The following is a 144,179-nucleotide window of genomic DNA, read 5'->3' as shown; positions in this document are numbered from 1 at the left end:
GTGTATCTTATGCTACCATGCACATACTCTTATCTTCTTTTTTTCTTCGTAGTCTCCAAAAATTTGGTTCAAACTAGAATTGCAATGCCTTTGAGTGATACCTTTTCTGAAACTGTTGACAGTAATCTACTAAATGATAAAATAAAAAAATGGGTGTCTTTTGCCTCATTTTTTCGTAAAGTTTAATCACGAAGTTCGGGCTACAACATTACAATAATTGCCGCACCAATGCTTGGTATGGATATGAAAATACGGACTGTCATACAAAAAACAGCCCACCTTACATACATGACATAATCTTGATATTCCTATAAACATATGAAGGCTATTCTAATCTTCAGCTATCCAAAAATTAATTTTATTGCACACTAGCTCTCATATTTGAAAAATCCACAGGGGCCAAAATGCGAAACTACACACCTGATGTAATCTGTACTCTGTAATATATATTCTGCCAATGTAGGCGAACCTCTTCCGAGTAATAGAGTTCACAACATGAATAAAAATATCTTCCACCAATACTTTATATCTTAACTTCTAAAAATTTTCTTTTTTATTCTTAGACAAAATTGTTTACACTCCTGACTGGTAAATCATGTTGCATTTTCAGTGACTTGAAAGAACTGAAACATTTAGTTAATATAACCAATATACTAGTTTATTATTCCAATATACACCAAGATTGAAAAGACTAGATGAGAGAGTTCACAGTGATCTGAATATAAACCAGCTTGAATAACATTAAATGAGAAACTAACAGCTTAATCATGTGTAATTACTAGTTCAGTTCATTGAAAGCTATGAAAATTTCTAACCTTCAATAAAAGCAACAGAAGAACAAGGACTACAGGATAGTACTTGGCATCATTCTAAAAAAGACTGTAGAGAAGCTGCTGCTTAATTTGATGAAAAGCTACAACTCTATCTAGCTACTGAGAAGTGATACAATGTTTATATATAAGCAGCACATAAACAGTAACAAGAAAGGCTGCTAACCTGTGAACTTTTAGACGGCAGCAATTTCAATATTTAAACTTATTAGATTGATAAAGAAAACAGAAACTACATGAGACAAATCAGAAACTGCACTTCCATTAGACCAGTACATCATACCCTTACTATGAAATCACATTCTCTCACAGATTTCCTCCCTCTCTAAATTCCAATTACAATCATATACCCTCATCCTCTCCATCATTTTATTTTTCTCCCTCCCTTTCTCGCACTTTCACCTTTTCGTAACACCCTTAACCACCTACATTGTACCACCTATACCCCTTCTTCGTCGTGTTAAATCCCTATGAGAAAATTGGGTTAGTAGATGAATACGATATTATAAGATGTACCAGAAATGGAAGAACTTACATTTCAGAAATTAAATATGAAGGAAATTTAGTAATAATTGACACCAAACATAAATATATGATACTGAGCCACCTTTAAAAATGTAGTCTTATTTTCTACACATAATGGTCATCATAGCATTCGTACAAAAGATTAACAGCCAAAGTTACAGAAAGCCAAATTGTGTAATGTAAATTTAAAAAAAAGAATGCTTCTTTGATTGATAAACATTATGAATGCCAAAAGTGTATATTTAACTCTTAATTTTTAAGTGTTTTGGGTGTGTTGATGAAAAAATATGTTGCAAAAAATGAGAAAAAAAAACATAAATAAAAAATGCCAAATAGTAAAACAACATGTAAAAGCAAAAGGCCAAATGAAAAAATGCCAAAGTTAAAAATGCCAAATGGTATTAAAAATACCTGTCTGCTAATGTACTAGCCAGCCGGCCTGAGGGTTAGCTGGACTTTAAGGTGCTAGTTCACCAAGACAAATGCCCACAGTGGGTCACCTATCTTTTCCTTTTGGAGTACCAGTTTTTTAGTCTCCGATTTGACTTGGTGGGCTTAAAATTAACTGAGATAAAATTGAAAAGTATATAAAAAAATAGTCATATGTACAATTTAAAAATGTTGTCATAACAAAATTAAAATATCCCCTTAGACCCCCATTCCCAAATGGATAAAAATAAATTAAAATATCCCTTTTTCCCCAAATAAAACGAAGGTAAACAAGATTTTTTGACCTAGCCACCAAGCGCGGTGCCACCAGGCTAGGATCAGACCTAGCCACCGCGCTTGGTGCCTCCAGGCTAGGATCGAGCCTCCTCACTCAGTTTGTACAAGTAATAGCAGATACTTGATACGTATGGTAGGGGACGTTACTATACCTAAAAGGGAGGTATAGTATCTGTGAACCCTAAACACAGAGCGCGGCTTAACTTCGCCATACGTATCATGAATAGTATCCAACTACTTCCTGTACTTGACTTTTAAGTCAATAGTTTATCCTGTGCATTATGTGTCATATTGCATACAACTTTAAAATACTAGAATAAAGCTTGTACTTACTGTTTACACTTGTGTATCTTATGCTACCATGCACGTACTCTTATCTTCTTTCTTTCTTCGTAGTCTCCAAAAATTTGGTTCAAACTAGAATTGCAATGCCTTTGAGTGATACCTTTTCTGAAACTGTTGACAGTAATCTACTAAATGATAAAATAAAAAAAATGGGTGTCTTTTGCCTCATTTTTTCGTAAAGTTTAATCACGAAGTTTGTGCTACAACATTACAATAATTGCCGCACCAATGCTTGGTATGGATATGAAAATACGGACTGTCATACAAAAAACAGCCCACCTTACATACATGACATAATCTTGATATTCCTATAAACATATGAAGGCTATTCTAATCTTCAGCTATCCAAAAATTAATTTTATTGCACACTAGCTCTCATATTTGAAAAATCCACAGGGGCCAAAATGCGAAACTACACACCTGATGTAATCTGTACTCTGTAATATATATTCTGCCAATGTAGGCGAACCTCTTCCGAGTAATAGAGTTCACAACATGAATAAAAATATCTTCCACCAATACTTTATATCTTAACTTCTAAAAATTTTCTTTTTTATTCTTAGACAAAATTGTTTACACTCCTGACTGGTAAATCATGTTGCATTTTCAGTGACTTGAAAGAACTGAAACATTTAGTTAATATAACCAATATACTAGTTTATTATTCCAATATACACCAAGATTGAAGACTAGATGAGAGAGTTCACAGTGATCTGAATATAAACCAGCTTGAATAACATTAAATGAGAAACTAACAGCTTAATCATGTGTAATTACTAGTTCAGTTCATTGAAAGCTATGAAAATTTCTAACCTTCAATAAAAGCAACAGAAGAACAAGGACTACAGGATAGTACTTGGCATCATTCTAAAAAAGACTGTAGAGAAGCTGCTGCTTAATTTGATGAAAAGCTACAACTCTATCTAGCTACTGAGAAGTGATACAGTGTTTATATATAAGCAGCACATAAACAGTAACAAGAAAGGCTGCTAACCTGTGAACTTTTAGATGGCAGCAATTTCAATATTTAAACTTATTAGATTGATAAAGAAAACAGAAACTACATGAGACAAATCAGAAACTGCACTTCCATTAGACCAGTACATCATACCCTTACTATGAAATCACATTCTCTCACAGATTTCCTCCCTCTCTAAATTCCAATTACAATCATATACCCTCATCCTCTCCATCATTTTATTTTTCTCCCTCCCTTTCTCGCACTTTCACCTTTTCGTAACACCCTTAACCACCTACATTGTACCAACTATACCCCTTCTTCGTCGTGTTAAATCCCTATGAGAAAATTGGGTTAGTAGATGAATACGATATTATAAGATGTACCAGAAATGGAAGAATTTACATTTTAGAAATATGAAGGAAATTTAGTAATAATTGACACCAAACATAAATATATGATACTGAGCCACCTTTAGAAATGTAGTCTTATTTTCTACACATAATGGTCATCATAGCATTCGTACAAAAGATTAACAGCCAAAGTTACAGAAAGCCAAATTGTGTAATGTAAATTTTAAAAATAGAATGCTACTTTGATTGATAAACATTATGAATGCCAAAAGTGTATATTTAACTCTCAATTTTTAAGTGTTTTGGGTGTGTTGATGAAAAAATATGTTGCAAAAAATGAGAAAAAAAAACATAAATAAAAAATGCCAAATAGTAAAACAACATGTAAAAGCAAAAGGCCAAATGAAAAAATGCCAAAGTCAAAAAATGCCAAATGGTATTAAAAATACCTGTCTGCTAATGTACTAGCCAGCCGGCCTGAGGGTTAGCTGGACTTTAAGGTGCTAGTTCACCAAGACAAATGCCCACAGTGGGTCACCTATCTTTTCCTTTTGGAGTACCAGTTTTTTAGTCTCCGATTTGACTTGGTGGGCTTAAAATTAACTGAGATAAAATTGAAAAAATATATAAAAAAATAGTCATATGTACAATTTAAAAATGTTGTCATAACAAAATTAAAATATCCCCTTAGACCCCCATTCCCAAATGGATAAAAATAAATTAAAATATCCCTTTTTCCCCAAATAAAACGAAGGTAAACAAGATTTTTTGACCTAGCCACCAAGCGCGGTGCCACCAGGCTAGGATCAGACCTAGCCACCGCGCTTGGTGCCTCCAGGCTAGGATCGAGCCTCCTCACTCAGTTTGTACAAGTAATAGCAGATACTTGATACGTATGGTAGGGGACGTTACTATACCTAAAAGGGAGGTATAGTATCTGTGAACCCTAAACACAGAGCGCGGCTTAACTTCGCCATACGTATCATGAATAGTATCCAACTACTTCCTGTACTTGACTTTTAAGTCAATAGTTTATCCTGTGCATTATGTGTCATATTGCATACAACTTTAAAATACTAGAATAAAGCTTGTACTTACTGTTTACACTTGTGTATCTTATGCTACCATGCACGTACTCTTATCTTCTTTCTTTCTTCGTAGTCTCCAAAAATTTGGTTCAAACTAGAATTGCAATGCCTTTGAGTGATACCTTTTCTGAAACTGTTGACAGTAATCTACTAAATGATAAAATAAAAAAAATGGGTGTCTTTTGCCTCATTTTTTCGTAAAGTTTAATCACGAAGTTTGTGCTACAACATTACAATAATTGCCGCACCAATGCTTGGTATGGATATGAAAATACGGACTGTCATACAAAAAACAGCCCACCTTACATACATGACATAATCTTGATATTCCTATAAACATATGAAGGCTATTCTAATCTTCAGCTATCCAAAAATTAATTTTATTGCACACTAGCTCTCATATTTGAAAAATCCACAGGGGCCAAAATGCGAAACTACACACCTGATGTAATCTGTACTCTGTAATATATATTCTGCCAATGTAGGCGAACCTCTTCCGAGTAATAGAGTTCACAACATGAATAAAAATATCTTCCACCAATACTTTATATCTTAACTTCTAAAAATTTTCTTTTTTATTCTTAGACAAAATTGTTTACACTCCTGACTGGTAAATCATGTTGCATTTTCAGTGACTTGAAAGAACTGAAACATTTAGTTAATATAACCAATATACTAGTTTATTATTCCAATATACACCAAGATTGAAGACTAGATGAGAGAGTTCACAGTGATCTGAATATAAACCAGCTTGAATAACATTAAATGAGAAACTAACAGCTTAATCATGTGTAATTACTAGTTCAGTTCATTGAAAGCTATGAAAATTTCTAACCTTCAATAAAAGCAACAGAAGAACAAGGACTACAGGATAGTACTTGGCATCATTCTAAAAAAGACTGTAGAGAAGCTGCTGCTTAATTTGATGAAAAGCTACAACTCTATCTAGCTACTGAGAAGTGATACAGTGTTTATATATAAGCAGCACATAAACAGTAACAAGAAAGGCTGCTAACCTGTGAACTTTTAGATGGCAGCAATTTCAATATTTAAACTTATTAGATTGATAAAGAAAACAGAAACTACATGAGACAAATCAGAAACTGCACTTCCATTAGACCAGTACATCATACCCTTACTATGAAATCACATTCTCTCACAGATTTCCTCCCTCTCTAAATTCCAATTACAATCATATACCCTCATCCTCTCCATCATTTTATTTTTCTCCCTCCCTTTCTCGCACTTTCACCTTTTCGTAACACCCTTAACCACCTACATTGTACCAACTATACCCCTTCTTCGTCGTGTTAAATCCCTATGAGAAAATTGGGTTAGTAGATGAATACGATATTATAAGATGTACCAGAAATGGAAGAATTTACATTTTAGAAATATGAAGGAAATTTAGTAATAATTGACACCAAACATAAATATATGATACTGAGCCACCTTTAGAAATGTAGTCTTATTTTCTACACATAATGGTCATCATAGCATTCGTACAAAAGATTAACAGCCAAAGTTACAGAAAGCCAAATTGTGTAATGTAAATTTTAAAAATAGAATGCTACTTTGATTGATAAACATTATGAATGCCAAAAGTGTATATTTAACTCTCAATTTTTAAGTGTTTTGGGTGTGTTGATGAAAAAATATGTTGCAAAAAATGAGAAAAAAAAACATAAATAAAAAATGCCAAATAGTAAAACAACATGTAAAAGCAAAAGGCCAAATGAAAAAATGCCAAAGTCAAAAAATGCCAAATGGTATTAAAAATACCTGTCTGCTAATGTACTAGCCAGCCGGCCTGAGGGTTAGCTGGACTTTAAGGTGCTAGTTCACCAAGACAAATGCCCACAGTGGGTCACCTATCTTTTCCTTTTGGAGTACCAGTTTTTTAGTCTCCGATTTGACTTGGTGGGCTTAAAATTAACTGAGATAAAATTGAAAAAATATATAAAAAAATAGTCATATGTACAATTTAAAAATGTTGTCATAACAAAATTAAAATATCCCCTTAGACCCCCATTCCCAAATGGATAAAAATAAATTAAAATATCCCTTTTTCCCCAAATAAAACGAAGGTAAACAAGATTTTTTGACCTAGCCACCAAGCGCGGTGCCACCAGGCTAGGATCAGACCTAGCCACCGCGCTTGGTGCCTCCAGGCTAGGATCGAGCCTCCTCACTCAGTTTGTACAAGTAATAGCAGATACTTGATACGTATGGTAGGGGACGTTACTATACCTAAAAGGGAGGTATAGTATCTGTGAACCCTAAACACAGAGCGCGGCTTAACTTCGCCATACGTATCATGAATAGTATCCAACTACTTCCTGTACTTGACTTTTAAGTCAATAGTTTATCCTGTGCATTATGTGTCATATTGCATACAACTTTAAAATACTAGAATAAAGCTTGTACTTACTGTTTACACTTGTGTATCTTATGCTACCATGCACGTACTCTTATCTTCTTTCTTTCTTTGTAGTCTCCAAAAATTTGGTTCAAACTAGAATTGCAATGCCTTTGAGTGATACCTTTTCTGAAACTGTTGACAGTAATCTACTAAATGATAAAATAAAAAAAATGGGTGTCTTTTGCCTCATTTTTTCATAAAGTTTAATCACGAAGTTCGTGCTACAACATTACAATAATTGCCGCACCAATGCTTGGTATGGATATGAAAATACGGACTGTCATACAAAAAACAGCCCACCTTACATACATGACATAATCTTGATATTCCTATAAACATATGAAGGCTATTCTAATCTTCAGCTATCCAAAAATTAATTTTATTGCACACTAGCTCTCATATTTGAAAAATCCACAGGGGCCAAAATGCGAAACTACACACCTGATGTAATCTGTACTCTGTAATATATATTCTGCCAATGTAGGCGAACCTCTTCCGAGTAATAGAGTTCACAACATGAATAAAAATATCTTCCACCAATACTTTATATCTTAACTTCTAAAAATTTTCTTTTTTATTCTTAGACAAAATTGTTTACACTCCTGACTGGTAAATCATGTTGCATTTTCAGTGACTTGAAAGAACTGAAACATTTAGTTAATATAACCAATATACTAGTTTATTATTCCAATATACACCAAGATTGAAAAGACTAGATGAGAGAGTTCACAGTGATCTGAATATAAACCAGCTTGAATAACATGTAATGAGAAACTAACAGCTTAATCATGTGTAATTACTAGTTCAGTTCATTGAAAGCTATGAAAATTTCTAACCTTCAATAAAAGCAACAGAAGAACAAGGACTACAGGATAGTACTTGGCATCATTCTAAAAAAGACTGTAGAGAAGCTGCTGCTTAATTTGATGAAAAGCTACAACTCTATCTAGCTACTGAGAAGTGATACAATGTTTATATATAAGCAGCACATAAACAGTAACAAGAAAGGCTGCTAACCTGTGAACTTTTAGACGGCAGCAATTTCAATATTTAAACTTATTAGATTGATAAAGAAAACAGAAACTACATGAGACAAATCAGAAACTGCACTTCCATTAGACCAGTACATCATACCCTTACTATGAAATCACATTCTCTCACAGATTTCCTCCCTCTCTAAATTCCAATTACAATCATATACCCTCATCCTCTCCATCATTTTATTTTTCTCCCTCCCTTTCTCGCACTTTCACCTTTTCGTAACACCCTTAACCACCTACATTGTACCACCTATACCCCTTCTTCGTCGTGTTAAATCCCTATGAGAAAATTGGGTTAGTAGATGAATACGATATTATAAGATGTACCAGAAATGGAAGAACTTACATTTCAGAAATTAAATATGAAGGAAATTTAGTAATAATTGACACCAAACATAAATATATGATACTGAGCCACCTTTAAAAATGTAGTCTTATTTTCTACACATAATGGTCATCATAGCATTCGTACAAAAGATTAACAGCCAAAGTTACAGAAAGCCAAATTGTGTAATGTAAATTTAAAAAAAAGAATGCTTCTTTGATTGATAAACATTATGAATGCCAAAAGTGTATATTTAACTCTTAATTTTTAAGTGTTTTGGGTGTGTTGATGAAAAAATATGTTGCAAAAAATGAGAAAAAAAAACATAAATAAAAAATGCCAAATAGTAAAACAACATGTAAAAGCAAAAGGCCAAATGAAAAAATGCCAAAGTTAAAAATGCCAAATGGTATTAAAAATACCTGTCTGCTAATGTACTAGCCAGCCGGCCTGAGGGTTAGCTGGACTTTAAGGTGCTAGTTCACCAAGACAAATGCCCACAGTGGGTCACCTATCTTTTCCTTTTGGAGTACCAGTTTTTTAGTCTCCGATTTGACTTGGTGGGCTTAAAATTAACTGAGATAAAATTGAAAAGTATATAAAAAAATAGTCATATGTACAATTTAAAAATGTTGTCATAACAAAATTAAAATATCCCCTTAGACCCCCATTCCCAAATGGATAAAAATAAATTAAAATATCCCTTTTTCCCCAAATAAAACGAAGGTAAACAAGATTTTTTGACCTAGCCACCAAGCGCGGTGCCACCAGGCTAGGATCAGACCTAGCCACCGCGCTTGGTGCCTCCAGGCTAGGATCGAGCCTCCTCACTCAGTTTGTACAAGTAATAGCAGATACTTGATACGTATGGTAGGGGACGTTACTATACCTAAAAGGGAGGTATAGTATCTGTGAACCCTAAACACAGAGCGCGGCTTAACTTCGCCATACGTATCATAAATAGTATCCAACTACTTCCTGTACTTGACTTTTAAGTCAATAGTTTATCCTGTGCATTATGTGTCATATTGCATACAACTTTAAAATACTAGAATAAAGCTTGTACTTACTGTTTACACTTGTGTATCTTATGCTACCATGCACGTACTCTTATCTTCTTTCTTTCTTCGTAGTCTCCAAAAATTTGGTTCAAACTAGAATTGCAATGCCTTTGAGTGATACCTTTTCTGAAACTGTTGACAGTAATCTACTAAATGATAAAATAAAAAAAAATGGGTGTCTTTTGCCTCATTTTTTCATAAAGTTTAATCACGAAGTTCGTGCTACAACATTACAATAATTGCCGCACCAATGCTTGGTATGGATATGAAAATACGGACTGTCATACAAAAAACAGCCCACCTTACATACATGACATAATCTTGATATTCCTATAAACATATGAAGGCTATTCTAATCTTCAGCTATCCAAAAATTAATTTTATTGCACACTAGCTCTCATATTTGAAAAATCCACAGGGGCCAAAATGCGAAACTACACACCTGATGTAATCTGTACTCTGTAATATATATTCTGCCAATGTAGGCGAACCTCTTCCGAGTAATAGAGTTCACAACATGAATAAAAATATCTTCCACCAATACTTTATATCTTAACTTCTAAAAATTTTCTTTTTTATTCTTAGACAAAATTGTTTACACTCCTGACTGGTAAATCATGTTGCATTTTCAGTGACTTGAAAGAACTGAAACATTTAGTTAATATAACCAATATACTAGTTTATTATTCCAATATACACCAAGATTGAAGACTAGATGAGAGAGTTCACAGTGATCTGAATATAAACCAGCTTGAATAACATTAAATGAGAAACTAACAGCTTAATCATGTGTAATTACTAGTTCAGTTCATTGAAAGCTATGAAAATTTCTAACCTTCAATAAAAGCAACAGAAGAACAAGGACTACAGGATAGTACTTGGCATCATTCTAAAAAAGACTGTAGAGAAGCTGCTGCTTAATTTGATGAAAAGCTACAACTCTATCTAGCTACTGAGAAGTGATACAGTGTTTATATATAAGCAGCACATAAACAGTAACAAGAAAGGCTGCTAACCTGTGAACTTTTAGATGGCAGCAATTTCAATATTTAAACTTATTAGATTGATAAAGAAAACAGAAACTACATGAGACAAATCAGAAACTGCACTTCCATTAGACCAGTACATCATACCCTTACTATGAAATCACATTCTCTCACAGATTTCCTCCCTCTCTAAATTCCAATTACAATCATATACCCTCATCCTCTCCATCATTTTATTTTTCTCCCTCCCTTTCTCGCACTTTCACCTTTTCGTAACACCCTTAACCACCTACATTGTACCAACTATACCCCTTCTTCGTCGTGTTAAATCCCTATGAGAAAATTGGGTTAGTAGATGAATACGATATTATAAGATGTACCAGAAATGGAAGAATTTACATTTTAGAAATATGAAGGAAATTTAGTAATAATTGACACCAAACATAAATATATGATACTGAGCCACCTTTAGAAATGTAGTCTTATTTTCTACACATAATGGTCATCATAGCATTCGTACAAAAGATTAACAGCCAAAGTTACAGAAAGCCAAATTGTGTAATGTAAATTTTAAAAATAGAATGCTACTTTGATTGATAAACATTATGAATGCCAAAAGTGTATATTTAACTCTCAATTTTTAAGTGTTTTGGGTGTGTTGATGAAAAAATATGTTGCAAAAAATGAGAAAAAAAAACATAAATAAAAAATGCCAAATAGTAAAACAACATGTAAAAGAAAAAGGCCAAATGAAAAAATGCCAAAGTCAAAAAATGCCAAATGGTATTAAAAATACCTGTCTGCTAATGTACTAGCCAGCCGGCCTGAGGGTTAGCTGGACTTTAAGGTGCTAGTTCACCAAGACAAATGCCCACAGTGGGTCACCTATCTTTTCCTTTTGGAGTACCAGTTTTTTAGTCTCCGATTTGACTTGGTGGGCTTAAAATTAACTAAGATAAAATTGAAAAAATATATAAAAAAATAGTCATATGTACAATTTAAAAATGTTGTCATAACAAAATTAAAATATCCCCTTAGACCCCCATTCCCAAATGGATAAAAATAAATTAAAATATCCCTTTTTCCCCAAATAAAACGAAGGTAAACAAGATTTTTTGACCTAGCCACCAAGCGCGGTGCCACCAGGCTAGGATCAGACCTAGCCACCGCGCTTGGTGCCTCCAGGCTAGGATCGAGCCTCCTCACTCAGTTTGTACAAGTAATAGCAGATACTTGATACGTATGGTAGGGGACGTTACTATACCTAAAAGGGAGGTATAGTATCTGTGAACCCTAAACACAGAGCGCGGCTTAACTTCGCCATACGTATCATGAATAGTATCCAACTACTTCCTGTACTTGACTTTTAAGTCAATAGTTTATCCTGTGCATTATGTGTCATATTGCATACAACTTTAAAATACTAGAATAAAGCTTGTACTTACTGTTTACACTTGTGTATCTTATGCTACCATGCACGTACTCTTATCTTCTTTCTTTCTTCGTAGTCTCCAAAAATTTGGTTCAAACTAGAATTGCAATGCCTTTGAGTGATACCTTTTCTGAAACTGTTGACAGTAATCTACTAAATGATAAAATAAAAAAATGGGTGTCTTTTGCCTCATTTTTTCATAAAGTTTAATCACGAAGTTCGTGCTACAACATTACAATAATTGCCGCACCAATGCTTGGTATGGATATGAAAATACGGACTGTCATACAAAAAACAGCCCACCTTACATACATGACATAATCTTGATATTCCTATAAACATATGAAGGCTATTCTAATCTTCAGCTATCCAAAAATTAATTTTATTGCACACTAGCTCTCATATTTGAAAAATCCACAGGGGCCAAAATGCGAAACTACACACCTGATGTAATCTGTACTCTGTAATATATATTCTGCCAATGTAGGCGAACCTCTTCCGAGTAATAGAGTTCACAACATGAATAAAAATATCTTCCACCAATACTTTATATCTTAACTTCTAAAAATTTTCTTTTTTATTCTTAGACAAAATTGTTTACACTCCTGACTGGTAAATCATGTTGCATTTTCAGTGACTTGAAAGAACTGAAACATTTAGTTAATATAACCAATATACTAGTTTATTATTCCAATATACACCAAGATTGAAAAGACTAGATGAGAGAGTTCACAGTGATCTGAATATAAACCAGCTTGAATAACATGTAATGAGAAACTAACAGCTTAATCATGTGTAATTACTAGTTCAGTTCATTGAAAGCTATGAAAATTTCTAACCTTCAATAAAAGCAACAGAAGAACAAGGACTACAGGATAGTACTTGGCATCATTCTAAAAAAGACTGTAGAGAAGCTGCTGCTTAATTTGATGAAAAGCTACAACTCTATCTAGCTACTGAGAAGTGATACAATGTTTATATATAAGCAGCACATAAACAGTAACAAGAAAGGCTGCTAACCTGTGAACTTTTAGACGGCAGCAATTTCAATATTTAAACTTATTAGATTGATAAAGAAAACAGAAACTACATGAGACAAATCAGAAACTGCACTTCCATTAGACCAGTACATCATAACCTTACTATGAAATCACATTCTCTCACAGATTTCCTCCCTCTCTAAATTCCAATTACAATCATATACCCTCATCCTCTCCATCATTTTATTTTTCTCCCTCCCTTTCTCGCACTTTCACCTTTTTGTAACACCCTTAACCACCTACATTGTACCACCTATACCCCTTCTTCGTCGTGTTAAATCCCTATGAGAAAATTGGGTTAGTAGATGAATACGATATTATAAGATGTACCAGAAATGGAAGAACTTACATTTCAGAAATTAAATATGAAGGAAATTTAGTAATAATTGACACCAAACATAAATATATGATACTGAGCCACCTTTAAAAATGTAGTCTTATTTTCTACACATAATGGTCATCATAGCATTCGTACAAAAGATTAACAGCCAAAGTTACAGAAAGCCAAATTGTGTAATGTAAATTTAAAAAAAAGAATGCTTCTTTGATTGATAAACATTATGAATGCCAAAAGTGTATATTTAACTCTTAATTTTTAAGTGTTTTGGGTGTGTTGATGAAAAAATATGTTGCAAAAAATGAGAAAAAAAAACATAAATAAAAAATGCCAAATAGTAAAACAACATGTAAAAGCAAAAGGCCAAATGAAAAAATGCCAAAGTTAAAAATGCCAAATGGTATTAAAAATACCTGTCTGCTAATGTACTAGCCAGCCGGCCTGAGGGTTAGCTGGACTTTAAGGTGCTAGTTCACCAAGACAAATGCCCACAGTGGGTCACCTATCTTTTCCTTTTGGAGTACCAGTTTTTTAGTCTCCGATTTGACTTGGTGGGCTTAAAATTAACTGAGATAAAATTGAAAAGTATATAAAAAAATAGTCATATGTACAATTTAAAAATGTTGTCATAACAAAATTAAAATATCCCCTTAGACCCCCATTCCCAAATGGATAAAAATAAATTAAAATATCCCTTTTTCCCCAAATAAAACGAAGGTAAACAAGATTTTTTGACCTAGCCACCAAGCGCGGTGCCACCAGGCTAGGATCAGACCTAGCCACCGCGCTTGGTGCCTCCAGGCTAGGATCGAGCCTCCTCACTCAGTTTGTACAAGTAATAGCAGATACTTGATACGTATGGTAGGGGACGTTACTATACCTAAAAGGGAGGTATAGTATCTGTGAACCCTAAACACAGAGCGCGGCTTAACTTCGCCATACGTATCATAAATAGTATCCAACTACTTCCTGTACTTGACTTTTAAGTCAATAGTTTATCCTGTGCATTATGTGTCATATTGCATACAACTTTAAAATACTAGAATAAAGCTTGTACTTACTGTTTACACTTGTGTATCTTATGCTACCATGCACGTACTCTTATCTTCTTTCTTTCTTCGTAGTCTCCAAAAATTTGGTTCAAACTAGAATTGCAATGCCTTTGAGTGATACCTTTTCTGAAACTGTTGACAGTAATCTACTAAATGATAAAATAAAAAAAAATGGGTGTCTTTTGCCTCATTTTTTCATAAAGTTTAATCACGAAGTTCGTGCTACAACATAACAATAATTGCCGCACCAATGCTTGGTATGGATATGAAAATACGGACTGTCATACAAAAAACAGCCCACCTTACATACATGACATAATCTTGATATTCCTATAAACATATGAAGGCTATTCTAATCTTCAGCTATCCAAAAATTAATTTTATTGCACACTAGCTCTCATATTTGAAAAATCCACAGGGGCCAAAATGCGAAACTACACACCTGATGTAATCTGTACTCTGTAATATATATTCTGCCAATGTAGGCGAACCTCTTCCGAGTAATAGAGTTCACAACATGAATAAAAATATCTTCCACCAATACTTTATATCTTAACTTCTAAAAATTTTCTTTTTTATTCTTAGACAAAATTGTTTACACTCCTGACTGGTAAATCATGTTGCATTTTCAGTGACTTGAAAGAACTGAAACATTTAGTTAATATAACCAATATACTAGTTTATTATTCCAATATACACCAAGATTGAAAAGACTAGATGAGAGAGTTCACAGTGATCTGAATATAAACCAGCTTGAATAACATTAAATGAGAAACTAACAGCTTAATCATGTGTAATTACTAGTTCAGTTCATTGAAAGCTATGAAAATTTCTAACCTTCAATAAAAGCAACAGAAGAACAAGGACTACAGGATAGTACTTGGCATCATTCTAAAAAAGACTGTAGAGAAGCTGCTGCTTAATTTGATGAAAAGCTACAACTCTATCTAGCTACTGAGAAGTGATACAATGTTTATATATAAGCAGCACATAAACAGTAACAAGAAAGGCTGTTAACCTGTGAACTTTTAGACGGCAGCAATTTCAATATTTAAACTTATTAGATTGATAAAGAAAACAGAAACTACATGAGACAAATCAGAAACTGCACTTCCATTAGACCAGTACATCATACCCTTACTATGAAATCACATTCTCTCACAGATTTCCTCCCTCTCTAAATTCCAATTACAATCATATACCCTCATCCTCTCCATCATTTTATTTTTCTCCCTCCCTTTCTCGCACTTTCACCTTTTCGTAACACCCTTAACCACCTACATTGTACCACCTATACCCCTTCTTCGTCGTGTTAAATCCCTATGAGAAAATTGGGTTAGTAGATGAATACGATATTATAAGATGTACCAGAAATGGAAGAACTTACATTTCAGAAATTAAATATGAAGGAAATTTAGTAATAATTGACACCAAACATAAATATATGATACTGAGCCACCTTTAAAAATGTAGTCTTATTTTCTACACATAATGGTCATCATAGCATTCGTACAAAAGATTAACAGCCAAAGTTACAGAAAGCCAAATTGTGTAATGTAAATTTAAAAAAAAGAATGCTTCTTTGATTGATAAACATTATGAATGCCAAAAGTGTATATTTAACTCTTAATTTTTAAGTGTTTTGGGTGTGTTGATGAAAAAATATGTTGCAAAAAATGAGAAAAAAAAACATAAATAAAAAATGCCAAATAGTAAAACAACATGTAAAAGCAAAAGGCCAAATGAAAAAATGCCAAAGTTAAAAATGCCAAATGGTATTAAAAATACCTGTCTGCTAATGTACTAGCCAGCCGGCCTGAGGGTTAGCTGGACTTTAAGGTGCTAGTTCACCAAGACAAATGCCCACAGTGGGTCACCTATCTTTTCCTTTTGGAGTACCAGTTTTTTAGTCTCCGATTTGACTTGGTGGGCTTAAAATTAACTGAGATAAAATTGAAAAGTATATAAAAAAATAGTCATATGTACAATTTAAAAATGTTGTCATAACAAAATTAAAATATCCCCTTAGACCCCCATTCCCAAATGGATAAAAATAAATTAAAATATCCCTTTTTCCCCAAATAAAACGAAGGTAAACAAGATTTTTTGACCTAGCCACCAAGCGCGGTGCCACCAGGCTAGGATCAGACCTAGCCACCGCGCTTGGTGCCTCCAGGCTAGGATCGAGCCTCCTCACTCAGTTTGTACAAGTAATAGCAGATACTTGATACGTATGGTAGGGGACGTTACTATACCTAAAAGGGAGGTATAGTATCTGTGAACCCTAAACACAGAGCGCGGCTTAACTTCGCCATACGTATCATGAATAGTATCCAACTACTTCCTGTACTTGACTTTTAAGTCAATAGTTTATCCTGTGCATTATGTGTCATATTGCATACAACTTTAAAATACTAGAATAAAGCTTGTACTTACTGTTTACACTTGTGTATCTTATGCTACCATGCACGTACTCTTATCTTCTTTCTTTCTTCGTAGTCTCCAAAAATTTGGTTCAAACTAGAATTGCAATGCCTTTGAGTGATACCTTTTCTGAAACTGTTGACAGTAATCTACTAAATGATAAAATAAAAAAAATGGGTGTCTTTTGCCTCATTTTTTCGTAAAGTTTAATCACGAAGTTTGTGCTACAACATTACAATAATTGCCGCACCAATGCTTGGTATGGATATGAAAATACGGACTGTCATACAAAAAACAGCCCACCTTACATACATGACATAATCTTGATATTCCTATAAACATATGAAGGCTATTCTAATCTTCAGCTATCCAAAAATTAATTTTATTGCACACTAGCTCTCATATTTGAAAAATCCACAGGGGCCAAAATGCGAAACTACACACCTGATGTAATCTGTACTCTGTAATATATATTCTGCCAATGTAGGCGAACCTCTTCCGAGTAATAGAGTTCACAACATGAATAAAAATATCTTCCACCAATACTTTATATCTTAACTTCTAAAAATTTTCTTTTTTATTCTTAGACAAAATTGTTTACACTCCTGACTGGTAAATCATGTTGCATTTTCAGTGACTTGAAAGAACTGAAACATTTAGTTAATATAACCAATATACTAGTTTATTATTCCAATATACACCAAGATTGAAAAGACTAGATGAGAGAGTTCACAGTGATCTGAATATAAACCAGCTTGAATAACATTAAATGAGAAACTAACAGCTTAATCATGTGTAATTACTAGTTCAGTTCATTGAAAGCTATGAAAATTTCTAACCTTCAATAAAAGCAACAGAAGAACAAGGACTACAGGATAGTACTTGGCATCATTCTAAAAAAGACTGTAGAGAAGCTGCTGCTTAATTTGATGAAAAGCTACAACTCTATCTAGCTACTGAGAAGTGATACAATGTTTATATATAAGCAGCACATAAACAGTAACAAGAAAGGCTGCTAACCTGTGAACTTTTAGACGGCAGCAATTTCAATATTTAAACTTATTAGATTGATAAAGAAAACAGAAACTACATGAGACAAATCAGAAACTGCACTTCCATTAGACCAGTACATCATACCCTTACTATGAAATCACATTCTCTCACAGATTTCCTCCCTCTCTAAATTCCAATTACAATCATATACCCTCATCCTCTCCATCATTTTATTTTTCTCCCTCCCTTTCTCGCACTTTCACCTTTTCGTAACACCCTTAACCACCTACATTGTACCACCTATACCCCTTCTTCGTCGTGTTAAATCCCTATGAGAAAATTGGGTTAGTAGATGAATACGATATTATAAGATGTACCAGAAATGGAAGAACTTACATTTCAGAAATTAAATATGAAGGAAATTTAGTAATAATTGACACCAAACATAAATATATGATACTGAGCCACCTTTAAAAATGTAGTCTTATTTTCTACACATAATGGTCATCATAGCATTCGTACAAAAGATTAACAGCCAAAGTTACAGAAAGCCAAATTGTGTAATGTAAATTTAAAAAAAAGAATGCTTCTTTGATTGATAAACATTATGAATGCCAAAAGTGTATATTTAACTCTTAATTTTTAAGTGTTTTGGGTGTGTTGATGAAAAAATATGTTGCAAAAAATGAGAAAAAAAAACATAAATAAAAAATGCCAAATAGTAAAACAACATGTAAAAGCAAAAGGCCAAATGAAAAAATGCCAAAGTTAAAAATGCCAAATGGTATTAAAAATACCTGTCTGCTAATGTACTAGCCAGCCGGCCTGAGGGTTAGCTGGACTTTAAGGTGCTAGTTCACCAAGACAAATGCCCACAGTGGGTCACCTATCTTTTCCTTTTGGAGTACCAGTTTTTTAGTCTCCGATTTGACTTGGTGGGCTTAAAATTAACTGAGATAAAATTGAAAAGTATATAAAAAAATAGTCATATGTACAATTTAAAAATGTTGTCATAACAAAATTAAAATATCCCCTTAGACCCCCATTCCCAAATGGATAAAAATAAATTAAAATATCCCTTTTTCCCCAAATAAAACGAAGGTAAACAAGATTTTTTGACCTAGCCACCAAGCGCGGTGCCACCAGGCTAGGATCAGACCTAGCCACCGCGCTTGGTGCCTCCAGGCTAGGATCGAGCCTCCTCACTCAGTTTGTACAAGTAATAGCAGATACTTGATACGTATGGTAGGGGACGTTACTATACCTAAAAGGGAGGTATAGTATCTGTGAACCCTAAACACAGAGCGCGGCTTAACTTCGCCATACGTATCATAAATAGTATCCAACTACTTCCTGTACTTGACTTTTAAGTCAATAGTTTATCCTGTGCATTATGTGTCATATTGCATACAACTTTAAAATACTAGAATAAAGCTTGTACTTACTGTTTACACTTGTGTATCTTATGCTACCATGCACGTACTCTTATCTTCTTTCTTTCTTCGTAGTCTCCAAAAATTTGGTTCAAACTAGAATTGCAATGCCTTTGAGTGATACCTTTTCTGAAACTGTTGACAGTAATCTACTAAATGATAAAATAAAAAAAATGGGTGTCTTTTGCCTCATTTTTTCATAAAGTTTAATCACGAAGTTTGTGCTACAACATTACAATAATTGCCGCACCAATGCTTGGTATGGATATGAAAATACGGACTGTCATACAAAAAACAGCCCACCTTACATACATGACATAATCTTGATATTCCTATAAACATATGAAGGCTATTCTAATCTTCAGCTATCCAAAAATTAATTTTATTGCACACTAGCTCTCATATTTGAAAAATCCACAGGGGCCAAAATGCGAAACTACACACCTGATGTAATCTGTACTCTGTAATATATATTCTGCCAATGTAGGCGAACCTCTTCCGAGTAATAGAGTTCACAACATGAATAAAAATATCTTCCACCAATACTTTATATCTTAACTTCTAAAAATTTTCTTTTTTATTCTTAGACAAAATTGTTTACACTCCTGACTGGTAAATCATGTTGCATTTTCAGTGACTTGAAAGAACTGAAACATTTAGTTAATATAACCAATATACTAGTTTATTATTCCAATATACACCAAGATTGAAAAGACTAGATGAGAGAGTTCACAGTGATCTGAATATAAACCAGCTTGAATAACATTAAATGAGAAACTAACAGCTTAATCATGTGTAATTACTAGTTCAGTTCATTGAAAGCTATGAAAATTTCTAACCTTCAATAAAAGCAACAGAAGAACAAGGACTACAGGATAGTACTTGGCATCATTCTAAAAAAGACTGTAGAGAAGCTGCTGCTTAATTTGATGAAAAGCTACAACTCTATCTAGCTACTGAGAAGTGATACAATGTTTATATATAAGCAGCACATAAACAGTAACAAGAAAGGCTGCTAACCTGTGAACTTTTAGACGGCAGCAATTTCAATATTTAAACTTATTAGATTGATAAAGAAAACAGAAACTACATGAGACAAATCAGAAACTGCACTTCCATTAGACCAGTACATCATACCCTTACTATGAAATCACATTCTCTCACAGATTTCCTCCCTCTCTAAATTCCAATTACAATCATATACCCTCATCCTCTCCATCATTTTATTTTTCTCCCTCCCTTTCTCGCACTTTCACCTTTTCGTAACACCCTTAACCACCTACATTGTACCACCTATACCCCTTCTTCGTCGTGTTAAATCCCTATGAGAAAATTGGGTTAGTAGATGAATACGATATTATAAGATGTACCAGAAATGGAAGAACTTACATTTCAGAAATTAAATATGAAGGAAATTTAGTAATAATTGACACCAAACATAAATATATGATACTGAGCCACCTTTAAAAATGTAGTCTTATTTTCTACACATAATGGTCATCATAGCATTCGTACAAAAGATTAACAGCCAAAGTTACAGAAAGCCAAATTGTGTAATGTAAATTTAAAAAAAAGAATGCTTCTTTGATTGATAAACATTATGAATGCCAAAAGTGTATATTTAACTCTTAATTTTTAAGTGTTTTGGGTGTGTTGATGAAAAAATATGTTGCAAAAAATGAGAAAAAAAAACATAAATAAAAAATGCCAAATAGTAAAACAACATGTAAAAGCAAAAGGCCAAATGAAAAAATGCCAAAGTTAAAAATGCCAAATGGTATTAAAAATACCTGTCTGCTAATGTACTAGCCAGCCGGCCTGAGGGTTAGCTGGACTTTAAGGTGCTAGTTCACCAAGACAAATGCCCACAGTGGGTCACCTATCTTTTCCTTTTGGAGTACCAGTTTTTTAGTCTCCGATTTGACTTGGTGGGCTTAAAATTAACTGAGATAAAATTGAAAAGTATATAAAAAAATAGTCATATGTACAATTTAAAAATGTTGTCATAACAAAATTAAAATATCCCCTTAGACCCCCATTCCCAAATGGATAAAAATAAATTAAAATATCCCTTTTTCCCCAAATAAAACGAAGGTAAACAAGATTTTTTGACCTAGCCACCAAGCGCGGTGCCACCAGGCTAGGATCAGACCTAGCCACCGCGCTTGGTGCCTCCAGGCTAGGATCGAGCCTCCTCACTCAGTTTGTACAAGTAATAGCAGATACTTGATACGTATGGTAGGGGACGTTACTATACCTAAAAGGGAGGTATAGTATCTGTGAACCCTAAACACAGAGCGCGGCTTAACTTCGCCATACGTATCATGAATAGTATCCAACTACTTCCTGTACTTGACTTTTAAGTCAATAGTTTATCCTGTGCATTATGTGTCATATTGCATACAACTTTAAAATACTAGAATAAAGCTTGTACTTACTGTTTACACTTGTGTATCTTATGCTACCATGCACGTACTCTTATCTTCTTTCTTTCTTCGTAGTCTCCAAAAATTTGGTTCAAACTAGAATTGCAATGCCTTTGAGTGATACCTTTTCTGAAACTGTTGACAGTAATCTACTAAATGATAAAATAAAAAAAATGGGTGTCTTTTGCCTCATTTTTTCGTAAAGTTTAATCACGAAGTTTGTGCTACAACATTACAATAATTGCCGCACCAATGCTTGGTATGGATATGAAAATACGGACTGTCATACAAAAAACAGCCCACCTTACATACATGACATAATCTTGATATTCCTATAAACATATGAAGGCTATTCTAATCTTCAGCTATCCAAAAATTAATTTTATTGCACACTAGCTCTCATATTTGAAAAATCCACAGGGGCCAAAATGCGAAACTACACACCTGATGTAATCTGTACTCTGTAATATATATTCTGCCAATGTAGGCGAACCTCTTCCGAGTAATAGAGTTCACAACATGAATAAAAATATCTTCCACCAATACTTTATATCTTAACTTCTAAAAATTTTCTTTTTTATTCTTAGACAAAATTGTTTACACTCCTGACTGGTAAATCATGTTGCATTTTCAGTGACTTGAAAGAACTGAAACATTTAGTTAATATAACCAATATACTAGTTTATTATTCCAATATACACCAAGATTGAAAAGACTAGATGAGAGAGTTCACAGTGATCTGAATATAAACCAGCTTGAATAACATTAAATGAGAAACTAACAGCTTAATCATGTGTAATTACTAGTTCAGTTCATTGAAAGCTATGAAAATTTCTAACCTTCAATAAAAGCAACAGAAGAACAAGGACTACAGGATAGTACTTGGCATCATTCTAAAAAAGACTGTAGAGAAGCTGCTGCTTAATTTGATGAAAAGCTACAACTCTATCTAGCTACTGAGAAGTGATACAATGTTTATATATAAGCAGCACATAAACAGTAACAAGAAAGGCTGCTAACCTGTGAACTTTTAGACGGCAGCAATTTCAATATTTAAACTTATTAGATTGATAAAGAAAACAGAAACTACATGAGACAAATCAGAAACTGCACTTCCATTAGACCAGTACATCATACCCTTACTATGAAATCACATTCTCTCACAGATTTCCTCCCTCTCTAAATTCCAATTACAATCATATACCCTCATCCTCTCCATCATTTTATTTTTCTCCCTCCCTTTCTCGCACTTTCACCTTTTCGTAACACCCTTAACCACCTACATTGTACCACCTATACCCCTTCTTCGTCGTGTTAAATCCCTATGAGAAAATTGGGTTAGTAGATGAATACGATATTATAAGATGTACCAGAAATGGAAGAACTTACATTTCAGAAATTAAATATGAAGGAAATTTAGTAATAATTGACACCAAACATAAATATATGATACTGAGCCACCTTTAAAAATGTAGTCTTATTTTCTACACATAATGGTCATCATAGCATTCGTACAAAAGATTAACAGCCAAAGTTACAGAAAGCCAAATTGTGTAATGTAAATTTAAAAAAAAGAATGCTTCTTTGATTGATAAACATTATGAATGCCAAAAGTGTATATTTAACTCTTAATTTTTAAGTGTTTTGGGTGTGTTGATGAAAAAATATGTTGCAAAAAATGAGAAAAAAAAACATAAATAAAAAATGCCAAATAGTAAAACAACATGTAAAAGCAAAAGGCCAAATGAAAAAATGCCAAAGTTAAAAATGCCAAATGGTATTAAAAATACCTGTCTGCTAATGTACTAGCCAGCCGGCCTGAGGGTTAGCTGGACTTTAAGGTGCTAGTTCACCAAGACAAATGCCCACAGTGGGTCACCTATCTTTTCCTTTTGGAGTACCAGTTTTTTAGTCTCCGATTTGACTTGGTGGGCTTAAAATTAACTGAGATAAAATTGAAAAGTATATAAAAAAATAGTCATATGTACAATTTAAAAATGTTGTCATAACAAAATTAAAATATCCCCTTAGACCCCCATTCCCAAATGGATAAAAATAAATTAAAATATCCCTTTTTCCCCAAATAAAACGAAGGTAAACAAGATTTTTTGACCTAGCCACCAAGCGCGGTGCCACCAGGCTAGGATCAGACCTAGCCACCGCGCTTGGTGCCTCCAGGCTAGGATCGAGCCTCCTCACTCAGTTTGTACAAGTAATAGCAGATACTTGATACGTATGGTAGGGGACGTTACTATACCTAAAAGGGAGGTATAGTATCTGTGAACCCTAAACACAGAGCGCGGCTTAACTTCGCCATACGTATCATGAATAGTATCCAACTACTTCCTGTACTTGACTTTTAAGTCAATAGTTTATCCTGTGCATTATGTGTCATATTGCATACAACTTTAAAATACTAGAATAAAGCTTGTACTTACTGTTTACACTTGTGTATCTTATGCTACCATGCACGTACTCTTATCTTCTTTCTTTCTTCGTAGTCTCCAAAAATTTGGTTCAAACTAGAATTGCAATGCCTTTGAGTGATACCTTTTCTGAAACTGTTGACAGTAATCTACTAAATGATAAAATAAAAAAAATGGGTGTCTTTTGCCTCATTTTTTCGTAAAGTTTAATCACGAAGTTTGTGCTACAACATTACAATAATTGCCGCACCAATGCTTGGTATGGATATGAAAATACGGACTGTCATACAAAAAACAGCCCACCTTACATACATGACATAATCTTGATATTCCTATAAACATATGAAGGCTATTCTAATCTTCAGCTATCCAAAAATTAATTTTATTGCACACTAGCTCTCATATTTGAAAAATCCACAGGGGCCAAAATGCGAAACTACACACCTGATGTAATCTGTACTCTGTAATATATATTCTGCCAATGTAGGCGAACCTCTTCCGAGTAATAGAGTTCACAACATGAATAAAAATATCTTCCACCAATACTTTATATCTTAACTTCTAAAAATTTTCTTTTTTATTCTTAGACAAAATTGTTTACACTCCTGACTGGTAAATCATGTTGCATTTTCAGTGACTTGAAAGAACTGAAACATTTAGTTAATATAACCAATATACTAGTTTATTATTCCAATATACACCAAGATTGAAAAGACTAGATGAGAGAGTTCACAGTGATCTGAATATAAACCAGCTTGAATAACATTAAATGAGAAACTAACAGCTTAATCATGTGTAATTACTAGTTCAGTTCATTGAAAGCTATGAAAATTTCTAACCTTCAATAAAAGCAACAGAAGAACAAGGACTACAGGATAGTACTTGGCATCATTCTAAAAAAGACTGTAGAGAAGCTGCTGCTTAATTTGATGAAAAGCTACAACTCTATCTAGCTACTGAGAAGTGATACAATGTTTATATATAAGCAGCACATAAACAGTAACAAGAAAGGCTGCTAACCTGTGAACTTTTAGACGGCAGCAATTTCAATATTTAAACTTATTAGATTGATCAAGAAAACAGAAACTACATGAGACAAATCAGAAACTGCACTTCCATTAGACCAGTACATCATACCCTTACTATGAAATCACATTCTCTCACAGATTTCCTCCCTCTCTAAATTCCAATTACAACCATATACCCTCATCCTCTCCATCATTTTATTTTTCTCCCTCCCTTTCTCCCACTTTCACCTTTTCGTAACACCCTTAACCACCTACATTGTACCACCTATACCCCTTCTTCGTCGTGTTAAATCCCTATGAGAAAATTGGGTTAGTAGATGAATACGATATTATAAGATGTACCAGAAATGGAAGAATTTACATTTTAGAAATATGAAGGAAATTTAGTAATAATTGACACCAAACATAAATATATGATACTGAGCCACCTTTAAAAATGTAGTCTTATTTTCTACACATAATGGTCATCATAGCATTCGTACAAAAGATTAACAGCCAAAGTTACAGAAAGCCAAATTGTGTAATGTAAATTTAAAAAAAAGAATGCTACTTTGATTGATAAACATTATGAATGCCAAAAGTGTATATTTAACTCTTAATTTTTAAGTGTTTTGGGTGTGTTGATGAAAAAATATGTTGCAAAAAATGAGAAAAAAAAACAAAAATAAAAAATTGCCAAATAGTAAAACAACATGTAAAAGCAAAAGGCCAAATGAAAAAATGCCAAAGTTAAAAAATGCCAAATGGTATTAAAAATACCTGTCTGCTAATGTACTAGCCAGCCGGCCTGAGGGTTAGCTGGACTTTAAGGTGCTAGTTCACCAAGACAAATGCCCACAGTGGGTCACCTATCTTTTCCTTTTGGAGTACCAGTTTTTTAGTCTCCGATTTGACTTGGTGGGCTTAAAATTAACTGAGATAAAATTGAAAAGTATATAAAAAAAATAGTCATATGTACAATTTAAAAAAGTTGTCATAACAAAATTAAAATATCCCCTTAGACCCCCATTCCCAAATGGATAAAAATAAATTAAAATATCCCTTTTTCCCCAAATAAAACGAAGGTAAACAAGATTTTTTGACCTAGCCACCAAGCGCGGTGCCACCAAGCTAGGATCAGACCTAGCCACCACGCTTGGTGCCTCCAGGCTAGGATCGAGCCTCCTCACTCAGTTTGTACAAGTAATAGCAGATACTTGATACGTATGGTAGGGGACGTTACTATACCTATAAGGGAGGTATAGTATCTGTGAACCCTAAACACAGAGCGCGGCTTAACTTCGCCATACGTATCATGAATAGTATCCAACTACTTCCTGTACTTGACTTTTAAGTCAATAGTTTATCCTGTGCATTATGTGTCATATTGCATACAACTTTAAAATACTAGAATAAAGCTTGTACTTACTGTTTACACTTGTGTATCTTATGCTACCATGCACGTACTCTTATCTTCTTTCTTTCTTCGTAGTCTCCAAAAATTTGGTTCAAACTAGAATTGCAATGCCTTTGAGTGATACCTTTTCTGAAACTGTTGACAGTAATCTACTAAATGATAAAATAAAAAAAATGGGTGTCTTTTGCCTCATTTTTTCGTAAAGTTTAATCACGAAGTTTGTGCTACAACATTACAATAATTGCCGCACCAATGCTTGGTATGGATATGAAAATACGGACTGTCATACAAAAAACAGCCCACCTTACATACATGACATAATCTTGATATTCCTATAAACATATGAAGGCTATTCTAATCTTCAGCTATCCAAAAATTAATTTTATTGCACACTAGCTCTCATATTTGAAAAATCCACAGGGGCCAAAATGCGAAACTACACACCTGATGTAATCTGTACTCTGTAATATATATTCTGCCAATGTAGGCGAACCTCTTCCGAGTAATAGAGTTCACAACATGAATAAAAATATCTTCCACCAATACTTTATATCTTAACTTCTAAAAATTTTCTTTTTTATTCTTAGACAAAATTGTTTACACTCCTGACTGGTAAATCATGTTGCATTTTCAGTGACTTGAAAGAACTGAAACATTTAGTTAATATAACCAATATACTAGTTTATTATTCCAATATACACCAAGATTGAAAAGACTAGATGAGAGAGTTCACAGTGATCTGAATATAAACCAGCTTGAATAACATTAAATGAGAAACTAACAGCTTAATCATGTGTAATTACTAGTTCAGTTCATTGAAAGCTATGAAAATTTCTAACCTTCAATAAAAGCAACAGAAGAACAAGGACTACAGGATAGTACTTGGCATCATTCTAAAAAAGACTGTAGAGAAGCTGCTGCTTAATTTGATGAAAAGCTACAACTCTATCTAGCTACTGAGAAGTGATACAATGTTTATATATAAGCAGCACATAAACAGTAACAAGAAAGGCTGCTAACCTGTGAACTTTTAGACGGCAGCAATTTCAATATTTAAACTTATTAGATTGATCAAGAAAACAGAAACTACATGAGACAAATCAGAAACTGCACTTCCATTAGACCAGTACATCATACCCTTACTATGAAATCACATTCTCTCACAGATTTCCTCCCTCTCTAAATTCCAATTACAACCATATACCCTCATCCTCTCCATCATTTTATTTTTCTCCCTCCCTTTCTCCCACTTTCACCTTTTCGTAACACCCTTAACCACCTACATTGTACCACCTATACCCCTTCTTCGTCGTGTTAAATCCCTATGAGAAAATTGGGTTAGTAGATGAATACGATATTATAAGATGTACCAGAAATGGAAGAATTTACATTTTAGAAATATGAAGGAAATTTAGTAATAATTGACACCAAACATAAATATATGATACTGAGCCACCTTTAAAAATGTAGTCTTATTTTCTACACATAATGGTCATCATAGCATTCGTACAAAAGATTAACAGCCAAAGTTACAGAAAGCCAAATTGTGTAATGTAAATTTAAAAAAAAGAATGCTACTTTGATTGATAAACATTATGAATGCCAAAAGTGTATATTTAACTCTTAATTTTTAAGTGTTTTGGGTGTGTTGATGAAAAAATATGTTGCAAAAAATGAGAAAAAAAAACAAAAATAAAAAATTGCCAAATAGTAAAACAACATGTAAAAGCAAAAGGCCAAATGAAAAAATGCCAAAGTTAAAAAATGCCAAATGGTATTAAAAATACCTGTCTGCTAATGTACTAGCCAGCCGGCCTGAGGGTTAGCTGGACTTTAAGGTGCTAGTTCACCAAGACAAATGCCCACAGTGGGTCACCTATCTTTTCCTTTTGGAGTACCAGTTTTTTAGTCTCCGATTTGACTTGGTGGGCTTAAAATTAACTGAGATAAAATTGAAAAGTATATAAAAAAAATAGTCATATGTACAATTTAAAAAAGTTGTCATAACAAAATTAAAATATCCCCTTAGACCCCCATTCCCAAATGGATAAAAATAAATTAAAATATCCCTTTTTCCCCAAATAAAACGAAGGTAAACAAGATTTTTTGACCTAGCCACCAAGCGCGGTGCCACCAAGCTAGGATCAGACCTAGCCACCACGCTTGGTGCCTCCAGGCTAGGATCGAGCCTCCTCACTCAGTTTGTACAAGTAATAGCAGATACTTGATACGTATGGTAGGGGACGTTACTATACCTATAAGGGAGGTATAGTATCTGTGAACCCTAAACACAGAGCGCGGCTTAACTTCGCCATACGTATCATGAATAGTATCCAACTACTTCCTGTACTTGACTTTTAAGTCAATAGTTTATCCTGTGCATTATGTGTCATATTGCATACAACTTTAAAATACTAGAATAAAGCTTGTACTTACTGTTTACACTTGTGTATCTTATGCTACCATGCACGTACTCTTATCTTCTTTCTTTCTTCGTAGTCTCCAAAAATTTGGTTCAAACTAGAATTGCAATGCCTTTGAGTGATACCTTTTCTGAAACTGTTGACAGTAATCTACTAAATGATAAAATAAAAAAAATGGGTGTCTTTTGCCTCATTTTTTCGTAAAGTTTAATCACGAAGTTCGTGCTACAACATTACAATAATTGCCGCACCAATGCTTGGTATGGATATGAAAATACGGACTGTCATACAAAAAACAGCCCACCTTACATACATGACATAATCTTGATATTCCTATAAACATATGAAGGCTATTCTAATCTTCAGCTATCCAAAAATTAATTTTATTGCACACTAACTCTCATATTTGAAAAATCCACAGGGGCCAAAATGCGAAACTACACACCTGATGTAATCTGTACTCTGTAATATATATTCTGCCAATGTAGGCGAACCTCTTCCGAGTAATAGAGTTCACAACATGAATAAAAATATCTTCCACCAATACTTTATATCTTAACTTCTAAAAATTTTCTTTTTTATTCTTAGACAAAATTGTTTACACTCCTGACTGGTAAATCATGTTGCATTTTCAGTGACTTGAAAGAACTGAAACATTTAGTTAATATAACCAATATACTAGTTTATTATTCCAATATACACCAAGATTGAAAAGACTAGATGAGAGAGTTCACAGTGATCTGAATATAAACCAGCTTGAATAACATTAAATGAGAAACTAACAGCTTAATCATGTGTAATTACTAGTTCAGTTCATTGAAAGCTATGAAAATTTCTAACCTTCAATAAAAGCAACAGAAGAACAAGGACTACAGGATAGTACTTGGCATCATTCTAAAAAAGACTGTAGAGAAGCTGCTGCTTAATTTGATGAAAAGCTACAACTCTATCTAGCTACTGAGAAGTGATACAATGTTTATATATAAGCAGCACATAAACAGTAACAAGAAAGGCTGCTAACCTGTGAACTTTTAGACGGCAGCAATTTCAATATTTAAACTTATTAGATTGATAAAGAAAACAGAAACTACATGAGACAAATCAGAAACTGCACTTCCATTAGACCAGTACATCATACCCTTACTATGAAATCACATTCTCTCACAGATTTCCTCCCTCTCTAAATTCCAATTACAATCATATACCCTCATCCTCTCCATCATTTTATTTTTCTCCCTCCCTTTCTCGCACTTTCACCTTTTCGTAACACCCTTAACCACCTACATTGTACCACCTATACCCCTTCTTCGTCGTGTTAAATCCCTATGAGAAAATTGGGTTAGTAGATGAATACGATATTATAAGATGTACCAGAAATGGAAGAATTTACATTTCAGAAATTAAATATGAAGGAAATTTAGTAATAATTGACACCAAACATAAATATATGATACTGAGCCACCTTTAAAAATGTAGTCTTATTTTCTACACATAATGGTCATCATAGCATTCGTACAAAAGATTAACAGCCAAAGTTACAGAAAGCCAAATTGTGTAATGTAAATTTAAAAAAAAGAATGCTACTTTGATTGATAAACATTATGAATGCCAAAAGTGTATATCTAACTCTTAATTTTTAAGTGTTATGGGTGTGTTGATGAAAAAATATGTTGCAAAAAATGAGAAAAAAAAACATAAATAAAAAATGCCAAATAGTAAAACAACATGTAAAAGCAAAAGGCCAAATGAAAAAATGCCAAAGTTAAAAAATGCCAAATGGTATTAAAAATACCTGTCTGCTAATGTACTAGCCAACCGGCCTGAGGGTTAGCTGGACTTTAAGGTGCTAGTTCACCAAGACAAATGCCCACAGTGGGTCACCTATCTTTTCCTTTTGGAGTACCAGTTTTTTAGTCTCCGATTTGACTTGGTGGGCTTAAAATTAACTGAGATAAAATTGAAAAGTATATAAAAAAAATAGTCATATGTACAATTTAAAAATGTTGTCATAACAAAATTAAAATATCCCCTTAGACCCCCATTCCCAAATGGATAAAAATAAATTAAAATATCCCTTTTTCCCCAAATAAAACGAAGGTAAACAAGATTTTTTGACCTAGCCACCAAGCGCGGTGCCACCAGGCTAGGATCAGACCTAGCCACCGCGCTTGGTGCCTCCAGGCTAGGATCGAGCCTCCTCACTCAGTTTGTACAAGTAATAGCAGATACTTGATACGTATGGTAGGGGACGTTACTATACCTAAAAGTGAGGTATAGTATCTGTGAACCCTAAACACAGAGCGCGGCTTAACTTCGCCATAGGTATCATGAATAGTATCCAACTACTTCCTGTACTTGACTTTTAAGTCAATAGTTTATCCTGTGCATTATGTGTCATATTGCATACAACTTTAAAATACTAGAATAACAGTAAATGAGAAACTAACAGCTTAATCATGTGTAATTAATAGTAGAAAAAAAATAATGTTTTTTTGCAATTATTGTAAATATGTTTAGTTTTTAATTTGTTTCCCTAGTATGTGCCTTCTTGTAATCTTCAACATATTGAAGTTAAGAAGAATTATGTAGATGTAGATGTCTTATCACTTTTTGACGCTTTTTATCTCTAATTATTGAGACCTAGATTCAGGAACGATAATTCCATACTTTATATAACTGAGACCGAAATAACTATAACGTCATACGGCTTCACGTACAGAAATGCTTTAAATTGTATAATATGCAATATAATTCATGTTCAGTTGACTTTTAATTGTAATATCAACGACTGAAAGTATTTTACAATATCTTTAGATCGCAGATAGTACTCGAAATTGACCCGACCTCTTTCCACACGGAATTCAAATAAAGATAGTTTGTAATCAGGTTGACTGCTTATAATGCAAAATACACATTAATAAAAAGTTTTTAAAACGAACAATACATACTGATCGTTTCTTTATTTCCCAATGTAAATGAAAGAAACACAAGAGTGCACACGCTGAAATGTCTCGCCTTCTATACTAATCATTGATATTATGTTGATAGTCCTAAGTATAAAGCTAAGCTTTAATACAACTGTCACATAAACTTAAAATTAACCAAGATAACTAAACAAAGACCAATGAACCTTGAAAATGAGGTCAAGGTCAGATGAACCATGGCAGGCAGACATGTACAGCTAACAATGCTTCTGTACAACATATATAGTTGACCTATTACTTATAGTTTAAGAAAAATAGACCAAAACACAAAAACTTAACACTGTGCAATGAACCATGAAAATGAGGTCACAGTCAAATAAAACCTGCGCGACTGACATAAAGATCATAAAATATTTCCATACACCAAATATAGATGACCTATGGCATATAGTATTAGATAAAAAGACCAAAACTCAAAAACTTAACTTTGACCACTGAACCATGAAAATGAGGTCAAGGTCACATAACATCTGCCCGCTAGATAGGTACACCTTACAATCATTCCATACAACAAATATAGTAGACCTATTGCATATAGTATGAGAAAAACAGACCAAAACACAAAAATTTAACTATAACCACTGAACCATGAACATGAGGTCAAGGTCAGATAACACCTGCCAGTTGGACATGTACACCTTACAGTCCTTCCATACACCGAATATACTAGCCCTATTGCTTGTAGTATCTGAGATATGGACTTGACCACCAAAACATAACCTTGTTCACTGATCCATGAAATGAGGTCGAGGTCAAGTGAAAACTGTCTGACAGACATGAGGACCTTTCAAGGTACGCACATATCAAATATAGTTATCCTATTACTTATAATAAGAGAGAATTCAACATTACAAAAAACCTGAACTTTTTTCTCAAGTGGTCACTGAACCATGAAAATGAGGTCAAGGACATTGGACATGTGACTGACGGATACTTCGTAACATGAGGCATCTATATACAAAGTATGAAGCATCCAGGTCTTCCACCTTCTAAAATATAAAGCTTTTAAGAAGTTAGCTAACACCGCCGCCGCCGGATCACTATCCCTATGTCGAGCTTTCTGCAACAAAAGTTGCAGGCTGGACAAAAAACCATTTCATACCACGAAAAGAAGAGGAGAAAATTCAACATTTCCGGATCTATTTCTGACCAAATGACCCCCAGCATAGATTTTTTGAATGCGGCGTAAGGAAAGATGAACTTCATGACTTGAAAGTCAGGCCTTAAAGCACTGCCTTTAAAAATGAACATAAATATTCAACAAAGAATAAATGTTTTAATGGCTTGTGTGCAGACTTAATGGGCAAAACTACGAAATCAAATATTCACCAAAATTAAAATCTCCCTCAATCCACAAAAGTTGGTATCCACGAAAATAAATGAATTAACAGCATAAAATAAGACAGACACTGCTTTATAATTGATGAAATAGACTCAACAATAAAAGATACTGCACATATATCATTTGTACAGTTATGATAACTTCCAGAGGATTACATAAATTGAGACTAAAACTTGGTACAAATATAACAATTTATTATCAAACAATAACACTTTTGTAACTGAGGCACACAAGTTCCTTCATATAAAACATGTTTGTATTCTATCATCATTAAAACTCAACAAAGTACTTTATTAAATTATAATTATGCAACAGATATCCAGGATCCTGCAGGCATGTACACGTAAATAGTCTACTATACTCTTTATTATTTCATACATTTCAAAATTGTCTTTTGGGTAAAAATGTAATGATTATTATTACAAAAACAAACTGGTTGCATTTTTCACACCAAATCATTGACAAAAATCTATGGATATCTATAATTTTGGCATGTGTGCATACACAATTTTGAAAAGTTTGAAATTGTGGTCATGCAGGTCAAAGGCTGTAGTTTGTACAGTAAGAATGTAACAATCAAATATCATCTTCTTGACCTCAATATGGTTTGGCCTCAAAATTTGCTGGACTTTATTCACCTTTTTGGTACATCAAGAAGCCGTCATTGAAATAAACCTTAGTTTTACTGGTTCATGGAAAATAAATTGGTTCACTTACAATTGGACCTATATGCAAAATGTTAATTAACCTGAATCATTAAAAAATAAAATCCAAATTTGTTTTGAAATCTTTACATGCTTTAGAGAATTTTCATGTAAAAAAAACCTTTGTAACTGTCATGTTTAGAAATTCTAAGAATACTATACTTCTGTAGACTTATCTTTTGTTTTAAACAAATAATATGTTTCTTACCAAAACTAACATTACAAAACTGTATAAGAAGGTTGTACTTTTCAATAATATCAGATGTATATATTAGCAAAAAAAAAAAAAAAAGAGATATGGATGGACTTGATAGCTAAATTAGTAGAAGTTGCCAATGTGTTAATTGTTAAATAATATTTAGTAATGAGTTTTCTGAAGTCAATCCTGGTGTTTGATAAACAAAGGCTAGGAAAACATCTGAACCCTGAGTAATCTTAAGCAAATTAACTTGATTTCAAAGACAGACAAATTTGAATGTTTCTATTTAACGAGATTCTTTTCATTTACAGCTTAGTGACAAACCAAAAGGAACTAGATGGTCTTCTTAAAAATTAAATTCACTGTGGATTCATTTATATTCATTGGATACTAATTTTCGTGGATTTTGTGGGTACTGGAGAACCACAAATTTTCAATAGGAATGTATTCAGAATTTGCTAAAACCACAAAATTAAATATTCACGAATATGCAAGTTTTCCTAGCCTCAAACCACAAAAATTGGTAACCATGAAAATAAATGAGTCCACAGTATAGCACTTTGTTGAAGCAGAAACGAATTGCACCTCTAACTTCTCTTATAGCAACACTCAAAAGACTAATGGCATGCTATACAATGATCATTTAACTGGAACAGAATAATGAAACGGCAGGCACACCAGTTATTCTACAATTAATAATAACAGAACTATCTCTTCAAGTCATGTAACAAAATATTCTATTCCTGCATAATAGTTATAAGCATCAAGAAGGTGGAAAAAGGAGTGTTAACTCATCTGCTTTGTATGTCATCTTCAAGTCACTTAATGCCTATAGAGTAAGCATTGTTGCTTTCTTAACGTCCAGTTAGTAGAGTTCGTGTGAAGTTGGCATCTTACTGCCTAGTGTTGTCTTGTCCAATATCAAACGATTTTTGACATGTGTTGAGTGGCCCTTGAACTAGCACATCCTGGACATGAATGAAGTGTCTCATGAATAAATAAGTCACAGTCCACACAATAAATTTGTTGACATTTTTCACACATGTATACCTACAATAATTTATAATAATCGTTTAAATCATACAAAAACAAATAAAATTTATGGTGTTGGTGAGAGGTTTTCAATCTTTTTTGCTAAATTCAGTTATGCAAGAAATATTGTATTTAAAATAATGGTGTGAAATATTATACAGCCCTAATTAGATTCTATTTACAATTCTTCAGTTCTACAGTGTGTTGTCATTTTAACTGCTCAAATTCAGAAAATTCTATTCATAACAAAATATTTAAAGCTTATAAGTTAAAAATAATAAAACCTTACTCCCATCCCCCTTAATTTTAAATGGTTGTTTCCTAATCATAACAAAGTACTTAATTTTAGAACACAAAACTGATGAGTCTTTTGTAGAAGAAACGCGCGTCTTGCGTAATTATAAAATTTTAATCGTGGTATCTATGATTTGTTTATTTAAGAATACTAATTAATATGAACATAGTGAATCAATCAGGTAATAAAAAAATTCTACTTACGGTTTGCTTCTTGAAGTCTACTCTACATGAGTAACACATTCTACAAATTAAACAAAATGAGTAAGTATTGTTATTTATGTAAAACTTATTTTATTGACTTTACTGTTTGCTCATTTCAAATAATACAAAAGATAAAATTACATGTGCTTAGAAATTATACAAAGAACAAAACATTTTAAGACTCTTTGCTTTTAAACAAAAGGCCCCCTTTTTTTGAACAAGAGTGCACACACTGAAATGTCTCGCCTTCTTTACTAATCATTGATATTATGTTGATAGTCCTAGGTATAAAGCGTTATTACAACTGTCACATAAACTTAACATTAAACAAGATAGTTAAACAAAGACCAATGAACCATGAAAATGAGGTCAAGGTCAGATGAACCATGCCAGGCAGACATGTACAGCTAACAATGCTTCCATACAACAAATATAGTTGACCTATTACTTATAGTTTAAGAAAAATAGACCAAAACACAAAAACTTAACACTGTCCAATGAACCGTGCAATTGAGGTCATGGTCAAATAAAACCTGCAGGACTGACATATAGATCATAATATATTTCCATACACCAAATATAGTTGACCTTTGGCATATAATATTAGATAAAAAGATCAAAACTTAAAACTTAACTTTGACCACTGAACCATGAAAATGAGGTCAAGGTCAGATGACATCTGCCCGCTAGACATGTACACCTTACAATCATTCCATACAACAAATATAGTAGACCTATTGCTTAAAGTATGAGAAAAATAGACCAAAACACAAAAACTTAACTATAACCACTGAACCATGAAAATGAGGTTAAGGTCAGATGACACCTGCCAGTTGGACATGTACACCTTCCAGTCCTTCCATACACCAAATATACTAGCCCTATTGCTTATAGTATCTGAGATATGGACTTGACCACCAAAACTTAACCTTGTTCACTGATCCATGAAATAAGGTCCAATATGGCCAAACTAACCATGAAGGGACCTATTTGTCTTTACAAAACTTGATCAACAAAATGTTCTTGAACTATGTTTTACTTTCATCATACCAGATTTGTTTAGCTGACCTTTAAAAGTTCTTACTTTACAATAGCTTATATGGACCAAAAACAGGAATAGACTTTTAAAATAACAGTTCAATCATGCCACATTCTTATCGTATAAATCAGATGAAATTTAAAAAGGCATGAGATGAAAAAGCAATCTTACAATCAATAGTATTCAACTATACGCTACTATGACCTAGAAATTTATTACAGATGCCATATCTGCATAATTTCCTTCTTATTGAAAACAATTTCCATTTAACAGGTATTTGCATGATTAAAAAAAAAAATCTTTCAAACTATTCTTTAAATACAAAAATGTTGACTGAATAAACAGGGGAAAATATAGCTTGCCTTCTGTGCAAGTGAAAGAATCTTTAGACAGCATTTTACTCATCCTCTTTTCAAGACTATATAATGGCTGGGCAGTGGGGGGAATAGTATTTCTGTATTGATATCGTGTAGCAATAACTGTAAAATTAGTTTTTTAAGTTCTTTGGTAAATCCCACAATAAATCATAAACTTAACAGCATTAGGATAATTCAGGAAAAAGTAAAATCACAAAAAATACTGAACTCTGAGGAAAATTCAAACAGCAAAGTCACTAATCAAATGGCAAAATCAAAAGCTCAAACACATCAAACGAATGGATAACAACTGTCATATTCCTGACTTGGTACAGGCATTTTCTTATGTAGAAAATAGTGGATTGAACCTGGTTTTAAGATTAGTTCACACTGTACTGATACAGTGATTTCAGACAAGATTTATATGTATATTGTCTTCCCTTAATAAAATCAAGCCTAATTCTCTTAACCTTTCTAAATCAAGATGGTTGTAAAGAATGATACAATCCATTAAGTACTTACATATTTCCATACTCTGTGTTCATGTCAGATGGTATTTCTTTAAATGGTTCTAATGGGAACAAATGATGATATGATCTGGCTAAATGGGGTGCTGATACCAAAGTTAGTCCTGAAATAGTTGAAATTGAAAAAATCAAAAATGGGGAATGTGCTTTAGAGACCATTCTGGATCCTCTGGTTTTGTTGTAGTAATACAAACTTTCAAAAATTTGACGGCTGATATATCATTGGCTGATGCAATAATAAGTGGAAAAAGAAAGTAGAAATGTTGTCCGATCCCTGTAGGCAATGTTTGGACACAGGATTTGTATTTCAATCAGATTAAGTGCGTTTAGGGGCGTTGTCACTTCCGTTCCTTTGTTGAGCAATTGGTGGAAAATGTTATAATGCTATATTGCACAAATTTTTCAGCAAATTAAATTCTTATAATTCATATTCAGCACTGCCATCATAAGGGAATTGGGATTAGGTACCTACGGAACAAATATTATTTCTAGTTTATGCTGCACAATGACAATCACTAAGATGCTTAATGAATGTTAATAGTGCAGGGATACAGGCATTCCCCTCTATCTGGTAAATGACATCACAAAGGCCTGCATAATTGACGAGTTTTTTTCCGTGACAGACAAACTCGAAAGTGGTCAATTATCAACCATTGATTTTTTTTCTCTCAAAATTTGAAAATTTCAAATAGACACATGCTTTATGACACTTATTTTTTTTATTGGTTAATCTTTTAATTTCAAAATTATTATGTTTCTGTTGTATATTAAATGAAGTATTTTTGCAACTTGCCCTGAAGGCATGCATGGAAAGACATCTGATCTACCTTAATGCACTTTTTTTAAAGTAGCTATAGATAATGTTAATCGTGTGAGAGAGAAGTAAAGTGAACACATACCACATGCTTTGCATTCTACAGGTAGTTCACAATATTTACTTACCACATGCTTTGCATTCTACAGGTAGTTCACAATATTTACTTACCACATGCTTTGCATTCTACAGGTAGTTCACAATATTTACTTACCACATGCTTTGCATTCTACAGGTAGTTCACAATATTTACTTACCACATGCTTTGCATTCTACAGGAAGTTCACAATATTTACTTACCACATGCTTTGCATTCTACAGGAAGTTCACAATATTTACTTTTACATTGTGGACAAAAGTAGCCACTCCCTCCAAATCCTTCATTAGTTTTACTGTCTAAATGGCTGAAAGAAAGAAAAATTGTAAGTAAACAAATCCTTCCATTTTTTTCATTTAGTTTTACTGTCCAAATGACTGACAGAAAATAATATTACAATCAGACAATATAACTCCCCCATCGATATCCTTTATAAGTTTTACAGTCTAAAAAATTTATACAAAACATCATTCTGTGTTGGTAATTTATTAGAAGGTTTTATTGCGAATCCTATCATAGTTTTCCATAGATTCACCTGCAAGTTACCTGTCCATTTAAACTTTTGTAAGTCCTATTGTCCCATCTAACAAATACAACAGGTATTGTTCTCTGTTTAGTTTATTCAATGGGACCTTTAAATTTCTTGCAAAAGAAATCTATCACTCACTGATTAATTTACCTGAACAAAAAATTGAACTGTCAATGATGGAAATACATGTACAAATAAGTAACTATGAAACTGCATGTGATGTTGTATTTATTCAATCAATAACACATTTTCAATTTGTTTGATATAAACACTGATTTAAAAATTAAAAGTTGATTTCTGATCAAATTTCAACATTTTATCTATTAAAATTTGCTTTTTTTTAGTCTGTTCATAAGTAAAAACTTGAAATGATAATGTTTAAATAAAGGTCTTCATAAATGCATTCTTTATAACTGAACAACCACAAAAAGCATGCAAATTCTTTAAAAACATAAATGCATGCAGTGGTTAAAAAAAATCAGAAATAAACTTTTTATAATTAAATCAGTGCTTATATTGAACAGATTGAAAATATATTATTGATAATGAATAACTACTGTATCACAGGCAGTTTATGTGAGTTTATATACATGTATTTCAGTGAACAAAGAAGATATTTTTTTGGTCAGGCAAATTAATCAATGAGTGATAGATTTCTCTTGGAAGAAATTTAAAGGTCCCATCAAATAAACTATACAGAGAACAATACCTGTTGTATTTGTTCAATGGGACAATAGAACTTACAAAAGTTTAAATGGACAGGTAACTTGCAGGTGAATCTATGGAAAACTATGATAGGGTTCGCAATAATATAACCTCCTTCTTTCGCTTTGGCAACAAAGCCTTGTTCTAATTGCTATAAAACATGGGCTGCATGTGATTGATGTCGTAATTGAAATCACAACTTTGGTTGTATTTTGAACAACTTTTGAGAACAAAATGGACATTTGTGTTGATGCTGCTATATGTATCTGTTCATTTTTTATCATGAAACTGGTTTTGACCTCATAAAATCAAAATGACTGCATTTCGAATCTGATTATATACCTGTTTGAAGTACATTAGTTCTGAATTTTCCTATAAGAATCGAAATAATTTTATTATGCCATGCTCTATTTTCATTTTCACATGGGTAGGCATTATATTTGTCAACATTTTACACTTCACTAATGCTCAGCATAAAGATAATGACAAATATAATGCCTATCCATGTTAAAAATGAGCATAGAGCATGACATGAACATTTTTTCTTAATTAAACCAGCTTTAACCTGGAAGTGATATTCATCTTGCTAAACCTCACATGCTTTTACATGTATAAATATGATAAAAAGTTAAATGAACAATATCATGAATATGTCTTCTTATAAAATAATTGTCATAAAATATCATTTTTTCTCTCACAATATAGAAATAAACAATTTTTGTCTTTTTTTTATGTTAACGTGTTATTTCATTGACTTTTGAAAATATGATATTCACTTCAGCCATTGGCCTCAGTGAATATCATTATTTCAAAAGTCAACAAAACCACATATTCACCTCAACAAAATACAGTATACATAAAATATATACATTTATATCTCAATCTATAGAAATCATTCAGACAAAAAAATAAATGGAAAATGTGTCCATAGTCCTGACACAGATGATACCCACACTTGCTTATAAAATTATAAAGGGCATAACTGTAGAGCAGTAAAAGTGATGCTACCCAAATTTCGAAATTGATCTGAGTTTTGTGGTAATAAACATTGTGTATAAGTTATATAACATTTAGTTTGAGGCAGCTAAAATCAGAGAACGGTATAAATTTCTGGATGTATGTATGGACAAGAGTAAACCTTATAAAATGCCCCCTCTGCTTCATTGGGGGCATACAAAAAATCAAAGTACTTGATTTGCCTGATTATTTTAAACAGTTCACAAATCCAGGATATAATTTTTTTTTAATTGACCAGTCTATTGCTGTAGACATAATTTACAGGGTTCCCTATTTTGTATATCCTCTTCAAAATTTTTTTTTTTTCATTGGTCATGTAGGTTTTTCTTTGGCTTTTTCAGAAATGCATCTCTTAATCATGAGAAATAAATAAATTGAAATTAGGCATTGATGTATGCTGCTCATTCCCCAATAATCTTTTGAACTTTTGATTTTGCCAGTTGATTGGGAACTTTCCTTTTTGAATTTTCCACAGAGTTCAATATTTTTGTGATTCTACTTTTTACTCACCACATACACATAGAAGGCATTTCTTCTTTCTCTTTAGATCCTCCTAACAGATGGTGAGGAAAACCTATAAGAAAAGGGTCTGACTCAGTCATTTTAAATCCTACATCTGGTGACCAATAGATATTTATTTAAATTACAGCAGTGTACTATCATAAATAAATAAGAAATGGGGAATGTGTCCATGGGACACAGATGATGCCCCAACTTGCATATCATATAAAGTTAAAAAGAGACATATACTGAAGAACAGTAAAAGGGAGGCTACCTAATTTGTACTTGATCTGAGTTTTGTGGTAATAAGTATTGTGTACATGAAGTTTCATAAAATTTGGTTGAGGCAAATTTAAATTCATGAAATTAGAGAGTGGAAACGAAAAATTCAGCAATTTGCAGCAAGTCAGGTTAAGGGGTACTCAATTATGTTTCATATGAAATTATTTTAGCATTAGGACATCTCATTTTTATCTGAGACAAAATATATTGTATAATTTTCCCACTTTTCAATGGAGATTATTTGACCAAGCCCCTTCCGTCATAACTCTAGAACAGTAAAAGTGATGCCACAAAAATTTGTACTTGATCTGTATTTTGTGGTAACAAGCATTGTGTATAAGTTTCATAACATTTGGTTGAGGCTAACTAAAGGTAGAGAACAGAAACCAACTTTGGGAAGTATGTACCGCTGGTCAGACGTAAGGATGTACAAGGATAACGCTTAATGCCCTCTCCACTACCCAAAGGCATAAAAGGATCACTTTGAATGTGAAAGTATTTTTGCATCAAATTTAATATTTAAAATGTGATTTTTAAACTCAGTTTATCATACATCTGATCAAACTCACCCATTCTTATTAAAGATGCCTCTGTATTAGCCTGAAAAATTTACAATACATATCTTAATTGATTCAGTCATGTTTGAATGTAATAGTTAATACATATATACAAAATTATCTCATTATAAATTTTAAGTTTTTAAGAAGCACTTAAGTAAGCTTATCAAGCTTTTACCGAAATCCTTTAATATTAACATTCAAATAAAAGTACCAATTTCTATTTGTTTAAGGAAAAACCAATACAGAATTTAGCATAGCTAAAAAAATGTTGTATTAAAATTCACTGACAAAAAGGAAACACACATATATCAACTATTTGTGGTGTGTCTATCCTCTACAATACCCTTAGACATTGTATGGACAATTTTGGTTAAGCATTGTTAAAGTGAAGACATTTTTGGTTAAGCATTGTTAAAGTGAAGATATTTTTGGTTAAGCATTGTTAAAGTGAAGACATTTTTGGTTAAGCATTGTTAAAGTGAAGACATTTTTGGTTAAGCATTGTTAAAGTGAAGATATTTTTGGTTAAGCATTGTTAAAGTGAAGACATTTTTGGTTAAGCATTGTTAAAGTGAAGACATTTTTGGTTAAGCATTGTTAAAGTGAAGACATTTTTGGTTAAGCATTGTTAAAGTGAAGACATTTTTGGTTAAGCATTGTTAAAGTGAAGACATTTTTGGTTAAGCATTGTTAAAGTGAAGACATTTTTGGTAAAGCATTGTTAAAGTTTTGGTTAAGCATTGTTAAAATGAAGACATTTTTGGTTAAGCATTGTTAAAGTGAAGATATTTTTGGTTAAGCATTGTTAAAGTGAAGACATTTTTGGTTAAGCATTGTCAAAGTGAAGACATTTTTAGTTAAGCATTGTTAAAGTGAAGACATTTTTGGTTAAGCATTGTCAAAGTGAAGATATTTTTGGTTAAGCATTGTTAAAGTGAAGACATTTTTGGTTAAGCATTGTTAAAGTGAAGACATTTTTGGTTAAGCATTGTCAAAGTGAAGATATTTTTGGTTAAGCATTGTTAAAGTGAAGATATTTTTGGTTAAGCATTGTCAAAGTGAAGATATTTTTGGTTAAGCATTGTTAAAGTGAAGACATTTTTGGTTAAGCATTGTTAAAGTGAAGACATTTTTGGTTAAGCATTGTTATCTTCATCTAGTCAAGACATTTTTGGTTAAGCATTGTTAAAGTGAAGACATTTTTGGTTAAGCATTGTCAAAGTGAAGACATTTTTGGTTAAGCATTGTTAAAGTGAAGACATTTTTGGTTAAGCATTGTTAAAGTGAAGACATTTTTGGTTAAGCATTGTTAAAGTGAAGACATTTCTGGTTAAGCATTGTTAAAGTGAAGACATTTTTGGTAAAGCATTGTCAAAGTGAAGATATTTTTGGTTAAGCATTGTCAAAGTGAAGACATTTTTGGTTAAGCATTGTTAAAGTGAAGACATTTTTGGTTAAGCATTGTCAAAGTGAAGATATTTTTGGTTAAGCATTGTTAAAGTGAAGACATTTTTGGTTAAGCATTGTTAAAGTGAAGACATTTTTGGTTAAGCATTGTTAAAGTGAAGACATTTTTGGTTAAGCATTGTCAAAGTGAAGATATTTTTGGTTAAGCATTGTTAAAGTGAAGACATTTTTGGTTAAGCATTGTTAAAGTGAAGACATTTTTGGTTAAGCATTGTTAAAGTGAAGACATTTTTGGTAAAGCATTGTCAAAGTGAAGATATTTTTGGTTAAGCATTGTTAAAGTGAAGACATTTTTGGTTCAGCATTGTCAAAGTCAAGACATTTTTGGTTAAGCATTGTTAAAGTGAAGATATTTTTGGTTAAGCATTGTCAAAGTGAAGACATTTTTGGTTAAGCATTGTTAAAGTGAAGACATTTTTGGTTAAGCATTGTTAAAGTGAAGACATTTTTGGTTAAGCATTGTTAAAGTGAAGACATTTTTGGTAAAGCATTGTTAAAGTGAAGACATTTTTGGTTAAGCATTGTTAAAGTGAAGACATTTTTGGTTAAGCATTGTTAAAGTGAAGACATTTTTGGTTAAGCATTGTTAAAGTGAAGACATTTTTGGTAAAGCATTGTCAAAGTGAAGATATTTTTGGTTAAGCATTGTTAAAGTGAAGACATTTTTGGTTAAGCATTGTTAAAGTGAAGACATTTTTGGTTAAGCATTGTCAAAGTGAAGACATTTTTGGTTAAGCATTGTTAAAGTGAAGACATTTTTGGTTAAGCATTGTTAAAGTGAAGACATTTTTGGTTAAGCATTGTTAAAGTGAAGACATTTTTGGTTAAGCATTGTCAAAGTGAAGATATTTTTGGTTAAGCATTGTTAAAGTGAAGACATTTTTGGTTAAGCATTGTTAAAGTGAAGACATTTTTGGTTAAGCATTGTCAAAGTGAAGACATTTTTTGGTTAAGCATTGTTAAAGTGAAGACATTTTTGGTTAAGCATTGTCAAAGTGAAGATATTTTTGGTTAAGCATTGTCAAAGTGAAGACATTTTTGGTTAAGCATTGTTAAAGTGAAGATATTTTTGGTTAAGCATTGTTAAAGTGAAGACATTTTTGGTTAAGCATTGTTAAAGTGAAGACATTTTTGGTTAAGCATTGTCAAAGTGAAGATATTTTTGGTTAAGCATTGTTAAAGTGAAGACATTTTTGGTTAAGCATTGTCAAAGTGAAGACATTTTTGATTAAGCATTGTTAAAGTGAAGACATTTTTGGTTCAGCATTGTTAAAGTGAAGACATTTTTGGTTAAGCATTGTTATCTTCATCTAGTCAAGACATTTTTGGTTAAGCATTGTTAAAGTGAAGACATTTTTGGTTAAGCATTGTTAAAGTGAAGACATTTTTGGTTAAGCATTGTTAAAGTGAAGACATTTTTGGTTAAGCATTGTTAAAGTGAAGACATTTTTGGTTAAGCATTGTCAAAGTGAAGATATTTTTGGTTAAGCATTGTTAAAGTGAAGACATTTTTGGTTAAGCATTGTTAAAGTGAAGACATTTTTGGTTAAGCATTGTTAAAGTGAAGACATTTTTGGTAAAGCATTGTCAAAGTGAAGACATTTTTGGTTAAGCATTGTTATCTTCATCTAGTCAAGACATTTTTGATTAAGCATTGTCAAAGTGAAGATATTTTTGGTTAAGCATTGTTAAAGTGAAGATATTTTTGATTAAGCATTGTTAAAGTGAAGACATTTTTGGTTAAGCATTGTTAAAGTGAAGACATTTTTGGTTAAGCATTGTTAAAGTGAAGACATTTTTGATTAAGCATTGTTAAAGTGAAGACATTTTTGGTTAAGCATTGTTAAAGTGAAGACATTTTTGGTTAAGCATTGTCAAAGTGAAGATATTTTTGGTTAAGCATTGTTAAAGTGAAGACATTTTTGGTTAAGCATTGTCAAAGTGAAGACATTTTTGATTAAGCATTGTTAAAGTGAAGACATTTTTGGTTAAGCATTGTTAAAGTGAAGACATTTTTGGTTAAGCATTGTTATCTTCATCTAGTCAAGACATTTTTGGTTAAGCATTGTTAAAGTGAAGACATTTTTGGTTAAGCATTGTCAAAGTGAAGATATTTTTGGTTAAGCATTGTTAAAGTGAAGACATTTTTGGTTAAGCATTGTTAAAGTGAAGACATTTTTGGTTAAGCATTGTTAAAGTGAAGACATTTTTGGTTAAGCATTGTTAAAGTGAAGACATTTTTGGTTAAGCATTGTTAAAGTGAAGACATTTTTGATTAAGCATTGTTAAAGTGAAGACATTTTTGGTTAAGCATTGTTAAAGTGAAGACATTTTTGGTTAAGCATTGTTAAAGTGAAGACATTTTTGGTTAAGCATTGTCAAAGTGAAGATATTTTTGGTTAAGCATTGTTATCTTCATCTAGTCAAGACATTTTTGATTAAGCATTGTCAAAGTGAAGATATTTTTGGTTAAGCATTGTTAAAGTGAAGACATTTTTGGTTAAGCATTGTTAAAGTGAAGACATTTTTGGTAAAGCATTGTTAAAGTGAAGATATTTTTGATTAAGCATTGTTAAAGTGAAGATATTTTTGATTAAGCATTGTTAAAGTGAAGACATTTTTGGTTAAGCATTGTTAAAGTGAAGACATTTTTGGTTAAGCATTGTTAAAGTGAAGACATTTTTGATTAAGCATTGTTAAAGTGAAGACATTTTTGGTTAAGCATTGTTAAAGTGAAGACATTTTTGGTTAAGCATTGTTAAAGTGAAGACATTTTTGGTTAAGCATTGTCAAAGTGAAGATATTTTTGGTTAAGCATTGTTAAAGTGAAGACATTTTTGGTTAAGCATTGTTAAAGTGAAGATATTTTTGGTTTAAGCATTGTTAAAGTGAAGATATTTTTGGTTAAGCATTGTCAAAGTGAAGATATTTTTGGTTAAGGCTTAAGCATTGTCAAAGTCAAGACATTTTTGGTTAAGCATTGTCAAAGTGAAGATATTTTTGGTTAAGCATTGTTAAAGTGAAGACATTTTTGGTTAAGCATTGTTAAAGTGAAGACATTTTTGGTAAAGCATTGTTAAAGTGAAGATATTTTTGATTAAGCATTGTTAAAGTGAAGATATTTTTGATTAAGCATTGTTAAAGTGAAGACATTTTTGGTTAAGCATTGTTAAAGTGAAGACATTTTTGGTTAAGCATTGTTAAAGTGAAGACATTTTTGGTTAAGCATTGTTAAAGTGAAGACATTTTTGGTTAAGCATTGTTAAAGTGAAGATATTTTTGGTTTAAGCATTGTTAAAGTGAAGATATTTTTGGTTAAGCATTGTCAAAGTGAAGATATTTTTGGTTAAGCCAGGGGTTTCATTATCTTTCATGTTGACTGGTACTTTCCACATTTCTAGGTGGTACTTTTCAATTTATTCCATGAATATCTTATATAAAAATTTCTACATTTAGGCGGTACTTGTCAATAGCATAGAAGGGTAAAAGTACCGGGTACCGCCTCCTAATGAAAGGCCTGTTAAGCATTGTCAAAGTCAAGACATTTTTGGTTAAGCATTGTCAAAGTGAAGATATTTTTGGTTAAGCATTGTCAAAGTGAAGATATTTTTGGTTAAGCATTGTTAAAGTGAAGACATTTTTGGTTAAGCATTGTTAAAGTGAAGACATTTTTGGTTAAGCATTGTTATCTTCATCTAGTCAAGACATTTTTGGTAAAGCATTGTTAAAGTGAAGACATTTTTGGTTAAGCATTGTTATCTTCATCTAGTCAAGACATTTTTGGTAAAGCATTGTTAAAGTGAAGACATTTTTGGTTAAGCATTGTTAAAGTGAAGACATTTTTGGTTAAGCATTGTTATCTTCATCTAGTCAAGACATTTTTGGTAAAGCATTGTTAAAGTGAAGACATTTTTGGTTAAGCATTGTTAAAGTGAAGACATTTTTGGTTAAGTACTGTTTAAGTCTATGCGTATTTGGTTAAGCACTGTTAAAATCAAGACATTTTTGTTTAAGCACTGTTTAAGTGAAGACTTTTTTGGTTGAGCATTGATAAAGTTCAGACTTTTTTGTTGAGCACTGATAAAGTTCAGACTTTTTTGGTTGAGCACTGATAAATTTCAGAATTTTTTAGTTAATATAAAAAAGAAGATGTGGTATGATTGCCAATGAGACAACTGTCTACAAGAGACCAAAATGACACAGACATTAACAACAATAGGTCACCGTACAGCCTTCAAGCTTTGTAAAACTTAAAAGGTCTAGTTTTTTTATAAGCACTGTTAAAGTTTAGACTTTTTAGGATAAAGACTGTTACAGATATTTTTGGTTTAAGCACTGTTAAAGTCCAGGTATATTTGGTTGAGCACTTTTAAAGTTCCGACACTTTTGGCTTAGTATCATTAAAGAACACCTCCTTTTACAGTCTATGTAAAATATTTTTGAAAATAAAATAATTTTACCTACCTATCTTTCCTATATTTTGCTGCCAGGAAACATGACACAAGTCTATATTTTAATTTTTTGCCCTTAATAATTATATAGAATGGCAGATAAATAACTTATTTGATTTGATTTCTTGTGTTTTAAAGCCATTTTAAGGACTGCTTTTGGGCTATTTCATGGTGGCTAGTCTTTATTGGTGGAGGAAGCCCGAGTCTGCGGAAAAAGCCACCAACCTTTGAAAGGAAAACTGACAATTCTAGTCAATCAGGATTGGAGTGCACCTGCATGAGCAGGGTTTGAACTCACAACCTCAGTGCTGATTAGCTAGTGATTACAACAGTAACTACTTATACCACTCGGCCACCAAGGCCCCTTATAACATATTGTAATAATGCTTACTGTAGCAGGTGGAGGATCTATATGTTGCAGTAGTAAATCCTTGAAATGATTTTCATCTAGTATAACATTATAAATACCTGTAAAATGAAGAATGATATAACATTAACTATAATGAAAGTACTGTAGATTCATTATTATTCGTGGGATACCAATTTGGTATTCGTGGGATACCAATTTGGGCGGATTTTGTGGGTATTGGAGATTGACAAATTAAAATTATTCAACAAATTAAGAAAATTATGAAGGTAAAACTATGAAAATATAATTTCTCCTCAATCAACAATTAACAGCTGCGCCAAACAATAAAGTTCAATAACTTCTCAATGTCATATCAGAAACTCATGAAAAACTAAAGGGAGGTTATCTTAAAAGATATAAACCAGTCACCAAAGTTTCATGATAACTGCTCAAAGCATTGACGTTAAACCCCCTTTTTAATGAATACAATCACACATAAACTCTGAAAGGTAAATTCTAAAATTTATAAAAATCGAAAAGGGAGATAATGGGAATTGATATAAACAATTCACCAAAGTTTCTTGCAAATTGGTGAAAGTGTTTTTGAGGTATTGTCTGAAAACTGGAAAAAAAACCATTTTTAAATGAATAAAACCCATAACTCAAATTCACCAAAGTTTCATGCAAATTGGCTAAGTGCTTTTGTAAACAGACTTTTAAAAATTAGTACCTACAAAATCGAATGAATCCATAGTAGTAATCTTTACTCTTTAAAAGAAATATATTTGAAAAGAATTAATTTTAAACTTGTTTCTAGAAAAATCATTTGCATATACATGTTTTGACCAATTGATGTTTTAGCTTTAATTAACAAAGTAAAATTAGTTCTTTTCTCTTTTTTTACAATGCTCAAGTAATTGCACCTACCATTAGTATCCATACAGAGCTTTTTACAGACCCTGATTTCTGCAGCAAGACCAATTACAGAACATCTTATATTTGTATCTTTCATTGTCTGTAAAAAAAAATATGAATTTAATTAATGGAGAAAAATAAAACTAATATTAGGCCAAATAAAATAATATACATGTGTGTTTCCTTGGAAAAAATTGGGAAGTAAATAGGGATTTTTTTACATTGAGTCTATGGGAGAGAAATTCTGACTTTAACAGTGCTAAATGAAAAATGAAAAAAACTTTAAGGTAGGCTATTTCTTAGCTTAAAATGTAGGGTAGGAAGGGAATAAGGAAACACACATATTTTTTTCATTTGGCCTTAATTGGAATTCCGTCAAGGAAACTCAGCATATACGTCTACACAGGTAGAATATTGTGAAACAAGTTCTAGAAACTCCAATAAAACTTTCTCAGGACAAACAACAATAAAAAAAAAAACAATTCTAGGCCAAAAACCGGTTAGGGTTAGAAATCTAGGATTTTTGAAACTAAGGATTATACTGGAACCTACAGCTAGAAGTAGTAGTCCAAAGCTCCAAATATATGAGTAACACCAAAAGATAGTATCACTTACACCGCACTCCTAATTGTGATTTTTCTTTGACATTAAGTTGACTGAACATGGCTTAATTTTGTAATCACTCAGACTTTAAACTAAATAAGATTAGCATTTGGATAGAGAGTTGTCTCATTGGCACTCATACCACATCTTTCTATATATATATGATATTTGCTATTGTATATTTCATGGACCCCAATTTTTTTTTACCTACATAATGACTGTCATACAGACAACAATACTATAATAAATTGTGTGTAGAATGTTGTGATGGCAAGAATTTACATATAAAGGCTACTGTGGATTCATTTATTTTCGTTGGTATCAATTTTCATGGATTGAGGAAAACTTTTTCTTGAATATTTGATTTTGTGGTTTTGCCAAACTCTGCATAAAAAGCCATAGAAAATTTGTAATTCGTTTAATATTTGAATTCGTGGTTCACCTGTTCCCACAAAACCAACGGAAATTGCTATCCAACGAATAATAATGAATCCACAGTATATGAAATTAAAATACATATCGAGAAAAGGTAAAGATATAAAGACAGAATTAGCTACCTGAATTGTTTCCATGACATTACCAGGATCACATGTTGTCAAACTTCCAAAAATGATCAAAACTTCACGACTAGCATGGCCTGGCATATTTCTGAAATTGAAATCATAAACAAAAATGTAAAAGCAGTTAATTTTATTTTGGAAAACTTTTTATAGTTTTTGTTTTACATTGGCATTCAGTCGAACAAGACATGTGATTTGTTCAACTTCTAATTCAATTTTATGTTATACATGATTACAAGTGCTTCTTTTGCGGGCTTATTAAATTTTTTCAAATTTCCAAAACACAATCATGACAATAGATCATTATTTCACTGTATTATAAAAGATGTTTTCTAATTTGAAGTATTTCAGCAATTTTTTCATTTGTAAACAAGCGAACTCTGCAATCGTTAAAGGGTCATTACTGAAGAACAGTAAAAGTGATGGTTCCCAAATTTGTATTTAAAGTGAGTTTTGTGGTAATAAGTGTTGTGTATAAGTTCAAAACATTTTGTTGAGGCAAACTTAAGTTAAAGAAAGAAAAGGAACAACTCAGCTATTTTTTTCATTTGTATAGGGCCATGAACAGTAAAAGTGATGCTATCCAAATGTGATCTGTATTCTGAGGTATAATTTAAGTTTCTTACATTTTGTTGAGGAAAACTATTGGACTTACAGACGGATGGATGGATGTACAGACAGACCAGGGTAAAATGTAATGCCCCCTCAACTACAGTGGGGGCATAAAAAAGAAGAAGTTTTTACTACATCTACCAATTTTAGTGTTAATGTAAGTAAATCCAAAAGTATTATATTAATTGATTGATTCTTGATAGATTAACATCCAGTGTCAAATAATTCATGCATAGTCAAGAGAGTTTTAAAGATTTTCTCATAATTGCATCTACTTTTATATGGAATATGACAAAATGCCAGTACAGAACAAGTGTTGCTTATTATGTAGGTAAAACATACAAACCTCAAAGTATTCCGGGCAAGTTCTAGAGAGTTTTGTAAAGATGGTTCTCCCTGACAGGTAGATTTTACTAAAGACTGTAAGGTAGATACATGTCTTCTGGGATTACCTGGAATTAAAGAAATATATATTGATAAGTCAGGAAAATTACCATCAGTACCTTATAAGAATATGTGCCGACAGAAAATTCCTAACTTGCTCGCACTATCTCATTTCGATGTTGAGTAAACTACCAAATCAGGTTCCAAATCCATATGTACCTAACAAGAATATTTTCCGAAGGACCTCCCTAACCTGCTCGCAATAACACATTTCCATGTTGAGTGAACTACCAAATTTAGTCAAAATCCTGATCTAGCATATGTTTAATAATCTTCAAATCAAAATTAACATGTGTACTGTTTCATGTTGATTTGACCACAATTTCTTGATATGTAACTTGATAACAAAATTTAACCAAATACAGACTGGATTATTATATAAACTGACCGATGATTAGATGGACATATACAAAGACTCAAAAACATAACAATCCCTTACTTGATGGTAGTAATGAGGGTACCTTCATTACGAATAACGGTGAAATTCGTATCGAATGATGTAAACGCTAATTTTTGGTCCATGACAATAAAATGTACATTTTCTTTTAGATTATAAACCAGATGCTCCGCAGGGCGTAGCTTTATACAACCACAGAGGTCGAACCCTGAACAGTTGGGGCAAGTATGGACACAACATTTAAGCTTGATACAGCTCTGAATTTGGATTGTCATTAAATAGTTGACACAACATAGGTTTCTGACACAGAATGAATGTGGTCTAAGAACTTAAACTTAAAAACTTAAAAATTTTAAATTGGACATTTACCTATTATGGTCCTATATCCAAAATCTAAATACATGGTTAGATTCAGTATATCATAGAACTCCAAGAATTCAATTTATGATGAAATCAAATAATGTTCAATTTTAGACCCTTTAGACCTAAATGTGGACCAATTTGATAACTGGACCCAAATATCAAAAATCCAAATACATGGTTAGATTCCGCATATTGAAGAACCCTATATATTCAATTTTTGTTAAAATCAAACAAAGTTTAATTTTGGACCCCGATTTGGACCAACTTGAAAACTGGGCCCATAATCAAAAATCTAAGTACAGGTTTAGATTCAGCATATCAAAGAACCCCAAGAATTCAATTTTTGTTAAAATCAAACTAAGTTTAATTTTGGACCCTTTGGACCTTAATGTAAAACAATTTGAAAACAGATCCAAAAATTAAGAATCTAAATACACGGTTACATTTGGCATATGAAAGAACCCCAATTATTCATTTTTTGATGAAATCAAACAAAGTTTAATTTTGGCCCCTTTTGGCCCCTAATTCCTAAACTGTTGGGACCAAAACTCCCAAAATCAATCCCAACCTTCCTTTCGTGGTCATAAACCTTGTGTTAAAATTTCATAGATTTCTATTTACTTATATGCTTATACTAAAGTTATTGTGCAAAAACCAAGAAAAATGATTATGTGGGACCTTTTTTTGGCCCCTAATTCCTAAACTGTTAAGACCAAAACTCCCAAAATCAATCCCAACCTTCCTTTTATGTTCATAAACCTTGTGTTTAAATTTCATAGATTTCTATTTACTTAAGTTAGACAAAAGTTATAGTGCGAACACCAAATGTCTTAGGATGACTACGACGAGGACGCCAACGTCATACCAACATGACCAATATACGACCAAAAAATTTTCATTTTTTGCGGACGTGTAAAATTCGACTGATTTTGACGCATCAGTAAACGTGTTAATTTTTTCCAAAAAAAAAATCTTACGATAATAATTTGAGACCTCTGACGAATCATGATAATGAAATTTTGAGGAATCACAGGTAAAACTTCAACCAATTTGACGCTAATAGTAGCTAAAAATGACTGTTAGAAGCCTGACGGTAAAGCGCATTACTACCCTCTTACCTACTGTAGCCTTGGCATAAAAAAAAGTCTTATGTTAAACGGTAATTAGATATGCATGCTATCATACAAGTTCTCATTGTCATCTTATTCTTAATCATTCTCCAGCATGTCGGTTTCCTATAGAATCTGGCTATTTTCAATTTTATCCTTTGAGAATAATGACAAGAAATAATAACTACCTCCAAGTTCAGCTATTTTCTCTGCTCGTTTGTTTCTTGTCCCAATCATTCCAAGCTGACTGATAGGATTCTGGTCAAAGTATTCCTCAACAAAGTGTTCAAGAAGCTAAAAATAATTATTTGAATAAAATCTGTATTTCAAATGAATTACACGTATACACATTTGAAAATGTTTATTTTATTATCAAAGGTATCATTTATTGTTTGTGTATAATTTTCAAAGTAACGGGTTAATCTTCCTGACAATTCTGTTTAATTTTACTTCAACTTAAAACAGGTCATTTTTTTTATCTATCAGGACAAAAAAATGTATAACAAAATTACCAAACTCCACATTAAATTCAAACAGGGGTAGTCCATAAAATCTGATAAAATCAAACTTATCAACTAACTGAAAGAATGAAAAATACCTTGTCATAATCCTTACTTGGTACAAGCATTTTCTGAAAATGATCCATGGTTAAACTTGGTTTTGTGACAAATTAGAGCTTGCCATATTTAATAATAATTGTAAAGACTGTCTATCACTGAAGACTGAGTCTATGGCTGTTTGCTGCCCTCTAGCATGTATTTTGGTTATTTTTACATTTATCAATGGGTTGATGTCTCATTGGCAAATACCGTTCTTTTATTCCTTTTGAAGTTTTTCTTCCATACCATTCATTGACAAAAAGCATCATTAGAATAGCTCTGTTTGTAAATCTTAATACTGCAGATAATTACCTTGAGAGAACAATGGTTCAGGACTGTAATTAAAGAGTTCTGAAGGCCAAAAAAAAATAATACATGTGTTTCCGCTAACATGCTGGGGAAAAATAGGGTAGGTAGGTAGGTAATATCATTTTTTAGCTGGTTACTACAAGGGAATCTTTCTGACTTGTGACAGTGTTTGTTCAAAAATGGCATGTTTATAGGATAGGCACTGAAAATTAGGGAAAGTAGCTATGGGATTAGTGGAAACATATGTATTACTTTATTTTGGCCTTAATGACATACCTTGAGAGTTGAAATCAATCTCGTTGGTTTCAGATCTTGATCTTGCATAGATTCTGACATGTCCAATATCAAAAATAAATGTCTCATCTGAAATTAATATACATGTATAGAATAAATTTATTAATTTCAATGAATTTTACTTAAAGTTGGAATAGGTTTTCATTTGTTCTTTCTTATCTTTTACTCATTTAGTCAAACATAACAGGATACTTGAAAACTTCTTATCATTAATATCCTGTGATATTGTATTCAAACCTATATATATTTAAATTTTTTATAGCCTGCAGAATTTAACTTATTTCTGTGAGTATTGCATGGCAATACATGTACATAGCCCCCTACCGTTTAAAAGATCATTTATTAGAACAGAATTCTAACTTCATCTATAAAAAAATTATCAAGTCAAAATCTTAAAGCAAGATAAAAATAAGTGATGAAAACAAATTATATAAATGATTTTTTTAAGTCCAAGGACCATAACTATGCACAAAATCATCACACCAAAACAAAATTCACACTTGAACTGTAACTTGTCATAAAAAAACTATATAACCAATTATCAAATCAATATCTTCAAGCATGACGAAAAAAGTGTGGAAAATTTATTAGCCGGACTGATTGAAAATACAGACATACAGACATTCAGACTGATAGACAGACAGACATGACGTAGAAAAAATCTTAAGTCCCCTTCAACTTCGTCTGTAGGGGACTTATAAATTGCTTCTTGGTATCATAATGTCATAGGTGTAAACTTTGAAATTATCGGTTTGAGGTTCTCAATTTAGAAAAATTCTGTTAAAAACTTGTCTATTGACAAGGAGGCCAAATCTTGTTTGCAGAATTTTTTTTTATCAATTTCCCCCCCTTTCATAATTTATTCATTTTAGGAAGTTAATTTAGTAAAATAAATATTTGATTTAGTGTAAATTTCCAAGAGAATAATCTCTATTTTTTTTTAAGTTTACTTCCAATTTCAAACATAAATGTACCACTACTAAATTTTTTCTAAGTCACAAAAATGTATCTATCACTATACTTACCATTCCTAACCTAACACTGCCAATTTTTTCGAGTAACCTTCTACGCTTTGCCTTGTGTACAATGTCATCAATACTTGTTTGTAGGGATCCCTCATCATCTTCACGGATTGCTTCCCTATAATGTATGTATTAAATCTGTTATAAATAAGCCTATAATGGTAGGGATATATTTAAGACAAATGAACAATTACACTAAATGGTATGGATGTTGGATGTATACTGATTGATATTTTAGCCTTACATGCCTTAGATACATGAATTTTTATACGACCGCAAAATTTGAAAAATTTTTCGTCGTATATTGCTATCACGTTGGCGTCGGCGTCGTCGTCGTCGTCGGCGTCGTCGTCGTCGTCGTCCTGCGTCCGAATACTTTTAGTTTTTGCACTCTAACTTTAGTAAAAGTGAATGGAAATCTATGAAATTTTAACACCAGGTTTATGACCACAAAAGGAAGATTGGTATTGATTTTGGGAGTTTTGGTCCCAACGTTTTAGGAATTAGGGGCCAAAAAGGGCCCAAATAAGCATTTTCTTGGTTTTCGCACTATAACATTAGTTTAAGTTAATAGAAATCTATGAAATTTTGACACAAGGTTTATGACCACAAAAGAACGGTTGGGATTGATTTTGGGAGTTTTGGTTTCAACAGTTTAGGAATTAGGGGCCAAAAAAGGGCCCAAATTAGCATTATTCTTGGTTTTCGCACAATAACTTTAGTTTAAGTAAATAGAAATCAATGAAATTTAAACACAATGTTAATGACTACAAAAGGAAGGTTGGTATTGATTTTGGGAGTTTAGGTCCCAACAGTTTAGGAATAAGGGGCCCAAAGGGTCCAAAATTGAACTTTGTGTGATTTCATCAAAAATTGAATAATTGGGGTTCTTTGATATGCCGAATCTAACTATGTATGTAGATTCTTAATTTTTGGTCCCGTTTTCCAATTGGTCTACATTAAGGTCCAAAGGGTCCAAAATTAAACTTAGTTTGATTTTAACAAAAATTGAATCCTTGGGGTTCTTTGATATGCTGAATTTAAAAATGTACTTAGATTTTTAATTATTGGCCTAGTTTTCAAGTTGGTCCAAATGGGGGTCCAAAATTAAACTTTGTTTGATTTCATCAAAAATTGAATAAATGGGTTCTTTAATATGCCAAATCTAACTGTGTATGTAGATTCTTAATTTTTGGTCCAGTTTTCAAATTGGTCTACATTAAGGTCCAAAGGGTCCAAAATGAAACTAAGTTTGATTTTAACAAAAATTAAATTCTTGGGCTTATTTGATATGCTTTATCTAAATATGTACTTTGATTTTTGATTATGGGCCCAGTTTTCAAGTTGGTCCAAATCAGGATTCCATATCAAGTATTGTGCAATAGCAAGAAATTTTCAATTGCACAGTATTGCACAATAGCAAGAAATATCTAATTGCACAATATTGTGCAATAGCAATTAATTTTCAATTTGAGTTATCTTTCTTTGTATAGAATAGTAGTTGATAATATATGTTGGAAATTTGCCAGACATGACTATGATGTCATTTTATATTTTCATTTGCCAATAACTTTATGTAAATAACTTCATTGGAAATTTGCCAATATAATATGTTGCTGATGAAGCTTTTTTTCCTTATCTTATCTAAAATGTTTTTAGATAATGTATGTTGGACATTTGCCAGACATGACTATGATGTCATTTTCTATTTTTATTTGCCAATAACTTTATGTAAATAACTTCATTGGAAATTTGCCAATATAAAATGTTGCTGATGAAGTTTTTTTTATTGTTTTATACAATAAACAATGTATATTCACTTTTCTACCAACCAATCTTTACCATTCAGTGATAACAAGCACTTTATTTTACATTTTAATATTTTATGATGTATTTAAAAGAGTAGTTATTGTTGCAAACTCCATTAGAAATTTGAATTGATATCAGTTTTGGAAAAAGGGAAACGGGGATGTGAAAAAAAGGAGGGGGGGTTTAATTTTTGTCATTTCAGATTTCATAAATAAAAAGAAAATTTCTTCAAACATTTTTTTGAGAGGATTAATATTCAACAGCATAGTGAATTGCTCAAAGGCAAAAAAAATTTTAAGTTCATTAAACCACATTCATTCTGTGTCAGAAACCTATGCTGTGTCAACTATTTAATTTTAGATTTAAAAAGTTTGAAGAAGAAATTTTTAATTGATTTGTAAAATCTTGACATTTGTTTTGTGTAAAAAAAAACCATGTAATGTCAAAAATTTGATCACAATCCAAATTCAGAGCTGTATCACGCTTGAATGTTTTGTCCATACTTGCCCCAACTGTTCAGGGTTCGACCTCTGCGGTCGTATAAAGCTGCGCCCTGCGGAGCACCTGGTTTAATCTTATCTTACTCTGTATGAAGACATTAGATATGAATTGTTTCAAAAGGCACGTCAATGTATTGAAAATTTTGAAAACATGAGTACAGAGCTCAAGTTCAATGCTTTAATGACATATAATGATATTCAAGTAACACTGTCCTACTCTATTCACAAATTTTATGTCAGGAGAAAAAGTTTTTTATAACATATAATTGTCCATAAAGCCTATTCTTTTTATCTTGGTAAAAATATAATTTAAAGAAAATATATATTAATTAAAGGAAATAACTTTTGGTACATAAATAAAGAAAGTATATTAAAATGAGAATGGAAATGGGGAATGTGCCAAAGAGACAAAAACCCTACCATAGAAAAAAACAACAGCAGAAGGTCACCAACAGGTCTTCAATGTAGCGAGAAATTCCCGCACCCGGAGGTGTCCTTCAACTGTCCCCTAAACCTATTGTAATAGTTTATGTGGTATGTCGATAGAACATTTTAAATATATTTTTTGAAAATTGTTGAAAGTGGTTTTAATGTACTGATGATTCAATTTACTTTTCTTTTTTCTATGACTTTTATTAATTCTAAATTATAATATATAGAAATATTTTATTCTTATCGCAGTTTTACCCATAATTTTGTTTTATTCGTTTGACGCAATTTTTAAACTAGGTGTATTTAACATTCTTACATTTCTTTAAAATCTAATTTTTATTAGTCTGTTTAATTTATCAGGTTTGCAAGTTTTTTTATATATTATTTCTATTTTTTACATTGTGTGATTGAGCTGTTTTATATGTATATACATGTAACAGTGTCTCATAAGTCTTTTTAGGCTGGGTGTTGGTTTTTTTTTTTTTATGTGATTGTACTTATGTAAATATTTTACTATTGTGTAAGATCAATATTTTATCTTATCTTATTAAAATTATTGAAAAAATGCATGCATGTATACCAAAGCAAAATAAGTCCTGTATGCATGCTCTTTTTAATTATTTAACTAATTTATAAATTATTATCAACAAATAATTCATTGAGTAATCGTTAACAACTGGACAATTATTCCCAAATTCTACTTCAACAAATTAGAAAAAATCTTCTTGTATTTAAAATGAATTTAAAGAATATAAACGATATTGATAAAAATAAGTTACAATATTTACCGGACTTCTATAAACAACTAATTAAAGATTGGATAAGTGTAAAGGGAGGTAATACAAAATATCCTTTTTCTTGAAATTAGAAAACAAGTTTTGTGGGGAAATGATAATATCCGGTTTAATGGAAAATGTTTAAACTTTGAAGATTGGATAAAAAGTAACATTATCAATATAAATGATGTAATTGATGACCAGGGCAATATCTCTGAAACTATCATTTTAACTAAACTAAAATATAAACAAAATTGGATAAGGCAAATATATATGTTAAAAAAAGCAATACCAACTGATTGGAAAACAATTCTTTGCACTGAAGATTCATTCAAAACTAAAGTTAAATTTATAAACGACTTAAAAATTATGCACAGGACAATTACTCCCTTGATGAGTACAAAAGAACTCTATAAAATATTCACACTGAAAAATAGTTGTGATAAACCAAATGGTTTTCTTATGTGGGAAAAAATATTTGAGAAGCACTTAAATTCTAAATTGAAAAATACTTTTGTTTTCATTTTTTAATATCTAACTGATAATAGATTGAAAATATTTAGATGGAAACTTATTCACTACATACTACCAAGTAATGAACTTTTAAACAAGTGGAAAATTACTGAAGACAACTTATGTAAGCATTGTAAAAAAAAGGAAGACTATGAACATTTTTTTGTCAATTGCTCATGATCATATAATAATGACTTTCAAAAAATAATAATGACATTAATGAAATCCCTAGGTATTGAAAAAGATATTATAAACCTAGAAAATTTAGTAACAGGGTACAAAATTGAAGATTTAGCATACTTTGATATTAATTGTAATTATTGATATTTACATAAGTACAATTACATATTAACTATTATATCCTTCTCAATATACAAATCACATTTTGTCTCAGAAAAGAAGACAAAAAAAATAAACATTTTAAAAATTTTCCAGAAAGAAATTTCAGAAATTATTGAAATAAACAACTTTAATAACAAAACCAGATGCTCCGCAGGGCGTAGCTTTATACGACCGCAGAGGTTGAACCCTGAACGGTTAGGGCAAGTATGGACACAACATTCAAGCTGGATTCAGCTCTAAATTTGGATTGTGATTAAATAGTTGACACAGCATAGGTTTCTGACACAGAATGAATGTGTTCTAATGAACTTAAAATTTGTGTTTCTCTTAGAGCAATTCACTATGCTGTTGAATATTAATCCTCTCAAAAAAATGTTTGAAGAAATTTTCTTTTTTATTTATGAAATTTCAAATGAGAAAAATTGAACCCAATTTTTTTAATCACATCCCCCTTTCCCTTATTCCAAAACTAATCTCAATTAAAATTTCTAATGGAGTTTGCAACAATAACTACTCATTTAAATACATCATAAAATATTAAGATGTAAAAAAACTGCTTGTTATCACTGAATGGTAAAGATTATTTTAATTTATCAGTTGGTAGTAAAAAGTGAATATACATTGTATATTGTATATAACAAAGATTTAAGTTGATTCTGGACAAAGAAAGATAACTCTAATTAAAAAAAAAATTGATATTTCACAATATTGTGCAATTAGATATTTCTTGCCATTGCGCAATACTGTGCAATTGAAAAGACTTGCTATTGCACAATACTTAATATAATAATTTTAGATCCTGATTTGGACCAACTTGAAAACTGGGCCCATAATAAAAAATCTAAGTACATTTTTGGATTCAGCATATCAAAGAACTTCAAGATTTCAATTTTTGTTAAAATCAGACTAAGTTTAATTTTGGACCCTTTGGACTTTAGTGTAGACCAATTTGAAAACAGGACCAAAAATGAAGAATCTACATACACAGTTAGATTTGGTATATCAAAGAACCCCATTTATTCAATTTTTGATGAAATCAAACAAAGTTTAATTTTGGACCCCGATTTGGACCAACTTGAAAACTGGGCCAATAATCAAGAATCTAAGTACATTTTTAGATTCAGCATATCAAAGAACCTAACTGATTCATTTTTTGTCAAAATCAAACTAAGTTTAATTTTGGACCCTTTGGACCTTAATGTAGACCAATTTGAAAACGGGACCAAAAGTTAAGAATCTACATACACAGTCATGACAGTTAGATTCAGCATATCAAAGAACCCCAATTATTCAATTTTGATGAAATCAAACAAAAGTTTAATTTTGGACCCTTTGGGCCCCTTATTATGTTGGGACCAAAACTCCCAAAATCAAACCCAACCTTTTTTTTATGGTCATAAACCTTGTGTTTAAATTTCATAGATTTCTATTTACTTATACTAACGTTATGGTGTGAAAACCAAGAAAAATGCTTATTTGGGTCCCTTTTTGGCCCCTAATTCCTAAACTGTTGGGACCTAAACTCCCAAAATCAATACCAACCTTCCTTTTGTAGTCATTAACATTGTGTTTAAATTTCATTGATTTCTATTTACTTAAACTAATGTTATTGTGCGAAAACCAAGAATAATGCTTATTTGGGCCCTTTTTTGGCCCCTAATTCCTAAACTGTTGAGACCAAAACTCCCAAAATCAATCCCAACCGTTCTTTTGTGGTCATAAACCTTGTGTCAAAATTTCATAGATTTCTATTAACTTAAACTAAAGTTATAGTGCGAAAACCAAGAAAATGCTTATTTGGGCCCTTTTTGGCCCCTAATTCCTAAAATGTTGGGACCAAAACTCCCAAAATCAATACCAACCTTCCTTTTGTGGTCATAAACCTTGTGTTAAAATTTCATAGATTTCCATTCACTTTTACTAAAGTTAGAGTGCGAAAACTAAAAGTATTCGGACGCCGGACGACGACGACGACGACGACGCCGACGACGACGACGACGCCGACGCCAACGTGATAGCAATATACGACGAAAATTTTTTCAAAATTTGCGGTCGTATAAAAACTAATCAGATAATTCTAAAAACAAATAGATTCATTGCAAAGATTCAATTGAATCAGGACTAATCTTTTAACGAAGCACAAAATATTGTGAACAAAATTGATTATTGTACACAAGACAAATACGGTAATATTTATAATCAAGTTCAACCATGCATGTTCAATGTTTGTAAGCATGTTCAGCCATGCATGAGTCACCACATGTGAATTATACTGCATTTTTTATATTTTAAAATGTGTATTTACAAAAGATAAAAAGAATTGTTATAGTATAAATGTATCCGTATGTTTATTAATTAATGTGGAAAAATAATGTATCATTTCGGATGTCGAGTGTTCCAACTTGTTACACTTAAATTACCTATTTGTGAATTACACACATACATTTCGACAAAAAAAGATCAGTAGATAATTAAAGAAAGCTTGAATAGTAAACTCACCATATATAATCGTTAAATCCAGTGGATAATATTTATATAATTTAGACGACACACATCAAAACTATACCCGACATAACGCACATGCGAAAAACAACACTGTGCCCAATACTAATGGAAACACGGATCATACCGATAACGGAGTTGATTCCGGAAAAAAAAAAATACTATGAAAAAGAGAAAAAGAAGCAAAATGTAATGTATGTGTATAATCACAATAATTTATCAAATATATTTTGTGAAATATTTCATGTTCTGAATACTAATATTATGAATAAATAATACCTTGCCAAATAGTGCTTCCCTTAACTATTAGGTAAGCTAACATGAGGGATACTAAGTTAAAGCTGTAAACTTAGTAAATTGTTACAGCAAATATGCAATAAAGATATTGTTACGTTGGAAAAAAAAAAAAAAAAAAAAAATGGTAATCGTTAATTATATCAAGCTAACTAACTTTAGATTAGGTTGCCAAAGTTGACCTAGTCATGTTATTGATAAACCATCTTGACTTTTTTTACATTTTCCATGCATTCTCTATTTTACTTTAATATACTTTACCTAAACATTTGCAAAATGGTTGATCTTATAAGATTTGTTCTATCAAAGTCAAAAATAACTTTTCTTTCGTCAAATTTTACACCTCACACTTGTATCTTATTAAAGTTGTAACGAGAGTTCATTAAGTTTAAGGTCCCAGCATAAGGGGAAATATTGGTGAATTACATGTACAAATTTATGTAGTATACAGGAAAACATTAATTCAATAGCAGTATAAATGCCAAAAATTAGATATAAAAGGTTCTTCTTTTACAAGAAAGACTAGTTATGTTATGTAACACTAAACCATTCAAGCAAACAAAACATTTATGGGAACCTGTGTGATATTCAGTAATGGCGAACAAATAGCGATAATGTGTATAGTTCAAGCCCGACATATTCTTAGTTCAAGCAGGGCAGATTTCCAAATAGCCATAAGATGTGTCCCAGGTGACCCCTCAGAATTGTGAAAATCTTGGGTCACACCCACAAGATCCGGGTAAGTTGACAGGTATATTTGTAGTAGTGTCATTTTTACGTCTATTAATTATATATAAATAATAGTAAAAATATCTTTAAAGTTCTGAAATTAATTCTATTTATAATAACGTTTAACTCTAGAATTTTGATAAAGGAATATTATTATTTAAATCAAATCTACACTTTACTTTTTATATTGAGTTCATGAATATTTAAAAGGTTCTTACTTTAAATTACGTATTTGATTGGTCATTGTCATTTTTCGCGGTCAATTTATATTTGGTATTGACCAGGTAGATTTGCACGGGAGATTGAGAATTACAGTCGCATGATATTGTATCTCGAATTTATATACCTGTATTATTGTGGACACAACATATTATCTATTTAATGTAAGTTAACTTCTTTGTTATATAATTAATATTTTCACATGTAAATGATAAAGTTAGCAAAGTTTATATTATATGATTTCGTTCTCCTCGTAAAGTTTGGTTATTACATAAGTATGATAGATGTACCCGAGAATATTTTAATTAGCTTCGTGCTACATGTATTTTATTATCTACCGTTAATTTGTCACGATAGAATATAGAAATAGATAATTTGCATTGCTGCTTAATTATTGACACAGATAATTGATATTTCATAAATGGCGGCGTATTTGACAAAATAAGGAAAAGTGTTAAAGTTGATATTTATTAGTACATTTATATTATACATTGTAATGATAGAAGTTTAACTATAAATGAATCTGAGTTATTTTGTCATATTGTATATTTTAATATTTTACGAGTCCGAATGTTTATGATTACATTTTGGTTTTAGGACTCCATTGATGTAGTTATTTACAAAGTGTATTAGTGAACTGTGCCTTGTCCTTGCCAGTAAAAACTCACTCCACAAGTGGTAAGAGTCAATCTATTTTTAACTATGTAATGTTGTAAACAAGACGTTATGAATTATTTCCCTTTAAATATGCGGTTTTAAGCATATTTAATATATTGGCTTAATTAGTCTTTATGAAAATAGTATTTACAATTCGACGATTGTTGTAACGTAATTGTATGTAAAGAACAAACAATATATTATGTTCCGATCAGTTAAATGGGTCTTGCCGAACTTTGTTTCCCGATTTTATGCTTTATTATTTGACTTCCAAGTGTCACGCTTTAAAAAAAAAGCCCAATTCCGCATCACACCATAAAAAAATATGCCCAATCCCGCATTACGCATAGACCCCCATGTCCAAATAATTATGACTTCTAAGGCTAGCTTAGACCCCAATGCCAATGGCAATGGCAATAAGACCCACTGTCACTGAACAGTGTCTCTGTCTTAGTGTCTAACACATTTTAGGTATAAAAAGTAAAAATTTAGTACTACTTACCAAGTCTTTTCATATTCTGTTTCCCATCTATAACCTTTTTCGTCTTCGTCTCCCATTTTTCTTTATTTATACCGCAGTGTCTTATATATAAGTATATTATTTTATTCGAGCATTTGAGTGCGCCAAATTATCTCCCTTGCAGAAATAGTTTCGTAAAAGTTGCAAATTTTGAAAGATAACATTTGTATCGCTTTATTAATAATTAATTGATGTTAATAATAAGAAAATAATAAAAGAGATTGTTTTATTACATGAAAATATTGTACAGATCATAACTATAAACTTTTAGATATGCGAAAGTAAATTTTAGAAAAAGTCCTATGTATCGAGGTCAAGGACATTCGAAGTCGAAACTGAAAATGGAAAATGACCGAAAATATTGAAGTGTTGCCTCAGATATAAAATGTCTCAAATAATCATCAGAGGCCGCTTTGGGTAAATTTATGTTATATAGAAAAACCATAATGAAATCTTAAAAGATTAACTTGTCGGACAGATAGTCGATGAGTTTGACAGAGTGAGCAAAGGATGCTGGATGGATCACTAAATTTATTATGTCAGTTATGACAAGTCGACAATCACTACTTTAGATTTATAATAAATATATGACCATAATGGATTTATGCCTTACACTAAATTTACTTAGATATAAATTGAAATTAATAAATGTAGTAGTCCTCTCAAGGTCCCACAGGCAAAAGAAGCATTTACAAGCACACTGTTATATAAAATCAGTGCATGGCAGGCTATCATCAAGATGTTAGTGGTGGGTCTCATTGGGGTCTAAGCGTGACGCGGGATTGCAGATTTTTAGAAAGCGTGACACATGAAAGTCAGATTATTGTGCTGTGAAAACGGGAGACGGGAAATTACAAAAAACAAGAGAATTGCTTACATACATAGTGTAAGCGAGATACGGGAATGTGACAAAACAGTAAGCTGGATACGAGATCAGAACCCCCCAATGAGACCCCCATAATGGATTTCTGAATTATATTAAATGAATAAATATTGACAATTGGTATAAGTACATATGATGTACCCAAACAGATACAGATAACAATTAAAAATCAAAATTGAAGGTCTTTCCACTTCTGATGATTCACTTTGATATTAAAATACGGATTAAAATTTCATATACACAGTCAGGGGACTTACTTAAATGAGTGATTTTCTAAATCACTGATTCAAGTAACATTATGTTCAGAAAGGTTGAAATATTGTAGTTTTAAATATAGAATACTAATGATCCAGGGACTAATTATGTTGATAAAATTATCAGGGCCAACATCTGTGTTGTCTAGGATGACCAGGTCATGTCAGGTGATAACCTTGTACAGAATCTAGGATAATGACATAAAAATCACTTGTTTAAATATCATACCTCAATTTCCTTCCAAAAAATCACTTCTTTAAGTATCATTATTCTAATAACCCCCACTAATTTCAACACCCCTGAACAGTGAAATTTTTATTGCGTACAGTAGAATTTTATTACATAATCTGAAAGATGAAACCTTGAACTTTACAGGAAAAATACTCCCACTGCTGGGAAAAATCTGTTTAGAAAGTATCAGTTCGTTAAGTTAAGCCATTATTATAGAATTTTTTCCAGTAAAATAGAATTTACAGCTAAATAATAGCATCAAAGGCATAAACCTTGCTACTTAAAAGAAGCAAAAAGTTATTTTTTTTCAATTTTACTTATGAAAAGATATTATCTAAACCTATGTGTTTAAAATTTTAGTAAAACTACAAAATCACAATTTACATGTATGACAAAATTTCGAATTTGCTACTTAAATAAGTGATTTAAAAATCACTTATTTCAATAAGTCCCCTGACTGATACAGTGACAAATGACACCTTAATTTACACTGATTCTAAAAATATATGGTTTCGTTACAATTTTGCTGAAATAAGAGAGATAATTTGTTACTCCCCGTCTGAAAAATGTAACTTCCGGTGTTATTTGATAGTTTACTTGACACTGACTTCAAAAATATATGGTTCTATATACTTTTACATCAAATAAGTACAAAACAAAGCTACTTTCGGTTTACACATTTGCGTTTGGATATTCAAGGTCTTGTAAATAGCAACTTAATCATGTTAATGTAAAAAGTCCCATGGATTTATCGTGTTTAAATATGAAGATAAAGCAAAGGTCAAAATCTAGAATGTCAACTTCAATTTTGACCTTGAGCTCAATTTGAAGGTCATAAACCAAGGACCTTTAAACAGATCACCCTAGGTCTTTTCTATACTTGGTATAGTGGTTAGTTCATCTTGGTGTAGTGGTAAGTGCATCGGACTACTATCACAAAGGTTCCTAGTCGATTCCCGTCTGGGATGAAAATTTCAAGGACTTAATTTTCGGCTCTCCCTTGACACCATTTGTGAGTATGATCTTGAGGAAACGATGATAGTCTGTCGGAAGGGGACGATAAATGGCTGACCCATGTTAAGAGAGAGCCATATCTCTTGCACGGTAAAGACACCCTTGTAGATTTCGAAAAAGAGCAGGCTAATGCCGCTACAAGGCAGCACTCGCATCCTCAAAGTGTAATATAAGTTGCAAAACTTGTTTCCCAATCCACTATAGATAAATATGTTTAAACTAAACTTGGTAAGTAAGTTAAACCACCATACATGTAATTTTGAATATAAAAAGGGAGAAATCTGGAGAAATCTCCCCTCTACGGTCAAAGTGCCCTTGCAATCAAACTTTACTTGTTACGACATGTCGCAACTAACAATTTAGTAAAAAATTATTTGTCGATATCTCTTACTATTTTTTGAAAATAAATGAAAATAACCAAAAATCAAAATTTAGAATATGACCTTGACCTTTGACCGTGACCTACTTTTCATTTTTTTTGGACCAAGGAATTGAAATCAAAAGACCCTAGGCCTACATCACTTATGGTTTACCAGATAGAAATGCATATCTCTTATATCAAATGCAAAAGGGGGAATAACTCTCAGATGGAGTCTTTGGATAGCTTGGGTTCAAATAGCCACCCTAATCCTGAAGAAGTTACGAGCAATTTGGTTAAATAAATTTGCTGTAATCTTTAACAGTTGCAAAGGAGTAGTGGACACAAGAAAAACAGTATTTGGGGAGAAACTCTTCCGGTCAATAGAGTCAGTTTTAAAAGCGTATAAACTGTTCGATATCATATATATATATATGAACTATCACAGCGAAATTTTGTGAAATAACAATACCCCGCAAGAACAAAATTAATAATCATAACAAAATCAATAGGTCTTTTCACAGAAAGATGGAAAGACCTAATCATGATTATCATTCTTCTTTCAGTTTCTAGTGATCCTTCAATTATCATTCATTATTGAAAATTATTCAAATTAATACATGCAAATAAGAAACAACAAACAGACATGTATGTGTAATATCAGGAGATAGAAATGCCCTTTACGTTGTGTATTTTTTTTTTTATTGTAATAAAGAAATTTACATTTTATTTTTGATGAGCATCATGCGTTAAAAATAAGGTAATCATTTGAGATCTAATTTTCTTCATTGTTCTACTGAATATGGGAAAATACACAATCACCAAAATTTATTTAATACTTTCACATTATCTTTAATTATTTTTGTCATTATTACTTAATATTCAGAACTATCAGAGACATACATGTACACTGTTTGATATTGAGTAATTTTGTTTGTTCACTAAGTCCTTGTTATTAAATAAAAAAAAGATTGTCAGCCAATTGCAACATCGAAATACAAAAATTGGCAACTAGGGGAAATTTGGTGATATCTAGCAGCCATCATATTTCTTAGTATCTTTCATCTCATTTCCCACTTTGAAATATCAGTAAAAAGAATTGGTTTAGTATTGCACCACTAAAACCAATATATTTTCCTGACTGAAGAAAAGAAGATGAATACTTGTGAATTCCTACACAAAAACTTCACCACTAATACATGTAGTATTTATGTTAAGAATGCTAATACATTGTACTAGCTTCACTGATAGAAAAAGAGATCAATCCCATTGAAACAAAACCTGCAACATACCCTCTTAGATAGTGTGATTTATAAGCAAAGCTAACTGGTTAGTCTGTTGATGTTACATTATTGAAATGAATTAAGCAGACTTACCAGCGAAATGAAATTACTATTAAAGTTCCAAGTTATTCACACACTGTTAGTACATGTAGTAACTCCACAAATAAAACAACCAAATATAAAAAAATGTATTAGAGTTTTTTCATAAGTAGCATGCTCTAATTTTCAAAAAGGATATTAAAAAACACATGCCATTAGAAAATTACCAACTAATACATAAGATATTATTCATTCTGAAAACCTATAAAGTCTAAATACTCCTCCTCACTTTTAGAAAACATGTCCCATCAGATAATAACAAAAGAACACTTAAAGTGCACAACACCCGTTGTCATGGTTGTATGAATATAATAATATTCATGTTAAACTTCACCACATAAAATGAAAAAAAGTAGCTTTAAATGGAACCAAAGTAAATGCTGTAATACTTCGTGAAATATAATCCTAATAAAAATATTTGTTTGGTTGACTCTACATGTATTGATGTATATTAACCCCTGATGGTAGCACTTTTATATAATTCTCCATCCGATAAAAACATAAAAATATCAACTTTCTATTTCTTTCCTCGTTGTGTGTTAATGTGTATATTTTAGAAGATGTTTCACCTGATCATTATTATTATTACCTAGCTACACATGAGCTATAGATAGTTTCTCAAAGCCTATAATGGTTTACTTAAAAATTTATAAATTGTGACTTGGATAGAGAGTTGTCCCATTGGCACTCATACCACATCTTCTTATATCTATTTATTTAATTTTGTTACTTTCTATAAATACCAGTGGCGGATCCAGAGGGGGGGGGGGGGGGGGCGTAGAGGGCATATACCCCCCCCCCACTTTTGCTCTGGCTTTTTTTTTGTTTTTGTAAAATGATTAATTAAATAATTAAACTAGACTTCGTGAACTTTGCCATTTCACGTGTACTGTATTTAATTTTTATGCAACAATTCTTTACTTACATGTATAAAGATATTTTATGCTAGAATTTACTGATTGTTAAAGTCATGTGATTCTCTATGGTGGAGTTGACCAGTTCGTCGAAAAAAACGTTGCGTAGTCATTTTGAAATTCAAAGTACAGTAAGACATTGCTTAGGCTGAGGATGACAATCTTGACACCTTCAAAGCCATACATAATTGAGCAAGAACTTATTAACTTAAACTTCTATTTCACTATTCCACCAAACACTCTATAGACTATTACACTCTCATGAAAAAAAGTTCCACAGCAATATTATTTACCTACGAAAACATGTTTAACCCTGAACGCCCAGTCTATTTTAAAATAACATAGCTGAATAATGATCCCCAGTCAGTATACGCTCTAGATATATTTAAAGTCTAAGGTACAAACCATTTGATTTGAGGAGACAGTCTGAGAAATTTGAGAGAAAAAAAATAACTCTGATGTTTGCCTTAAACAAAAATTCTGGCTGTATCTGGATTGAAAACAATAATCTAATTGTCCACTGTTTTTGCTATTAGAAACAAAAATTTCCAATTAACAGAATTATTAAGCATTAAATGAACATGATGAATAAAAACGGGCATATTTTTTTTTTGTGGCAGGGGTTTGCATATCTGACCGGAATTTCTGTTTCGCCAAACTTATTTACTAAATACTTTTTTCAAGACCAGACTTCAAGCTGCCTGGTGGGTGTTGCCTTTATGTCTCCATTTTTCGACCGTCATTCATAAACTCGTTGTCATTTCAGACTCATTCGTAGCCTTTGGTTGATTTGAAACCCCTCACTTCCCTTAAATTTGTTGGTTGAAACATATCAACCAATCATTTGGATAAGAAATTGCTTGTTTGTCTTTTTACCTGGTGCCAGCCGTATTGGAAATTTCATTGAATATCCCGGCGTATATTTTGTTAACAACAAGAAATCTGTGAGGTTATGATAACTTAACTTACAACAAAACGGTGAGAATTTTTAATGCCCATTTTTTATTAACAAGTCTCACATCAAATTAATCAGTTCATAGCTTTGGATCCATACTATCATTTTATGATAGACATGCAATTAAAAGAGAGAATACAGCATCGAAAATGTCCAACCCTTACACTTAACAGCAACTACAAAATATACATGCCATACGCCAGGAACCGTTTAAAAGTGCATATTACACTTATTTTATGTTTTTAGCCCCAAAAAGGTCCCCGTAATTTTTCGCCTCGTTCCACTCGCCGATCTTTAGAAACTATGTCCCCCTTTCCAAAATCCTGAATCCGCCCCTGAATGCTATAAGAATAAGAATATTTTATTTCCAATTAAAGGGCCCTATGAAGAGCTTTCATGACATTACATACAACTATATTTCGCGTGTGACAGTGCTTTAAATTGTAAATAAAATATTGACAGTACTTTAGAGTGTAATAATGTTATGTTTAAAAAGTGTTTTATTTTTGTTTTTCAGTCCTTTGTGTGATGAGTGTGTAAAGATAGCTACAAGAAGAATTGCACTCAAACAGTCAAAGTCTGTTGCAGTTTTCAGTCGTTTAAACTCGACATTTCCTTACAATCCAACACACATTAGGAGTAAAGCGTATAAGAATGACAATCTACAACAATTCAGATATGGTGGTGGTAGTCAAGTTTCTAAAACATTCTTACCACAAATTCGTTTTGTTCATAATGTGATACCTAGACCATTAAAAACATTAAATATAACTGGAGCACCTGTTATTGTGTTAAATCATAGACAAATTGGAATATTAGCTAGGACTGTAGGTAGAGTTCTGAAGATCAGATACTTTGTACTTGGTACAGTAGCTGGTGGAGGAGTAGTATTGAACCAGGTATATATATGTATACAGTAAATTATTCATACAAGGGCAAAAATGCCACACATGTGTCACGCATGTACCTAAAATGCGTGGCATGAAATGTCTCTTTCACTTGCATGTGACACACATGTGAAACACATGTGTGGAATTTTTGCCAGTGTAGAAAACCTATATATGAAAGCTAAAACTGCAAATGAACTGTAACACATGTCAACAGTATTTATGTACTGTAAACACAAAAAATGCAAATTATTGAAGACAAAATTTTATATTTATTTATAAAAATAGTAATGTCTCAAATGATAATTTAATTGTTTTCTTCCCTTATCATGTCTATTCCATGTTCTGTCTTCTTTTGAAATGCTGTTTTTATTTTATATAGATACTAAGAAAAAAAAACTTTATGAAAACACAGTTCAAAAGATATGTCATGTATGTGTAAACAAATATTTTTTAATTTTCAACATGTTTTGTAATGTTGTTTTAAAATTGATTAATTTGTTTTTAATTTGTCTCTTATCATTGCATCAATTGAATTTAGATTTGTAATTTTTTTTTTTTTTTTTAGAAATATGAAGAGTTGAAGCAGTATATTCCAGATATAGAATGGATGAAAGATTATCTGCCAGAGTCAGAAACATTGGATCATGTAAAAAATAATGTCCTACGAACATTAAGGAGTATTCATCTTCCAGAAAAGGTTACTAACATTTAAACTCCACAATAATTGAAGTCAAAACTTACCATGTTTTCCATGCGTTTTTTTCAGTGGTCTAGTCTACCCATGTAAATTTCTCCAAACAATGAATGTTTCCATAAGGTGCTATACATGACTTGAGATGTGAAATGTTTTTTGGGGTTTTAACTTTTACGCTGAAAATTCTTAATTTCATACTTTTTTTAGCTCCTGTACTCTTTTGTTTATATTAAACTGATATTTGGTTTACAAGTGTTTAAAACTGAGCATACTGAGGGTCTAATGTTTCGAATGATATATAAAAAGAATCTAGTTCAGTTCAGTGTAAACATGGTAAACAATTCTTCCCAACTGTCAAGCTCTTACTTTTCTGTATGATTGAATATGAACAAGCATTTTCGCTAGCCAAGGGTTACGATCCATTCCCGTTCTCTTCACCCTTGGCAGATTGAGCCAACATTTGTGAAAACAATGTTGCGCCATCTATCGGAAGATTAAAGTCAAGCCCATTCCGAATACATTATTCTTGACCAATGGTAGCACTTGAACTCTTCAATTTGGAGGTAAAAAAAACGGTAGCGTCTAGAACCTACACACTTGATAAAGCCAGAAACGAAAATATACGTCAACATTCATGCATCTGTGCATGAAACATACACAGGAACTTCTTATTGATTAAAAACATTCAAGTTGTCACTAAATATAGTCGTAAGTTTATAGAATGCAAAGACTTGTTGCACAATAAACACGTGGCAATTGTTTACAAACACTTTCTATAATTACACGTGATCATGTTATAGGCGCTTTTTGATTGGATGCAGCGAGATTCGACTGCAACCAATAAAAATCCTTATCTTGTGTCTCCGAAATTTTATCTCAATCCGCAAAGGGTGAAGAGAACGGGAATGGATCGTAACCCTTGGCTAGCGAAGATGATGAACAAGGTGAACCAACACCTAAAGTGGTAATAGTGGGTGGTTACCAAAAGGTATTCACAGTTTTCTTTCACTAGATAGTAAGATGAAACAATAATGAAGACAAAAACAGTGAACACCCTTCAATTACCGCATGGTAAGAGTTTATTCTGGTCGACATGTTTCACCAAAAAAAGCATGGCGTCTTCAATTCATCTGTAGAATAAATAAACAAAAGCTAAAAAAGATTTGTCTAAAAAACCAAACTCTTTTAAAAAATGTCAAAACACTGCGATACTTATATACATAATTTACAACAGAGATCATGAATTGGAAAATCTTTATCATGTGACAGAGTTGACATTGTATTTGCAATACTTGATCCTTTAATATTTTAGTTTATTTTTCTATAAACACATGTATTTAATGTGCCAGCTTTTTTATTTTTCAGGGATGGTTTACAAGTCACCTACCAGATCTAAAAGGTTATAAGGATTTACTCAGTAAAAGTTCACTAGCAGTCACAAGTAAGTTATAGCTAAAGGTTTGTTATTATTTGTTATCAACTTCACAATATGCTTATGGAAAAATTAAGATCACTGTAATTTGATTTTTTTCTGCAAAATAGGGGAAAGACAATTATCCATCCATGAGTGTTTCATACCATTACATATTTACTTTTTGGGGCATATCTTTAAATTAGCCAGAGATGGCCTTCAATAGTTTGAGTATATTACATACAGTAAGAGTTGTATTGCAATAGTAGGGATTTATTGGGATTCAAATAGGGGATGGTCCTTGTTTGGATTTTTTTTTTTTAATTCAAAAACATAATCGTTTAAATGTCAAATTTATTAAGACAACTGCATGAAATAGGAGGAATCAAAGTTGTTTATTGGACTCCTCAGAAAGATAGAAAATACAATAAGGAATGAAAATATTCATATTGAGATCTAAAATTTCCTTTTATGGCAAGTATCTCACTTAACGCCAAAAAGTGTTATTTATCACTAGGTATCAGTTATTATGGACAGCTTTAACAAAAATCAAACTAAAGCCAATTTTTAATTTAATGATTTATATTATTTCATCCATGATATACTCAACCAAAATGAACTGTACATTTAAGAAACCATCAGAGTTAATTCTATTAAGATTTTAGACAAGCATTTTGACAAGTGAAGTTCTCAAAATTATAAATTTTATTAAATATGAATTTATCATGTTTATTGTCGAAATTGTTATTTGCTAATCTGAAGATCTGTTTCCTGAACAAACAGAACCTTTTGAAGAATTTGGTAATATATAAGTGTTGTACAATGTACTTAATTTTTCAGTTTGTTTTGAATAGGTTATTAGTTGTTCTTTTTTTGCCGTTATTGTGATAAAATTATTTAGATATTAAATGCATAATGAGCAGTATACACTTACAATGTATAATGTAAAACATATTTGTCTATTTCTTATTTTGTTTACTTTTACTTACGAGAGTATTTTACATTGGTTAAAATATGTTTTCATATATATGTTTATTATCACAAAAACGCACAACCACTGACTAACAAGATTCATTCATGGACAAATTTGTTCATCAAAGCATCATGGAGAAGGTCATAAATACTAACATGTTTTCATCCAGGTTGATGTTATGACTTTTTCCCGTAGAATTTGATACTTTTTCTTTGGTTTCCTTCAGTTCATAATAACTAAAGTAAGAAAAAAACGAACAACTCAAATGCAATATTAGAAATTGCTTTATTCTTAATAAATAATTAAAGTATTTAAATTTTACTACAAATTTATCCTGATAAATCATCCATAAACATTTGATGTGAAATGAAATGTCCCTTTTGGATTTTCCTGATTCATTTGAAATTCAACATATATTAGAGATAATTTCCTAATGTGTGTAGAGTAAAACTCTGGTTGGCTTACTTGGTTTGTTTGAAAAACATTTACCCAATATCTATCATGTACATGTATATAGACATAGTATAACCTGTATACTGGTATATATATTATATTTAAATTTAGGATATTAGTTCTACAAAATTGACTGATCATATGGTAATTTGTATTACCACTACATCAGTTTTGTTATGAGAAAAGTCTTTCCTTCTTTACTTTAGTTACTTGTGCTGGAGCAAATTTGTCACCAATCATATTCATCTAGCAATCTGAAACCCTGAAAATGTTCTGATAATTGATGGTTTGCATAGACTGGTAAAGATGGTTCCCTGTATACTCATTCTTAATAGTGACTGTTGTATTTTGTCAGGTTCAAGTGGTGCTTTGCTTCATCCATCTCAAGATCTCACAGGTGTGTAGAATAAACAGTCCAATTTATTGTAAAAACATTAAGGGTATACACATATTATCTTCTTACTGATCAAATCTTTTTACATGATCTTTTCAAGAGATTTTTTAAAATCTTGAAAGAAATTGAAATCAAAATGTTTTATGTGGAATCTGGGTCAAGCATGGATTCAAAAATGTGTAGGTCAGGTTTAGTATGTTACAAATTTGTCAAACCTCATTGATTTGAAGTGGAAACACGACAGACTTTTCGAAATTGTTTGGATTATAGAAAATGAATTATGGATTTTTTTATATTGTTTGCTAAAATTTTCAACAGCCTCTTCCTTGAACAAAGAGCCTCTTTCTTGAACAAAGGATGAATTGTAAAAAGCATGAGTACAAGTCTTTATTTTTTTAACAACAATAATACGAAGGAAAATTTAAATTTCTTCATCTGAATCTTTCAATGGTTTCTCAATAGGTTCTTACTGTTCAGACGCAATCTAAAAAGTGTTCTACCTTAATTTTCAAGATTAAATTTTTGTAAGGCCATTACTTCATAGGTTTTTGAATTCATTGCTTTAGCATGTGTTTAGACTTTGCATATACATGTATCCCATCATTAGAAAATGTGAATTCCTGTTTTGATTCACAATCATGACAATAAAGTTATAAATGGTACCAACTGTATTGAAGTACTTTCAATATCGATTTGTTACAGGCGGAAAAAAGTGTATTCTTTAACGGATTTCATGATGGTTTTTTTTATGTTTAAAAGTTTGTTTATAAATATTATTTCCAGTCCTTTACAACTTTAATGCTTGTTATATTTGTTCGTAATACTCATTTTCAACTTATAGTCTTATTCTTATTCTATTAGTATTGCTAGAAAAGTTGAAATATGTTTTGCAATTTGTTGTTTAATGATACTGTAAAAACTTGTGAATAAAGTTTATTTTATTTTTATCAAACCTATCATTTTAGTATTGTGATATTTTTCCTCTGCCTCAAAATTCTTTTTTTTTAATCTTGTTTAAATGCAAAAATCAAGTTTGGACATTTAAGAGTAGAAAAGTTTCCCTGAAGTTAATTCTGCACACAAGTGATATCTTGACTCTTTGCATGTTTATATACTGCATGTTCATTGACATTGTACTCTTATGCAAATAAAATATAACAGAAAAATAAGCTTCTAATGATATTTTAAGCATAAAAAAATGTTAAGATGTACTGTAAAATCAGACACTTTTGAATTCATTTATTATTGGGATTAGTGAACAATGGTAAAAAATCTTGATTTATTATTACAATTAAATGAAATGCTGCATACAAAATAATGCTTTAAAAATTTAAAACAAAACTTTTTGTTTTTTCAAAATCTATCTTGTTGCAATTTTTTGCAATAATACAAAAATAGCAAAAATGTGACATTTATCAGTAAAAAAAATATGTTATTGCATAGGCGTACAGAAATTATAGCAGAAGTATTCGACCTGTGCATTTTATTTCATGACAAGAGGTTGCTTATTTAACACATGCATGCTGTTTCAATTCTAAAATGTAATTACAGTGTAGTACTTTAATATCTCTTTATTTTTTTTTTATCAATAATGGTTCTTTAATCATATTGCCATTACTTGATGCAAAAACATATTCACGCTTGTTTTGAATCATTTTTGCCCTGATGTTGGAATTCTATGGATATATAAAACTCTTATACATTTTATAAGGGCCCATGGTTTGTAAATTGGCATCTGTAATGACACTGTATACAAAGTTTTTTTTAAGTGAGCATACCTTTTAAAACATTATCTTTGTTTTCAGATTTAGATTTAAGGCGTTCTGTACCCATCATAGGATTTGGAAGATCATCTGATGATGAAAGTGCTAAAAAGGTAATTAAGAATTTCTGATTTTGTCTTGCCTGCAACTCATATAGTCACAGTATTCAAGACCTAGGGATAAATATTCGACTGATTTTTAAACTGTTTTAAAGTTATAAGAAAATATATGAATCTATTTATGACATTTTGGCCCTTTAGAACTTGTCATACAAGTACATTGAAGTAGTAGACTAAACGGTAACATACATACTAAACTACCAACAGCACACAGTTAAGGTAGAGCCACTTGACACAGGCAAACCAGTTTTACATTTTCAATTTCGAATATTTTCACCTTTTCCTTTCCATTGGTACAGTTATTGACAAGGATTTTCATAAAAATTTGGTCACCAGAAATTTCCTCTCCCACAATAAAACCCATGCTGAGGGATCAAAACATCAATAAATTGAAATGCAGATTATTCAAGAATAATGTCTTTAGCTATATGTGCAAATGACCACACCATTTATTTGGCAAATTCTTTCATGGCACAAGTCAAGACAAAGTATGAATAGATTCAACAAAGACATATATGGCACTAGCAAACTCAAAGTATACAAAAAAAACTCTCATAAAATTGAGAATGGAAAAGGGGAATATTTCAAATTAAAGAGACCACATACTAGTGAGTCTGGTTTTTGGCAAACATCTTGCTTTCAATCAGTTGGAGACATTAGTCATATATCAATTTTTATGCAGCACCCACATAAGTAAGGATATTATATTTCACTAAACATGGAGATGTGTTTATGCAAGCAAGCTATGTTGTTCCATGAACATATTTTTCGTATGATGATGTTTTTTACTATGAAAATAAGGAAGTGTAGTATGATTGCTAATGAGACATCTACTTGGAATTCATTTATTTTTGTTTGTTCTTATTTTCATTGATTGAGTAAAACTTGCATTTTCAAGTATAATTGAGTTGGGTTATGCCAAAGTCTGCCTAATTATCTATAAAAAAAATTGTAATTTGTTTGAAATTGGAATTCATTGTTCCCAACTTTCAAAAAATGGTATCCAACTAAAAATAATGAAACCACAAATTTCAAATGAATTTGTTGTAATTGATGTTTCAGAAGACCATATCTTTTACCATACTTTTATTTTTCTTACAGAATCCAGAAAAAGAAAAAATTGAAGAAATACAAGAAGAGATGATGAATATACAGGTATAACCTACTATATATATGACTTTATTTGTGCAATCTATCTATCGTAGATAAATTTATTTTTTGTATGTACCCATTTTTGTTGACAGAGGAACAATAGAATTTTTGTGTATATTGGATTTTGTAGTTTTGTCATATTTTGCTTACAAACCTGTAAACAATTTGTACTGTGTTGAATATTTAAATTCCTGGTTCACTTATACTCTTGAAATCCAAGGAAAGGATACCCTACAAATAATAATAACACCACAGTAAATGATGGTGATGGTTGTTTTTTATTCAGTATACCTACATTGACACATTTGTCATGCAATCAAAAAAATATTTAAATAAATAGGAGGAGCATTTAGTTGTGGCTCACAGTAAACTTTACTATGTAATGCAGATTAAGGTTGAATTTTACAGTTTCAGCAATTTTTATACTAGAGTTATGTCCTAGAACTTTTTCAAAATGGTCAAAATGATTTTCAGATTAATTATTATTATTATAGAAATAAGGAGACTTGATATGATTGCCAATGAGAAAAGTTTGTGTTATTAACTTCACTTTAGTATGTTTAGAATAAGGCTTTTTAATATTTCTTTAAATGTGCTTATGATATGATAGATGAAATTGAGAATTTTTTTAAAGAGTTATGTATTCAAATACCTCAAAACAGGATGAATATTTCTAGTTTATATATTTAGTTCTTTCTGAAAAATATATATGCCCCAAAAAATGTACACTTCATACTTATTTGTTATGAGGAAAATACAGTCTGTTAATTTACTTTATTTACTGTACAAATAATATGGTTACAGCAACATTATGTCTTAATGGTTATTTTCATGTAGATGAGATATCAAAAAGAGGTTGAAAGACTAGAATCTGAGAATAAAGACCTAAGGAAACAATTGTTAATGAGGGAAGAAAAAACAGGAAAGAAAGTCAATTGGAGGGTAAGTTTTAAGAAAAAATAACAGATTTTTATATTGAATTGATAAACAAGAAACATCATCAAAAGAAAGTCTTATGTTTCTATTTACTGAAAGGTGAAAACATGTTTACGATTTGCAGATGTTGAGGTTGAAGGAGAAAGCAAAGGGCATAATATTTTAAACAAATGAGAGGTAAATAAGCAGAAATTATGCTTTAAAAGGAAAATTGAACCTTTAAACATCAACTTAAATTGAAAAATTCTTGGGAACAGAAACAGACATACACAAACATTCATTGAAATATAAGTAAAGAGAAAAGGTTTGATCTGCTTTCTAGTTATCAAATCAGAACATCCTTTGATTATTCTGAATAATTGATTATAATTTAAGGATGTTCCCTGACACCAACACTTCCATGTGTTTTAGTACTTAAGTTGATAAAACAACATTTTTTTCCAGATTCCATTTAAATTTGTAAGTTAAGAAGTTTTGTCAATTTTCCTATTATACTGTATGATACATCAGACTTCATATATGAGTGTAAAAATAAAGCATCTCTCTTCTGAATGTAAACACGGGCAGAATCAATTTGCGCCAATTGCAGTTTTGAAAAGATATTAATTGCGCCACTCTCTTTTATTTTGATGGTATTAATTGCGCCAATAAATGAAATGAAATTGCGCCACATTTACCTGTTAATATTTGTTACCTATATCATACCTGTACATGTTTTACCTATATCAAGACAAGACAAGACAAATACTTTATTAAAGTCTCGCCACTTGTTACATATAAAATATACAGCTTTTTAAAACACAAGTTAACAACAAGAGCCACTCTATAAAGAGTTTTGAGAGACTATAAAAAAAAAATTCTTAAAATTAAAATGCAAATACAAGTCAACTATCACGAGTATAAAATATAATGTTTTCATTATCAGTGTCCAGAAATTAGAACGTCAAATTTTGAGAACTGCGTGTAAAAGAAAAGCAACCAATGTGTTGTCAGAGCGACCTTCAAAAATAATAAATTCAGAGATCTTCAAAATTGAAGAAGAAAATTTAGAAAAGAAAGATTTAAAATATGTGTGTCAGTCTATGTATAGAGAGAGAAGAAAACTGCGTCCGGCTTAATCTAAAAATCGAGCAGAATTTCACAGACTACTGGATGATATTGGTGTTGTTACAAACAAAGGTGATGACTTTGTATTGTGTAACGATCCAGAAAGCGGTATAATTTTATTAGGATGCAAGGCTAATTTTAAATTTCAGTGTACAATGTCAGAGGAATTTTTTGCTGTTGGTACCTAGTCAATCATTTAGTTGTTATATATAAATAAACTTGGCGCTATTAGATGATTATTTTATTGGCGCAAATGATACCTATAGTTTTGAAAATTAGGTGCGCAAAAGAGGTATTGGCGCAATTAAGTTGTGGCGCAAATGAGTTACTTTTTGGCGCAAAAAGATATCGCCTGTAAACACAGACCTGCTACCTATGCATAAGTTGGCTAGTTTGCACTTTTCCTTCCTGATCTTGTAAAAAGAAGGGAACCAGTTATGCATTAAACTGCTCTTTGTCTTTTGAATATCTTACACAAAATAGGATTAAATATACTACAAAATTTTGTTTTTTGAGTTATGAAATAATAATCCTGATTTTTATAACACTTTAGACTTCATAACCACAAGTAAAAACTACAATCGCAAAAGTTTTGAGCTATATATTTACAGCGGATCTATATTATATTTCGGTGTAGGTAGACACTTTTGTTATATTATCTCTATATTAGTCTTTTTCAAACATTCATATATTTAAAAAAAAAAATATTTGTTTAATATTTGAGAAGTAATAAGCAAAAAAAAGATTTTTCATTTGAATTATATTTAACATCTATTTTAGATTGAGGGTAAAATTATAGCTACTAATCATGCTTTTAATCACTACTTAGTGTCTTAGTCTGTAAATTAGATAAATCTTCTGATATTTTTGGGATAGACTTCAGCAGTGTTCTCTGTTTTTGATATGAATATGCCCGATATTAAGTTTTGTTGTCTCCCTTGACTTATAAGACATTTTTTAACTGAAACTTCAAAAAATAAAACAAAACTATTTCATAGTCTCAAATCCTAGTCTTGGAAAAAAATACTGCTCATACTTTGTAATGTGGAAATTTCAGATATTTGGTGTTCATAAATTAATTCAACTTCATATCTTTGTTTTTCAGAAATCCCTTTTTAGTCAAAATTGATTGATTTTGGGATTTTCTTTATTTTTGCAGAAATCCTTAATAGATATGTACTCGGATGTATTAGATGAATTATCAGGATATGATTCCACATACAACACACAGGATTACTTACCGAGGGTAGGTATCAATAATGTGCAGAATGATGTCCTTTTCATGTGTTGATTGTAAAGGGGACATAACTCAAACAAGTTTTCTCTGGCAATATTAATCGATCACATGAATTAATTTAACTTCAAGTCCAAATTCAGAATAAAAAGCACAAACAAGTAAAAGTGTTTTGAATAATTGTATGAATTTATTTATCACTACAAGTGCTTTTCTTGTGTCATAAAGAAAAGAAACCTCTTCATTTTTAAATTGAATGACTGAATGACTGTATTAACTGTTTTTATTGACAATCATGTATGGTCCACTGTCAATACATATATCAAATTCAGTGAGACATTATGAGGTAGCTATATATATATAGTATACTGTCTTGGTAATTAAAGGAGTAATTTCACATAGAAATAGAAGTGATATTCATTTTTTAACAAACATATCCTCTATTTGACACAAAATCTGGAAAATATGCTGACTTGAGCCAAGAATGTTTTCTCATGTACAGATTTGTTTTACCTGGATGTTTTTGAAAAAGATCAATTTAAGAACGAAATTAATGTCTTTTTTTTATATTTTATGTAAAAATTGAAATTTAAGGCATATTTTGCCAAAAGTGAACCTTTCCTATTTTCTTATCACATAATTATTGTTTAATACTGACATAAATATCAAAAAGAAAATGTTGTATGATTGCAAATGAGACAACTGTCCACAAGAGACCAAAATGACACAGACATTAACAACTATAAAGTGTTTTTTTATCCAGTATTGTTATTATTTGAATAATGTATGTAATGTAAAATTCTATTACAGGTTGTAGTTGTAGGAGATCAGAGTTCTGGGAAAACAAGTACTTTAGAAATGATAGCTGGTGCTAGGATATTTCCCAGGTAAATAAAAAGTGTTTGTATCTATTATAATCACATCAGTGTTATTAATTTACAAGAGCTTTTTATTTTAAGCTCATCTGGTCCAAATGGCCAAATGATCTTTTAACTCTTCACTTGTTATCCTCCTGTATCTGTCGTCATAGTTTAAACCCAGTTCAAAATTGGGTGGCATCACTTTCACCCTTTAAAGTTTTGACTCTTTAGAAATGGAGAAATTGATGAATTTGCCATTTCCATACAAGAGCTTTACTTTGCCTCAACCAAATGTTATGAAACATACACACAATACTTATTACCAACATACACAGATCAAGTTCAATTATGTTGAAGCAAATAAGCAAAATTTACATCTTCAGTCCAGCCACGTCCTGCTTGACCATTGTTTGAAATTTTACAGCTTTGATTTAACAATGAAAATTTTCACCAATCTTTTCTTGTCCTGAATGAAATCATTTTATTTTGTGTATGCAGCTTTATTATTCTGAGTTGTAATGAGTATTGAATTTCACATCTGCCATGCAGTCTCTTCCTGTTAGCCAGTATTATAAATTATACCTCACTCATTGTACAAAAAAATTTCTTGTCACATTTTTGGGGTCTTTTATGAAAGGGAATAACCAGTGTAGCTTCAAAATACATGTTACCTCAACCAATTTCTGCTTTTTACCTAAAGCTAATATCTATTAAACTATAGTAGGTAGACAGAAAGTTCCATCAACTGGTTTCATATGGAGAAAGCTAGGTTTTTCTTATCAAAATGCAAATGCAATGTCAGTATTTTTTTCTTAAAAAAATAAAAAATACTGATTTTTATTACTTAATGTCAACATTGAAACTAAATGGAAAGTTTCCTATGCTTAACAAATGTACTTCAAATTCCTTAAAATAAGGGGGGACTAGATATTGTGTACAATGATTTAGACCTTTTAAATGTCTTCATTTTTCACAGAGGATCAGGCGAAATGATGACACGCTCTCCAGTTAAAGTTACATTAAGTGAAGGACCATACCATATAGCAGGATTTAAAGACATGAGCAGAGAATTTGATCTTACTAAAGAATCAGATGTAAGTAGACTGAAATAAGGGATGTTCCAGAATTGATTGACGGGTGGGGGTGGTTGATTTGAGGGCAGATTGGTGGTGATTATTTTAGAAAGATAGTCTGAACAATTATATGAAATAATTAGTTAAAATTATGGCATGGTTGGTGAAAATTATTAAAGAAAATGAAAATCCTGTTATGAAAAGATACATGTAATGGTAAGAAATTGCTTCAATATTGGACAATAAGAATTTAATGTGTTATAAAGCTTGCACAAAATAAGTTGGTTTACAGTAACTTTAATTTATCCACTGGTTGTTTTAATTTTGCTATTGCTCATTACACTGCTATTCTTGAAACCTTTGCCTGAAATTTGCATGCAAGAAAATAGTTGAATGTTTATTCTAATGATGAGTGGTCTATCTACAGTTCTCACAAGTCTGTCAACTTCGAAGTTATTAGTTTGATCACTACTTGACTTGTAAAAATGTTTGAACACTTTTCAGATCTGTCAAAAAACTAGCTCCTGTTTGCTAATACTTTGAATATTTCAATGTGATGAATAAAAAAATGATATTGTTACTTTTCTCAGGAATTACTGAACAGAATGAATTCTTATTCTGTAGTGATGACAGTGATAAATTTAAATGTGTAAACTTTTTCAACACCTACTTCCTGTTTACTTTGAATTTTTTAATAGGCTAATTTTATTCACACTTCTCAGGACCTACACAACAGAATGACTTCTTATTTGGTCAGCTTCTTGACAGTAATTAGAACTTTATATGTGGGATCTATACAATCTTACTCTCTGTTTGCCTATACCTTGAATTTCAAGTTGGCTATATATATGCCAAGCATGACAAGACATGTAAAAAATGTTCTAAGCAATCATTGAATAGTTTATTTTTTCTTTGACAGTTAGCAGATTTACGCAGTGAAGTAGAAATGAGAATGAAAAAAAGTGTTCTGGAAGGACAGACTGTCAGCAAGGAGGTAGGTTAAATTTTCTACTTATGTTTGGTCCTTCAGTTAGTGATCATTCCTCTTTATACAGGATACTGTAGTTGTTTATTTGATTATTTTCGTATTACTATTAAAAAAGATGTAATAAATACATCGTCAGGTGAGGGACTAGATTGAAAATATTTTGTGATATACATGTACCTTGATAAACAGACTTTGTACTGCTGTTCTTAATCTTTACTGCCATTGGAAATTCCTCAAACAATAAGCTTAAGAGTTCAATCCTACATTTAAAGGATAATACAAACTTGAATGTTTACTTAGGTGGCACACAGTGAAATTCGGAGCATATGGTCTTTTTTAAATCAAAAATATTGTGTCGTATTCATGTTTTAAGTGTAAAAATGAGGGGAATATATGGTAATTTAGATAAAGCATAGACAGTTATTGCTGTCCTTTTATTCCTATAGAAAAATATGCAACTAAATCATTTACACTTGAAATTGTGTTGTGTTACGATGCTGATAAATGATTTATTGATATTTTTTTTATCACAAAACATTTTTAGGGTTTGTAAGTTATTTCAACATTAAATAAACATCAAAGCCACAATGTATATCACATTAGAGTATTTGTTTTATTAAGGTCTAGAAATTTTTTGAAGTTAATATCCCACCTGGATTTTTTATGAGCACAAGTGAAAAATAATTTGGATTTTTTTCTTACTAAAAGCTTTCACTAAAGGGGACAAAACATAAAATACAATGTTTGCAAATCCCCAGAACCATTGAATGAGAATCCCCTTAATGTTTTTAAAATGACCATATAATTATTTTTCAGTGTATATCAATGACAGTGAAAGGTCCAGGTATACAGAGAATGGTACTTGTAGATTTACCTGGAATTATCTCTGTAAGTAGACATTAATGTGGTTTACCGTAGTAAGCTATTTTAATTATGTGGATTCATTTATTTTTTGTGGTTACCAGTTTTCATGGATGAAGGAAAACTTGAATATTCTTGGATAATTAATTTTTTGTGGTTTTTCCAAAGACTATATGTACACATCTTAAGAAAATTTGTGTTTCATTTTCGTGAACTTTTAATTTTGTGTTTTAACTGTACCCGCTCATTCCGCAAAATTGGTTTCCAACATACAATAATAAAACATCAGTGTATTTGAAACAAAAGATCAATTGTATTCTGGAATGCTATTTGTATGATTGGTTGTTCAAAAGATAAAGTAAATTTATTTGTTAAACTTGTTACGTTCGTTGGCTATGTTAAGTCCAATATATAAAATTAAGACAGTATAAGATAGATTAAAAGATTTTGAGAGTCGGAAAGTGAAGCAACATGATTAAGAACATGAATACTCCAGACAAGGGTTTGATGCTGTCTGGCAGAAGGTTAAAGATTCCTCATACCAATAAAAACTTGCTGCCATGATAATGATATAAATATTATATATAATATTGTTGATGCCTCTTTATACCTCTTGTTTGTGTTAAAAAATCATTTGCATATATTAAATTATTCTTTTTTTGTATGGTTGTTTTACTTCAGACTGAGACGTCTGTAATGGCAAAGGACACACGAGAAGATATAAAAGATATGGTCAGGACATATATGGAAAATCCTAATGCCATTATTCTTTGTATACAAGGTATGGTCATAAAATATATTTAATAACACTATTTTTGTTCATACTATGTGTATCTTTAAAGTTAGTTTTTTTTTTTTAAATCCATGAAATATTTGGAGCTTTCTTAAAAATAAATGGCAGTTTTAGTGATTTTGTAGAATCTCTGCGATTGTCATGTGTTAATCAAAATCACTGAAAATATTGCTTCATATTTTGAAAAATCTCCAGTTATTAAACCATATACATTCCTCAGAAGGAAAAAAAAAATCTAGAACAGTTACAAAATGTTTCAACTGGTATTTGATGATCATGCATTTACTAGCATATCTGCGTTTTTGTGATTTTTCTTGTCCTTGACATCATTTTATGTCCCATTTTTATGTCCCTTTTATGGGCATTATGTTTTCTGGTTTGTGCGTCCATTTGTTCGTTCGTCCGTCTGTTCGCCCGTTCGTCCTGCTTCAGGTTAAAGTTTTTGGTCAATATAGTTTTTGATGAAGTTGAAGTCCAATCAACTTGAAACATAGTACACATGTTCCCCTATGATATGTTCTTTCTAATTTTAATGCCAAATTAGAGTTTTTATCCCATTTTCACGTTCCACTGAACATAGAAAATGATTTTGTGGATGGGGCATCCGTGTACTGGGGACAAATTCTTGTTTGCCATTATATTAATACTCCAAATTTGCCAACTGAATTTAAAAAAAAAAAAATAATTTCAATGAGTAAGGGCATCCAATACAGTTTCTCGATAAAATGTTTTTTTTATAATTTTGTAATATGTTGTAGGCCTTGGCGAGTTATAAAATAAAACACAAAATAAAACATAGGTCGCCGTGCTTGTTTTCGAGAAAATTGAGGCTGAAAATTGGGGATTTGTGCAATTTTGTAAAACAATTAGGTAATGTTATAAATTTTTTGGAGCAGATATTTTTCGTCGTAAATTATTAAGATTGGGTTCAATCTGAAGCTGTGATAAGTGACAAAAAGGAAAAAAAATAAATCACTACACGAATAACTATACAACTATTCAAGCCTTGCTTGACATTGCAGACCAGATGCTCAAAGTGGTATTTTTTTAAAATAAAAAAAATCTGTTTCTGAAAATGTCATTTTTATCATTTTTCTGCATAAACTGCATTTTGTCATGCTTTCTCCAAATCTCAAATAAAAAATATAGGTCACTATGCTTGATTCCATGATTTATCCTAAAAATTGCGTCCCCCCTTTGTAACCTCAACGTTAGCGCTAAAGTGCACGACGTCGCTGGCAGACAATTTCGACGTTATCTCTGCAAATTACCAGCGACATTTTTCAGATTTATAAATATTGCTTGTAAAGTACTATCTATAAATTGGTTATATTGTTTCCGGAAACAAAATCATGTGAATAACAAATACCTCTTTCTGTTTGTGGTCCAAGTGGGAAACATCTCAAGAAAAGTTATAACGGACTGTTGATAATTTTTACGGCTTTTAAAATTAAAGATCCGGCAATTTAGAACTTGACATACAGGTACACACTCGTATATTATTTCATACCGTATGTTGACCTCTAGATTTGTTTTGTTTTGTTTGGTGGGCTGCTGTTTCATTACAAATATTTCTTAAAATCCTTTTATTCACGTTTTAATCACTGAGAAATCCGTTTTTGTTGATACGAATTAAAAGTTCACGTCGTTTGGACAGTAAATCAAATTTAACGCGCATTGCAATTCGAATTAGAATTTACGTTAGGACGGCAAACATTTAGAATGGGAATTAAACTAATTCAAATTAGTTAATGTGAATCAAATTCGAATTACATGTGAACTCAGCATTATCCTGCAAACGGAACTTCTTTTTTTGTACATAAATTGCAGCACATACAATTAGGCTGCTACTTTTTTCGTTTGAATTGTTTTACATTGTCATTTCGTGACCTTTTGTAGCTTTTGTTGAAGACCGTTCGGTGCCCTATAGTTGTTAATTTCTGTGTCATGTTTGTCTCTTGTTGAAAGTTGTCTCATTGGCAATTATACAACATCTTCTGTTTTATGTGGTCAGAAAACAAAAGCAAACTCTTATAAAGGAGAATCTTCAATTTATTAAAGAATGCTCTTGTCCAAACAATGAAACTATAACTTTGAAATTTTTGATTTGGCAAAAACGATTGGATTAGTTGCGATTAAAATCCTTCTCTCATAGCGTAATTTTATTGGTAAATAACTTATTTTTTTCACCATAGCACGTACATAAAATATCGCACGTCAATTCCTCTGTCTGTCCTTCCGGTCCTTCGGGTTGATTACATTTTTAAAGAATGCTCTTGTCCAAACAATGAAACTATAACTTTGAAATTTTTGATTTGGCAAAAACGATTGGATTAGTTGCGATTAAAATCCTTCTCTCATAGCGTAATTTTATTGGTAAATAACTTATTTTTTTCACCATAGCACGTACATAAAATATCGCACGTCAATTCCTCTGTCTGTCCTTCCGGTCCTTCGGGTTGATTACATTTTTCAAGTGAACAATTCTTGCCAACTTTTTATAAAACTGATATCGCATGGATACGTTCGAAAATCAGTGCATATCACATATGCTTTAAAAGAGTTATGCCATTTGGAAACATTGATTATATTGGAAATAATTAATTGCATTGTATTTGCTGTCATTCCATCATTTCTCTAATATATTTACAAAAATATAAAGAACAAAATAAACAGCTGCACTACGAGCGCATGATACGCCCGTCGTGTTATGAAAAAAACATTATACATGTTTTTAAAATAACACGGGGGTTGTACAGGAAGTCATGCTAAGTATATCTTGACTCATTCATTATTCTTGCTCAATAGTAAGTTTGTATATCACAACACATATGATCCCCAAATTGAAGCTCAATAAAAATTCAAGAACTCAAAAATGAATTAAAGAGTCATCACGAAAAAGTATGCAGATCTTAAGAAAAATTTAACTAAAAAGTATGTGAAGTTTTATGCAATAATTATAAATAGTTTCTGAGATACGGCGCGACATGTAAAAACTCCCACTTTTTGTCATAAACTCAATAACTCTAAAATCAAATTTTTAATCATCCTCAAAAAGTATATACAGATCTTCAGATTAATATAACTAAGAAGTGTGTCGGTAAATTTTTAAGCAATAGTCATAAATCGTTTTTGAGTTACAGCGCGAACTGTGAAAAAAAAATCTGTTTTAGTTACAAAGTCCTGTACCTCAAAAAGTTCACCAAAAATTAAACAGATCGTTTGACCATCATGACTGAAAAAACAACCATGTTCAGTTTAATGAAATTTGGATAATATACTGTTCCATGTTTACGACGGACATTTGTGTACCATAATACTTCCTGTAAAAAAAAATATGGGTATAAACATATTGTTGGCTATTGCCTTTTGTTAGATAAAGTAAGTGCAACGTTTAGGAAATAAGAACTTTATTCTTTTATATTAGTGGTGTGTACCTACATTTTCGGTATTAGTTTTAAAATATCATTGGTTTCCTGTGTTGCAATAAAATGTCATGGATGATGAATGATAGTAAAAATGATAATTGACATGCATGATATTAGTAACACCAAAAGGGTCAGTCGTCTTGAGATTGCTCACTTTACATTATGTTATTGAAGATCTCAAAGAAACAGTAATTTGTTTTATTTCTTATGATGTTATTAGACTGTTATCATGTTAGAATCAAATGCACTAATATTAATGGCGTAGAAGTTAGCATGCGGGAGAAACAGAAATTGGAGCATCGAAATTCCACATTACGTTTCTTATTACGTAAAATTACATGCATTACGTCCGGCAAAAAGTGACGTTTTGCGGGAATTCAAACGCTTAAAGTCGTGCAAAGAAACTGTATCGAATGCCCTTAAAGTTATTATTAGATCTCCTTAAAAAGAGAGGCAAAAGATACCAAAATCAAGCTCAAACTCAACAATTAACTGACCATGTTGTAACTTAAGGTATTTGCCTTGCCAATGCTGCCCATAAATTTTAATGCTTTGGGTGATTAATCAAAGTAACTGATAATGCAGGGTTTTCTTACATTTACAGATGGGTCTTTAGATGCAGAGAGAAGTAATGTTACAGACATTGTTAGAGAGACAGATCCACAAGGCAAACGTACAATATTTGTTCTAACCAAGGCTGATATGGTGGAAAATAACTTAGTAAAGCCAGAGCGGGTAAGACACAAGATTTTCATAAGGACCGTCTTTGTTCAAATATCAAACAGATTTTTTTTTTATCCTTTGTATTTATATAAAGGTACTTTCCATCAGTTGTACATGATTTGTTCCAAAACTATTTTGAACCATTGAGTATGATTATTTTAGGAGGCAAAAATATATACTGTGAATCAGTTAATTTAGATTTACAATTGCATTTTCTTGAATACTTTATAATGTGTTTTTCACAATCCTACATTCTCCAAACACATTGAAATGTGCATTTGAATGATAATGAATCTACAGTACCTGTAATGTTAGTATTTTGTATTTAAAAGTTGATAATTAGTACCATGTTTGACTTTTTTGCAGATTAAACAAATACTGGCAGGACAATTGTTCCCTATGAATGCATTGGCTTATTTTGCAGTAGTTACTGGAAAAGGTAAGTTCATTCAACTTTATTATATATGTATTTGTAATTACAAGTAAATTGTATGTGCAATACAATCAATGAAGATCCTGCTGTATCAGCAATCTGTGATGATATCGATATCAGTCATGGTTGTCAAGGTTTTATCCAACCCCTAATCTGTATGATGTCACATAATCAATATCAATAATGGTTACAAAAGGCTTTATCTTATATACATTTCTTCATGTCTCTTGAAAAATATTTAAATTAGTTGTACTTGAGGTAAATGCATATAATAAAAAGTATATGGTATAACTTTTTCATTATCACACATTGTAAAAACGCTCAACCAAAACAGAGCTCTAGTGATTACATTGGCGTCTCAGGTTGATACAGATGTGATATTGATAACACCATAGGATATTCTCTATATATTGAATTTATTTTAAAGCTATGGTGTGTCCAAAAGTGCCATTAATATACAAATATAAATATGTGGTATGATTGCCAATAAGCAATTCAACAAAGAGCAACCCCATACCACTTTGCAAGCTACTAAAGATGTCAACATGAATAATGTAAAACAAATGTACATAGCAAGAAACAAAAAACAAATTTAATATACAGCATCAAACTTTAAATTTATTGAAATTCCTAATAGTAGAAATAAGACATTTAGTAAGATCTGCCAAATATTTAATTTTTGTCTTGTCTGTCACAAAAGGTTTTGCTTTTCTAGTGACATTGTTGGGATCAAGAATTATTTTCTGCTTAAGTCTGTTTGATAGAAACCGCTAGTGATAGATTAATGATAGTTTCTATAAAGTTTTTTTACTTGTACCAAGTGAGGAATATGACATTTGTTATCCATTCGTTTGATGTGTTTGAACTTTTGATTTTGTCATTTGATTGGGGACTTTCCTTTTTGAATTTTCCTTGGAGTTCAGTATTTTTGTGATTTTACTTTTTACTATCAGTACATATCAGTTTGAAGACTTTTTTTTAAGGCCCTGCCCCCTTATGTGACTTACTATAAATAACCATTTCCCAATGTTAGGTTTTCTGTTTAATTTAGTTGATAGGAACTACTATAATTTTACAGTGATATTTTCTATAAAGTTGTTTTACTATCAGTATATCTCTGTTTAAGAATCATTTTGATGTGCTGTACTCTATGTCATGGTTAAGCCACTTTAAATTAAATAGCAGAATTTCTGTCCATCAGAATGTCTTCTTCTGAACTTCTGCAGACAGGCAAGACTTTTTGTCCAATGGTTTATTTATGTTAATGTTTGGTTCTGTTTTTTACAGGCAACAGTAATGACAGTATACAGACTATCAAGGAATATGAGAAACAATTCTTCCAAAAATCTAAATTATTCAAGTAAGTACAAATTTGAATTTCACATTATTTGTTTTTAGAAGACAACTCTATAGTTCGCTGTAGTAAGATAAAGGGTTATTAAGTAGGACTCAGAACATATACATCTACCTGCAAAGACATTTTAGCATGCACATCCAGATTGATAAATTGTAAACAAAAATTAAATGACATAATCATTTTATTTACATTTATTGGATATTGTCACATTAAATGTACACCTTTATCCAGAACTTGTTTACACAGAAAACAAAGTGGCTTTGAATAACATAAATTGCAAATGGAACAAAAGCTTTTTTAAAATGGAATAAATTTAAGTCATGAAGGAACTTAACTGGAGTCGACCCTGTAATTTTAAGGTCATCCCTAGGACTAGAGAATACTGACATTAAAAGACAGGTGACCTTGTGGTAAAGAACGCCATGCATAGGTGTAACTACTGGACATGAAAAGATAGGTTTTGCTTTTTGAAAGGTTACTTTAATAGCCAATTTGACATGAGAACAATGATAATCAACACACTTGGTTTTTTTTACAGAGATGGTGTGCTTAAACCAAGTACAACAAATACACAAAACCTTAGTATGTCTGTGTCAGAGTTATTCTGGAAAATGGTCAAGGAGACTGTCGAACAGCAAGCTGATGCTTTTAAAGGTCAGTCATAAATGTTGCTATAAAAATTTCCTTACATAAAACATTATAGGAAGGGTATATTTCTGCAATTTTATCTTGATCATGAAATAACATGATTGAGTTGAAAAACTATCACAAAATTCTGATTTTCAGAATAAAATTGCATCATTCATTCATTACTATTTGTTTGCAGATTTTAATTTCTATATTAGAATAAATAAGATAGATGTAGGATATATATTACTAAGACATTCCAACCATGATAGAAATAAACTTTTTTAACTTTTTTTGTCTTGATATATCTTGAATTTGGTGTAAGAATATGACCTGTATCAGTGTAGGTTGTTTTAACTTTCAAGATGACAAACAATTCCAAATGAGTATATCTTATAATTTATACTAAAACAATTAAAGAAATTTATGTAGGACAGACCTCAACCAATAACAACAACTGATTCTGGCTAGGAACTGATGACAGAATTAGATCAACTCTCCTCCTAAATTGGGACAGTGGAGAAACAACACAACATAATATAAAACTAAAAAGTGCTGTTAGAAAGACCTTGGGTCTGTTGTTCAACTTGTCAACTTTATTGCTAAGGAGTCTTAAATTAATCATATGATTAGTTTAACGACAAGTTGAACAACAGACCACTGGTCTCACAATATTGGTACTTAGAACAAAAAATTACTATCTAAAAGAAAAAGAGACATAAAGACAAAAGTCACAAAGAATCTTTTGTTTGTTACTTGAAAATTTGTACCAAGTAGTGAAACATTATTAACATTATTAAGTGAAGTTATATGTGTAGTCAACTTTGAAACTTTAAAAAAATGACCATTCACTGAACAGGAACTTAAACATCAATGGTAAACTACTGATTGCTTACTAATGCCATTTATAAAGATTATATGAGTTAACTTTAAATTGCAGCTCAAAGATTTAATTTAGAAACAGAATGGAAGAATACATTCCCTAGGTTACGAGAATTAGATAGGGTTAGTATTATTGCTTGTTAAGGAAATACTGAAATTTACTAAGTTAGAACGAAACCTAAATCAAGGCAAATATTACACAACCACACAAAATGAAAAAAACTTTTAAATCATATGTAATTGTCATCAGCTGCTCTTAATAAGCTATTCAAATGATTCTGTAAATGTACTTGTGAAAATGTACTAAATGTGGAATCTATAAATAAATTGTCTAAAACCTATGGGGTGAAAATTTTCATCCGACATATCAAATCCTTTGAATTATACATGTTATATGTATGTCTTTAAGCACACGTTTGGGGCTGTGCAGTCTAAGAAGTTGGAAAACTGTGTTTCTAGCCTGTAAACACTGAAGTTGTGCCTTCGACTCTAATCTAAATTGACTAGGATTGTTACTTACCCTAACCAAGGAGTGTGGCACTCTCCTGGCACTTTGGCTTCCTCTGCCAATAACAAACTATTGCCATGAAAAAGTACAATATTGCCAAAAGTGAAATTAAACACCAATCAACCAATCAATTAAATGTACAACAAATGCCAATGATTTGTAGTAACTATTTCACAAGTGAGACTAGATGTATTTATATATGTTTGTACTGTAACATCTTTCTTGGTCATCACTTAATGTTCTTTCATTACAGATGGAGCTATTTGAAAAAGCTAAAGGGGAGATTCTAGATGAAATAATCAACTTAAGTCAAGTTACAGCTAAAGAATGGTAAGTTATGTTTTCATGTGTAATTCTTTCATTTGAAGGTACAATGAGATATTATTAAGCTGTGAAGCAAAAAGATAATATTTATTATAGGAGCCTTATGTTTGTTCAAACTAAGAAATAACCTCATCGACTGAGAATGAATTGTATTTTAGACAAATGGTCCATTTAACATGCAACTTTACTTGTATTGTGGTTGTCCATATTTATTAAAAATGCTTCAACAACCACTTAATCAGCATTATTAGAAGCAATATTAAAAACTTTATATTTTATATATTAGAAATGTAGACATGTATAATATCATAAGTACATGTGACATTGTTTATTGAATTATTTAACAAAAGTTAACAAAAGTTATTTCTGGTATAAATGTATATATTAATGTTCTTTTGTTTTTGCAGGGAGGATGCATTTTCTAAGAAGATTTGGGATAAGAATGCACCATACATATTTGAGAATATTTATCTTCCTGCTGCACAGGCACAAAACTTAGGGTAATACTGGATTTTAAGGCTTTTTAAAAAAGAAACTTAAATGGCAACTACATAAAAGATGATGATAGCATTTGAATTGTATACATTCTTGGCAAGATATATATATATATATATAATAGAGAAAGAAATAGCCCACATATTAGATTATGCACTTATGATATTGATGAATAAACTGTTGGTTGCCAAACATCCAGTTTTATGATTATGTATTTGATGGTGTTTTTCAATAAGTTATAACACTGTTTTAATAGATCAATCTTGAGTTGTTCCTTATAAATAGGTTACTCCTGATGACCAATGCTTAATCTGTGAAAAAGAAATCAACAGCCTTGTTCTTTTAAACCGTTTTCTATGAGATTGCATTCCTTCCAAACCTGTAGTTGTATTTTAAAAATGGACTGGGTTATTTTTTTTCCAGATTTGTAGATATGTAAACCACCAATTGACATGTTTGGAGATGTACACATTATCTTTAGACTTGTACACAAACTTTGCCTAAACGATGAAATCAAATATCAAAGAAAATACAATTTTTGCTCAATCCATGAAAATTATTATGAGTAATGTGAAACTATTTTTTGTGTATTGATACTTGCAAAGTCTACATGTCTATCATACAAGGTTTACCTTGTCTCATTTTGTTTTCTTTTTATGATGTCTGTATTTAAAAAACTGTAAGAAATAGGTCTGGTATATTTGGTGCATAGACTGGTTGCATGGTGTACATGTCTGTCTGGCTGGGTCATCTAGATCTTACCTTTACCTTGTTCACATTGGTCATTTATAATTTTAAGTTTATGTAATAGACTCTTCCAACATAAATTCAAACATGATAAGTAAAGCAGGCGATACGTTCCTGTGTGTGCACTCTTTTTTTTTTAAGATTATTTATAAATATAGTCCATAGTATGTTAACAACACAGTATAATTTTTTTTACCTATTTCAGAGAATTAAATACCAATATTGATGTAAAACTAGCAAAATGGGCATCTAATGTACTTCCCAAGAAATGTGTTGAGGTAAATACTTCATTTTATCTATTATATATATTTTATTTTACATAATTAACATTAGCATTCTTCAAAGTAAGCCTGCTAACCATTTCAAAATAAATTTTCAAATATATCAATTTACATTTTGTCAGATTTTGCATGTTCAACATTTAAGGATAGAACATAAATTCGAAATATAGATCAATATGTGAATTAGCTATTGTTTTTGGAAAGATTGGGGAACTTGTTCTAAATCTTTCCTTAGGCACCAGCCTCCCTAACAACACAACAGGTTAGCTTCTATTACTAAATGTATTCACACTGAAATATAGTTCCCTATAGTTCTCATGTATGTGCACATAATATACATATAAACTGTGAGAAAAGGGGTATATTTTTGGAGCAGTTCAAAAATGTATGTCATTTAGGTGTGTTGATTTGCAGGCTTTTTCTTAAAACATTTCGATTAGGTTATTGAGTATTGATACAATACTAGTATGATTGACAACTGTCATTATCACCAAACAACCAGGGACAAGGTGGACCTTTAATTATGATGCCCCACCTCCTTAACTGTCAATTAAATTGACCACATTACTTATCAATCTCTGTCTTACATAATTATACAGATCCCTCAATATACACCTCAATCATCTGAATAAACAAATATTTGACCTCATAATTGAATACACAACTGTTTATATTAGATGTTTCATATATAAGGATGCTTTATTTATTGCCTATTACTTTTGATCTACATTACTTAAAGTGATTCTGTAAATTATGTCTGAAAGATAAATGATTAATTAAGGATTAACAAGATCTTTAAAAAAATATATATAAATATGAATATATAAAAGGTATTTAAGTCAGGCCTATAATTTACTTGATAAATTTCCAATAATCATCTGTAATTAATCAACAATTTAGGTTAGTTCACTTATTTTTTTTATCAGGAATTGGCTTGAAACAGTTTTAAAATTTTGACACTTTTAATTATAACAAACTATTTTTTATTAGTTTACTCCCTATAAATAATTATGTCTATTTTAGTCATTTGAATTTTTATAAGAAGTGAATATATATTTTTTCAATCAAGTAAAAATCCACATTTCAATAAAATAAGTTTTTTAATTTGTTTAGGTTGAAAAAGTTTATTTTCAATTCCCTGTGCTGAAAAATACTTTATAAATTGATCAAAAAGCACTCTACAACTTTTAATCTTCAATTTCATATAACCTATGTTTCAACTTACAAAATGCCCCAAAACAAAATTTTTAGATTTTATTTGTTCATGCTTTAAAGCTGTTGGTCTAGATCTTATGTCTCCAAGGATAGTTGGTAACATATATATACTTGAAGATTTTTTGTTGCAATTTTTTTGGTTTTTTTTTAAAACATGTTCTAAACAGGCAACATTATTTGGATAAGATATAAACTGCAGTTTAAATAAAATTGTGCAAATTAAGAGACCCATATTATTTAATTTGAGCTCATTTTATCTTCATACTGGAAAAGCACTTTTCCTTCTAAAGAGCTGCTGTTAATGCAATTTTCAGCAACAGTGCTTTATTAATGTTCTTTTGTCCCCACAATACCATAATATGACATTATTCAAACTACTCTTCCAATCTTTCCATGAGTGATTTCCATCACTTTGATTTTTGTCTCCATTAAACAGATGTAATTAGTAAATCAGAGTAAATGGTACTGTTGATTATATGTGTATATGTTTTTTTGTTTTAAGGTTGGATGGGATACACTTCATGACGAGTTCCAGAGAATCGTTGAAGAAGACAAGAAGCGTAAAGATCATGATGAAATATTTGACCAGTTGAAGGTGGCAGTTGTAGCTACCAGTAAAGCAAAACATCAATGGGAGAGCAAAGCTGAAGATAGTTTGGTAAGTTTGTTGGAAAAAATTTAAGGGTGGAGGGTGCTCAAGCCCCCCTTGTGTTGGAAAAATTTGGTTGATTATTTAGGGAATCACTGAAGCATGAATAATCTGGCCCCCTCTTATGACAGTCAGTGTCACACTTCTGAAAGTTTCTGGATCCACCACTTTAGATGGCAGTACTTCTAAACACAGAGGGAAAACACTTTTTAAGCTAGCTTGATAACTTGGTAGCTATAATCATTAGTACAAAATTAGAAGAGTCAATACTAAAACAACCATGTCTCTGAACATGTATCCTTACCGGGATAAAAAAGATATAAGATCATTAATCATTTGAAAAATAAATATTCTTTGAAATTTTTATAATTCCTACTGATAATTGAAACTACATTTGAAATTCATTTCAGAGAGTTATGCAGAAAAATACACTAGACGATAAAACAATACCAGACAAACAACATTGGGATATGGCTGTCAAATTTATGGAGGAAACTCTCAGAGAAAAGTTACAACAGAGTAAGGATTAAATAATTTTAGTCTGCTTAACTCCCCTGTCTGCTACCTGTGATGTCACAGCTTTTCAGTAGCAAAATTGTATTAAAATATGGCATTGATAATATATTGCTAAGCGGCAACAGAAAACTAAACACCACTGGTACAAAAAATCTACAGTCTTCATCCCTAAACATTTATTTTGAAAACCAATATAGAATGATCAATCACAAGATTAAAAGTAGGTTTACTATTACAAAAATGGATTTTTATATGTAAAGGTAAATTTCTGAAGATTTAATTAACTCTAATAACTCATTTGTTTGCTTCAGACCCTTTTCATACAACCGCAAAAATTAAAAAAAATTTGGTCGTATATTGGTATCACGTTGGCGTCATCGTCGTCCTCGTCCGAATACTTTTAGTTTTTCGCACTCTAACTTTAGTAAAAGTGAATAGAAATCTATGAAATTTTAACACAAGGTTTATGACCATAAAAGGAAGGTTGGGATTGATTTTGGGATTTTTTGTCTCAACATTTTAGGAATTAGGGGCCAAAAAGGGCCCAAATAAGCATTTTCTTGGTTTTCGCACTATAACTTTAGTTTAAGTTAATAGAAATCTATGAAATTTTGACACAAGGTTTATGACCACAAAAGAACGGTTGGGATTGATTTTGGGAGTTCTGGTTTCAACAGTTTAGGAATTAGGGGCCAAAAAAGAGCCCAAATAAGCATTATTCTTGGTTTTCGCACAATAACTTTAGTTTAATTAAATAGAAATCTATGAAATTTAAACACAAGGTTTATGACCATAAAAGGAAGGTTGGTATTGATTTTGGGAGTTTTGGTCCCAACAGAAGGGGCCCAAAGGGTCCAAAATTAAACTTTGTTTGATTTCATCAAAATTGAATAATTGGGATTCTTTGATATGCCGAATCTAACTGTCATGACTGTGTATGTAGATTCTTAACTTTTGGTCCCGTTTTCAAATTGGTCTACATTAAGGTCCAAAGGGTCCAAAATTAAACTTAGTTTGATTTTGACAAAAAATGAATCAGTTAGGTTCTTTGATATGCTGAATCTAAAAATGTACTTAGATTCTTGATTATTGGCCCAGTTTTCAAGTTGGTCCAAATCGGGGTCCAAAATTAAACTTTGTTTGATTTCATCAAAAATTGAATAATTGGGGTTCTTTGATATGCCAAATCTAACTGTGTATGTAGATTCTTAATTTTTAGTCCCGTTTTCAAATTGGTCTACATTAAAGTCCAAAGGGTGCAAAATGAAACTAAGCTTGATTTTAACAAAAATTGAATTCTTGGGCTTTTTTGATATGCTGAATCTAAACATGTACTTAGATTTTTGATTATGGGCCCAGTTTTCAAGTTGGTTCAAATCAGGATCCAAAATTATTATATTAAGTATTGTGCAATAGCAAGAAATTTTCAATTGCACAGTATTCAGCAATAGCAAGAAATCTTCAATTGCACAGTATTGTGCAATAGAAAGAAATTTTCAATTGCACAGTATTGCGCAATAGCAAGAAATCTTCAATTGCACAGTATTGTGCAATAGCAAATATTTTCAATTGTACAGTATTGCGCAATAGCAAGAAATATCTAATTGCACAATATTGTGCAATAGCAAGAAATTTTCAATTGATTGGAGTTATCTTTCTATGTCCAGAATAGTAGTTGAATCAACTTAAATCATTGTTTTATACAATATACAATGTATATTCACTTTTACTACCAACTGATAAATTAAAACAATCTTTACCATTCAGTGATAACAAGCACCTTTTGTTACATTTTAATATTTTATGATGTATTTAAATGAGTAGTTATTGCTGCAAACTCCATTAGAAATTTGAATTGAGATCAGTTTTGGAAAAAGGGAAAGGGGGATGTGAAAAAAAACATGGGGGGGGGTTAAATTTTTCTCATTTCAGATTTCACAAATGAAAAAAGAAAATTTCTTCAAACATTTTTTTGAGAGGATTAATATTCAATAGCATAGTGAATTGCTCAAAGGCAAAAAAAATATTTTAAGTTCATTAGACCACATTCATTCTGTGTCCGAAACCTATACTGTGTCAACTATTTAATCACAATCAAAATTTAGAGCTGAATCCAGCTTGAATGTTGTGTCCATACTTGCCCCAACCGTTCAGGGTTCAACTTCTGCGGTCGTATAGCGCTGCGCCCTGCGGAGCATCTGGTTATACCTTCAAAACCCTTCTGTATAATATACAATGATATAAAACATATTTCTTAAAACAATTTAGAGTACGTCTCTGTCTGGTTTTTGATGAAGTTTTCAAACAAAAGTATTATTTTGTTTTATGATATTTTTCAGCTGAAAGTAAACTAAAAGAGCTGACAGGACCAAGCACAAGTGAACAATGGTTAAGTTGGCAGTATAAAACAGAACAACATAAACAGAGAGATCAAGCTAAGTCTGAACTGGATAAAATTCTTAGTAGAGAACCTGTAAGTTGATATAGGCAGACATTCATAGAACAACAAAAACTAAACTCCAAGAAATCTTTATTACAAAACATGAAAGTTATATTTAGAAAACCACTAATGATTTATTATGACACAAGCAGCATGCAGAGAATTTTAGACAAACAATGAATTATGACCTAAAGAGAGTTGCTTCCATGCAACTAAAGCAAGGAGGAAGGTAAAAAACAAATACACTGGATTCCACATTACGCTGACACACATGATTAAAGTTGATTCTTAGTTTAGAACATGTGATTTTAAGGAGAAAAAGAGCACATGCTCAACAAAGCTTATCCATTTTATTTGACAATTATGTCTTTTTCCTAGAAGCCTGGAACCCCTGATAAATAAACTGTCAGTTTTATCAAAATGAGAAGAAAAAAAATTCTGACACGAAATGTCTAGTGATGTATAAGCTTTTGTATTTTTTCTATTACATGTATTTATAAACATATGTGCCTTTATTGTAGAGTCACAAGTCACAACTTGCAGCAGATGAACTCACAACAGTCAAAAAAAATTTGCACTCACAAGGTGTAGAAGTTGACCAGGAATTTGTAAGTTCACTTAGATTTGAATTGTACTATAGCTTTATTGTTTCATGCAAGTTTTCATTATATTCTTGTGAAGAGTCAAACTGTATAGATTTACCTATGAACATTTGTATTCATAGAATATCAATTATCATCGAATATCAATTATCATCGAATATCAATTATCATCGAATATCAATTATCATCGAATATCAATTATCATCGAATATCAATTATCATTGAATATCAATTAACACCAGTCAGTCACAAGTCTCTACTTCATGTAAGATAGGTAAAGCAGGAGGCTTTATTTGTTTTTATTTTTTTATTGAAATTTGCACTTTTGAATAATGCCAAGATGATAATCTATACTTTGCATGGTCTAATCAAGTATATTAAGAAATATAAAAGTTTATTATAAAATGTAATTTCTGTTTTAAATAAATTTCTTTGAATAACTATTTCATTGTGAATTTTTAAGTCATATGATACTTCATATGTTAAAATTAAAAATACTTGAATTTCTAAGTTTTATGATAAAATGAATTTCTTGTAAAGATAAATCCTTTATCTTAATAAAATATTCAGAAATCTACTGCTTTTGAAATTTTGTCTACCCGTACTTTAATATGCCAAACTTTTTTCCATAACAGTATAATCACTCATTTCATATGCCGTTAGAGAACATATTTTCTTAATGTTAATTGACATAACTCAGTAAATCAAAGATAAATTACTGTACTCTATATCCTTACGTTTCAAGATCTTTTAACTGGATTAAAATGAATAAACAGAATGTGTACCAATAGTACTGCCTATACTTTCTATAGATTATAGAAGTAAATATATATTTATAGATTAAAGAAACATGGCACCATGTTTACCGACAGCATTTTGTAAAGAAGTCATTGTCACAGGCTCAAGAATGTAAAAAAGGCTTTTATTATTACAAAGAAGGATTCTCAGATTCTGGAGTGAGTAATACATAATTAGTAATACAATATGGATTGTGGGGATGAATTTCTTGTATTACAGATATCTTGACAAAGAAGTTAAACAATAGCAAAAAGTTAATTAAATTTTTTTTTTTTTTTTTCAATGACGAATTCCTCTTGACCATTGGAAACACACTGTTTCAAGGATAGAAATGAAACAGAACTATGTTTACTATCAACATCAGTTATTTCATAACAACACACTTTACAATTTATTGTGCAAAAATGTGCAATGTTCCTATAGTAAGTGGAGAAATAATGATGGCTAGTTTGGTTCTATAGTGTTTTACATTTGCTGCCTCAATAACATCTCCTTGTATTCATTGTGCAAATATTATTTCCCATGATGCATTGCAATGATTAATCTAAGTTATAAGATAGCAAGTTCATTTTGTTGACATAAAGTCACATTTCTAATTTTGTATATAGACTTGTTTAACCCCGCCACACTTTTGCGCCTGTCCCAAGTCAGGAGCATCTGGCCTTTGTTAGTCTTGTATTATTTTTAATTTTAGTTTCTTGTGTATAATTTGGAGTTTGGTATGGTGTTCATTATCATTGAACTAGTATATATGGCCAGCTGAAGGACGCCTCTGGGTGCGGGAATTTCTCGCTGCATTAAAGACCTATTGGTGGCCTTTGGCTGTTGTCTGTTCTATGGTTCGGGTTGTTGTCTCTTTGACACATTTCCATTCACAGTTTTATTTAATGTAACGGGGAGATAATCACATTTCTAATATTGTATATATATATATAGACTTAAATGTAAAGGGGAGATAATCAACCAAGATTCAGATCTTTAAGAAATCAACCATAGTTTTATCTAATATAAAAAAATAAAAAGATGTGGTATGAGTTCTATACAGTCAGAGGAGTTTTCTTGGCTATTTGATTTTTGAATAAAATAATAGAATTTGATTTTTATATTGCACAACACGGCGTATGGAAGAAATTTCCAAAAATAAAAGCTAAAATGTTTGAATTTCAATAGCTTTAAAGTATTCATCATTTACTGAAATGGTTAATTTCATGATGTTTGTTCATTGTTCAACAATCACAATAGTAAATGCCAGTTCCAGTCATGCTTCAGTGATTCACTATATAATCAACCAAATTTTTCCCACAAAAGGGGGGGGGGGGGGGAAGCGGGCAGGCCCACTGGTTTTGTCTATGCTTAGAGTACACATTACTGTATTTCTACATGTTGTTTTTTCATTACAGTTGGATTGTAGTGATGTTGTATTATTTTGGAGATTACATAGGATGTTACAAGTGACCAGCAATGCTCTGAGACAACAGGTTGTAAATAATGAAGGTAGGTACACATACAAGGATCTGTAGAAGATGAGAAACATTTCTTACTATACTGCTAAGCTCACTATAATTTAAGACACTTGTTATTTGAATCAATGAACATTGACAATTATTCTATTGATGATAGTACATTAGCTAATTTGATGATACTTCATTAAAGACAATTACTGTGGATTCATTTATTTTCGTGGGTATCAATTTTCGTGGATAGAGAAAAAAAGACAATTCGTGGTATACGTAAATTCGTGGATTGCTGATTACAACAAAAACAAATAGATACGTAATTCGTGGATTTCTTTTTGATTTAGGAGATCATATAACCTCCTTGGTTTGATCAATAATAAAACAAAACAAAAAAGAAGGAATTCATTGAAAAAGCTCGCTTGGTCATTCTAGGTTAAAGTGTTCATTGATAACTTCGATTACAATAATGGACAGAGACAACTAATTATTTGTTTGTTTTACAATTTATAAATTCTTGTCTGAATTCTATAAGGCATTCAAAACTTTATGATTGAAAGCTCATTTCCCTAATCACGATATAATAAACAGTGATATAAGTATAAGGTGTGAAAATAAATGTTCCTGTCATAATCAATATTAACCTACGGGCAATATCCCCGTATTTTAATCCTATTGATGTTTAATCACTGGTAAACCAAACTATGACACGGTAATTAACAACTTGCAGTTATTTTCTAAATCTTAAAAAATCATTTTCTTCAGAATTAGCATTATATAATCTTGTAATAGAAATCATGTTCAAAGTGCAGATTTACAAGTATCTTTCAGTAGTTAAGTCTGCATTCAACCCGACTATCCATTTACAGAAATAGCTGCATATGCCCTAACACAGGTGTTTTTATGCCCTAACACAGTTGTTTTTATGCCCTATCTACTACTGTGGATTCATTATTATTCATTGGATACCAATCTTCATGGATTTTGTGTGTACATGTGAACCATGAAATTAAATGTTCTAGGAATTACAAATTTTCTATGAGGTTATATGTAGACTTTGGCAAAACCACAAAATCAAATATCCCCGAAAAATGCTGGTTTTCCTGAATCCACAAAAATTGGTACCCACGACAATAAACGGATCTACAGTATAATGGTTTTGAACAAGATTTCGTAGTTCTTTAAAAATATATGATATGGTGTTATCAGTACAAAGTGTCCTGTGGACACATGTTGTTGTTTAATCAATCTATTATTTACATCAATCTATTTTAGATTTTTGTAATTTATAGTCTTTACATCTATACATTGTGTTTTTACAGCCAGAAGATTGGAGCGAATAATAAAAGAAGTATTAGAAGAATATAGTGAAAATAAAAACACATTAAAGACATTATTAACTGGAAGAAGAGTTACACTTGCTGAAGAATTAAGTAAGTTGTGGATGTTTGTATGGTTGGGTTTAATATAATTAACAATGTACTTATATTTTGGATATTGGACCATAATAGGTAAATGTCTAATTCCAAATTTTTTAATTCTTTAACCACATTTATTTTGTGTCACAAAACCATTCTGTATCAAATATTCAATCACAATTCAAATTCAAAGCTGTTTTAAGCTTAAATGTTGTGTCTATACTTGCTCAACTGTTTAGGGTTTGACCTCTGCAGGAAAATCCAGTATGCTGTCTCTCCGACATCCTCTTGTTGAATTTACTCACCAAGATTGACTTTGGTATTTGACCTATTGCAAGGTAAATGGCTGAATCTATCCAAAAGCTTGTGCTTTTTTGTTTGATAGTTAAAATGTTCATCCCATTTACCCACTTTGCAAACCTCCCTTATTATTTATTATTTAATTAATATAATGCAAGTGGATAATGGGGGCTGGCTTTAATCAAACTGGTTATACAAGTAATGTAAATATTTTGTACAATTTTCCTACAGTAGTTTTTAAACTGTATCAATTATTTTTACTTTCAGAAACAGTCAGACAGATTCAAGACAAGTTAGAAGAATTCATCCAAGCTCTGAATAAAGAAAAATAAAACCATTAGGTGACAAAACAATATCTGTGATCATATTATAACTGGTATAACTAGTCCATGCTGTAGATTTAACAACTTTAGTAAATGTGCAGTTGTTTGTTTGATTCTCCAATTGATGCATGATATTTACTTGTCAAATATATTTTGGTATAAATTTTAATACATGGACATTTTATTTGATCATATTATAACTGGTATAACTAGTCCATGCCATAAATGTAACAACTCTAATAAATCTGCAGTTGTTTGTTTGGTCCTCCACCATTCAATACATCATTTTTGATGTAAATTATAACACTTGTACATAATATGGTAAAAGTAAGTGCATTTTTGTTTTTGGTGTTTTTCAACCATTTTCTGACATTTTGATACATATGTGATAACTTAATCTGTTCAAATTTCCAAAAGGCCAGAAGTGTTTTTGACAAAAGTTTAGGACTCAGATTGATTGTAAACACATACTGAATTGTTCATTACTTACAATCAATCTTAATATTAAGTATTTTTGTGAAACCGACTCCTGTAGGATAAAAAGTCCAGAGTATATCTTTATTGAGATTAAACTCATTGTAAAGGCTTAATCTAGATGAGGAACAACAATGGAGTTACCAATTTCATCAGTTGGTAATAACTATACAATCAGAAATATTTACGATATCTTCTTATTATGGCATGAATTGTGATGGTATGAATGTTGCAAAAAAACAACCTGCATTTTAAATTTGTGTAGCATTATTGGCATTTGTGTTAGTTGTTTAACAATGGTAATAATAAATTTTTTTCAAATTTTCAGAATGTTCAGAGTCAGAATTTACAACTGTTAAGATTCCAACAAAAGACGTTTTATTTCAATAACATGTAGGGTATTACTTTATCTGATGATGATGAAAAGTCTTCATTTCCAGCACTAGCATTCAGAAAATGAAAGTTCATATATTTAATCATTACTCAACATATTCAACTGTTTTGCATGTTAGAGAATCTATTTCTCAACTGTTTCCAAAATGTTCATGTGTTTGCTTAGACATTCAAAATTTATTCCAAATAAAGTTGTGTTAAGTGTTTTTCAGAAGTGTAATTTAAAATAATGAAATAAAGTGACATGTCATAAGTAAGTAGATGAAACTGAATGTTATCCTGTGAAATTTGTCTGCTTTTTTTTTTAAATGTAACACGAGGAATTTTGCAGTGCTTAATCTCTGTGAAACATGAATAGTATGTACTAAGTGTTTTTGTACAAGGATATATAGACACGTACATTTATTTAGGAAAAATTGCATTTTTTTAATAATTTTTAGACCATATGTTAACAGACAAATATCATTTAAATAACATATTTTAGGAAAACAAAATGTGTGCTTGCTGCATATGCTGTTGTTTTAGGAAAATTATATTACAATGTATTTGGACTTTGAATTATTCATGATAAGTAAAAAAATTGTTTCTAGCAAAGTAGAGAATTGACAATTTTTAACATTAACTAATTACAGACGTGTAACAGACTTGTTCAGATGATTATTGCCAAATATATTTTGTTCATGTATGATCAATGTTAACTGTTTATTTAATGGTAATTGTGGTGCATTCTGTCTTTCATTTACAGACATATGTAAAAAAAAATATACAAACATAATAAACAAGTAATTACATCCTGCTTTATCTTCTTTATAAGTTTACCACATCTTTTTATGCCCCATTTATGGGCATTATGTTTTCTGGTCTGTGCGTCCGTTCATCCTTCTCTTCACCCGTTCGTCCCATCGTCCATTTGTCCGTCCCGCTTCAGGTTAAAGTTTTTAATGGAGGTAGTTTTTGATGAAGTTAAAAGTCCATTCAACTTGAAACTTAGTACACATGTTCTTTATGATATGATCTAATTTTAATGCCAAATTAGTGATTTAATCCCATTTTCACGGTCAACTGAACACAGAAAATGATAGTGTGGATGGGACATCTGTGTACTGGAGACACATTCTTGTTATTTTTATATTGGAAGGGTAAGAATGAACTTCTTAGATCCCCCATTATCAATATTTAGGAGTAATTTTACGTACATCAATAAATGACCTCACTTTGGATGTCGATTAGAGGATCATAATATTGGACGTTGATTTGAGAATGCTATGTCGCATTTGGACATCAATTTAAGGAACTGACGTTAATTAGAGGCCAGACGTCTATCTGAGTCTAACATATAAATATAAGGTTTATAAATGTTCATCTTCAGTTAAGATGTGTGAACACAATGTACTGGTATTTATCTTTTCATTGTAATATTAGCAATCTCATGTGGTTATAATCAAAATAAGATGTCACAGATTGTATTAAGAAAGCTGGGCAATATACAGATGGATTATGATTTTCTTGCATAATACATGCATTGGTAGTGATTTTCATAAAAATCCCTGAGCTGTATGGTAACCTATATTTGAATGCATCCTTTTTATTTTGTTGGATAGGGGCCTCATTGGCTGTCATACCAAAGATCTTTATTTTATATTTAAAAGAAAAAATGGTAATATACAAGTTAGGGCATTGCACTCATAGACATTCAATGATGTGTTAATTGTCTTGAAAAGGCATTTTTATATGACCTCATTTTTTTTTGTGGTCGTATATTGGTATCACATCGTCATCATCGTCCGAAGACACATTTGGTTTCTGAACAATAACTTTAGTTTAGGTGAACGGATCTCTATGAAATTTTACCATAAGCTTAAATACTGCGAAAGGAAGGTTGGGATTAATTTAGGGGGTTATGGTACATACAGTTTAGGAATCCAAAAAGGGGCCAAAAACAAGCATTTTTATTCTAGTTTCTGGACAATAACTTGTGTGCAAGTGTATGGATCTCGCTGAAGTTGTACTGCAAGGTTCAATATCACAAAGGGAAAGTTGGGATTGAGTTTGGGGGTAATTGCCTTAAACTTTCATGAATTCGGGGCCAAAAAAATGCATTTTTATAGTTTCCAGACAATAACTTATGTTTAAGCGTATGGATCTCTCTAAAATTGTACCACAAGATTCCATATTACAAAGGGAAGGCTGGGATTGAGTTTGGGTGTAATTGCCTCAAATGTTTAGGAATTAGGGGGCAAAAAAAAAAGAGCATTTTTCTAGTTTCCAGACAATAACTTGTGTTTAAGTGTATAGATCTCTCTAAAATTGTACCACATGAGTGACGGTTCCATATCACAAAGGGAAAGCTGGGATTGAGTTTGAGGGTGATTGCCCCAAACATTTAGGAATAAGGGGACAAAAACAAGCATTTTTCTGTTGTTTCCGTTGTATCATGAATAAGGCTCTTAGGTGTTCTCTTTTGAATTGTACCAGTCGAACAGGTGCACAGGTGCCTTTCATACCTAACTATAAGGTAGATGGTTTGCGCATAATTGAAGGAATTAGTGACATGCAACTATTCACACCATTATATCCTTTGGAAATATTGGTAGGTGTCTCATGACCATATCAAAACACAGGCACTTGTCTCTAAAAAAAAATTTCCTATATACCTTAATATAACATATATTAAGGTATATAGGAATATTTTTTTTGAGACAAGTGCCTGTGTATCAAAATCTCCTTATTCTTATATTTCTTTTTAACTAGATCAAGAAGGATAAACATCCGACATGTTTACCCGGTATTCAAATTTTTAAAACATTATTATCCTTATAAGGAAAAAAAGAGAGCACGTGCTGAAATGTCTGGACTGCTTTAAACATACTATTTATAATTTATTTTAGGCAGATAGTTTGGGTCATGTTCAGATAACCTAGCCAGAAAGACACCAATTAAAATCATTACAAACACCATTTATAGTTTACCTTTAGCTTTAGTATACAACAAACAGACCAAATCATGTATACTAGATACCGATAAAATAACCACAAAAATGAGGAAATCTGCCAGATATGTACACCTGACAATCATTCTATACATAATTTACACTGATGTTGAGGAACTATTTTGTTTTAAAATATGTGCTCCTTTCCAGTATGTTCATTTTTTAATCGGACCCGATTGCAATCATCTTGCAATGTATTCCACTCAAACCGCTGCTAGATGTTATCTTAAACTTGCAGTGCAAGTGAGGCAGTTCGTGTTTGATCTGTGTTGAGACCTCACTGAGATAACGAAACTCAATAATAGCTCTTTTCCATAGACTTTATGTTTTGTCTCATGTAGTTTATGTTTTTCTTCATCAATCTGACAAGTTTAAATATTGAAATTGATGCCGTCTAAAACTTCACAGGTTAACAGCCTTTTTTGTTACTGTTTATGTGCTGCTTATATATAAACGTTGTAGCACTTGATCGAGTTGTAGCTTTTCATCGAATTAAGCAGCAGCTTCTTTTTACAGTTTATTTAAGAATGATGCTTTTTCTTCTGTGATTTTCTTTGAAGTTTAGAAATTTTCTTATCTTTCTATAAACTGAACTAGTAATTACACATGATTAGTTTGTTAAACTGGTTTATATTCAGATCATTGTGAACTCTCTCATTTAGTCTTTTCAATCTTGGTGTATATTGGAATAGTATACTAGTATATTGATAACTTAGGTGAATAGTTTCGCATTTTGACCCCTGTGGATTTTTCAAGTATGAGAGCTAGTGTGCAATAACATTCATTTGTGGATAGCTGAAGATTAAAATAGCCTTCATAGTTGGTTCATGGGTACATCAATATTATGGAATGTATGTAATATGGGCTCTTTTCAGGGTCGATGCCACTGCTGGTGGACATTTCGTCCCCGAGGGTATCACCAGCCCAGTAGTCAACACTTCGGTGTTGACATGAATATCAATAATGTGGTAATTTTCACAAATTTCCTGTTTACAAAACTTTGAATTTTTCGAAAAACTAAGGATTTTTTTTATCCCATGCATAGATTAGCTTATCCGTATTTGGCACAACTTTTTGGAATTTTGGATCCTCAATGCTTTTTAACTTTTCACTTGTTTGGCTTAATAAATATTTTGATATGAGCGTAACTGATAAGTCTTATGTAGATGAAACGCGCGTCTGTCGTACTAAATTATAATCCTGGTACCTTTGATAACTATTTAAACCGCTGAGTCGATGCCACTGCTCTTGGACGTTTCGTCCTCGAGGGTATCACCAGACCAGTAGTCACCACTTTGGTATTGACATGAATATCAGTGATGTGGTCATTTTTACAAATTTCCTGTTTACAAAACCTTGAATTTTTCGAAAAACTAAGGATTTTTTTTTATTCCAGGCATATATTTCCTTAGCCGTATTTGGCACAACTTTTTGGAATTTTGGATCCTCAATGCTCTTCAACTTTTTACTTGTTTGGCTTCATAAATATTTCGAAATGAGCGTCACTGATGAGTCTTATGTAGACGAAACGCGCGTCTGGCGTACTAAATTATAATCCTGATAACTATTCTGTATGACAGTCCGTATTTTCATAAGAAGTTTTAGCTTTTCATCAAATTAAGCAGCAGCTTCTTTACAGTCTATTTTAGAATGATGCCAAGTGTTGATAGCCTTACATGTTTTCTTCTGTGATTTTCTTTGAAGTTTAGAAACTTTGTTATCTTTCTATGAACTCAACTAGTAATTACAAATAATTAAGCTGTTAGTTTCTCATTTAATGTTTTTCAAACTGGTTTATATTCAGATCAATGTGAACTATCTCATTTAGTTTTTTTTAATCTTGTTACAACAGTATCTGGGAATAGTATGCTAGTTTATTGGTTTTATAACGATTGTTGTGAACCCTCTCTTTATGATTATTTTTTCAAGTCACTGCAGTATAAATTATTTATATATTTACATAAGAAAAATTGATAAGCAGGACCAACATTACTTTGACGACTTCAATGTTAATGTTATATACATACTAACACACGATTGGTACACTGAGCCAACAAGTCTTAAAGTTTGCTATAAAATGTCGCATGCTTAGCAAACAATTTATATCTAATAACAGCAAAACTGTAAGACGGATTCACGTAGGGGTGATTACCATTGAAGGACATTTAATTTAAATTCATGTAAAAAGTAAAATCACAAAAATACCGAACTCCGAGGAAAATTCATAACAGAAAGTTCATTATCAAACTGCAAAATCTAAATCACAAACACATCAAACGGATGGATAACAACTGTATTTGTTGCCCAACATCTTGCATATCACAAAAGATAGACATAAAATTTATGTAGCAAAAACAAAGTCTACAATTTTTTCACTTTCAATGTTGACATTATTTTTCATTAAATTACTCTACACACACAATTCACGTGTTATCCATCTCAAGCTAAGGGGTTAAATTGAAGTTCACATGCATACGGATTCAATGAGGTCGAATTATTCACTTGCAAGTGAATAATTCATAATAATGTTTTTTTAGCTTATTTTGCCAAAAATGAACAAAACTGGCTGCTAAAATCGATTTATTATTTCACTGTTTGCATTTCATTAATGATTGAACAAAACAAAATATATCAGATTTTTTATATTTCTTGTAGCTAGTGTCCCTTTCATATTATTTGGCAAACTATTCAACTCAATAGAACGTACACCACTAATTCATCGCTCAATTGCTTAGTATGTTAAATGCCTCAATTTCAAGCAAACACAGCTCTTTTGTTTTAAGTTCAAATAAAGTGACAATCATTGCATGTCAAAGCAACACTACATAGTGTCTTGTGCTGAAAAAATCAACATGCATTTAATGGCATATAAGAAAGAACTGGCTCCGGAACATCGGATGTACCAAAACCGGTACTTTATATTTTACAAACTTGCAAAATATACCCTGTTTTAAAAATTTCATGCAATTTTTCTATTATTCAAAAAGTGTTCCACAATGATTACCAGTCATTTTGCTTTCATTTGATATCTGAATTACCTAAATATTCTACATATCTAGAAAGTTACACCCATGCGTAGGACCTATTTTGTGTTAAATATGAACTACTTTCTAGTGTGTGCTTTCTGGCCTGGCCCGAATTAGTGCTGTTACACTAATAAGACCAGCATATTTAAGTACTCTTTTATGTAAAAGAATCAGAATAAGGTCTTGTTACATGAAGAAATCTTGATGTTGCCGACCTGACCGAATACTTATAAAGATAAGTACAAGCAATGAAATTAAATAGATAGTAAGGTGCTAGACCATTCGTAAATTAAAACATCAAGATAGCCTATAAATGGAATACCAGGTATCCTCGCAAATGTTGTTATCTATTCCAATTCAATGATGGAAAATCAAAAAAAACAGACAACACTAAGCTTGCAATACCTTTTTTTGAGCTCATGACTCCTTTCTTGATTGCAACGTGTAATAACCCCATACTGTACAACAGCAGTAAATAGATCCTTTGATAGTAAATAATGTATCAACCTTTTAACAGGTATATTCTTGATGAAATACACTCTTGTTTATAGATATATTATGAGCCATCTTTTAGATTCTAGATACATTACTTTCTATACTCCTTTGAACATATACATGTATATTCATTACAAGATTAAACTTGTTAAGTGTACTGAATTACAACACTTGTAGATAAGGGAAAGTCTGTATTTAGGACATTTTATTTTAAAACATTCTGCGAATAATATCATGTTTAAATTTTTGTGTACGCTAATTAGTCTTCTGATGTTAACAAAACCCTGCCGTGGGTTGCTTGATCAAGGTCTTCCGCAAACCAATAAGCCGGTTGTTCCAACACTTGCCGGCTCAAGCGAGACGTCACTACTGCATCAATTACTCATGCAGGTAACATTATGATTTGTTTGCTATCTCTTTTGCATATTTCACATGGGTAAGATAAAGATTTAGCCGCTTATGACAAAAACAGAGCCATGCAGTAATCTACAACGATGACTTAATTTCTGATGAGGGGACAACCATTTTGAGCTGGAAATCTCCATAAAACATTAGCTTAGCGGTCTGTTGTAAACCGAAGACATCAACAATATATACTATTAAATGAGTACTGCGTAAATCTGCCGTGTCTCTACATGTTATTACATTATTGTGTACGGTCAAACGATAAAGTCATCATATACCTACTTATCTTATATGCTATACATTTCTAGGAACATCATTGGTTAACAGCGACTGCGTAGAGACCGGGTATATTGGATATGGTGTTAGCTGGCGTGGTTTATTTTAATACACAGTTAATTAGTAGTGATTTTACGTCAAATTATATAATCAGCAAGATGTCGAGGAAAAATCTTAAACGTTTCGCCCGGATAAGAAATTGATGATGAATGATTAAAATAAATGCAGAAAACACATTAAAAGTTATGAGCCATGTTAAAATATAACCTGCATTAAAAACGTAATATGTCTTTTAGAAATCCAGAAAACAACCGTTTATCGGTAATTCGTATATTTCCCCTTTGATCTTACTGCCTAATATTTTCGAGTATCAACGTACTGGCTGTATCACTGAAAATATTAGGCAATACATTGTGTGACGTCATAATTACCGATAAACAGAATAATAGGTAGTTTCGTTTTGATACTGACTACATCATGTGGAATATCTTAACTCGCCTTAACGGGCTCGTCTAGATATATTCCACATGATATAGTCAGTATCAAAAACGAAACTACCTATTATTCTATATGTATGTCATATTTCTCATTCAATATGCAATAAAAACTTTAAATATCGTGAAATACAAATGTTATTTTCTTTTATGATAGGAATCGAATTTGAGAATGGAACTAGAAAAACAAATTACATCTCTACAAAACAGTGTTTATACTATACAGAAAGACCTTCTACAAAAGAACAAGGAGATATCGGAATTGAAGGCAAACAACAATGTCATGCAGTTTAATTTATCTAATACGGGATCCAATGTAGGTAAGGAAGGTTATGATTAAGTAGAATTATTTTAATTCAATATTTGATTTATAACCTTTAAACACAAAAATTGAAGAGAGAGCAAAACAATTATGAGATAAAATAGAATTGAGAATGGAAATAAGGAACGTGTCAAAGAGACAACAACCCTACCAAAGAGCATCACCCAGCCGAAAACCACTATTTGGATCTTAAACACAGCAAGAAAATCCTGTAACCGGAGACGGGCTTTAGCTGACCTCTAAACAAAAAAAGTGTACTAGTCCAAAACATATAAATGAACTAAAATTAAAATCATAGTATGTAGAGGAAAACGGTTTCTCTTCATTTTCATACGAAATGTGTGGTTCAAAATAGATGTTAAATAACATAAAAAAAAGTACACCAAAGAAGTTATAATACATAAAACATTGAAATGTGCCGGATTGTTGATGATACAACCAACTATCCACAAGAGTCCTAATGACTAGGTGAAAGGTGTACGTCAGTCAACAATATGAAAACCCATACCATACAGTCAGCAACAAAAGGCTCCAACATGACATAATTTGAAACTATTAAAAAAAAACAAACAAACAAACAAAAACGAAAAACTTACAAAAACCTGATTCATTAAAAAACGATAAACGAAAAACAGTATAAAACAATAACTGCAACAACCACTGAATTACAGGGTACTGAGCTCGGACTGGCTCACAACACTTATTGTGAACACTGCACCCTTTGAAACATATTGCAGTGGTGTTACAGCACAAGTGGGGTCGGTGGTCGAGTGGTCCGAGTAGTTCATTTTGTGTACCAGTAGCCTGTCAGCACTGTGGTTCAGAGTTCTAAATCCGAACGTAGCAGATGGGCTCGATTTAATTGACTGGATTTTTTAAAAACTTTCTTGCCGAAGTTCTGGCACACTATCAATTAAAAACGGACCTCCTCAAATTATGCAGTAGTGCTGATTGGCGTTAAACACTAATCAATCAAGCATACAGAATAAGCTACAAGTTAAAAGCTAGCGTATGTTGTATTGTCATTGATGGACATTTTACATCATTGTAAATAAAAGCAACAAATATACTGAAAATTGGGAAACAAATACATAACATATAACTTATTTTAGACTTAATTAGGTCTAAATCACACACATCGTGTAGATTAATCAGAGAAGCTTCCCATGATAGGTCTTTTATTTGATAAAACAGGTGAATATTTTAACAGCTGTAGTGTTGCAAATAACCAAACCACTATCTATCATTTCAGGAAAAGCAGTAGTGTTTTCTGCATTGCTATCACACAACTTGGTGAACGTACCAAATGGTCAAGTTATCATTTTTGATAAAACGTCCGTCAATGTAGGAAATGGATACAGTACTAAAACAGGCATATTCCGAGCACCAGTGTCAGGGGTGTACCAGTTTACACTGACAATTGGCGGGAATGTTGTCAATACACACGCCAACATTCGTCACAATGGGAATATAATTGGTCATCTCTACGCCGATCATTTTCATGATGGCCAGTATGGCAGAGCCACCTTAACCTTAGCACTACACCTGGATATTGGAGATGAAGTATGGAATGTTGACCCTGATGGACAGATTAACCAAGTCATTATTGGATCGGCTGCTGGTTTGCCAGTATCTATTTTCACAGGACATCTTATTGTTGCCAATTAAAGAGATAAGTAAACTGAATAACATGTGTGTCCAGTTTAATTGATTGCTAGTTCATAAAACACAGTGCAACTTATTCTTGCCGTTTCTGCCGTTTTGTTACATACAAACAAAAGTTAAGTCATTTCCGAATTTCTTGCGAAACGTTGGCATTTATACTATTATATAGGTCTCTAAGTTGACTAGCGGTATACTACTGTTGCCTTTATGCTACAACTTCTCATGTAAAAATGAAAGCAGTATTTATATTAAAACATTTAATTGCATGTATATCATGAACATATAGACAAACTATGTTGTATAGAGTGGTCAACTACACTTAATATCAAACAATCTCACTGTGAAAGAAAGCTTTTGAACATAGTAAGGTGTCAATTGAGATGAGCTCAAATATGATCTGGTCAGTTTTATATCATGAAATGTCAAATCCATGGTATCAAAAGAGTATCCATTACACGTCGTCATTCAGGTGCAATCGGTAAAAAGTCCTGCAAAACATTTGATCAAATCAAAACGGCAATATGATATTTACATTACTTATTCGGCTTTTGTGGAAGGGGGCATATGTTGTCTTTAAAGAACTTGTTAAATTTTTAATTGCTTGAAAGCCAATTTAATTTTTTGAAGGGAGTGTAAATGAAACAAGTATGACTATAGAAAACTGTTATGATTTTCAACAAGACTAATAGTATCCACCCGAGACCAAATCTACAAAGATGTAAGAACTAAGAGGTTACCATACGGCCACTGTAGCTTATTTCTAAAATACGAGCACTGCTGTTTCCTTATGCTTTTGAAAGATAATCTAACCTTGTACCACAGCTTTCCGACAAACTATCATATTATTAAACGGGCCGAGACAGTAGAAAATATTTCATGCATATAAACAGAAAAAGAAGTTTGTAACAATGCATTCGTAGGTAGAATCTAAAGAGGGTTAGATCGGGAAAGGAATTACAGCAACAGTTTAATGGATACACGTAACAATAGAAAGGGGTGATACAAAACGTAGTCTACGGATCCTTCTAAAGAGTTGTTTATCAAGTTCTTTTGGAAAGTAAATGATTACTTTCCTTATGCTAGAGTCATTCATTATTACACTCACTTGGATTCTATCTGCATTGTTTCTTCCTGTGAGACTTTAATCATTGAAATGCGCATTTAGTGCTTCCAAATTGATTTTGTTACATACAATGCGAAAAAAAACCTCAAGGCGAGCTTAAATTCGCGTAATACGAACTTCCAATGAAACCACAAGGCGATTGTATTCCTGGTATTGTTTAAAAGGTAATATGATCAGAATGTAAAACTGAAGCGTGTAAAGATGTTCTAAACATTTAAAGCTTCCAATAAGTCTCTTTGAATTTGATAAGACTGTCATACAAGTGAGATGTTTAGCTAGCTTTAAACCCAGGTTCAATCCACCATTTTCTACATAAGAAGATGCCTGTACGAAATAAGGAACATGAAAGTTGTTATCAATTTGTTTAATGTGTTTAAGCTTTTGATTTTGCCTTTTGATTAAGGTCTTTCGGTTTTGAATTTTCCTCGGAGTTCAGTATTTTTGTGATTTTTCTTTTTTAACAACTTCTTATATAACTATGTAAACAAAAAAAATATTTCTATTTGTATTAACTAAACATTTACACATGATAGCAATATGATCTGCAGGATAATGACACATCAGAATAGAAAAAAAACTAATACAACAGTACAATATTAAAATAGACACATTGAATGTATTACTCCTAAAATTCCATATATTATCATTCTTAAAAAGGAAAATTGTATCTCATTTGCACTAGAAGCCGAATGTGGATTTGTTACTTTGCGGTCGCAATTATTAGAATACTTCCCCACGCATGCAGCAAATTGCATCACGTGACCAACATAATGTTGTTCTTGAACACCATGAATGAGGTGTGACATCGGTCCCATGGCAAATATAGGTACATCCTCTCCGCCATGTGACTCGGATGCGACGGGAACAGCACTCTGTTGCACATAATTATCAGAAGCTGTAAACAAAAAAATCAACATTTTAATGGTTATCTACTACGAATTATCATCATTCAATCCCAGGCTAATTATTTTATTCATCTGAAAATTAATATCAATGTACTCGAAAAGCATTCCAGAAAACCTTTTCAACCTAAGAATTACTTTCAGAAGAGAAATAAATTGAGTAACTGAAAGGCATCGTGACATTTTGTTTTCTTTTTTTGATACTCAAACTGCATGAAATTCTAGAAAACAATTGGCTGAAGTGCAAACAAAAGAATAAAATCCGCATATCAAATATACCATTTTTCTACATAAGTAAATACCTGTACCAAGTCAGAAATATGACAGTTGTTTTCCATTCGGTTTGATTTGATCGAGCTTTTGATTTTGCTATTTGACAAATGACTTTGCGTTTTTAATTTTCCTTGGAGTTAGGTATTTTTGTTATTTTACTATTTATGCACTTATACTTATCAATGAATGCGCTACTGCTACCGGTAACGGTCCTTTGTGTCCTTTCATCAGAATTTTGTTTAACTTTCACATTCCGTCAAGTTTATTCAGGAACATATAGAATTGAAATGCAATTATGGTTCATAAATATGGTATAGTCTATGGTTAGATGAGAGACACTTATACAAATCTACCATTGTATGATGCTTATAATCGGTAATATTTCCACATGTCAACAGAGGTTATACAGGTGTGCGCCACAAGTGGATCAGGAGATACTGACTCTTTTAAAGCACCGGCTCTCAACTACGGTTCTTGATAGGATTCGTGTTGCAGATTCTTTCATTTTCTGCTAAATATTTTGTCGACTGAGGTTTGTCTTAAATGTGTTTTTTTTTGTAATGTTATTATCTGCTTTGTTAATACTGATGATTTGATTGCTATTGGTAATTTATCTTACTTTTTTAGTGTCTTGTTCGATTGTTTCAATATGTTAATACCATATTGTCTCATAGATGGACGGAACATGTATTCTCCCAGTGCATTTTTATTAAACAAATATTTTGGTTTGATCTGAAGCTTTTTGGGTGTTTTTTGTGTGTTCTCATCAGAAGTAAAACCATGATTGGGAGAACCAAAGAAACTTTGAAACACTTGAACACCGGTTAAATGTCATTACATAATTAAAATTATAAACAACAAGAATGTGTCCCAAGTACACGGATGCCCCATCCGCACTATCATTTTCTAGTATGTTCAGTGGACCGAGAAATGGGGTAAAATTTTAATTTGGCGTTAAAATTAAAAAGATCATAATACTCATAGGAAACATGTGTACTAAGTTTCAAATTGATTGGACTTCAAATTCATCAAAAAAATACCTCGACCAAAAACTTTAACCTGAAGCGGGACAGACGGAGGGACGGACGGACGCACAGACCAGAAAACATAATGCCCATAAATGGGACGTAAAAAGAAAACAAACATAAACGACATTCACACAATCATATCCTACTTACTTGTATCAACTCCTGTGATATTCTCTCTGCCTACAATAGTATAATTCATACCCGGTCCATTTCCATAAGATATTGTTGTATACGGTAACTTATCTAACGAGGGCTCATACAATAATGGATTGGCAAGACCTGTAATGCATAAAATTACAGTCTTTTGAAAACAATTTTAAATGATAATTTTTTGTTAATACAGTGTCACTTCATATGGTATGTTCTTTGAGTTCAAACAACACAAATTTCATGTATTTACTTTTAGTTTATTACAAAATAATTGATTAAAATCAAATGTCCATTTCATGTTTCTTAAACTTTAACTTTAGTGTATGAATATATAAAACTTGGGTACATTTATAAACTTGTAATAATATACAATGTAGTTACTTCCGAACATTAATTAGTTTTGAAATTAAGTTGAATATTGACAAACTATATATGATTTTTTTTAGAATTTCAAATATAAATAAAACTTGAGGTGTCAAAACGACACGAATGGCCACGTCTCAAAAAGTTTCAAAATCTGCAATTTCAATAACACATGTGGACACAAACATGATGGTAGTCTCACATATAAAAAATCATGCAGCTCAAAATCTGAAGGTGTATAGAAAAAAGTCTGAGTGTATAACTGTGATTTTCAACAATTTTCAAAGCCGTCAACCCTTAGTTTTGGCAAAAATCAGCGGAGCGGAATTAAACTTAAACTTGATCTGTAACTCATCATGGTTAACTCACATACCAAAAATCAGCCAAATATCTGAAAGCGTTTAGAAAAAAGTCCGTATAACTGTGATTTTCAACAATTTATCAAAGTCCAAAGCCCGTAATTTCGGCAAAAATTAGCCAAGCAGAACGAAACTTAAACTTGATCTGTAACTCATTATGGTTAACTCACATACCAAAAATCAGCCCAATATCTGAAAGCGTTTAAAAAAAGTCTGTTTAACTGTGATTTTCAACAATTTATCAAAGTCCAAAGCGCGTAATTTCGACAAAAATTAGGGGAGCGGAACGAAATTTAAACTTGATCTGTAACTCATTATGGTTAACTCACATACCAAAAATCAGCCCAATATCTGAAAGCGTTTAAAAAAAAGTCCGTTTAACTGTGATTTTCAACAATTTATCAAAGTCCAAAGCGCGTAATTTCGACAAAAATTAGGGGAGCGGAACAAAATTTAAACTTGATCTGTAACACTTCATGGTTAACTCACATACCAAATATCAGCCCAATATCTGAAGGCGTTTAGAAAAGAAACTCCGTATAATGGTTTGTTGTGGAATGACGGAATGACAGAATGACGGAATGACGGACAAGGGTAAAAGTATATGGCATCCACAACTTCATTGCGGGTCATAAAAAGTCCGTAGCATTGAAAGCCGTCATTCAGAGCTTGTAAAATTTGAAACTGTTTAGAACAATTATATTCAGCTTCGAAACACATTTTGTTATTTTGGGTATACATGCAATTTTACTGTATTTATAAAAGTCACTTCAATATTTCAATCCAGTAGGTTACAATAATGCGTCAGGCTTTGTTATTTTGAGCGAAACAATCACAGGGGAAATCGTCCGAAGACTTTTCCAGGAACATTACCTAAAATATCATTTCCTCTGTACGGATATCCACCTATACTGAATACGTGTGAATGGTCAGCAGTTACTATTATTAATGTCTCTTCCTGATTGGTCAGTTTAATGGCTTTCCTCACTGCGTTCTCGAATGTTAATACTTCTTCTAATGCTCTCTTTGCAGTATTGTCATGATGACCATGGTCAATACGACCACCTAAAATATATACGTATAATCATCTTTAAATTTCCCAGGTTTTTCCTTTTAACATTTTTTGGAGAAAAAAATCCAACACCAACACAAAAAAACAGCAGAAAATCTCAAACTGGGAGAAATCAAATTTGACACAATTCCAGAATTGGAGCACGTGGGTCTCTCTTCCGAGACCTTAAACCCTTCTTACTTACAAAAAAATGTCAATTTAATTTACTTTGTAGAATATATTATTGCAGGATAGTTCTTCAACAATGCAAGTATTGTAGCTTCATACTGCAATCACTAAAATACAAGTAAAATATATCAAAACATTTACACAGTTCGTTCCTATGATACGAATTTTAAATAAAATAATTGCTACCTTTTTTAACTGCGTTTTCGTTTATACCTGATTCAAATGAATGTTTTCCGAATTTGAAATATAAACATCCTTACATTTTAATCACTTCGTTTTTAAGTTACAGAAATATTCAACCAAATACATATATATATATATTTCAAAGACACTTTTAACCAAGACCAAAATCATATATTTGGAATATTAATTCTTATATTGTGTTTCAGATTAAAATTAATTCATTTTTAGTTAAATTTGTCTTTCCATGCCAAAATCTACACAAAAATAGAATGCAAAAAGTATATTCTATTGAGTCAGATAATTTACTTCAAAATTGAATCTGCCAGTGATTATTGATCAGAGAATCCTTTTTATTAGGATTATTGTGAAACTTATTCATTATAGTATGGACTGTATAATTGTTTACATTTCCAGCAGGTGTAAATAAAACAACAAAAAATAGAGTAAAATCTGTTCTCTAAACATGCTATAGGAGAAAATTAGAATAAGCAAAAATTTGCTAAGATTGATAATATAAGTACGCTTAACATAAAACACTAAAAAGTCTATTTAACTGTACATTTTATTAGATTTTTCGTTAATTTATTTATTATTATATATTAATATAGTTAAACACAATGTAAATGTTTACTTTCCAATTTTACAAATTGATATGCATTACTGATGTACATGTTATAAGTTAAAGTAATACAATCATGCTGAGTGTTTGTCCTCAACATCCGGGTTTTCAGAGATAAGTAAATCTATAAAATCTGCATCTCATTAGATGACGTATAACAATTATAAGGGAATCTGATCCTATGCTATACATTAATTACGAAACTGTCTTACCTTCAACCAATAAGAAAAATCCTTTCGTGTTCTTTTTAAGGATTTTAATTGCTTTTTCAGTCATTTCCTCTAAGCTAGGCTCTCCGTCGTTTGCTTTATTTCTATCCACTTCATACTGCATATGTGATGATTCAAATAGGCCTTGTTATATAAATAGTAATATGATTCATTTTATTTCACACATACATAAACGTATATATACCCCCCCCCCCAAAAAAAAAAAACAAAAAAAACAAAAAAAAAAACACACACACACAAAAAAACCATCACGTGGCTATAATAAATATTCTTTGGAAATTCAAATGCATGTTTGTGTAATCTTTATATTTTTTGTCTCTCAAATTTCATTTCATCTCATTTGTAAAGACTTCTTTTTTTCATATTTGGTAATTGCAATTATATGTTTTTTATTTGTTTTTTTTCCCCACTTCTATCACAAAAGATTGAGCTATTATCTGCCCTTTTCGTTTCTCCTTTCTTGTGTAAACCAGGCCATTATTTTTCCTTTTTGAGTTGTTTCACATTTTGACATGACGGGATCTTTTAAAGATTACTATACAGTATACATTTTGCTCATTGTTGAAAGTCTTTATTGTTCTTTACATCCTTGTACTTTGATTTCTGGTGGAGAGTTGTCTCATTGGTAATTTTACCCCATCTATTTTTTCTTATATATAAAATAAAAAAAGGTTTCGGTATGCAAAATAATTTATACATACCTAGTACAGAGTCTGTGGTAGCTGGATCTATCCTTTCAAATTCCAGTTTATTAGTTACATATTGATTACGCCTTCCCTTTTCATTTTGTTTCTTTTGCCATTCCTGGAAATTCAAAAAGCCTTTCTTACTCAATTGCCCTATATAAGTAAATTATTTGGTCCAAGTCTATCAATATATTTTCATAGTAACTCGGCAGAAATAATCACTCAGTTGAGGAAGAAAATATACTTTTTGAAAGGAAAATTATGAAAAAAGAGCATTACTTACAGATACCAGATTCAAGCCATCAGTTCTTTTACCCTTGCTGCCGTCCTCTGTATCAGTAGTGGTATTAGGTAAAAACCTCGTTCTTCCGCCGCCCATGGCAACCTTAAACGATATATCGCAATTTGATAAATAAATGGAATAGATATCACTTTTCAAAAAATATAAATCAAACTGCAGCTTTTTGGTGTCAAGATCTTTACTAAATGAATAAATAAACACGCAACAAATACACACAACCAAACGTTCTGCTTGAAAATGGTGCTGAGCAAGAAAAAATATAAACACTTTTTTTCTTGCTTTTGCTTCATAACATCAATTTGTTTTGCATTCTTTTAAAATAAAAATAAATCATGTTATGAATATTCTTGAAATCACCTATTTCAACCATGATAACATTTATTGTATGTTGTTAGCTTAACGAGCATTGGCTAATATTTCATGTATTTTAAGGACGAGAAAAATTTCCCAAATAATGTAATAGAGGATATCCATGATGAAGGTAGTGTACCTGTATATACGAATTGTCATAAACAAGTTGGTAAGCAATATCTTTACAGTTTCCTGCAACATTTGTTTCTCTGAGTATAGCATCGTATTCCCAGTCTCTGTTAGCACTGTTGGCATAGGACGAGGCAGGGGTAGCGTGGGTCAGTCGTGCAGTCGTTACCACACCTGTTGATCTACCTAGAACACAATACAACCAATAGTTATTCAATGACAAGCATATAACTAAGTCTGGATTATAAGAAATGAATTGAAAAATGATGGGACTTTCATATTTAACATTACAATTATTTCAATGTAAAATAAAAAAGATGCAATTTTGCCCTGTTTTATCTAATACTAGTTTGGTAGTTAATATGAAACCTACTTTGTACTAGATTGATACTTTTAAGCCGAATTTTTAACGAGCTAGTTCACAAGGTAATAGTCCGCTGGATGAATTGTCTTCCTACCAGGACATGTTACTGTGATTCCGGGCCGACCAGTTTTTGCTCATACATCACAATGCCGTGAGCCTAGCGTAAAAGCAGCAAATATCAATCTTTAAGTCTTGGTTTGGCAAAGTCGATAATCATCACTCGCGACGAGCATCAATAACATTGAGAATTGTACAGATTTATGTTACTAGGTGTGAATTATGTGTAAAGGACAAATATTTTGCGTCTCTCTGCCACTGAGTATTTTCAAAAATTCAGACAAGTATAAATTTTGATAAAATAATGATTAAAATTGAGAATGGAAATGGGGAATGTGCCAAAGAGACAACAATCCGACCATAGAAAAAAACAACAGCAGAAGGTCACCAACAGGTCTTCAATGTAGCGAGAAATTCCCGCACCCGGAGGCGTCCTTCAGCTGGCCCATAAACAAATATATACTAGTTCAGTGATAATGAACGCCATACTAATTTCCAAATTGTACACAAGAAACTAAAATTAAAATAATACAAGACTAACAAAGGCCAGAGGCTCCTGATTTGGGACAGACGCAAAAATGCGGCGGGGTTAAACATGTACGGAGATCTCAACCCTCCCCCTATACCTCTAGCCAATGTAGAAAAGTAAATGCATAACAATACGCACAATAAAATTCAGTTCAAGAGAAGTCCGAGTTGTATGTATTTATCAGACAATCAAGTTTTATATGTAGCGTTTAAAGGAGAAGTGTGCCTTTGTGTCGTTTGTAGTCTCTTTTATCATGATACTGTTTTCGATTTATGAAATTTAAATGTCCTCATTGCAGATGTCTACTCTTTTCTACAATCATTTGTATTGTAAGTGTGAGAAAATTGCGATTTACTAGAAAACTCCTATTTTTGCTTGCACACTTAAATTCAATAAAAAGTTACTATTATATTAAGCCAATATAAGAGAACAATTTTCCCATTATAAAACATCGACCTGTTCATCCATCCATCCATCCATCAATTAAAGCTTATACAATCTGGTTAAAATGCCCCCTTTTTCTATTTGTTACAAATCAAGGAATCTTCAATCTGTTATTTCTCTTTCTTTTTTTTTAATTTGTGGTAACGAGGTGAGTACATTTTTTATGAAAAATTTGTCACCTTCATCTGTTTTTAGTCATAAAATGTTGCCTCAAGTGAATCGACTCGAAGTAACATATCGAAATTTTAGGATCTAACTTAAAGGGATTCTAGAAACTTCAGTATGCCAAACAATTTGTACAAATTTATTGGTCTATAAGAGGTAAGATTGTTTGATAGCATGTACCTTAAAATATTAGAAGTAAAAGTAGAGGTATGATTACCAATGAGACACCTCTCCATCAGATACTAAATGACATAGAAGTTTAAAACTTAAGTCACCGGACGGCCTTCAACAATGTGCAAAATCAATACCGCACAGTCAGCTTCAAAATGACAGGGATAGTGGTGTAACGACACAACACAATAAAATATATAAAAGACAATAAATTAAAAACAAAAATGAAAATAAGCATTTTATTTATTGAATTAAGCCTTCTAATTGGTATTTTAAAGTGTGTCTTTCTATGTTGTGATACTATTGTTTTAGAAAAGGGAGAAGGTTTGGTACCATTAAAACGTTTAAAACCGCTGCTGCAATTGTTTGCAACTGTCCTGGGATCTGATGTTCAGTGGTTGTCGTCTGTCTATGTGATTCATAAGTGTTTCTCGTTTCTCGTTTTTATATAGATTAGACCGTTAGTTTTCCCGTTTGAATGGTTTTACACTAGTAGTTTTTGGGGCCCTTTATAGCTTGCTGTTCGGTGTGAGCCAAGGCTCCGCTTCGTGTTGAAGGCCGTAACATGACCTTTAATGGTTTACTTTTATAAATTGTTACTTGGGTGGAGAATTGTCTCATTGGCACTCATACCACATCTTCCAATATCTATAAAATTTCATTTATATAATATCGTATATATGACTCATTTTTATATTTTTTAACCCCTGTAGATCACACATTCGTAATTATTCAAACTTTTTGTTATATTTTCAATGTTTATTATATCTGTCTACCGAGAATTTTGGTTCATGAGAATTTAAATATATATTATGTATAAAAAGTAGGTAATGTTTCATAGTAAGGCGGCCGAATTAACAGAAGAGCGGTTTACCGTTTAGAGATATAACATTTACTGACTCAAACAAAAACTTACCGGCATCATTAAAGTGATGAAGAATAGATTTAAGTTTGTTCTCTTCAGTTTCAGCAGAACAATTCCCCTCAGTGACCTTGTCATTGAAGCCAACTATGTAGAAGTTTGTTTTATATCCACTCATCAGCGCCGTGGCTGTTTGTGCAGAGTCTGGAACCTGCCTATCATTTCCGTATGTCTTATAAAATTAAAATTAAAGTTTGTTGATGAAGAAGAAAACAATATTAAAAAACGACATATCAGTAAAAGTACATGTTTAGGAATTCAGGACAAAGTACACACACTAAAAAGAGAAAAAGATCCATATAACAAAAAAAAAACTTCTGCATTTTTCCAAGAAAGAAAAAAAACTTTATTTGAAAGTTTGAACATGTTTAACCCCGCCACATTATGTATGTATGTGCCTGTCCCAAGTCAGGAGCTTGTTATTCAGTGGTTGTCGTTTGTTTATGTGTTACATATTTGTTTTTCGTTTATTTTTTTTATATAAATAAGGCCGTTATTTTTCTCGTTTGACGGTGACCTATAGTTGTTAATTTTTGTGTCATATTGGTCTCTTGTGGAGAGTTATCTCATTGGCAAACATATCACATCTTTTTTTTTATATTGAAAGTACACAAATGCATTGTTTGATACTATATATATATGTATATATATTGACTTCTGAATTAAATTATACAAAACAGCTAGTGTATAACGTTTTGACCTAGTAAAAGTCCATAATTGATAAATAGCTGCAATTCTATCAATGATATGTAAAAAGTAAAAAAACATTGTGTGTGGTTTTAAATTTTAACGTATGTATAATCAAAATATTTTTTACTCAAGATTTCAATAAATATCTTGATAATCATCCCATTTTTTTTTCTATCAGTAATGCATATTTTAAAAATAAAAATAAATCGCACACGAGGTAAAGGAGTTTAATACTACAATAAAAATAAAAAGCATGGGCAATTTGAACTTAAACCGAATATAATGTTAGGTGATCTTAATGGTAATATATATTGAAAAGAATTGGGTCAACAAAAATGTTTTCATTACGTTGTTTACACATGAAATGATATTGCGTATAAAAGTGCAATTTAAGAGAGAATGTTTTCATCTAAGGTCATGGTGAATTAATTTGTAAAAGAATGTTTACGAATATAAAGATTGATAATTCCTTTACATTGTGACACCAGTCAAAAATGTTCCCGTTTGATATCAATACCTATACGAAGCTAAATGTTTATTGTAGTAATAATACACCATAACTGACAAAATAAGCTAGGAACTTTAAGTGTAGCATACATAATGATTGTTCCCCACTTTTTATGCAGAATTACCAGAAGTTGGGCGTTTTTAGCTGACTATGCGGTATGAGCTTTGCTCATTGTTGAAGGTGTATGGTGATCTATTATAGTTGTTAAATTCTGTGTCATTTGGTCTCTTGTTGAGAGTTGTCTCATTGGCAATCATACCACATCTTATTTTTGTATATAATAACTCAAAGCTGTGTTAGAATTTGATACTGAATAGTGACTTGTTTATTTACCGCTACGATAAAATTCTCTAAAACTAATTGAATTAACAAAACTATTTTCATCTTTCGTATAAATGGTAGGAATGTTGATCTTCATGACCAACAATACAAGGTTGGTCACGTTCTTACCTTTGACAATGCCACATGAGGAAATTCTTCAAATTTCAGAATCATCTCTTCCCCAGGATGGCCTTGTTTCTGACCTTTATATATTCTAGCTGCAGTAACGGTGGACACGCCCATTCCATCTCCGATGAATAAGATAATGTTTTTCGCCAAATTAGTATTGTATGTTTGTTTGAGTGCCTTGTTTAAACTGTCAGTTGCTAGTTTGTCCCAGTCTGTCTCGGGAGGATCTATTTGTCCTATACATAACAAAAGACATTTGCTGATTGAAACACGCTAATTCTACTTTTTTTATAGTAATATTTAATATGATTGCTTATCAAACATTTTTTTTTACATTCTATTTTTCAATTTAAATATGAATAAGTTTCTTTGAAAGTCCCAATTGCTGCCACATACAACATTTGATGTTTAGCACAGTTTGCTACTATTACATATAAACTGATTACACCGTCCGATAATTTTTTAAGAAGGCTTATTTTGGACGTTTATACATATTGTTCAAATATTTGAGACACCTATTCCATCCCCCCTTGACAAAATATTAATCAAAAACAAATAATGGTAACCTTCCTGTCTGTTTGAAGGAAAACTAAAATTTGGTGTAAATAGTTCGGACACTGGTTTGGACAGCGGTATTGTTTCAAAGTTATTGTGTAACAGTATGATCCCATCTTTGATTGAATTGACCATCCATTATTGAAGGGTACTTGGGTAGCTTTGCTTTGATGATTATAAACATATTTTGATAAATTAATGATCTATTATCTAATCATGCATGTTTATTTGCTTTTAAATTTGTTCTTCACCATTCTAATCACGTGGTCAATAAAGATAAAGCATGTCTACAATCTCAAACATTTTTTACAGTTGAACACTTAATTGCTTTTTGACGAGGCAAGCTATGCGATAGAATTTATTTATTTACTTTCCGTGTCGTTTTTCGCACACCCTACAAAGTATCTGAATAACATTTATTATATATTGTTTATAAATTGATAATCAGGAATAAACATAATCTGGCCAGGTTTTATTCAGAACACATTTACTGACAGATTATTCAACCTACTACTACGTGATAATTTTATGTACATGTATTACCTTTCTTACAAGATTTCGATCAAGAATGTATTTGTTAAGACATTATGAAGTAATGTTATATATGTCCTTTCCAAGTTAACACTACAAATCAACGTTTATAGTACTAAATTTTGTTTTAAAAATATGTAAAAGATGTATACACAAACAAAGCGCGTTAGCAGTATTGGGTGAATTTTATTTACACCTTGATATTATGATTAATACAAAATGATAGCTTTCAAAAACTAAAAAGGCGGAAAAGGTGGAAAGGGGGGGGGGGCATCAATTTCAATATTATTTCAATATTATTTAATGGTTATGTTAACTACAGTTCTCGAACATTATGTTGTATAGTAATCAGCTGGTATACTTACTTTACTTAAAATGCATATATAGGTATTACCCATGACAAAACATATAACATTTCCTATACATAGTTTTGGGAATAAACCGGTAACCAAACGACGCAAATAACTAAAATACCCCCAGAAGAGTATTAACATATAAATTGTTCATAGATTATCTAGGTCTTCAACGATTTATTAAAGTTTTAAACAGAAATGCTCCTGTTTGATATTGACAGAGTTTTTCCCCTCGCGAACGTTTTGAATTCATAACATGATTCATCTATATATATATAAGGGGAAAAAACAGTATTTTGAAAAGAATCAAAAAAAATTATAGCATAGTCAATGGCTTATTCTTTTTTTAATATAACCCTCAATGCACAGATAGTTTGAACTATAACATCATAGAATAGACTTATGATAAAAACTTAATAGTTTTCTCAATACAACAAGTCATTAGAATTTAGTAAAGTGATATGAAAATGTGTATTATTTTTATAAATGACACATATTTACCTACATATATATGAAAGATCACTCACCTTGGCATAATGAATAGGAAACACAGACAAGTAGAAACGATGTCAAAGTTCTATACGCCATTGCTCCCCAGGTGCAGGTAAATTATCAGAGATAACTCGGGATGGACAACACAGATTGTATAAAGAAAAAAATGTGTTATTGTAAACAGTTTACGTTTTACTTTAAAATAGTCATGGTTCAATGGTTATAGACAACCTGCACTTATATGAAAATAAGAAAAATAAGGAAACTATAAATTGATAGCAACTGAGACAGCTATCAATCAAAACCAAAAAAAGAGGGGTGACAGCGGAAGCATATTAATCACAAATCATGCTTTTGTTGGTATCTCCCCCCCCCCCCCCCGCATCCCTGTTTTTACAACTACTTACTACCCAAATCCAATGCACTTTTTATCCCCTTTTCCAACATCTAAAAGCGTGTCACCACCGTCATAGCACGAGGAAGTAAGCAACTATATGTGAACGTTCGACCTTGTAAAGAGGGGTTAAAGAGATACTAGAGACTCGTGAATTGCATAAAACTTACAACGCCTTGGCTAAAGCAGAAGACGACAAGAAAACAAACAATTATAGTTCACAAAACACAACATAGAAAACTCAAGACTAAGCATCCCGACTCCCAATGTGCTCCGGAAGGGAAATCAGATCCTGCCGCGTCTACAATGACTGTGCCACCCGTCGTTTTAACCATGGTCACAATCTAAATAAAAGCTTGCTAATATACATGTACAGTAGGTTAATAAAGACCAAGACATGACGAAATGTGAAACAGTTAAAGATGAAAATCAACTGCCAACGACAACAATAGATCAACGTGAACTAATTCAAGAGGCAACCAACAACAACCAATGAATTACTATCTTTTGACTTGGTACAGGAACATGTGATAGATTGAGCAGTAAGTTTCTATTTGTTTCAACTGAAATATGGGTCATAGTACGCCTTTTCCTGCTTATACAACACGGCACTAGAGATCACCCCCATTTTTGATGGGGTTCGTGTTGCTCATTCTTTAGATTTCTTTGTTGTGTTTTGTGTACGATTGTTGTCGGTTGTTATTTCTTTCTTTTTTAACCACGACGTTGTCAGTTTATTCAAATTCATGAGTTTAAGGCGAAGTGTACGTAATTAAACTACACAATGGATTCTTTTTAAATTTTACATGTAGATTCTGCTTGTAAAAATAAATCGGAAAATAAAATAAAAAAAGGGGGTAACCGTTTTCGTTTTTGAGATACGAACTGTTGAAGTTACCAGCATCATACATCAAAATTACAAAGGATATATAGGGAAAATCGTGAAATTCGGCAGGAATTGTTACATTTCCAAGATTTTCTATCATATTAGACAATCGATTTTTTTTTAAATTTATGAGACGATTCTAAAATGTCTGAGGAATCGATTGGTGCAAAGAAAGTCCTTAGCAACCGTGCTACTTTTCAAGCTATACCCTGTTAAAGTTGAATCTTGAGTGTAAATAAACAAAAAACAACGACAACGTTATTGACGTCGCCGCAACAGTTACGACGCTTCATATAGTCCTATACTTGTATGAAATATATATATACTGTTTTGTTGGAGTTCGTGTTGCTCGGTCTTTAGTTCTTTATGCTACGTTTTGTGTACTATTGTATTGTATTTGTCTATTATATTCGGGTGCGTGCGGAGATCGCCAAGCTAGAAAACGGTTGACATTTTCTTCATTATGAACTAGAACTATTTTCGACTTTGGTGCCTTATTTTTTGTTAAAATCTAAACACTGCAACGTGTTTTCAAAATCTTTGTTCCCATAAAACTTCATTTCGTCAAGGTCTCTTCTCAGAATATCAGCCATCTGTCTGGCACAGGATAACAAATCAATATTTAAGTAAATTTAAGTTGTGTGGTAATTCTTAGTACATTTGGGTAAATTAATCTAATCTTTGTGCCGCACAAGCATTTCTATAATTCAACACATCCCTGAGCCACGACATTATATATTTTATGCATTGCATGCGCTTCTTTTTATCACAATCCAAACCGGCTAGTAACCGTTGTATAACTTTACACGTCTGAAGACAAATATTTGCGTGAAACATTTTTGTATGATTTTTATTTCTAGAAATCAACCTGAAATCTACAACAGTCCATTCCGAAAGTCGGACTGGACCTTTACTTTTATGTGCATTCGGGATCTACACAAATTGTAACCCGAATAATTCAGTCGTTTTATTCAGCTGATGTACGAATGCTACATTTCTCGTATGGGAGAAAATCGGACATGGAAAGGGCTTGAATTATTCGAGTTACTCAAATTGAAACGGAAATATATTTCTAGCTGTTCGGAATTCGTGGAAACAAATGATTGTTTTTCGGCATTACGATATTGAATCAATAGAGATACCAATTATTTCTTTTAACAAATTGGAATACCAGTCAGTTTATAGGTCTTCAGTTAGAAATAGGGGCGGCAATCCATTCATTTTATCCAATCAATTGGAAGAGGGGATCAACATTGATAGTCAAAAAGCCTTGAAATATTCGATAAAAACGTTGAATGTAAATTATATGAACTCCAAAGTCTCATATTATAAGACTAGTAAACCACAGGCTTCTCAATTCTTGTATGATCATGAACTAGGTGAAAACCTAGAGCTGACCGAGTGCGAGATCCTCATGGATAATCATCGAGGTCGTTAAACACCCCTTGCAGTAAACTTTGGTTAAATTTAAAAAAAAAAATCGAAATGTAATAGTCTGAACACATTTCACCTCTCATTCCACTAAATATAAAAATTGCAGTTACAAGTATCACAAAACTGCCCTGACCTTTTTTCTTTAACCATAATAGAGGGAGGAGGGAAGGAAGGATCCAGATCCCGAAATCCCGGGCTTAAAAACACGAAATCCGGCGAGGTCCCGAATTAAAAAAAATTTAAATCCCAACTACCCGAAATTCGGAAATAGAATTCCCGGATCCCGAAAGGGTCAATCCCGAAATCCCGAGCTTAAAAACACCCGATCCCGGAGTTCCGATAAAGGTCATACCCCCCCCCCCCCCCCCACCGTAATTCTATATTTTATTCATTCATAATCTTGGATTGAGACTTGATACTTCAAAATTACATTCTCTAATTTTGAATGATGCACACAGGCACAATAAAAGAAAACAGATTTCGCTATATATCTCTTCGAAATTGGAATTTGTGAAAGAAGAAATGACATGTTATATTTTATCTTACATGTGTACTTTCAATTTCAATATGGTTCTAAATTTAGATTTAGTTTTCCCATAAATTGCGGACGGAATAGAAGACACGAAGACACCTGTTTATTTTCTGCACATGTAGAAAAGTTGAAAACTGGGAGTTGAATGACATAATTTTTACTTATTTTAAGATAAATGTTAGAGTAAGAAAATTTTTAAGTTAATGAGTAATTTTTGGGGCATAATTTGTTTATTTTTTGTTTGTTTTCCGTCTTTGTTCTTCCGACTGGTAAGTTTTGCACAAGTGGTCAAATTATTCTCTTGGTATCGTGTGATTTCTTATATGAATATAAATCCTGTCCTTAAATTTTCAATTGCACAAAATACGAATATTTCAACGTCTTTTTAATTAAACAATTAAATTCACACGTCTTTCATTAATTATGTGTAACCTATTATAAAACTTTACGTTGAGTACTGTGTTTTTCGTTCAAGACTACGGCTTTTTAAAACGATATTGTTGGGTCAATTCAGGTTTCATTTTAATTAATTTGATATCAATAGAAGAAAAATTGTTACATGTTTATTTGTTTATTTGTTTATAATTTTGTTGTGAGGCGTTTTTTCTTTCTGTTGATATCATAAACACGAAATGCCTTCTCCTACGCGTCTAAAACAATGTTTTTAAGTCAGGCTGCACACAGAACAACGTACAGAATGCTGTGATTTCTAATTGGAGTTATTTAGATAATTTCTATGAGGTTAAAGACAGCACAGGCGTGCTTGTTGGATTCATTATAGACCGAAGAAAGTAGTTTCTCTTTCGTGTGTCCTTTCTTGGAGTAAGGGAGATAACTTGCGTAACTAACGACGAACGTTTTAAATCCCGTATTCCGCTAGAGGCGTGCAATTACGTACACTTCGCCTTAAATGTAAATCTGGTAAATTTTGTTGAATAGAACTTTGCTGACTCGATTTAACAACTAGACAAATTCGGAAACTGTGGTTTGCTATTTTACGATCCAAAATGACAATAAAAAACTTTTTGGAAATCATACGACTTAATTTCCGAAGTGTCATCGTATGAAGGGAAGCGACATGCTTTTTTCCGGTCTTGTATATTAGAATACCAATCAGTTCAGATCTGATTACCCAAACGCTTCCGAAGCATACGAGTTAATTCTCGGTTTATGGAGGGTTCGTGTTGCATAGTCTTTAGTTTTATGTTTATTATGTACTGTTGTCTATTTGTCTGTTTTTTGACAAAATGAGTTCTAATATCCCTTTGGTTCTATCGCCTTTTTTCCTCAGTAAGACGCCGTCATATAGCGGTCACAATCATTTATAACTATATTTCCCGATTTCCAGCGATCTCTCAAGTAATGAATATAAAAAAGTTGAATTTCGGATTGTAGCTTTTGAAAGTTTCAATCCACGTCAATTTAAAGTATAAATATAAAGTTTCGGGTTACTTTTCCCTTTTGAAAGTACAATTTTTTTTTATTGTTTACATTACGTTTTATCCCACAAACATCGTGACCAGGGATGGTGTTCTCGAAGCTACATGTATCTTAGGAGTAGGACGTGTCGTAAGTCTATCTTATGACAAATCTTTACCCTAAGTCGTGTTCTCGAAGCTCTCTTGACTTATGATATATCTCATTTTTCGTCCTAACTTTAGGACACCCAATAAGGTGTCTTAAGAGCATCATATCTTCATCCTAGCATTATAAAGTTTGGATTTCGCTTTTTGCTCATTATTTTGCCTGAAAATGAACATGAAATGAATCGCATCATCGGTATATGAAGAAATTGTGCATGATTTTAAACTTTGTACTTCGTGTTTCACGATACGATTACACTACAAATTTAATTCTCATTTCAAAACAAATTGTTTTCCAGTTTGAATAATTTTTTTTTTATATAATTACATTGGTAATTATGCATTAAATTCTGTACACATTTATTATAAAATTCGTAAACAATTTTATTAATTTTTTTCGTCATTAATAAATGTTTTATAAAAAAAAGTCTTTAACGATTTAAAATTTCTACTTAGGATATGTTTAGGACGTCCTAACATAAGATTCGTCTGAGATAGCTTCGAGACACAACTTAAGAGTGTCCTAAGTTGATCCTAAGTCCATCCTTAAATTGGTCTAAGATGTGTCTTAGGATACTTTCGAGAACACCACCCCAGGGGCCTGTTTATTGAAGCTCTCTTAGGATTAGGACATGTCCTAAGACCAACTTAGGTTACATGTACATCTTAGTCCTAAGTGGGTTTATTAAACATGTCACAATTTAGGAAAATCCAAGGAACTTTTGTCATAACTTTAGGATACCAAATTAGGTGTCTTAAGATGGTCATAACTTTAGGATATATTCGAATTTCGTATTTGATTCATTTTCACACCTTTTTTTAAGCAGTAATAATATAGTTGAAATTCTCCGTATTTATATGAAAAATGCACGAGATGTGCCCTCGAAAGAATGAATCCGTGACACTTCGAATTCAACTCCCTCAAAAAAATGGAATGATTTTTACCGACTAAACATATCTAAATTACAATTAATTTGTTAAATTTTTATATAATACGTAGTTATTATTTGTGTCTGATGTTTTGTTTTATACAGTTTAAATGTACAATTATTATACAAAAAATATTATTACCTTTAAATTAAAACGGTTAATAATAAGTTTCTAATTAAACATATTTAAACAAACAAAAAATATTGATTAAATATGATATGATATCTTATTTTTTCGTTTTTCATTTGTATTTCCTTTTCCGCCAATACTTAGGACATCGGTTAGGACGTCCTAGCTAAGATAATATTCCTAAGATATCTTCGATATGCATGCTGAGACGTGTCGTAAGTCGGTCCTAACTTCATCCTAAATCCTGTCCTAAGAAATATTATTTTTAGGACGGAACTTAGGATATTTTCGATAAACAGGCCCCAGATTTTGACTATAATAATATTGTACTGTCAGCATACAATAAAGGGGAAACATATAATATATGTAAAATTCGTTTCTAATATATTTTCTTATTAAAAGCATAGTTTTGTTGTACAAAAATTTCTGGACAAGTACATTTATTACAATCGGTTAATGTATAACAGTTTTAAGTGACATCATTTATCTATGTATGAAATCTATCACATCGTTTTATGTTATATTTTTAGTTTTCATCATCTCGAACAACAATTTTTTGGGATAATAAAGTTTTGTCATTTGTCATTTGTATCAGTGTCCATATACAATTAGAAAGATTGTAAAGAATACTTGTTCGTTAAAATACCAATTTCAAATTACCAGACTTAAGCAGGCAACCACTTTTAGCAGCAAATCAAGATACCAGCCACTTCTCTTTCCAGAAGCCAATTTTCTGATAATTATGCTTAAAACCAAAATATAATTTGAAAGCGGAATTCGACATTTTCACGGCTTTTCGTGATACTCAAAAGATGAACATCCATTTTAAATACCAATTAGCAAAAATGTACAAAAAAATGCAATGTACGACAGAAAAATTACATACATGCTTTCCATACACTGCTATCTCTTCAATATCCAGTATTTCAGTTGAAACAATTTTCAATATCTATTTCAATCTATAACTGAAACATAACCGTAGTTATCTGTCTTTATTTTGTGTCTATTTGTCTTTGTGTTGTCAATAGTGCATCAATATACCACTACTTTCTTGTATTTTATGGATTAATATTGCAGTACTTTCATAACATAATAGATCTAGAAGGTTATTCTGTTGAAGAACTCAGATAAAAAGAGAGACTCTAGGGTCAAAGAACTATCAAATAGTATACCAGTAAGTTACTTACAATTTACAATTTCCATTTTGAATATTTTTCTTTTTTTATATCAACGAAGTACTTTGAAGACAAATACACTGACATGTATGTAATACTCGTCAGACCATGTCATGCTTTTCACTTTGTCTGAAAAGTTACACAATCTCATGTCAGCGTTTTGGTTAAATGTATAAACTTATAAGAAGTTGTGCATTGACCCTAAAAACAATAAAACGGAAAAAATATCCATTAAAAAAATCTTTTCTATAAAATATGTGATCAACGAGAACAAAAGTTATCCTTCTCCTCTTAAATAAAAACAAAACTCCGCTATAATTCGAAAATTAAGCTACGTATTATAGTGCACTTGGATCCCTTTCTTATCACCTATATATGAATATATATCTACAAACATGTCATAACAGTAAACTTTTCCTATAATGAACATGTCCGTTCTTATAGTACTTACAATACTGTCCATATGGCATGGAAATTCTCGAGCTTTACTAGATCAAGGGCTTCCCTCGACACCTAAGTTGCCAGCTGATGAAGCAGCCTATCTACATCAGATCATAAACCAGGAATCTGCATTGCGAATGGAACTTGAAAAACAAATAACCAGTCTGCAGTCTAGCGTATACAGTTTCCAGAAAGAATTTCTGGCAATGAAAAATGAAAACAATATTATGAAGGGAAACCTTTCCAGTGTTCAACATGATGTGTCAAGATTGAAACTGGAAAATAGTGCCTTATTACGGAATATGTCCACGATAAACCATTCTGCAGGTTTGAATTTGTATGACTGTTTCTCGCTTATTATTTTCTCACCTTTTTATTTCACAATTACAATTCTTAGACTACAGTTCAGACATAAAAGACATAAAGAGCAATCCCTTCGTATTGCTGTTCTTCATCTCAAAGTCATAAAGAAACTGTCACATCACTGCAAGTTTTTGACGACCACTATATATAAATCAGTAGGTTGAGCGAATTTGTTTGAAAACATCTTTCATAATTGTATAACTATGTATTACAAATGTATTTGCAAGCATATACTTAATGCTCTGACTCTTATCAACCACTGTGCTGGTACGGAATACACCATATCTTGCAACGTCAATTGCAAGACTATAATACTGTGTATCTTCTACAGTGTAAAAGCGGTAAAGAGAATGTTGGTGAGTCAGAACAGTCACCGTAGTGACTATGAATGCAAGCCAGACCTCCCTCTCAGTCGGCATTTGAAATACCCGGGTCTCACTAAGGCAGATCTCAATCGACTTATCATTACAATCACAGACCACAACACAGCTTAAGCTTGGTCTAGGGAGGATAGACTAGCACGGGAAATGTTTTGGATAAGAAAATTTAAAACGTTGGCACCTAATGAGAACGATAAAAAGGTGTTCTTCTATTCACTCAGTGCTTTTCCTTTGGATTGCAGTGCTACTCAGTATATGATGTAATTTTAAATAACTGAAAGTTTTTAGTGTACCATGCAGTATAAATCGCAAGGTGCTATTCATTTGGGAAATACAAGTACGCAGCCACGATGTTAATAACTTAATCTTCGTCAAAGTTTGAAATGAGAAAAACAATTCAAATCTTGTAGTGCTATTCATTTCGAATGTGTAAATTCGCAGCCTCTGATGTAATTAATGAACTCTCCGCAAATTTTAAAATTTTGATTCATACCAGTTCAAATCGGTCTGTGATGCTTAATGGGACTGTATTTCTACATAGTCTCTCTTGTAATAACTTAACTTTCTTCACTTTGATGTGTACTAGCTAAGAATAAATCAGAGAATCATTTAGGGAAAAAATCCCAGACAATTCTATACAATAACGTACTCAAAATCAATATAAAGCAAGCCAAATAGAAGATAATCATACATGTATTTGTAACCTATGTAATCTAAAGACCAGCGACTCTTTTCACAAAAATCCAACAATTAAAAATGATCGTAAGTTACATCGCAATGTATATGGCTTACGAGCATTTTTACTCTTAATTTTATTTAGGGACAGATTTGCTGCTCTGATCATTTTGCGGTTACTACTATGTATTGCTACCCTGAAGTACAAAAGGGTCACATACAATTTCTTTTGGGGTTCTAGAAAGTGTTTGACAACTATTCAAGTTTTATATTAATTTTCCTATAATAGTAGAATTAATTATGTTGGTGTTTAAAAACTCTTTGGATGTTTAAGATATTATATCGTGCTCTAACTTGCCTTTTCAGTTCTGTTGATAGTTTAAAATTGTCTTCTCTCTTCACTACACTTTCACATAATCTTAATTATGAAACAGACAATACTCTGTTTCAATTAAAAGGACATTGAACACTCTGAAAGCAAAGTTGTTTACTCCGACTAATTTTACTAGTTTTGAATCAACAGTTACTGTAAGAATTTAAAATTTGGTAACAAGTCCATAGTATTATATTCAATACTTGACTAATATTATTTAACTAAAAAAAGACTGTTTCGTAAATAAAGATACGCGAATGACAAACTGTGAGTTTGAAGTAACCGAGGCATGACAACAGGCGTTGAACTATTGTTGTAAAAAACGATAGAATGCAATTGTAGTTTCTTTTGTATATACATGATATATTACATAGTGTGGCTACGTGCACCATGTACATAGATATTTGAAGATGTGGTATGAGTGCCAATGAGACAACTTTCCATCCAAGTCACAACAGTAAACCATAATAGGTCAAAGAAGGTCTTCAACACGGAACATTGTCTCACACCGAACAGTAGTCTATAAAGGTTCTTCAAAAATGACTTGTGTAAAACCATTCAAACGGGAAAACCAACGGTCTAATCTATATAAAATATGAGAAACGAGAAACATTTATGAACCACATCAACAAACGACAACGGCTGAATCTCAATTTCCTTACTTAGAACAGTTACAAACAAATGCATGCAGGTTTAAAGTAACTTTATAATAGATACCAACCTTCAACCTTACCGACACAATAGTGTAACATCACAACATAGAAAAACACACTATAAAATATCAATTGATGTCTGTGTACGACATAATGCATTAATCTGTTAAATACCTGAAATATATTTTGTAAAAGTGGATAAAAATGTTTTGAATATTTCAGGAAACACTGTTATGTTTTCGGCCTATCTTTCTACAACTATCAATAATCCACATGTTGATCAAACTATCGTATTTGACAAAACATGGACGAACACTAACAACGTTTACAATACCAGAAGTGGAATATTCACAGCTCCTGTTTCTGGACATTATCTGTTTTCCTTAACAGTTACCAGTCAGTCGTTTAATACACATGTTAACCTAATCTACAATGGAAAACGTGTGGTTACTCTCATAGCCGATATTCATCATGCGAATTATTTTGGACGAGGAAGCTTAACACTTATACATCAAATGAATGTCGGCGACAATATGTGGGTGTCCAGTAAAGATGATAGGATAACAAATGGAATAAAAGGCGGGAACCCACCGTTAACCCTATTCACTGGTCATCTTCTGCAGGACATGTAAAAACTAATCAGAATATTGTTAAAAATTTACCATCAGTTACTAACTTCTGAAACTTTTAATAAAAGAATTAAAAATTTAATTTGTATTGTTTTAAAGATATGAAGTGTAGACCCAGCAGGAGTAGTCACCATCATCGTTAATATTTTGTGGACTGTTGATTATCAGTTCGTCTGTTTCTTATCTGCGCTATGATCTGGTTTAAACAAGTGACATTAACATTGATTTACTATTCATCAGATGCTTCATATCTGAAATTTCATTCGTTAAAGTATCTATAAGGTATAACACGACGATTGCTACTAGGAAAAACTTGAATATGTTTACAATTGAAATAACAAAATTCAACACCGAAGTGCAATTTATGTTTATCGAACCATTAAAGCCAAATTTTAATGAACAAAGACAATATATATATGCTTAAAAGAGGGACGAAAGATACCAAAGGGACAATCAAACTCATGAATCGAAAATAAACTGACAACGCCATAGCTAAAAAACAAAAGTACAATTTGAATACAATTAAGTCAATGATTACAACGAAGAGAAACAACACGAACCCCACCAAAAACTGGGGGTGATCGCAGGTGCTTGGAAGGGTAAGCAGATTCTGCTCCCCATGTGGCACCCGTCGTGTTCCTCAAGTTATTACAATTCCGGTAAATAGAATAATTCGGTAGGTCGTGATTAGGGAACGTGATTGTAGTTATGACATAAAGGAACATATCCGATTTCATCTGTGAAACGGTTATGCCATAACGGTCAAACAACTTGCGATGGCGTCCGTAAAACTTACGAAGGGGTGATTTCAACTTCGCCATTTGAAACTCATGGTTTAATAGCTTCCTTGTGAGCAACCCTCTATCAAGGAAAGAATGAAATACAAGCCCGTAAATATCGTATCAATTGGGAGATATATACTCCGTATGCCGGCGCTGGTGGAATGTTGCTAATTTTATCTACGTAGATAAATTGATAAAGATGCCAAACATAAAGGGATAACTTTACCACATTGAGTGCATAACATGTAAAATATAATTACGTGCATATAAACAATATTTGTAACTTGTACAGAACCAGATGATGGGGTTTTGTCTTCTTTGAAGAGGAAATATCCTGATTTAGTTTGTATTCAGTGTTCCGTTGAAAATATATCTTTTATTGGTAGGGTTTAATTTTTTATGTTGTGTTTTGTATCTATCGTCTTTTTTATTTGGCATGGCGTTTTTCATTCATTATCGACTTTTGAGATTAAAAATTCTTTTGCAATCTTTCGTCTCTCTTAATTCGCCAGCAATAGGTATTGGTTATTAAGTGAATAATTAAAAACTTGTTAATATGAAATGAGGGGAACAAAAGGTATGTTTTCCTTGACATACAAACTATCGTTCGACGGGATGTCAACGAAAAATGAACAAAATCCTCCAAGAATCACGATTGAAAACTATTTACCAGGGAAATTGTCATTGAAACAAAAAGTAAAAACACAAAAATACTGAACTCCGAGGAAAATTCAAAAAGGAAAGAACCAAATCAAATGGCAAAATCAAAAGCTTAAACACATCAAACGAATGGATAACAACTGTCATATTCCTGACTTGGTACAAACATTTTCTTATGTAGAAAATGGTGGATTGAACCTGGTTTTATAGCTAGCTAAACCGCTCACTTGTATGACAGTCGCATCAAATTCCCTTATATTGTCAACGATGCGTGAACAAAACAAACAGACACAATAGGTAACCATGTCAAAAATATGGGTACAGCAGTCAATATTCTGTTATCATCTTAATCACTATAAAAAAAAAACAACAAATGTAACGAAGAAGCACACAAAGGCATACATCAAATTTAACATCCTCATTTTGCTTATGTTCTACGATTTTATTTATCTATGTAAATACTACCCATAAAGGATGGAAGGTTTTAAGTACTGGTGTAAAATTGCGCGTTTAAGATTCGCACAGGTAGACATAAAATAGTTTTGTCGTTAAAAGTATGACGGGATACATAAATACAGAGTCACGTAAAATGTATATCACAAAAAAACAGACTTAACAGTAAAAGTAGTATTAATAAATAAAATAAATTTGTCATTCAAAGTATGACAAGATACATAAGTAAAAATAATATAAATAAATAAAATAATTTTGTCGTTCAAAGTATGATGGGATGCATAAGCACAGAGTCACTATACAGATATCTAGACGGTTCTCTGGAACGTGTATATTCTGGAGAAATTTATTACTGCTATTCCATTGCCATCTTCCGTCACTTAACTGTTTTATCATTGTTTGATCTCTGTCGGCTTGCATTCGATAGCAATGGGAGGCTGTCGGGATACATTCGGTCGTATTTTTTACCATGTGAAAAATACAAATCGGATAAGAATCAGATTGAGAACGGGATAATCGGGACACATTCGGCTGTAAACGGCTAAATTTTGGACGCTTCCATAATAATATATCATTTTGTCGGGATTTAATAAATGTTTACAAATCTAAATTAAAGTCTGGACTTCCAACAAAGATTCACAGGATCTTGATCAGACTTTTGACTACTTTTAATCGGGAATTGCCTTATTAAGGACGGCAGTAAAAATTGTGAATGTATGACCCCGGCTTAAAGAACTTCTTTAAT

The 144,179-nt window shown here is 31.7% G+C and overlaps 3 protein-coding genes and 1 long non-coding RNA gene across 5 annotated transcripts; 2 read left to right on the top strand and 2 right to left on the bottom strand.

Moving 5' to 3' along the window:
* Positions 1-33,572: 33,572 nt before the first annotated feature.
* On the bottom strand, positions 33,573-65,179 carry LOC143057847 (general transcription factor IIH subunit 2-like). The gene is made up of 14 exons (XM_076231277.1): positions 65,025-65,179; positions 55,753-55,867; positions 54,710-54,796; positions 53,714-53,819; positions 51,559-51,664; positions 50,598-50,688; positions 49,450-49,537; positions 48,565-48,641; positions 42,265-42,295; positions 41,423-41,486; positions 38,865-38,968; positions 37,746-37,854; positions 35,829-35,868; positions 33,573-35,348 (listed from the first exon to the last, which is right to left on the bottom strand). The coding sequence occupies exons 1-14, from the start codon at positions 65,078-65,080 to the stop codon at positions 35,220-35,222; spliced, it is 1,203 nt and encodes a 400-aa protein (XP_076087392.1). The 5' UTR covers positions 65,081-65,179; the 3' UTR covers positions 33,573-35,219.
* Positions 65,180-65,333: 154 nt separating this feature from the next.
* Positions 65,334-107,918, top strand: LOC143057161 (dynamin-like GTPase OPA1, mitochondrial). Of its 2 annotated transcripts, XM_076230409.1 has the most exons (30): positions 65,334-65,459; positions 71,552-71,933; positions 72,490-72,621; positions 73,984-74,059; positions 75,811-75,852; positions 77,655-77,725; positions 78,833-78,886; positions 79,721-79,825; positions 82,086-82,172; positions 82,971-83,047; positions 83,997-84,114; positions 85,013-85,087; positions 85,898-85,969; positions 86,624-86,723; positions 90,768-90,898; positions 91,253-91,325; positions 92,607-92,679; positions 93,215-93,330; positions 94,244-94,308; positions 94,947-95,023; positions 95,425-95,517; positions 96,465-96,537; positions 98,258-98,413; positions 98,815-98,923; positions 101,260-101,393; positions 101,882-101,968; positions 102,802-102,918; positions 104,161-104,254; positions 105,537-105,647; positions 106,200-107,918. In XM_076230409.1, the coding sequence occupies exons 1-30, from the start codon at positions 65,428-65,430 to the stop codon at positions 106,262-106,264; spliced, it is 2,997 nt and encodes a 998-aa protein (XP_076086524.1). In that variant the 5' UTR covers positions 65,334-65,427; the 3' UTR covers positions 106,265-107,918. The 2 variants fall into 2 exon arrangements, with proteins under 2 accessions (XP_076086524.1, XP_076086526.1); XM_076230411.1 differs by lacking the exon at positions 75,811-75,852 and having other exon boundaries at positions 65,335-65,459.
* A 10,489-nt stretch (positions 107,919-118,407) lies between these two features.
* Positions 118,408-131,167, bottom strand: LOC143057780 (alkaline phosphatase-like). The gene is made up of 10 exons (XM_076231174.1): positions 130,998-131,167; positions 129,032-129,267; positions 127,378-127,555; positions 124,742-124,917; positions 124,234-124,335; positions 123,966-124,068; positions 123,247-123,387; positions 121,866-122,057; positions 120,271-120,399; positions 118,408-118,812 (listed from the first exon to the last, which is right to left on the bottom strand). Exons 1-10 carry the CDS (start codon positions 131,056-131,058, stop codon positions 118,514-118,516), a joined length of 1,617 nt encoding a protein of 538 aa, XP_076087289.1. The 5' UTR covers positions 131,059-131,167; the 3' UTR covers positions 118,408-118,513.
* A 7,263-nt stretch (positions 131,168-138,430) lies between these two features.
* Positions 138,431-141,621, top strand: LOC143056480 (uncharacterized). Its single transcript, XR_012972367.1, has 2 exons — positions 138,431-138,793; positions 141,133-141,621. It is a non-coding gene; the product is annotated as an uncharacterized LOC143056480 (long non-coding RNA).
* The last annotated feature ends 2,558 nt before the right edge of the window (positions 141,622-144,179 follow it).

This window comes from Mytilus galloprovincialis, chromosome 13 (genome assembly GCF_965363235.1).
Source record: "Mytilus galloprovincialis chromosome 13, xbMytGall1.hap1.1, whole genome shotgun sequence".
NCBI classification, from domain to species: domain Eukaryota; kingdom Metazoa; phylum Mollusca; class Bivalvia; order Mytilida; family Mytilidae; genus Mytilus; species Mytilus galloprovincialis.
The sequence above is the reverse complement of the archived record's forward strand: the minus strand, read 5'-3'. Positions and strand labels throughout refer to the sequence as shown.

What these genes read in the sequence shown, in the direction of transcription:
- LOC143057847 (XM_076231277.1), bottom strand. Translation starts at nt 65,080, where the DNA reads ATGGGAGACGAAGACGAAAAAGGTTATAGATGGGAAACAGAATATGAA. An exon ending in ATGTCATGGAAACAATTCAG is followed by an intron (nt 49,538 to 50,597) that starts GTAGCTAATTCT and finishes TTTTTTTTACAG; the next exon opens with ACAATGAAAGATACAAATAT. An exon ending in GCTCTGTATGGATACTAATG is followed by an intron (nt 48,642 to 49,449) that starts GTAGGTGCAATT and finishes TTCATTTTACAG; the next exon opens with GTATTTATAATGTTATACTA.
- LOC143057161 (XM_076230409.1), top strand. Translation starts at nt 65,428, where the DNA reads ATGTCTCAAATAATCATCAGAGGCCGCTTTGG. An exon ending in GGTGCTAGGATATTTCCCAG is followed by an intron (nt 83,048 to 83,996) that starts GTAAATAAAAAG and finishes CATTTTTCACAG; the next exon opens with AGGATCAGGCGAAATGATGA. An exon ending in TAGAAGTTGACCAGGAATTT is followed by an intron (nt 101,969 to 102,801) that starts GTAAGTTCACTT and finishes ATATATTTATAG; the next exon opens with ATTAAAGAAACATGGCACCA.
- LOC143057780 (XM_076231174.1), bottom strand. Translation starts at nt 131,058, where the DNA reads ATGGCGTATAGAACTTTGACATCGTTTCTACTTGTCTGTGTTTCCTAT. An exon ending in TCATCACTTTAATGATGCCG is followed by an intron (nt 124,918 to 127,377) that starts GTAAGTTTTTGT and finishes ATTGTGTTCTAG; the next exon opens with GTAGATCAACAGGTGTGGTA. An exon ending in ATGACAATTCGTATATACAG is followed by an intron (nt 124,336 to 124,741) that starts GTACACTACCTT and finishes ATATCGTTTAAG; the next exon opens with GTTGCCATGGGCGGCGGAAG.